General features: G+C 32.0%; 8 protein-coding genes, 1 long non-coding RNA gene, 1 other non-coding gene and 1 pseudogene across 12 annotated transcripts; 4 read left to right on the top strand and 7 right to left on the bottom strand.

The window, feature by feature from the left end:
• Positions 1-23,105: 23,105 nt before the first annotated feature.
• On the top strand, positions 23,106-23,663 carry LOC140178917 (uncharacterized). The gene has a single exon (XM_072216159.1). It carries the CDS (start codon positions 23,106-23,108, stop codon positions 23,661-23,663), a length of 558 nt encoding a protein of 185 aa, XP_072072260.1.
• A 28,588-nt stretch (positions 23,664-52,251) lies between these two features.
• On the top strand, positions 52,252-53,850 carry LOC112798041 (isoleucine N-monooxygenase 2-like; annotated as a pseudogene).
• Positions 53,851-54,575: 725 nt separating this feature from the next.
• On the bottom strand, positions 54,576-57,398 carry LOC112798127 (isoleucine N-monooxygenase 2-like). Its single transcript, XM_025841348.1, has 2 exons — positions 56,493-57,398; positions 54,576-55,226 (listed from the first exon to the last, which is right to left on the bottom strand). Exons 1-2 carry the CDS (start codon positions 57,396-57,398, stop codon positions 54,576-54,578), a joined length of 1,557 nt encoding a protein of 518 aa, XP_025697133.1.
• Positions 57,399-71,248: 13,850 nt separating this feature from the next.
• On the bottom strand, positions 71,249-78,410 carry LOC112794166 (B3 domain-containing transcription repressor VAL1). Of its 3 annotated transcripts, none has more exons than XM_025836287.3 (14): positions 78,238-78,410; positions 77,732-77,852; positions 77,152-77,190; positions 76,139-76,220; positions 75,901-76,002; positions 74,632-75,272; positions 74,318-74,414; positions 74,000-74,174; positions 73,684-73,760; positions 73,149-73,571; positions 72,954-73,003; positions 72,696-72,809; positions 72,505-72,572; positions 71,249-72,277 (listed from the first exon to the last, which is right to left on the bottom strand). In XM_025836287.3, the coding sequence occupies exons 2-14, from the start codon at positions 77,833-77,835 to the stop codon at positions 71,520-71,522; spliced, it is 2,730 nt and encodes a 909-aa protein (XP_025692072.1). In that variant the 5' UTR covers positions 77,836-77,852; positions 78,238-78,410; the 3' UTR covers positions 71,249-71,519. The 3 variants fall into 3 exon arrangements, with proteins under 3 accessions (XP_025692072.1, XP_025692076.1, XP_025692081.1); XM_025836291.3 differs by having other exon boundaries at positions 78,119-78,403; XM_025836296.3 differs by having other exon boundaries at positions 78,098-78,385.
• Positions 78,411-87,331: 8,921 nt separating this feature from the next.
• LOC140178919 (uncharacterized) lies at positions 87,332-89,295 on the bottom strand. Its single transcript, XM_072216166.1, has 6 exons — positions 89,279-89,295; positions 89,119-89,196; positions 89,000-89,025; positions 88,012-88,882; positions 87,836-87,885; positions 87,332-87,693 (listed from the first exon to the last, which is right to left on the bottom strand). Exons 1-6 carry the CDS (start codon positions 89,293-89,295, stop codon positions 87,473-87,475), a joined length of 1,263 nt encoding a protein of 420 aa, XP_072072267.1. The 3' UTR covers positions 87,332-87,472.
• LOC112794199 (uncharacterized) lies at positions 89,119-92,680 on the bottom strand. Its single transcript, XM_029297274.2, has 7 exons — positions 92,551-92,680; positions 92,074-92,125; positions 91,195-91,288; positions 90,396-90,588; positions 89,949-90,111; positions 89,279-89,866; positions 89,119-89,196 (listed from the first exon to the last, which is right to left on the bottom strand). Exons 3-6 carry the CDS (start codon positions 91,237-91,239, stop codon positions 89,818-89,820), a joined length of 450 nt encoding a protein of 149 aa, XP_029153107.1. The 5' UTR covers positions 91,240-91,288; positions 92,074-92,125; positions 92,551-92,680; the 3' UTR covers positions 89,119-89,196; positions 89,279-89,817.
• Positions 92,681-92,837: 157 nt separating this feature from the next.
• Positions 92,838-93,445, bottom strand: LOC140183893 (uncharacterized). Its single transcript, XR_011880401.1, has 3 exons — positions 93,333-93,445; positions 93,150-93,195; positions 92,838-92,906 (listed from the first exon to the last, which is right to left on the bottom strand). It is a non-coding gene; the product is annotated as an uncharacterized lncRNA (long non-coding RNA).
• A 3,984-nt stretch (positions 93,446-97,429) lies between these two features.
• Positions 97,430-98,750, top strand: LOC112794222 (probable glutathione S-transferase parA). Its single transcript, XM_025836328.2, has 2 exons — positions 97,430-97,807; positions 98,206-98,750. The coding sequence occupies exons 1-2, from the start codon at positions 97,484-97,486 to the stop codon at positions 98,548-98,550; spliced, it is 669 nt and encodes a 222-aa protein (XP_025692113.1). The 5' UTR covers positions 97,430-97,483; the 3' UTR covers positions 98,551-98,750.
• A 1,733-nt stretch (positions 98,751-100,483) lies between these two features.
• On the top strand, positions 100,484-100,593 carry LOC112714741 (small nucleolar RNA snoR100). The gene has a single exon (XR_003159343.1). It is a non-coding gene; the product is annotated as a small nucleolar RNA snoR100 (small nucleolar RNA).
• Positions 100,594-112,989: 12,396 nt separating this feature from the next.
• On the bottom strand, positions 112,990-118,661 carry LOC112794230 (trans-cinnamate 4-monooxygenase). The gene is made up of 5 exons (XM_025836337.3): positions 118,155-118,661; positions 116,754-117,115; positions 115,840-115,973; positions 114,132-114,519; positions 112,990-113,367 (listed from the first exon to the last, which is right to left on the bottom strand). Exons 1-5 carry the CDS (start codon positions 118,575-118,577, stop codon positions 113,157-113,159), a joined length of 1,518 nt encoding a protein of 505 aa, XP_025692122.1. The 5' UTR covers positions 118,578-118,661; the 3' UTR covers positions 112,990-113,156.
• A 7,444-nt stretch (positions 118,662-126,105) lies between these two features.
• On the bottom strand, positions 126,106-126,891 carry LOC140178921 (uncharacterized). The gene has a single exon (XM_072216230.1). It carries the CDS (start codon positions 126,889-126,891, stop codon positions 126,106-126,108), a length of 786 nt encoding a protein of 261 aa, XP_072072331.1.
• Between the last annotated feature and the right edge of the window lie 12,623 nt (positions 126,892-139,514).

Below are 139,514 nucleotides of genomic sequence, written 5' to 3' on the forward strand. Positions count from 1 at the left end.
CAATAATATATTATAAAATTATAAAATATCAATAAGTTATAAAGTGTTTAGTTAAAAATTTTCATATATTTTATTAATTAAAATTAATTTTTTAAAAATTTTAAAAAATTTGAAAATAAATTATAAATTATTAATTATTTGAAAGACATAGTACTCTTATAAAATATAAGATATAAGATATTTTTATAAAAATTTTTCTTTTAACAACGTAAATTTAAAAGAAAAATGAATATTTTTTACAAAAAAATATCTAAAGTACATAATTTGATTACTAAAATATAACTACGCAAGTAATTATTAATATAATAATATAAATGTTACGTAATTATTGATATAATAATATAAATATCAAATATGTTAATATAAAAAAATAATTTTTTTAAATAAATATAAAAATTATTATATAAAAACTAATTTAAAAAGTACAAAAATTTGAGGGTATGATATTAAATTGGTTAAGTAAAAAGTATTAGTGAATTAAACAATTAAGATATAAATTTATTATATAATAAAAAATAATACATATAAAATTATTAAATTACATAATTTTTTATTTTTTAAACACATATCTCATATATAAGTATAATTTTTTAAAATTTTGGGAGATCGAAACCACTACTCACTCCCCGCTGAGTCCATCCCTGTATATATGTCTACTTTTAATTATTTATAAAAGTATTTTGTCGTATATATTGACATAATATATTTTGAAACAAATAATTTTTGCTAAGAAATAAATAAATAAAAAAAACAAAACCAAGACTACGACTTATAAGTTGTTTATTTTTTTTTTCAAAGATAGTAGATTATATTTCATTAATTATTGAAAAATGAAATACAAAGATGTCCAAAAGTAGGACAGCATAATGAAAGGTGAGGATTTCCCAAAAATACTACACTGAAGGTATTCATCCAATGGTGCAAGGTCAAAAAACGAAAAAAATCTTAAAGAGAAAAGAATGATAAATCAAATTGAATGCAACTAAGAGCTTGCCTCATGGAGATGACGACCTAAACTGGGAGTTCTTTGGATTTCACGGAGCAACTTGACAGAGCTTGCTAGAATGGCAGACAGCATTGAAGTAGAACCTTCAAAAATCAACTGGTTGCGAGCTTTCCAGCAGTTCCAGCAAATGATGGCAAGTAATTGAGGATTACGGTCATCGTTCTTCAACAGGTTAAGCATCTCTGTTGATGCAATCCACCATGTCCAAAAGTCGTTAGGACTCTGAAGGGGAAGACAGTCACGAAGATAACTCTGAGGCCATACATCTTTAATTCTAGAGCAATCGATCAAACAATGAGTGACTGTTTCGGTGGCTTCATGACAGAAGGGGCATATTGGTGATATAGATGGGATGCGGTGATGAATCTGAGCAAGCACCGGGAGCTGGCCATAGAGAGCTTTCCAGATAAATAGCTTAATTTTGCGAGGCAAGTTCAATTTCCATAGATCAATCCACGGCTTTTTCTGTTGCATATAATTAGGGCAAAGCTCCAGAGACGGATGGTAAAATAAATAGCCAATTTTGTAACCTGAAGCTGTATCATATTGTTTGGATTTGTTCAAATCCCATTGCAATTTGTCCCTACTCTGCTGAATTTTAACTGACAAAATTCTGTTTGCAACGTCTTGGGAAAATAATTCTTGAATAAGATTCTGATTCCAATTCCTATCTTCAGTAATTAGATCTTTAACTCTTGGAACCAACTCAGCAATAGCTTGTCTATTTGGCATGTCATAAATCATTAAAGGATACAGAGAAGGCAGTAAAGGATCCTCAAAGGTTCGGATATTCTCTCCAGTACCCACAACCCAATTAAGACCTTTTTCAACAATCTTTCGGCCTTCTAGTATACTCCTTCATCCCCAAGAAGGTAAGACTCCAATTTCTGCCGTTATAGCATTACCATTGCTAAAGTATTTACCTCTTAGGATTTTGGATAATAAGGAAGTAGGCTGTGTCACAAGTCGCCAAAACTGTTTGCCTAAAAGCGCCAGATTTTGGATTCTGAGATCTTTAAATCCAAGGCCTCCTTCTTTTCGTGGGCGAGTCATAGTGTCCCAGCTAATCCAAGCCATCCGCCTTTCAAAACCTTTTTGTCCCCACCAGAACTGAGAAAGTAGAGAGTGAATTTCTGAGATTAAACCATCAGGCAACTTGAAGCAAGACAATGTATAAATAGGAATAGCTTCTCCCACTGCCTTAAGCAATACGTGTCTACCACCTGACGATAGAAGATTGCGCTTCCACCCTTGGATTCTTTTCCGAACCTTTTCTTTGATCATACTAAAAGAAGCCTTTTTCGATTTAGAGACTGTAGAAGGCAAACCAAGGTATTTATCCTAAGCCCCAATATGATTAATATTCATAGAGTTAGCCAGTAGTGTACGAGTAGTGGATGGAGTGTTGTGGCTAAAGAATACAGCAGATTTATTAAGATTTACCCTCTGGCCACTGATGCTTTCATAAGAATTCAATAAATGCAGGATATTTGAACATGCTTTAGGATTAGCCTTACAGAATAAGATGGAATCATCAGCAAAGAGGAGGTGGTTGACCTTGGGACATCGTCTATGTATCTGAAGACCCTGAATTAGTCTGTTTTATTCTGCCTTGTGTAGCAAGAAGGAGAGACCTTCTGCACAGAAAAGAAAAAGATAGGGAGATAGAGGATCTCCTTGTCGAATACTTCTATTTGGTTTGAAGAAACCATAAGGTTGTCCTTCCACAATAACATAATAAGAAACAGTTGTTACTAATTCTCGAATCCACATGATCCACCGGGAGTCAAAACCAAACTTCTCCAATATAAACCAAAGAAAGTGTCATTCCACCCTATCATATGCCTTACTCATATCTAATTTTAGCGCCATTTCATTTTCGAGTCCCCTTTTTTTGTTCTTCAAGTAATGCATACACTCGTGAGCAATTAGGATATTATCAGAGATTAATCTGCCTTTAATAAAAGCACTCTGCGTAGGGCTAATTAGTCTATTCATCATACCCTGAAGTCTATGTACAAATACTTTGGAGATAATCTTGTAAAAGACTGAAGATAGGCTTATTGGTCTTACCTGAGTCATATCTTTAGCATCAGAAATCTTGGGAATAAGACAGATCTGAGTGTGATTAAAACCCTTCAAAATTCTGCCCCCTGAAAAGAAGCTCTTAACTGCTCGAAACACATCACCACTAAGTATGTTCCAGAAGCTTTGAAAAAAATTTGCTGTCATACCATCATCTCCTGAGCACTTTGAGGATGAATGCTAAATGTCACACGTTTCACTTCCTCCATAGTCACTGGTCTTTGAAGCCTACGGTTCATGTGAGCTGTAACCTTAGGTTCAAAATCAGTAAACAGAGGTTCAGGGTTCTCATGACAACGGGAGGAAAAGACGTCCTTGAAATAAGATTCAGCCACAGAAGCAATACCAGCATTTGAAGTAGCCACTTCACCGTCACTGCCAGTTAGTTGCCAAATTCTATTCCTTCGGGTTCGATTTCTAAATTTCTGATGGAAGAAAGTTGTATTCTGATCGCCAGATTTGAGCCATTTTACTCTAGACTTATCTTTCCAATAAGATTTCTCATTTTGCAATGCTTTTTCAAGTTTGTCCTCTATTTCTGAAATGATGTCGCCTCCATGAATTCCTGCTAAACGAAGTTCCTCTAATTCAGACTGTAGTAAATCAATCTCCACCTTCGAATTAAATCTGTATTCTTGCTGCCATCTGACAATCTTATGTCGACAACGCTTTAGTTTTTGAGCTAGGATATACATGGCTGAACCATCAATCTGTTCGTGCCAAACCTCTCTAACAATCTGCCTTATTTCATCATTGGAACACCATCTTTCTTGGAATTTGAATCGGCGTTTAGATCTCTCAGTTCTCGGGTTAGAGTCTAAGAGAAGAGGGGAGTGATCCAAAAGTTGTTTATTTGGCCACAAATAAAATAATGTCTTAACAAAAGTTGATTAATAATGAAAACGTAAATTATGAATAAAATTGATTCAACAAATAAATTAAAAAATTTAAAATTATAAATAATTAAATTATCCAAACTAATAGATTATAAATTAATGTTTTTAACTAATATTAATTTAAATAACATTAAATTTCTTAAATCAATGCAAAATAATTTTTTTTTGAAAATCTTCATTTTACAATAGATTTTATTCAAGAAAATCATAAATATATAAGATTTTTTGGACTAAAGATAAAATAATTAACCATAAAAATTGATAAATCAAAATATAAATCTTAAAAAAAAACATTATTAAAAATGTGTGGTTTCTTAGCTTTTTTCAAGTCTTATATATCATGTATATTTGTAATGTAATATTCTTCATTTTTCCACAAAAAATCTCCAAGCGGTCAAGTTTCTTCAATTCATCTTATATCTCCGACCAATTTGTCTCATTCTCCGACTGCATGTAAATTTTAATTCGTTCTTATCTCCGACCATTTTAAATTTACTTTGGTTTATGTCTATGTTTAGTAAATTTAAAATGGTCGGAGATAAGAACGAACTAAAATTCACATGCAGTCGGAGAATGAGACAAATTGGTCAGAGAGATAAGATGAATTGAAGAAGCTTGACCGCTTAGAGATTTTTGGTGGAAAAATGAAGAATATTACATTACAAATACACATGATATATAAGACTTGAAAAAAACTAAGAAACCACACATTATGAATTCCTTATATTATGCCCTGCATTTAGATAGAGATGGTGTTTGAAACTCCTCTAAAAGTCAACCCTCCATTGCTAGTAGGATGAAGTAGAGTGTATGGAAATTCAACTGGCCCAAAATCTGAATGATAAATTCACTAGAACTATTGACACGTTATTAGAATAAGACACCTTTTTCGGTCTTTGTTACTACTGAATTACTTACAGTATCATATAGAGCAACATCAACATCATATAGGTCAATAGGTCATACAGTAGTTGAGCATATAAATTTATAGCTCGCACCTTTTGAATGCTTTGAAAATCCTAAGGTTTGTTTGAAGTAATGTTAACTGTCAAATAATGTTCTATCCTGTAGGTAGAAATATATCTTTTAATGGCTAATTATGTTCTATTTCGAATTACAAGTTTTAGTCTGGCCATGGTGTTTTGCAACTTGTCTACCTCATGAAAAATGTATACTTAGCTATGTAAATTCTCAAGTTTCTTTGTCACTTGTTGCCCACATGAAATTCGCTTTAATGAGTTGTTAGTAATCGATCAATTCCCACGAAAGTTTCTAGTTATCAAAGGATTGAACAAATATCTGAAAACTATGATGCTTGCTGGTGCAAAGGTTTTGTATAGTTTAGTTGGTGTTTGGAGAAATCGCACATTGGTGGTAACAATGAACAATCAAAGAAAACTGTAGTATAAAGGAATGAATTTAAGAGATAAGAAAACATAAGACCAAGTGTGGTATATGTTCTTCTCAGCTTAATATCTGATATGTAGGTTCAATGGTCTATAACAATATTATATATGGCAGGCGGTGGCATGGAAATAGATGGCTAAAAATGGTTTATATTTGTCTAACAGCCATATGATATTTGTAGAGTGGTTAGTGTATCTAATGAGTGCATGAAAGTTAAGTCAAACCTAAAAGTTATTGTAAGTGGAGTAACAATGTGTAATTTACCGCAGGGACATTTGAGAGATTTTGACATAAAAAAAATATGAAAATAGCAAAATAAATTTTGTTGGTTTTTTCAATTTTCAATTTGTTCGGTTTTTAATTTTTTCGGTTCGGTTAGTCGGTTTAATTCAGTTTGAATCGATTTTAAACATTCTTATGGACCAAGGTATTGGTAGTCCAAAAATAATTGGGTATCCAAAAATGTGATGGGCAAAAGATGAAATTTTTTTGGATTGAAAAATAAAATTACTGTACAACATAATGATATTTGATTTTAAATTTTGAATTTAATTTTGATTCACTATCAATTATAAAGCGTTTTACACAGTCGTACAATTATATCATTTTTTAATAACTATTCACGTTATCAATATAAAAAATAATTATTTTTTTTAATGTAACATTATATAATTGAATGTACGTATAAACAGCTTTATATTAACAGTATAATTTATATTTTCGTGCAATTACATCGATACTTTGAATGACCATTCACACAGCGTCACAATCAATAAAAACAATAATTACTTTTAATAATATAGCGTTACTTAATTAGATATGCATATAAAATTATTTTACCTAAATTCTTTTTTAGACCATTGATGTTTTTATCAAATCACGTGAAAACAAATTTCTTTGTGTTGTTAGTACCACTTGTATGGAATAATTCAAATTTTATGAGATAGAACTTTTTTTTATAATTTATATAATTGTTTTAATAATATTTTTTTTAAGATTTATATTTTGATTTATCCATTTTTATTGCTAATTATTTTATCTTTAGTCCAAAAAATTTTATACATTTATAATTTTCTTGAATAAAATCTACTGTAAAATGAAGATTTTGAAAAAAAAATCATTTTGCATTAATTTAAGAAATTTAATGTTATTTAAATTAATATTAATTAAAAACATTAATTTATAATCTATTAATTTGAATAATTTAATTATTTATAATTTTAAATTTTTTAATTTATTTGTTGAATCAATTTTATTCATAATTTACGTTTTCATTATTAATCAACTTTTGTTAAGACACTATTTTTATTTGTGGCCAAATAAACAATTTATAAGTCTTAGTCTTGGTTTTGTTTTTTTTTTAATTTATTTCTTAGCTAAAATTTATTGTTTCAAAATATATTATGTCAATATATACGGCAAAATATTTTTATAAATAATTAAAAGTAGACATATATACAGGGATGGACTTAGAGGGAGAGCCAGTAGTGGCTTTGACCTCTCAAAATTTTAAAAAAATTATATTTATATATGAGATATGTGTTTAAAAAATAAAAAAATTATGTAATTTAGTAATTTTATATGTATTATTTTTTATTATATAATAAATTTATGTCTTAATTGTTTAATTCATTAATATTTTTTACTTAACTAATTTAATATCATACTCTCAAATCTTTGTAATTTTTAAATTAGTTTTTATATAATAATTTTTATATTTATTTAAAAAAATATTTTTTTTATATTAACATATTTGATATTTATATTATTATATTAATAATTACGTAACCTTTATATTATTATATTAATAATTACTTGCGTAGTTATATTTTAGTAATCAAATTATATACTCTAGATATTCTTTTTTTGTAAAAGATATTTATTTTTCTTTTAAATTTACGTTGTTAAAAGAAAAAATTTTATAAAAATATCTTATATCTTATATTTTATAAGAGTATTATGTCTTTCAAACAATTAATAATTTATAATTTATTTTCAAATTTTTTAAAATTAAAAAAAAATTAATTTTAATTAATAAAATATGTGATAATTTTTAACTAAACACTCTATAACTTATTGGTATTTTATAATTTTATAATGTATTATTGATATTGTTATATTTTCTTATGTAATATTAAAAATAAATTTATGCAAAAAATATATAATTATATATATATATATTTTTATAAATTTTTTAAAAAATTAACTTATTAAACTATATATTAATTATTTTTATAAAATAAAAAAATTATCTCGAATTCGGCCCTGCATATTAAAATTTCTAATTTCTGGATCCATCCTGCATATATGTCATTACGATTTCAATTGATATCAGACTGGATTATCTTTTTCTATATTTGTGACTAAAATATCTTTTTAAAATAACAAAAAAATTAAATTCAACCTTAATCTGAAAATTCAAAAAAGAAAAAAAATCAAAACCAAATATCCAGAAAACAAGTAATAGATTATGATTCTAGTACACACACAACTGAGAAGATTATGATTTTTTGGAAATTTCTCATCTCTTGGCACAACCAAAATACTTCCATTGAAAAAATGGAGTAAAAGAATGTCTCATTTCCCCTGAAACTCCCACTTTTCGCCTACAATGCTTCCCAGTAATGAATGTCTTGTATCCACAGTATTCCTTGTTCCATTACATTTATATTGAACCCCATTAACATAGTATGTTCAAAAGGAAATTTCAAATGTGTTTACCAAGGCTCTTACTTTATTTGTGAAGCCTCCAAACCACCCACGACGGATTTGATACCGATTTTACTATGCCACTCCATCATCGATGCAAATCCCTTCCTCACTTACTATGCCGGCGCGTCTTTCTTTACGCTTTGCTCGATTTGTGGTTCACAATCGCTATTATCAATTCTCTGCCGTCGCTAGGAGAAGGAACCCTCCTTTAAGAACAATAAACCCCAAAACAACTTTTAACTACATGTTATTACCTATTCCTCTGATTAACTTCGTAATTAACATTTATCACAGAGCTAAAATAATTACCCTACATTCATTAGCATTTTGACCGTGGTTCACAAAGTCAACTTCTATGATCAGCATACTCCAAAGATGGCATGCGTCACATTTTTACCGAATATTCTTCCTTTAGTCATCTTAGCCACCGTTTAGTTTGGGCACCACAGACGTCACCTACATATAGATATTAAAATAAGTAGTTATATATTAATAAATGTTTGGGAGTTAAGTTTAATGGTGTACGTAGTGGGAAGCCGATGGAGGTAGCTTCATGATCATAATTATATGGATGGACCCACGCGGAAATTCACTGCACATGCATTTGCTCTCTAAGCCACTCACATGGTAATTTCTTCTTCTTCTTATTCTCAAACATCTGTCACTCATCAATACGATATCTTTATCAGCCATCTTCATTCGGCTCTCTGCAGAAACCGGATTGAGACGTTCATAGATTACAGAATCAAGAAAGGAGGAGCCATCTGGAACGAACTTGTTGAGGCCATCAGAGACTCAAAGTTGTTTCTTGTTATCTTCTCTGAGAACTATGCTTCCTCAAAGTGGTGCTTGAGAGAGCTGGTGCAGATCATGGAATGCAAAAAGAAGAATGAAAATGTAATTATTTATTGCTGAATACATATGGTTCGCTTTTTCATACATCTTACTTTCATATTTTAATTTATTGTTTGAAACAGGGGACTCTGTTTTTTCCTCTTGAAAACTCTGGTTTTATGAAATCTTTGACCAAAAGTTTCTACCCAAAAAAAAAAAAATCAGAACCTCCTTTTTGGGATGAATTCATATCTTATTCTTTTGAAACGTCTTCTTACTTTTGGTACTATGATTTTATGGGATCAAAGATCATTCATCATACACATAAAAAGCAGAGATATTTTTGTAAACTTACCCTTTTGGTTCTTTTTGCTCTGTTCTTGGTATAAATATTAAATGCTTTTGATGTGGTGAAAAACAGGATTGGTGGATCTGGTTTGGACATCAGAAGCAAAGCAAGGGTAATCTTTTTAGTTTTAATTTTATATTGCTTAATCACACATGTGGATATGTGTGAAAAGCTATCAATTTTCATGGTGATCTTTTGATTTTTTCTTTTGTGAAAATTGACCTTAATTTCTTTAACTGTTTCAATAAAAACACAGACACTCTCTAGTCCAGTGAGTGATCCTTCAAAACTTCCAAAATGGAACTATGGTGGTTCGAGCACAGGATAGTGAAGTCATCCTATAGTATGATTCATTACCCTTCTTTTTTTTTTAATTTAAATTTATTTAATTTTAAATTTTAGATTTTCTTTGTTTATTAGCTTGTGATGTGTTTGCAAATCAGAATTTTGGAGGACTAAAAACTCAAAAAATATATATACTTTAAAGAATTCAACATAAAATTGTACTTGTCAACAAGCTACAGAAAAGACATGTGATAATACGACAATCATATTTGTCCTGTGTGGACATGTGTCAATCAATACTTGTAGCTTATAGGAAAATTATCACGTGTCACTTGAAAAAGTGGAATATGATATTCATACGAAAAGTTAGTCAAATTATTAGTCACTATAGTTATTTATATTTTAATAAATAAAAATTTAAAAGTGGATTGGCTGGACTTAAAACATATTTAATAATTAAAAATATTTGGGGGTAATAATTTGAAAAGAAAGAGTCATATTTTTTTAAATTTTAGTTTATATTTTTAATTATTACTAAAATAAATGAATAATTTTAGATATAATAAAAATATAATTATAGATATTATATATATAAATTATAAATATTAAGAAAATGATATAACTTTACGTATTGTCTTCATAGTATTACTCTTAATAATCAGTAGAATTCATCCTAACAAATATTCATCGAGACCCATTCAATTTGAGGATGGGTTCACTCAATTTTTCCATTCCTAAAAAAAACAATAATTTAACTGAATTTTATATAATTCAATTCTTATATTTTGTTTTTTAAAATATAGTATATTTTTTATATGTTTATAAAAAATTATCCTATTGCAAGTTCATTTGACAGTGGTCTTTCTCTTCAATTAGCATGATTTTTTATTTAGAAATATTAAAAAATTATCAAAATTTATTATTTGTAGCTATTAGATAGCCATTAGTATTTAAAAGTATAGAATAAATATATTATTAAATTACTATACTAAAAAAATTAAATTAATAATTAAATAATAACAAAAAATAATAAATTCGGATGATTTTCTACCGTTTCTTTTTTTTATTTATTGATTGCTAAAATTATTTTCTTCAATTATTTGAAAAAAAAATATGGCGCTAAAAGCTAAAAAATATACCTTCACTCACAGACCAAGCTTTCATTGCATATAGACAGAGGAGACAATGTATGAATTTAAATACTTGCCAAAAACTTACTGTGTTGAGTGGGGTTTGCTTTTTGTGTTGAACAAGCCCACAAGCCATCTTCAAGGACCCATTCAGGAGGGGAGAGAATATTCTTGTAAGTCTCTTTCTTTTTCGTTTCTAAATAATGCTGCTTTCAATTTAATTTACGAGTAAGTTTTTTTTTTTTTCAATTATTGGGTGAACTATTCATTAACCTTGTGCTTGAAAATGGTTTAACCGCAGATATCGTTGAGGAGAGCAGATGCTTCAATGTGGTTGATGCTGATCAACAAACTCTCCAAAAAGTCATTGTTGCCTGTATGTTGACTATGTTATTTTTAATTATTTCAAGTAAAATTACTGAATAAATCTTTTGTAAACTATTTTCAGTATAGGAACAGTTAGTTAATTGGTTAAAAATGTTATGAACAACCACTTAGTAGTGGACCATTTTAAATATAAATATTTTTACTGAGTGTTAGACCATACTTTAATGTTAAAGTGGTTCTAGTGTTTCTGAATTTCCTTTTCGTAAGAAATTTTAATAGGATTTTGGAGCTCCTGATTCTATTATTATGATTATTATTAGCTCAAAATTACAGCTCGCTATTAATGTCTGTTTGTATTTAACTTGAAAGTATTTTTAATTGTCATCTAACATCTGGCTTTTGTTCTTTTAGGTCTTGTTTTCAACGGAGACATTTGCAATGGGAGTCAATGCACCTGCTAGAACTAGTTGGAAGGAAGATGTGTAGGGCTTTCTTAAACTTCAAGAGATAAACAGTTTTTTTTTTTTTTTTATTACTAATCCTATCATCATTATTAGTGGATAAGATATACACATATAATGAAAAAGAAGAATGTTGCAATATTGAGTAAAATTTTAGGATGAGTCATTATAATTTGTGCTTGTTGTTGCAATATCGAGTAGAATTTTAGAATGAGTCCGTGTATATTTGTATAATTTTTTAAGTTTAACATAGTTTTAATTTTGTTTTGTCTTTGTTTTCTTTAAATTTAACATTGCTCGGTGTAAAGATAACAATGAGCGTACCTAGAATGAAAGTAGAAGAGAGCAAGGGTTTAAGGTAAGTGAGACTGCTAGAGAAAAGCATTGGCTATGGTAATGATAATGATTTTAGTTGAGAATGGTGGAAGGTTTTTCGATAAGTTGTTACTGGACACATCCAGAATCTTGAGTTGTGGTAGACTTATCAAGCTTTTTGGTATGGAACCGTTCAATCTATTCCCACCAAGATACAATTGAATAGATCCGTTAAATTCTTGAATGAAGGAGATATTGTTTCCGTCAAATTCATGTTGGTCAAATTTACGGTTCTGATGTTTGCCCTTGTCATCACAAGTTATCAAGCTTGGAATTTCATCACTTGTGATGACAAGGGCAACATCAGAACCGTAAATTTGACCAACATGAATTTGATGGAAACAATATCTCCTTCATTCAAGAATTTAACGGATCTATTCAATTATATTTTGGTGGGAATAGATTGAACGGTTCCATACCAGAAAGCTTGACAAGTCTACCACAACTCAAGATTTTGGGTGTGTCCAGTAACAACTTATCGGAAAATCTTCCACCATTCTCAACTAAAATCATTGTCATTACCACAGCCAATATTTTTCTGTAGTAGTCTCTCTCACCCAAAACCTTACTCTCTTCTGCTTTCGTTTTAGGTACGCTCGTTATTGTCTCTATATTGAGTAATGTTAAACTTACGGAAAACAAAACAAAATTAAGACTATATTAAACTTCAAAATTTATACAAATATACATCGGCTAATTTTTGGTTTGCAACAAGAAGCACAGATCACAATGACTCGTCTCAAAATCCTACTCAATATGGCAATATTCTTCTTCTTCATAATCATGTGTGCGTGTGTCTTGTCCAATAACAAGGAAGTCAAAGAAGGAAAACGCTATGACAAATAGTGAAGGGAAAAGCCTTTTCCTCAGTCACAGCAACCTGAAGTTCCACCAGCTAAAGATGGCAATCCGTTAAATATCTGCGACCCCCTTGTCGTAGTAAGCGCATGGAGGACTGTGCAAGTTTTTAAATGTGGGAAAATCGTCCGGCAGTATTTTTTGGGTGAAAAATTTTAATTCCAAAAACTTTCACATTTCATTTTTTCTATTATTACTATATCTTTTAAAATTCTTAGTTGCATTTTTTTCCTTGTTTGTATATATTTAGAATTTTAATTGTATTTTTCTTAATTTATTGTATTTTTTTCGTGTATATATATAATAAACTTAGTCAAAATAATGAAATTTTTCAAAGAATTTATTTATAGGGAATCCCAATTGTTTTGAGTTGAAAAATTCTCATTAAACTTGCTTGAACAATAATTATGAAACATAGTTTAGAGCTAGAACACACAACCTTGTGAGTTTTTGAGATTTAATGAGTGGTTACATCATATTAACCACTATTTTCTTTCTTATGTCTTATTCTCTTTCTATGATTGTGATCTTTGCTTTGTTTGATTCTTTATATCCATTATTCTGTGTATGAATACATTTATATGATTGAGGCCTTTGTTCAAGTTAACTCACTTATGCAAATAGCCTTACCTTTTCATCTACCTTTGTTAACCAATTTTAGGCCTGTTTAATCCCTATTGTTCTTGATCTTAGCACATTATTAACCCTATGTGAAAAATAATAAATGTCCTTAATTTGGATCTTTGATTAGTTTAGGCTAGTGAGAGTGTGTATCATCTAAATGTGAGAAAATAGAAAATTAAGAACATTGGTTGATAGAAGTGGGTTTTGAAATTTTAGAAATTAGTACATATTTATGAATTAAATGTTTAAATCATATGCATTGATATTTTTATATGTATATGTAAATAAAAAAAAAGAAAAAAAAAGAAAAAAAGAATAAAAAGGGGACAAAGGCTCCAAAAAAAAAGCAATAATAACAATGCATATGTGAATTGAAAAGAATGGATGAGTGTGTGAAAAGTGAAATAATGGGTAGTTAGGTTGTATTGGAATTGTATAGGCTGTTATATGTTAGGTGAGAACTTAAGTTAATCAAAGATTCAAATTCTAGCTCACTTAGCCATATGCATCCTTACCTTTATCCTAACCCCATTACAACCTTTGGAAAAGTCATCAAGATACTTGTATGCATAAACTGAATATTTGTTAATTATTAGATGAAAAATAAGTCTTTGAAAGCATGATTAGAAGAGTATTGAGTGAATCAACCCTATACACTTGAGTGAGTAGAGCGTATACACATCCGGTGAGGGATTCGATTGCTCAACTCTATGTTTCGAGCTGTGATTATCTCTTATCTTGCAAGTTTATAAATTCTTTTCTTAAACTCAATTTAATTGTGGATTTGACTTGGTTATTAATTCTTTTGGCCCTCCTTGTTATATGTTCTCTTGGAAATTGATTTATTTTGACCGAGTAGATATATATAGATTTGGTAGATAGATATAAATAGATAGAATACGTATAGGTTGTTTCTTTTTAATAAATGTTAATACCCTTTGATCTTGTCAATCTTGATGTTTAGCATGAGAACATGCTATTATTTAAGTGTAGGGAGGTCGATAAACCACTATTTTATAGTAAATTTTCGATTGAAATTAGTGAATTTGCATTTATTCATTAAAATAACATAATTTTGTGAATTTTTTCTAATTGTGCTTAATGGTTAAAAACATGCTTTTTAGACTCTTAAATTGCTAAATTTAATTCATTTCTATTCCATTCGATGCCTTGATGTATTTGTTGAGTGGTTTCAGGCTTAGAAGGCAAGAATGACTTGAAGAAGTAAAGAAGAAAGCATGCAAAAGCGAGGAATCATGAACAATTTGAGTTTGGATGTCTTGACAATCTCGCGTACGCGGCATCCCCTGAATTTTGACAATGTCACGTACACATGCACTTGTCGCGTACGCGAGATACCAAGATTGCGCCTCATTAAAGAAACACGTGAAGGGCGATTTCTGGAGCATTTGGAACTCAATCCAATTCATTTCTAATACTATTGAAGTGGAGGATGGAGGGGGATCAACATACACTACCATATTCACATTTTTATACTTTCTTTTTAGGTTTAGTGGGATTCAAGAGAGAAGAACTCCAACTTCTCTCTAGAATCTCTTAAATTTTTCTTAATATTTTTGTTGCTTCTAGGTTTTAGTCTTATTTAATTGTAGTTTTTATCTTGTTTTTCTGTTCTTGTATTATAATTTCCTTAGAATTTAGTGGTATTTACTTTTAATTTCTTTTGTTAGTTTACGAGGCTTGTGAACTTTTCATTTCTTTTAATGAATTTGATGTTTTATATTTCATTTATGATTTTTTGAGTTATTACTATTGATATTTTGTCTTGGTTAGTTATAGTTTTTATTAATTCTTATATTTTATGATGTTTGCTTTTATTGCACTCTAGGTGTTTAAAGAAATGTTTCTTTTTAGCTATGGAGTAGAATTTTGTATTTTTGTCTTGGGTTGATAACTTGGATAGTCTTGAGTTACTAATATCCAAGTTGATTAATAATTTGAAGATTTGAATTAATCTTATTTCTATTGACGCTAATCTTTTACTAATTCAGTGAATAAGTTGATTAGGACTTATGGATTAGGAGTAATTAAGTATGTTTGACTTTCCTCCGATGTTGGAGATGACGAAGTGGAATTGCTCTTTTTAATTATCATATTGTGGTTATTAACAAGGATAGTGATTCTTAACTATCAATCCTTGTCAATATTTTTTTTAGTTAATTTCCTTAATTGTCTTAGTTCAATTTCTTTTGATATTTAGTTATTATTTGTTTTTTTTTATTTCTTGCTATTTACATTTTTTGTTTATTGTGATCAAAACTCCCGATCTCTCATAGCCAATAATCAAGTACTCGATTGTAATTTCTAGAGAGAATGATTGGGATTCTACTTCCGATTATTGATTTAACTTTTGTGACATTTTCTAAACTTTGATTTATAGTTGGTTGCCGATTTAGACTATACTTATGACACAATTCTTTTATGAAAATTCGAAACTGACATTTAGCTCCCATCAGCCAACATCAGAATCGTGAATTTGACAAATATAAATTTGACGGGGACAATATCTCTTTCATTCGAGAGTTTAACGGATTTGTCTAGATTGTATTTTGGTGGAAATAGATTGAATGATTCCATACCCGAGATTGTGACAAGTCTACGATTCTCAACTAAAACTATTGCCATTACCACAGGCAATACTTTTCTCAACAGTCTCACTCATCCAAAATCTCGTTTTTTTTTTCTACTTCTATTCTAGGTACATTCATTACTATCTTTACATTGAGCAATGTTAAACTTACGGAAAACAAAAAACAAAACAAAATTAAATCTATATTTGACTTAAAAATTTATAGAAATATACACGACTAATTTTTGGTATGCAACAAGAAGCACAGATCGCAATGGCTCATCTCAAAAACTTACTCGATATTGCAACATTTTTCTTCTTCATCATCATGTGTGCATGTGTCTTGTCCAATAATAATGATAATGGGATTAGTGATGAAGAAGCTGCTTACCTCTTGAAGTTTAGGGAAGTCTTGCACAATCTTTCCTCCAAATGGTTCAACAACAAGTCTACTATGTGCCAATGGACTCTAGTAGGGGTGTCAAAAATCCTCAAGAGGTGGAAATCTCCATGGGGACTACTCCGAATGGGGCCCTGATGGTGAGAAATTTTTCTTGTGGGGATGGGAATGGGGAGAAAAATTCCCCCGAAACAAGCGCGGGACCCGAGCGGGGATCCCCGCCCCATCCCCAATAATTTTCCGAATTGTTAAACTTACTTAAATACCTTTACTTTATTTCTAACATAGGGGGTATTTTAGTAATTTCACCCATTAAAAAACCCTAACCCTATCTTCCCTTCTCACTTTTGTTGCTGCGCCGTCTCTAACTCTCTATTTCCACCCAAGCCCCAACTCTCTAGACTCCAATCACTCACTCACTCTCCACTTTGTTGAAACTTCAAAATCCTCACAGCACCATATGCTGTTGTTGGTCTCCACTCGCCATTGGCCACTCTTGCACCGTCACCCTGGCAGCTTCACCGCGTCGTTCTCTCTCTTTAGGTGCGGCGTCCTTCCCCTCTCCACTTCTGCGTCTACGTGTTTGCTTCCATTCTCGTCACTGTATGTTAACAATTTATGTCTCTGTTGTTTTAACAGAGAACATGGAGATATTTGTTGGAAGTTGTATGCTGACAATGAAAGAATATTTGATGTTAAAGACTTTATTTTATTGCTTTCTTTAGAATGGAAGTTGTATTTTAAGATTTTATTTTACAGACTATGATTTGCTATGTTGTATTTCTAGACTTATAATCATAGATAAGATATGTTTGTAATAATATTTTGTAGTTTGTTTTTTGATTTTTTTGATATTTTTACTATAATTTCCATATGAATGTTAAACATAGGGAGATGGGGAATGGGGACCGCGGGGAATGCGGAAAACGGAGATGGGCACAATTATCCCCCCATGATGGAGAACGGGGCGGGGACGGAAATTAATTCTGGGGGTGGGGACGGGGAGCAGGGAGGCATCCCCCGCCCCCATTGACATCCCTAGACTCTAGCAACTAATTTCCATTACGTAGAAAAGATCGACCTCGGATCAAGGGGGCTCAATGAAAAATTTTCTTTAGGTCTTAAACAAATCCCTCATCACACTCGTCTACCTCAATCCCTTTCGGGTTTCTGCCTCCTCCTAAGTCTATACTTATATCCCTCACGGTTGCTTCTAGGGTTTAGAAAGTTTGAGGCTCCTTGACTTATGCTACAACACCAACTTCCCAACCTGGACATTTTCCACAGACTTGAATAGTTACTCACGCCTTGCAATCCTCGGATTCTCGGCTACAAACTTCATGGTCTCCTTGCTGGACACATTTGATTCCTTTCCCGTGTTGATGCTTGTTTATCTCTTTGAAAACATCCTCACTAAGGTGTTGCTTGAGTCTTTTTCAAAACTACCCAGGCTAAGTAGATTGAATCTCAGCGACGTGAAGGATAATAATAAGTTGTCGAGTATGATTCAAGTTCTTTCATCCATGCTACTATTGTATAAAGTGAATCTTGAGGGGAACTCCTTTGAAGGTTCTATCCCAGACTTATCCAATTGTACATGCTTGCAATATCTATTGCCTGTAAACAATGAATTAATAGGTGTAGCTCCATCTTATTGGTTGCAGGGTCCTCTTTCTTCGTTTAATAAGACTCAAACTCCAAAGGTAACTCTCAATGCCAATGCATTCTGTTTAGACCATCTTGAACTTTGTGATCATAGAGTCACCACTTTGCTTCAAGTTACTCAAGCATTTCATTATCCATTTCTGTTGGCGGCGATCATGGCGAGAAAACAATCCCTATCAAGCTTGGAATTTCATCACCTGTGATGATAAAGACAACATCAGAACTGTGAATTTGACAAACATGAATTTGATTGAGACAATATCTCCTTTGTAACGGCCTAGCCCCGAAGAAACGACGCTTTTTCGGGATCAAACGGAATTTTTACAGAATTTTTAGGAATTTCTATGCATATAAGCACCTCCATTGCACAGGTGCTGCGTCATCAAGCTGCTGAGTCAGCAGCTTGATTGCACAGGACACCTCTCCTAATCTAAGTAGGCACGTCGCGAAGAGTTGCGTTTTTGAGCCACTTCGGGCCCGAATTTCAAAATTCTGATTTCCGTGGTTAGTTTCTATGTGACGAGCCGGTCACGAATTTCGAGAGAAAAATTATATTAATATAATATTCATATATTATTATTTTATTCAAAATATTATATTATTATCTTCTCTACTGTGATTAATATTGATCTATTAATATAATAACTGAGCTAGAAATCTACCGGTAACGGATAATACCGGCATTCTTAGATGAACTTAGCACTGCTAATGCTTCATCATATATCTTTTATTCTTATGATTATCCAATTACTAGTGTCATTTACACTAAGTAACTTAATGTTCATCCATTAGCAGTGTAAATACTTAAGTTCTAATACATCTAGCTTTAGTAATTATCCTTTTCTGAGATATTTTGACAAGTAACTTTTGGATAATCATCATCCAAAAGCCACGGCCTCCCTTGGACAGCTTGGCTATCATTTTTTGTTCTTGGAAAATCTTAGAACACCATGAAAGAAAACCATGAAGCTTCCATGAACACCTGAGCTTCTTTCTCCGCTCTTTCTCAAACCGAAACGCCTATCAAAAATCTAATCTTACCAAAGTGTTCACCTCTTCCTCCTCTTCATTTCTATGTCACTTTTCATGGAGTAAATCAAGGTATGAAGGCTGCTCCTCCTCCTTGAAGATTCGGCCATGGTGGTTCCTTAAGCTAATGATGTTTTCTTCATGTTTTCTCTTAGGATCTCTTATTCAATCACCAAAAGCTCCAAGAAAACGTGATTTCTAGTTACCTTAAGGTGAGTAAAACTTTCTTTTCATCATCATGAAGCTTCAGCCTTCATGGTTCATAAGATTATAAAGTTATTTTTTATGTTAAAATAGGCGTAAAAGTGCTTCTGGAAGCTTGTTTTTGGTGCAATCTCGGACAGCAGCAAAGGAGGTAAGGTTTGGTAAATTAATCAATGATTGGCTGTGTTCTTGAAGTGTTAAATCAGATCTTGTTGCTTGAGGTTTGATTTTGGGTGTTTGTGTGATGGTTTGATCATGAAATCTTGTTGTTTAATGCTTGAAAATCATGTTTATGATGGTTTTGAAGTGGCTGTTGGTGCTGCTGGAAAACGTGACATTCCAGCCATGAAAATCATGATTTTTGATGCTTATATGATGTGTATTTGATGGCTGAAAATTAAGCAGAAATCTGATGAACTTTTTGAAAAATGTTTTTGGTTTTTGGAAGAACATGAAAATGTGTATTCATGGAGTTTTGGGGTCAAAATGCAATTATTAAAAAGTTTGGGATTGAAAATTAATTAATCAAAAGTTGATGGGCTAAAGTGCAATTATTAAAAGTTATAGGGGTCAAAGTGCAATTTCCAAGAAGTCTGGGGTCAAAATGCAATTTTTGAAAGTTAAATAAAATATTATTATTTTAGTAATAAAATATTAATATATTATTAATAATATTATTTTAATAATAATATTATTTTATTAATAATAATAAAATATTGATAAAAAGACAGTTTTTCCTAAAAGCCTCAGGAAGGCAGTTTTGAGTCCAGAATTCTCTAATTTCCTTTACTAAACACCTAAGAAGAGGTATAAGAGAAGATATAGAGGTATAGAAAGTAAAGAAACAAGATTTTGAAACCTGTGTTTATGTTAAAAAGAAAAGGAGTTAAAAGTGATATAGTTGTGATGTTGTAAAATGAGCTTTCTCTGATGTTGTAATGCTTGATTTATGATGATTGCTAAGTGATGGAAAGTATGGTTATATGTGAATTATGAGCCTTCAGACAATGCTTGTGAATGTTATGCGGGGACGCCCGTATTGTGATGTTGCTTCCCAGACAGGCTGCGGTAGAGTAGTACCAGCCTTGCAAGCTGAATGCTTGGTAGAGGCCTGACTCGCATACCTGCGGTATATTGAGACCTGAGCAAATACCAGCCCTGCAAGTCGAGAGCACTTGGTAGAGGGTATGCGGTACTTAATATGGGATTAAGTTCTGGGAAGGCCTTATCTGACTTGGAGGGTCGGATTGCGTCGGGTGCGGGTCGAAACTGACAAATGAGCTCATTACCTGCAGTAGGGACAGACATGCATCATACTTGTTTGTGTATTATTTATTGCTTATCTTCTTGTGTTCTTGTTCTATTCCTTGTTTGTTTGAGCATAACTGTGTGATTGCATATTAATGTGTGAATGTGCATTTACTTCCTATTTTCTCTCTTGTTCATGTGTTAGTTTATGTTGCTGTTATGTACATATTACTCTACATTTATTTATACTTCTATGACCACGGACATTATAAATGAACTTAACTGTAAACCCCGACCTTACTAAGAACTCACCAGTTCTTACCCCTTACACCTCTACAGATGGACACGGGAGTCCTATTCTACGAGATTGATCCACCGTACATCCACGAGGACCCGGTGCGCGGCGAGTATTACATCTACTATGCAGTACCTCGTATCCATAATTATGTAGTTCGTGGTAGACCTTTCCAGTACCCTATTAGGACAGCATACTTTAATCCTGATGCACCCTATGACTTTCCTTTATCTTGGATACACCCCGGCGGACCTGGGATACCTCATCCTGAGGAGCAGATGCCACCTCCACCTGACTATCCTCCTCCACCTGAACCTCCTCTACCTGATGAGCCTATACCTGCCCAGCCTATCCATGAGGCACCTCCTGCACCTTTTGTCCTTGATGAGTGGGGTGTTCCTGTGTTGCCACCCGAGCTTGATCCTTTACCTGAGCCGATCGAGCCTCCTGTCTTTGATGAGCAGCAGGGACATGAGTATGATCAGATCATGGAGGCGCCACCTCCTTCTCCCGACTGTATTTTGTTTGGTAGCTATCCTTTTATGGTTCCTGTGGCCAGCAGTGATTCCTCTGCTATCACTCCGGCAGAAGAAGAGGACGAGGAAGAAGAAGATCCAGAGGAAGATCTTAACTTCATAGTTATCTCCTCTGACAGCGATGACGATGAGCCAGGCGAGGCGCCAGCAGGCGAGCATCACCATTCGCCCGGTGGTTTTCCGTGAGGTACTCTGGACCAGGATTGAGGAGACTTTTTGAGATGCCTAGTCTAACTTCAGTACATTAGAGTGTCTCCCTCACTTTTGTTAGCACGATTAGAGGGAATAGGCATATCATAGAGTTAGGCTAGCCTGGGTGCCAGCTTAGGGGCTTTTGGTCAGGCCAGGCCCTGGGGCGTCTTATGTACATATATGTATATACTATATGAGTCACTGACTTAGGGGTGCTGTACTATAGCTCTATGCTTATATAACTGAGCCACTTCTGTAACATGATGTATATTATAATGTGTTGTTCCATATTCTGTTATCTTTTGTTTTATGTATGTGAATGTTTAACCATCCCTTGATATATGGAAGGTATGCGACTTTAAATTATTCTTGTTTTAAAAAAAATTTACTTGTAAAATTCGCGGGGTTTTAACAACGTACAGGCTTATATTTATTAATTAATAATACAAAAAGAAAAAACAAGTTGGTAGCATTCAATTTCTAGTATGATCTAGACATGCTAGAAGTTGGGTCGTTACAATTTGGTATCAGAACGGTTCTTCCTGTTAGAGCCTGGGGAATGGACTGAATCATGCTTTATTGCATGCTCTCTGGTGTGTCTCATGCTTATAGGGTATCTATGTGATATGTGTTGCATGAATGTCTTTGTGCTTTCATTCTGATAATGTTCACGCCCAACTTGAGGTATTAAAACTGATCACCTTGGTATTGATTGTTTGGTGTGAACAGAATCAGGATGCCTCCACGGAGATGTAGCGATCGGGAAGGGTCTACTGTTAACAATCCGCTGCGAAACGATGATAATCTGTTTGCTGCGATTCACGCTATGGCTGAGGCTGTGCGTGAAACGGCGACTGCTACTACCCGAGCAGTTAACCGTCTGGGGGAACGTAATGGAGAGCGTAACAATGACCATAACGGTGAGAATGGTGGGAACGGTGATGGAGATAACATGAATTATGATAGGCCTATGACATTAGCTGCTTTCTTGAAAGTTAATCCACTGATGTTCAAGGGTACGACCGTAGCAACTAAAGCTGATAATTGGTTCCGAGGCATAGAAAGGTCCTTGAGGGTACAGCATGTCCCGGAAGAACAGTATGTAGAATTTGCTACTTATATGTTGGAAGGGGATGCTCAGCACTGGTGGCAGGGCATTCAACGTTTACTGTAGTAAGATGAGGGTAATATTTTGTGGAATGTTTTCAAAGAAGAGTTCTATAAGAAGTACTTTCCTAGAGCTACTCGTGAGGCAAAGGAGATGGAGTTGATGCAGTTAAAACAGGGAAGTATGTCTGTTGCTGAGTATACAAGGAAGTTTGAAGATTTATGTCGTTTTTCCAAGGTTTGTCAAGGGAATCCAGCAGATTTCGAAGAGTGGAAATGTTTGAAATTTGAAGGAGGACTCCGTGAAGATTTGTTGAACTCAGTGGTTCCATTGGAAATACGAAATTTTGCGGAGTTGGTTAATAAGAGTCAGCTAGTAGAGGACTGTGCTAAGAAGATAGCTGCAGCTCGGATGAATCGCCCAGGATCTTCTTTTTAGAATTATAATCGGTATACAGCTCTTCAGGGAAGGAATTTAAAGCAGGGAGCAATGCCTTCACGAAGATACAATCATAATAGAAATGTTCATGCACGTCCTACAGGAGGGAATGGAGGAAGAATGAGACAGGATATGGGTAAGCGACCTCAGCAGGCGCAGATGCGACCAGTATGTAGGCAGTGTGGAAAGGAGCATGGAGGTAGACCTTGTCAGCTTACAGGCATTATTTGTTTTTCTTGTGGTCAGCCTGGACATATGGCTAAGGACTGTCCGAAGAAGCCAGTACAAGAAATAGATAGGCCGCGACAGCAAGGACGTGTGTTTGCTATGACTGCTGATGACGCAATGAAATCAGACTCCCTAATCCAAGGTCAGTGTTATGTCAAATCTCGACTCTTAACTGTACTGTATGACTCTGGTGCATCACATTCATTTATTTCTGAGACTGTTGCGCATGAGTTGGGATTAGATTTCACCATGTTAGATTATAATCTAATTGTTCGTACACCCACATCTCAAAATGCCTTGACTAGTCAAGTATGTCAACAGGTGCCTTTTGTTATTGAGGCTAGGACTTTTATACATGACCTGGTTTGTTTGCCTTTGTGAGGTTTAGATATTATCTTAGGTCTAGATTGGTTGTCTAAGCATCATGTTTTCCTTGATTGTTTTAAACGAATTGCTATATTTCCATCATCTGAAATGCACACTGAACCAGTTGAGTCTTGTACTTTCTATTTGAATTCCCTAAGAGTTATTTCTAGTAATAGTGGGTTAGAGGGTTACGTTCTACTATCGGCTAGCTCAGAAACTAATGAACAAGACTTGGAGCAAATTCGAGTGGTGAAGGAGTTTCCTGATGTTTTTCCGGATGATATACCCGAGTTTCCATCTCAGAGAGAGATAGAGTTTAGTATTGATCTGGTTCCTGGAGCCCGACCAATTTCTATAGCACCGTATCGGATGTCACCATTGGAACTAGCAGAGTTAAAGAAGCAGTTGGATGAATTGCTGGGGAAGAAGTTTATTCGTCCGAGTGTATCACCATGGGGAGCTCCAGTGTTACTAGTAAAGAAGAAGGATGGTGGAATGAGGTTATGTGTGGATTATCGGCAATTGAACAAGATCACAATCAAGAACAAGTATCCACTCCCAAGGATAGATGATCTGATGGACCAGCTGAGAGGTGCGACAGTATTCTCGAAGATTGATTTGCGGTCAGGTTACCATCAAATTCGGGTGAAGGAATTAGATATACCTAAGACTGCCTTTCGAACTAGGTACGGTCACTATGAGTATACAGTTATGTCCTTTGGACTGACTAATGCTCCTGCTGTATTCATGGATTATATGAATCACATTTTTCGTCCATATCTAGATCGGTTTGTGGTAGTCTTTATAGATGATATCCTCATCTATTCCAAGACAGAAGAAGAACATGGAGAGCATTTGAGGATTGTGTTGCAAATATTAAGAGCACAGAAGCTATATGCGAAATTGTCGAAATGTGAGTTTTGGGCGACAGAAGTGGCATTCTTGGGACATGTGATCACACGAGATGGTATAACTGTAGATCCTTTAAAGATCGAGGCCGTAGTACAATGGAAGCAACCCAAGACAGTTACAGAAGTTCGTAGTTTCTTAGGGTTAGCAGGATACTATTGGCAATTTATCAAGGATTTTTCACAGATAGCTTTACCTTTGACTTGCCTTACTAGGAAGGAAGTTCCGTTTGAGTGGACAGAGAAGTATGAAGAAAGCTTTGAAACTTTAAAGGAAAAGTTGACGACGGCGCCAGTTTTGGTGTTACCAGACCCACAGGAACCTTTTGAGGTGTATTGTGATGCTTCTTTTAAGGGACTTGGATGTGTATTGATGCAGCATAGGAATGTGGTAGCTTATGCTTCGAGACAACTAAGACCTCACGAAAGGAACTATCCGACACATGATTTGGAATTAGCAGCAGTGGTCTTTGCACTTAAGATTTGGAGGCACTATTTGTACGGAGCCCAATTTGAAGTTTTCTCTGATCATAAGAGTTTGAAGTATATCTTTGATCAGAAAGACCTTAATATGAGGCAGAGGCGATGGATGGAATTCTTAAAAGATTATGATTTTAAGTTGAGCTATTGATGAGCGGATAATTTATACGCTTTTTGGCATTGTTTTTAGTATGTTTTTAGTATGATCTAGTTAGTTTTTAGTATATTTTTATTAGTTTTTAGTTAAAATTCACTTTTCTGGACTTTACTATGAGTTTTTGTGTTTTTCTGTGATTTCAGGTGTTTTCTGGCTGAAATTGAGGGTTCTGAGCAAAAATCTGATTCAGAGACTGAAAAGGACTGCAGATGCTGTTGGATTCTGACCTCCCTGCACTCGAAGTGGATTTTCTGGAGCTATAGAAGCCCAATTGGCGCGCTCTCAATGGCGTTGGAAAGTAGACATCCTGGGATTTCCAGCAATATATGATAGTCCATACTTTGCCCGAGATTTGATGGCCCAAACCGGCGTGGCAAATCAGCCTCAGAATTTCCAGCGTTTAACGCTGGAACTGGCATAAAACTTGGAGTTAAACGCCCAAACTGGCATAAAAGCTGGCGTTTAACTCCAGAAAAGGTCTCTACACGAAAATGCTTCATTGCCCAGCCCAAGCACACACTAAGTGGACCCAGAAGTGGATTTTTACGTCATTTACTCATTTCTGTATACCTTAGGTTACTAGTTTACTATTAATAGGATCTTTTGACATTGTATCTGTACCTCATGACACTTTATACGTTTCTTTGTGTACATTCCACAGCATGAGTCTCTAAACCCCATGGTTGGGGGTGAGGAGCTCTGCTGTGTCTTGATGGATTAATGCAATTACTACTGTTTTTCATTCAATCATGCTTGCTTCCATTCCAAGATATTACTTGTTCTTAAACCGGATGAATGTGATGATCCGTGACAATCATCATCATTCTCAACTATGAACGTGTGCCTGACAACCACCTCCGTTCTACCTTAGATTGAGTAGATATCTCTTGGATTCTTTAATCAGAATCTTCGTGGTATAAGCTAGAACTGATGGCGGCATTCAAGAGAATCCGGAAGGTCTAAACCTTGTCTGTGGTATTCTGAGTAGGATTCAATGATTGAATGACTGTGACGAGCTTCAAACTCCTGAAGGCGGGGCGTTAGTGACAGACGCAAAAGAATCACTGGATTCTATTTCGGCCTGATTGAGAACCGACAGATGGATAGCCGTGCCGTGACAGGGTGCGTTGAACATTTCCACTGAGAGGATGGGAGGTAGCCACTGACAACGGTGAAACCCTTGCATACAGCTTGCCATGGAAGGAGCCTTGCGTGTTTGAAGAAGAAGACAGTAGGAAAGCAGAGATTCAGAAGACAGAGCATCTCCAAAACCTCAACCTATTCCCCATCACTGCAATTCAAGTACCTGTTTTATGTTCTTTTGCTTTTTACAATCAATCCTGATAATCTTTGATATCCTGACTAAGATTTACAAGATAACCATAGCTTGCTTCAAGCTGACAATCTCCGTGGGATCGACCCTTACTCACGTAAGGTATTACTTGGACGACCCAGTGCACTTGCTGGTTAGTTGTGCGGGATTGCAAAAGTGTGATTGCAGTTTCGTGCACCAGCTATCATCCTGGGAAGGCAAATGTAGTCGCAGATGCTTTGAGTCGGAAGAGTTTGGGCATATCCTGGATGATGATCAAGGAAGAAGAAATGATCTCAGCCTTTGAAAACTTAAAATTAGGAATGAGAGAGACATCAAGAGGAATTGTTATGGCACAACTACAATTAACATCTGACTTTAAGATAGCTATTCAGCAAGCTCAAGCCCAGAATTCAGGAATGCTGGCATTGTTGACACGGATGAAGGCAGATCAGCCGGAAGAGGTACGCCAAGATAAAGAGGGAATATGGAGATATAGGAACAGAATTTGTGTACCTGCTTAGGAGGACTTAAGAAAGAACATTCTGACCGAAGCTCATGAAAGCAGATTTTCTATCCATCCCGGAACCACTAAAATGTACCAAGATCTGAAGAAGATGTTCTGGTGGCCGGGAATGAAGAAAGATGTAGCAACGTATGTTTCAAAGTGTCTCACTTGCCAAAAGATTAAGGTGGAACATCAAAAACCACCTGGAACCCTGCAACCATTGGAGATACCGAAATGGAAATGGGAAGAGATTACGATGGATTTTGTTACTGGGTTACCAAGAACCTCTGCCGGGCATGATGCAATTTGGGTAATTGTAGATCGATTGACAAAATCAGCGCATTTTCTATCAATTCAAATTGGTCACAGCTTGGAGAAACTCGCCCGGTTATACATTCAGGAGATAATACGATTGCATGGAATACCTTCATCAATTGTGTCAGACAGAGATCCAAGGTTTACTTCTAGATTTTGGGGAGCTCTACAGAAAGCTTTTGGGACGAAGTTGCACTTAAGTACAGCATATCACTCACAGACTGATGGACAGACAGAACGAACAATTCGTACCTTGGAAGATATATTGAGATCTTGCGTGATGGACCAATAGGGTAACTGGGACAAATACTTGCCATTGATTGAGTTTGCTTACAACAACAGTTATCAACAGAGTATCGGAATGGCACCATATGAGGCCCTCTACGGAAGAAAGTGTCAATCACCATTATGCTGGTATGACAAGGAGGAAGGCAGGATTTTGGGGCCAGACTTGGTACAAGAAACTACCAAACGGATTAAGCACATTCGAGAGAAGATTCAAACTGCCCAAAGTCGACAAAAGAGCTATGCAGATATTAGGCGTAGGCCCTTAGAATTTAACGAAGGTGACCATATTTTCTTAAGGGTGACACCTACGAATGGAATAGGTAGAGCTCTTAGGACTAAGAAATTGAATCCACGATACTTAGGTCCTTTTCAAATTCTTAAAAGAGTCGGTCCAATAGCATACCAAGTAGCTCTCCCTCCTTATTTGTCAAACCTTCATGATGTTTTTCATGTTTCACAACTCAAAAAGTATAATCCCGACGAAAGCCACGTTTTACAACCAGAGATAGTACAGCTGCGAGCCCCTTGACATATCAAACCCTATCAGTCAGGATTGTGGAACGAAGTGACAAACAGCTTAGAGGCAAGAAAGTATCATTGGTAAAGGTAGCATGGGGACAAACTGGGACTAAAGAGTACACATGGGAGCTGGAAGACAAGATGAGAACAGACTACCCGTTTCTCTTTTCAGGTAATTGAAATTTTGAGGACAAAATTTTCTTTTAGGAGGGTAGAATGTAACGGCCTAGCCCCGAAGAAACGGCGCTTTTTCGGGATCAAACGGAATTTTTACAGAATTTTTAGGAATTTCTATGCATATAAGCACCTCCACTGCACAGGTGCTGCATCATCAAGCTACTGAGTTAGCAGCTTGATTGCACATGACACCTCTCCTAATCTAAGTAGGCACGTCGCGAAGAGTTGCGTTTTTAAGCCACTTCGGGCCCGAATTTCAAAATTCTGATTTCCGTGGTTAGTCTCTATGTGACGAGCCGGTCACGAATTTCGAGAGAAAAATTACATTAATATAATATTCATATATTATTATTTTATTCAGAATATTATATTATTATCTTCTCTACTATGATTAATGTTGATCTATGTTTAGTAATATAATAACTGAGCTAGAAATCTATCGGTAACGGATAATACCGGCATTCTTAGATGAACTTAGCACTGCTAATGCTTCATCATATATCTTTTATTCTTAGGATTATCCAGTTACTAGTGTCATTTACACTAAGTAACTTAATGTTCATCCATTAGCAGTGTAATTACTTAAGTTCTAATACATCTAGCTTTAGTAATTATCCTTTTCTGAGATATTTTGACAAGTAACTTTTGGATAATCATCATCCAAAGGCCACGGCCTCCCTTGGACAGCTTGGCTATCATTTTTTGTTCTTGGAAAATCTTAGAACACCATGAAAGAAAACCATGAAGCTTCCATGAACACCTGAGCTTCTTTCTCCGCTCTTTCTCAAACCGAAACCCCTATAAAAAATCTAATCTTACCAAAGTGTTCACCTCTTCCTCCTCTTCATTTCTATGTCACTTTTCATGGAGTAAATCAAGGTATGAAGGCTGATCCTCCTCCTTGAAGATTCGGCCATGGTGGTTCCTTAAGCTAATGATGTTTTCTTCATGTTTTCTCTTAGGATCTCTTATTCAATCACCAAAAGCTCCAAGAAAACGTGATTTCTAGTTACCTTAAGGTGAGGAAAACCTTCTTTTCATCATCATGAAGCTTCAGTCTTCATGGTTCATAAGATTCTAAAGTTATTTTTTATGTTAAAATAGGCGTAAAAGTGCTTCTGGAAGCTTGTTTTTGGTGCAATCTTGGACAGCAGCAAAGGAGGTAAAGTTTGGTAAATTAATCAATGATTGGCTGTGTTCTTGAAGTGTTAAATCAGATCTTGTTGCTTGAGGTTTGATTTTGGGTGTTTGTGTGATGGTTTGATCATGAAATCTTGTTGTTTAATGCTTGAAAATCATGTTTATGATGGTTTTGAAGTGGCTGTTGGTACTGCTGGAAAACGTGACATTCCAGCCATGAAAATCATGATTTTTGATGCTTATTTGATGTGTATTTGATGGCTGAAAGGTTTCTCTTTGGTTTGATAAAAATCGGGTTCAAATCGGTTTCCGAAAAGATTGAAAAACTAGTTGAAAATCAAGCAGAAATATGATGAACTTTTGGAAAAATGTTTTTGGTTTTTGGAAGAACATGAAAACGTGTATTCATGGAGTTTTGGGGTCAAAATGCAATTATTAAAAAGTTTGGGGTTGAAAATTAATTAATCAAAAGTTGAGGGGCTAAAGTGCAATTATTAAAAGTTATAGGGGTCAAAGTGCAATTTCCAAGAAGTCTGGGGTCAAAATGCAATTTTTGAAAGTTAAATAAAATATTATTATTTTAGTAATAAAATATTAATATATTATTAATAATATTATTTTAATAATAATATTATTTTATTAATAATATTAAAATATTGATAAAAAGACAGTTTTTCCTAAAAGCCTCAGGAAGGCAGTTTTGAGTCCAGAATTCTTTAATTTCCTTTACTAAACACCTAAGAAGAGGTATAAGAGAAGATATAGAGGTATAGGAAGTAAAGAAACAAGATTTTGAAACCTGTGTTTATGTTAAAAAGAAAAGGAGTTAAAAGTGATATAGTTGTGTACCTGACCTTACAGAGTAAACAGAGAATTGTAAAATGAGCTTTCTGTGATGTTGTAATGCTTGATTTATGATGATTGCTAAGTGATGGAAAGTATGGTTATATGTGAATTATGAGCCTTCGGGCAATGCTTGTGAATGTTGTGCGGGGACGCCCGTATTGTGATGTTGCTTCCCAGACAGGCTGCGATAGAGTAGTACCAGCCCTGCAAGCTGAATGCTTGGTAGAGGCCTGACTCGCATACCTGCCGTATATTGAGACCTGAGCAAATACCAGCCCTGCAAGTCGAGAGCACTTGGTAGAGGGTATGCGGTACTTAATATGGGATTAAGTTCTGGGAAGGCCTTATCTGACTTGGAGGGTCGGATTGCGTCGGGTGCGGGTCGAAACCGACAAATGAGCTCATTACCTGCAGTAGGGACAGACATGCATCATACTTGTTTGTGCATTATTTATTGCTTATCTTCTTGTGTTCTTGTTCTATTCCTTGTTTGTTTGAGCATAACTGTGTGATTGCATATTAATGTGTGAATGTGCATTTACTTCCTATTTTCTCTCTTGTTCATGTGTTAGTTTATGTTGCTGTTATGTACATATTACTCTACATTTATTTATATTTCTATGACCACGGACATTATAAATGAACTTAACTGTAAACCCCGACCTTACTAAGAACTCTCCAGTTCTTACCCCTTACACCTCTACAGATGGACATGGGAGTCCTATTCTACGAGATTGATCCACCGTACATCCACGAGGACCCGGTGCGCGGCGAGTATTACATCTACTATGCAGTACCTCGTATCCGTAATTATGTAGTTCGTGGTAGACCTTTCCAGTACCCTATTAGGACAGCATACTTTAATCCTGATGCACCCTATGACTTTCCTTTATCTTGGATACACCCCGGCGGACCTGGGATACCTCATCCTGAGGAGCAGATGCCACCTCCACCTGACTATCCTCCTCCACCTGAACCTCCTCTACCTGATGAGCCTATACCTGCCCAGCCTATCCATGAGGCACCTCCTGCACCTTTTGTCCTTGATGAGTGGGGTGTTCCTGTGTTGCCACCCGAGCTTGATCCTTTACCTGAGCCGATCGAGCCTCCTGTCTTTGATGAGCAGCAGGGACATGAGTATGATCAGATCATGGAGGCGCCACCTCCTTCTCCCAACTGTATTTTGTTTGGTAGCTATCCTTTTATGGTTCCTGTGGCCAGCAGTGATTCCTCTGCTATCACTCCGGCAGAAGAAGAGGACGAGGAAGAAGAAGATCCAGAGGAAGATCTTAACTTCATAGTTATCTCCTCTGACAGCGATGACGATGAGCCAGGCGAGGCGCCAGCAGGCGAGCATCACCATTCGCCCGGTGGTTTTCCGTGAGGTACTCTGGACCAGGATTGAGGAGACTTTTTGAGACGCCTAGTCTAACTTCAGTACATTAGAGTGTCTCCCTCACTTTTGTTAGCACGATTAGAGGGAATAGGCATATCATAGAGTTAGGCTAGCCTGGGTGCCAGCTTAGGGGCTTTTGGTCAGGCCAGGCCCTGGGGCGTCTTATGTACATATATGTATATACTATATGAGTCACTGACTTAGGGGTGCTGTACTATAGCTCTATGCTTATATAACTGAGCCACTTCTGTAACATGATGTATATTATAATGTGTTGTTCCATATTCTGTTATCTTTTGTTTTATGTATGTGAATGTTTAACTATCCCTTGATATATGGAAGGTATGCGACTTTAAATTATTCTTGTTTTAAAAAAAATTTACTTGTAAAATTCGCGGGGTTTTAACAACGTACAGGCTTATATTTATTAATTAATAATACAAAAAGAAAAAACAAGTTGGTAGCATTCAATTTCTAGTATGATCTAGACATGCTAGAAGTTGGGTCGTTACATCCTTCATTCGAGAATTTAACGGATCTGTATGGATTGTATCTTAGTGGAAATAAATTAAATTGTTCCATGCCAGATAACTTGACAAGTATACGAGAACGTAAGATTCTGGATGTGTCCAATAACAACCTATCAAAAAACCTCCCACCATTCTCGACTAAAAGTCTAAAACCATTTTCATTACCACAGGTATTGCTTTTATTCGATAGTCTCACTGACCAAAATCTCGTTCTCTTCTACTTCTATTCTAGGTACACTTATTATTATCTCTACATTATATAATGTTAAACTTATGAGAAACAAAAAATAGAACAAAATTAAAACTATGTTAAACTTAAAAATTTATACAAATATATACCAACTAATTTTTATGTATACATTTAATAATTTAGAATATATATATATATATATATATATATATTAATTGTATTATATAGTAGTATAAATTTAAAATGCTATATATATTGTTTCAATATATATTAGATAATATTAAATTAATATTAAACCTAGAAGTTATGTAAAAAATATTGTACAATACATTTATTTAATTTGATAATTTATATATAATTTAATAATATTATTATTCAACAAAAAAATATAAAAAATATATTATTTTAATATAGATAATAATTAACCGTGATTTTATAATTCTATTGAATAATAATATAAATTAAATTTAATTGATTAAGAAGTTTAAAATTTTGTTTAGTAGCATATTAAAATTAATTTAAATTTTATAACAGTTGATGATAAATGATAATTAAAAAAAATGATTCCAAAATTTAATAATTATAAAAAATAAAATTATACATAAATTAGACTATAAATAATAAAAATGTTCAATTGAAATTTATTCACCTGATTTTATATAATTATTTTTTTATTTTTAGATAGTTATTTTTGTTTTTTATATCTTTTTTTGGGTTATATTTAAATACTATGGTACAATGATGAAACTATTAGATAAAATACGAGCATAAATATTATTAATGTTTTTATAATTAAAAACGACATTTAATTTTCTAATTTTATGAAACATGACAACATGTATTTTCAACAATATTATTACAATTAAATGACATTAAAAAATTTAATTATTAAAAAAAAAGTGATATATAGGTGACAAAGACACTATATAACTTATGAATATAACTACACGAAAAAAACAGAAAAATTAATGAATACAATCACACAATCACCTAATACATATGTTTAGCAAGTTAAAAAAAATTATGGTCATCAACCAAATTTTAGTTGTGTAAAAATTAACAAGAATGGAGAGGAAGAAAGAGAAAGAGGTATGAAATTATGTTAGAGGAGATAAAGAAAATGTATGAAGTGAATGTTGATTTATATAATAAATATTATTAATGTTTTGATAATTGTAAAATCCAGTTATTTAATAAATAATTAACTCATAAATTAAGATTTATTCTAGAAAATTAGAAATGTGATTTTTTATGGTTTAATATGATAGAGAAAATTAAAACGAGATTTTCGACACTAATTTTAAAGAATTTGTCCCAAAATTAGGTCAAACGGACTAAACCGATTGAACCGAATCCAAACCAGACCCGTGGGCCCCACACACTCACTTAATTAAATGAACTCAGCTCATTTCTCTCTTCCATTTCATGCCATTCAAAGGGCAGCCATGAAGGAAGAACACCTTCCGAAATTCCAAACCCTCATTCAATCTTCAATCCTTGATAACTTTTGATCCAGAGCTCCGATTGCCGCACCGTTTGCGGCCACGCGATCATGTTGCTGAGCTCTACAAAGGCCATAACTTTATTTCTGAGTTAAACCACGTTCTCATCTCAGTTCTTCCAGCCCTAATTTTTGAAATTTATGGGTAAAAATATTGAGATTTGTGAGTTTTTGATGTTATAGGATCTAACTATCTTGAAGAAGAGGTGTAATCTTGTCTCTTTGATCCTTGGGTATGGTAAGGGATCTCAAACCCTAGTAGAATCTTTGAATTAAGACATTTGGATATTGAGTTGTTGTGTTTGGATGTGATAATTATGGTTTAGGTAGTATGTATGAGAATATTGAAACTTGATTGAAGTCTTGAAGAGCTTGGAATAAACTTTGTGTGCTGAAAAATCTGATCTTCGAGGTGTTGGAGCCTTGAAAGTTGAGGAAAAAGTGATTTGGAGGTGTTCCGAATTGAGCGGGGAATCGGCCAAGGTATGGTTTCAGTTTCCTGTATCTAAATATAATGTGGTGTGAAAACTTAGGCTAGAGACCCTAAGATAGAATTTGAACTATTGATGTTGTTGATTGGTTGAGATGAATTGTATGGTTATGTATGTGATTAGTGGATTTTGATGTTTTGATGGTATGATGCATGAGAGATATACACGTTTTGATATATGCTTAATGATTAGTTGAGATTGAATTGTGGGTGGAACCATATTGATGGTGAGGATGACATTGATTGTATGTATTGATGGTTGATGGGAGTGGTATTGTTGGAAATTGGGATGAGGAAAGATATATAACATGCTATTGTGTTTGAAATTGAGTTATTTGATTGAGATTGATTAAAATGGTGGATTGGTGGATTGTGAATTTGATAAAAATGTTAACATATGAGTTGAGGAGGCTTCAGGTTGATTTTTGGTAAGTTTTGGTTGGTTTTGAAAGGGATTGAAATTGGTTTGTTTTGAAAATGAAATTTCGTGGGTTTGTATGAAAATGTAGTTTTTGGGGTCTACTTTGAAGGAGCATAACTTGGTCTCCAGATTCCCGATTTGTGTCAAACTTTTTTAAAAATAAAATTGAATCCGAGGTGCTGTTCGAAGAACGGATAGAAAATGATTTGAAACGAAGAAGTTATGTCCGTCGAAAGTTTGGGGTTTGAAAATATAATTCTGCAGCGTTTTAAACTTAGTAAAATTTTTGCCAAATCGTACTCCCACGCGCACGCGTCACTCTCAATTTTTACTCAGGTGCACGCGTCACTTTATTGATGCAAGTATCCAGTAGAAAATCCAGAGAGTTGTGATGGTACTGTGCTGGTTTTGTGTGAGTAGCACAAAACGCACCCACGCGTCACTCCACCTCTCTGCTTCCCATGCGTGTGCATAGGTGATGCGCACACGTCACTCTACCTTTCCGCTTTCCACGCATGCGCATGGGCGACGCGCACCTATGATCCCGTTTTCACTAAAAAACTGATTTTTGAGTTTTCAAAGCCGATTTTCAGACTTCTAAGCCTCCATTCTCACCCTTAAGTCCTAAATCCTTATAGTATGTCTAGAAATGAGAAGGGGCTAGGAAGAATGGTAGCTTGAGAGTGAAGTAAGGGGAGAGTTAATGATGAATTATGATTAAGGATGATTATATGAATTGCTGAGGGTGATGATGGAAGTGCAGTGTATGCCGTGAGCCGAAGGGCTGTATTCGTAATGATTATTGGCTGGTTATGGATTATGTTATGAGCTGGATGGCTATGATAAATATTGATTTATGGCTGGAAATAAAAATATGAATTTGAATGATTGTTTTATGTGGAGCTATCTTTCTCGAAAGTGCGACCCCAGAGAGATGGCGAAAGGTGAGGATCCCCTTCTTTGTTCCTCCTGGTATTGTAAAATCGCCGCCAGCGAGAAGGTGGGAGGTTAGGATCCCCTCCTTGGTTCCTCCTGAACATATGAGAACGTACCTCCTGGGTAGATGCAAGGGTTGTGGTTTCGCCCCACTTACTCTAGGTTGGTTAGTATAGATGCTCTCCAGGTGGACGCAAGGGTTGTAGTTTCGCCCCACTTGCCTCGGGTTATGATGAGTGATGATATGGTCATAATAAATGATTATGGAATGTTATGAATGGATGTGAAATGATCATCTGAGATACGAGTTTTCCTGGATGGAAGCAGTGACTAGCCACCACGTGCTCCAGGTTTAGACTCGATACTTTGCTGACCCTATGTCGCAAGGGTGGCCGAATACTGTGAAAGTTCTGGATGAGCTCATCCCCATGGATAAACACCAGTGTGGGTGTTGTATAATTATGATTATGATTATGTTTATGATTGAGAATTACTTGAGTTGGGGATGTGCGACAGAGGGACAGTCCAATGGTTAGCTACCAGGACTTGTCGGGTTGGCTTTATAACCGACATATGAGACTCATCAGCCACTAGGACAGGCATACATCATATGTATTATATGTGAATTGTTTGGAATGCCTAATTGACCGCATATTACTTGCTAAATGTCTAAATGCCATATCTGCTTCCTATTTATGCATTTCCTTGTTGATATAATTGTGTTTGCGATATCAAAGTATTGATGGCGGTTGGGAGGTCCGAAAGATTTGGAAAGTGGAGTGTTAGTTAGACTGAAGATCTTTAGCTAGTTGCCTATTTCATTTATGGTTTAGTCTATTTATAAGCTTTGATTATCTGTTGGAAGTTCTAGGATTGCCTTTGTCTTTTCCAGGACATTACATGTTAGATATGTGGGCACTATTACCATACTGAGAACATTCGGTTCTCACCCATGCAGATTTTGTGGTTTTCAGATGCAAGACGTGAGACTCCTCGTTGAGGCATGCTGGAGACTTCTGGATTTACGAAGATCCTTAGCTCTCGGGACTTTATTTTGGTTTTATGTACTTGTTTAGATACTTATTATCTCTACTATATACATATATACTATTTTGACTCCTCTTAGAGGTTATTTTGGAGAACAGGTTGTGTAACTTGTCTTTTGGGTTTCTTTTGGGTTCCTTAATTTATATATATGTATGTATACTTCTATGCTCGGACCGGTTATCTTTGCAAATCGGGTCTTGACTTTTGATATCTGTATTTTTGGCACTCTCTTGTTTATATACTCGCATTAGCTTATCCTTTATCTATTTCGTTACGTTATCGATCGGAGTGTCGCGCTATTCAATTTAACGATTTTGTTTTACCCCTTTTTCTTCAAAGGCTCCTAGTTATAAACATTTTTCACACTACTATGTGTACTAAATTTTATTTTAGAGGTCGTAATACCTCGCCACTTCCGTTTTATGACTTAAACATAAGGCTCTGTGTGATAGGGTGTTACAATAATTAATAACGATATTCAATTTTCTAATTTTATTTTTTATGAATCATGACAACATGTATTTTTAACAATATTATTACAACTAAATGATATTAAAAAATATAAATTATTGAAAGAAAAAAGAAGTGATATATAGGCAATAAATACACTGTATAACTCATGAATCTAACTACACAAAGAAATAGAAAAATTAATGAATACAATCACACAATCACCTAATACATACGTTTAGCAAATTAAAAACAAAAATAAAAATTATAGTCGTCAACCAAATTCTAGTTGTACAAAAAATTAGCAAGAATGGAGAGTGAGAAGGAGAAAGAGAAAGAGGTATGAGGTTATGTGAGAGAAGATAAAGAAAATGTGTGAAGTGAATATTAATTTATATAATAAATTTAAGAATGAATGATGAGTACAAAGAAAAAGAGAAGGAATTAGATTTTAATTAAATTTATACCTATTAAAAAGAATTAACATTAATATTGAAAGCAACAGTATAACCTACATAACAATAAAGGGTAAAGGAATATAAAAAAAAGTTTAATTACTCTGTCGGTCCCTATAGTTTCATCGAATTTTTAACTAGTTCTTTATACTTTTTTTTTCTTTTCAATTAGGTTCTTATACCTTATCAGATTTTGTAACTAAGTCCTTGCCGTGACAAAAATGTTGAAATTAACGAAATATTCTGTTAAATTATATAAAATATTCTATTGATTCCAGTGTTTTTATCACGGTAGGGACTTAATTATAAAATCTGGTATGGTATAGGGACTCAATCAAAAAGAAAAAAAATATAGGGACCTAATTGAAAATTTAGTGAAACTATAGAGACTGACAGAATAATTAAACTTATAAAAAATTAAAGTTAAAAAAAATCATATAACATTATTAAAGATAGATTATTATGAGAAAATAAAAATGTAGTGGGAATCTTATTACATAATACAAAGACAGAAGATTGTGCTCAAGTTATATAAATTAGTCATTTAAGCTGACGTGACATTATAGTAGAAAACTAAAAAACTAATAATAATGCATCTATAGATTACATTTTAGTTCTATTTTAATATATTACTAATATATGAGAAAGAGAGAGAGAGAGTTAGTTTTGAGTTAGTTTTTTTTTTTCAATTTAAGTTTTTATTTTATAATTATTCCTCACTTCAATGTATACATGCAGGTACTTTGTTGCGATTGTTTATTATCACAAGAGGCATTTTAGTTTAGTACAACGAATAATGTTGAATAAAGAAATATTTTTTGATTGGCAAGTTGAGGAGCTAATAAAAATTATGGTACCAATGAAATATACTTATGTAGAAGTAAGAAAATGACAAATTTATGAAAAATTAAGATAAAGAGAATATGATATTATATACAAAATTATTTAAGGAATAAAAAAAATATGAAAAAATTTGTAAACGAGATTGTTATTATGAGTAGAACATCTCATGTGAATATTGTTTTATTTTTGAGATTTTGCTATGAAATAAAGAAATAGATTTTTATTTATGAATTCATATCTAATGACTCTTTGGATAAATATAAATATAAAGAGGAATTTTCCTATCTAATATCTAATTTAGATTGGAATATACTATATAAGATTGTAATTAGCGTTGCTTAAGGATTAGACCACTTACATCGGGATGCAATACAAGAATTTTGCATCTTGATATCAAACTCCCAAAATATACTTTTTGATGAAAATTTTTGTTAAAAAATTATAGATTTTGGACTAACTAAAATATGCAAAAAATATGAAAATATTGTGTTTATATTTGGCACAAGAGAGACTCCAGATTATATTGCACCAAAAATATTTAATCGAATGTATGGTGGAGTTTTTCACAGGTCAGATATATATAGTTATGGAATGTTAATTCTTAAAATGACAGAAAGAAAAATAATTATGATTTTGGAGAATCTCATAGTAGTAAATTATACTTTTTTTATTGGATTTATAGGAATCTCGAGGAGGATAATATTCATTATTCATTTAAGGAGTTTGATTTCTGGAAAAGAAGAAAAAGATATAATAATAAAGATTTTATTGGTGGCTTATAGTGTATTTAAATAAATCCATCAATGTATAAAGTGGTGAAAATGTTAGAAGGACAACTTCAATTAATATCATCCTTTTAAATATGTCATGTTTTCTCCTATAATACCTTACTAGGATTCGGTGGTCCAGGAATCTTTGGACCACTAAGTGATCCAGGTAGAAAACATATTTTTAGGGTTTTTTATCAATTGCTACGTAGTCCTTAAACTAATTTTAATTACAAATCAACCCCATATATTTTATTTAATTATAAAAATAGTTTTTTATTTTATAAATTATTATTTTATCAATTATCTATTATATTTATTAACAATCAAATACAAAAATAACAACCAATTATATCCTCCATTCATCCTAATAATTCCAATTGATTAAAAAATTAACTTTGATCTCGTTACGTTCGTCCATGGCTTCCAAATCGTGTTTCCTTGAAATTCAATCGATTGAATGATAACTCAATCGATTGGTTTACACTATATCACAAAACAATCGATTGAAAGTTGTAAAGTAGAATGGTAAAAAAGCTTATACCAATTGATTGTTTATACTTTCCAATCGAATGAATGCCTCAAAACAATCGATTGTTGTTGTTACTCAATCGATTGAATTCATGAAAACAACATGGATTTGCCAAATACAATCGATTGGAAAGTGATGACATTGAAGTTTTAGCCAAATTCAATCGATTGGTAATGTAATCCAATCGATTGGAAGGTGATAAAGTTGAATGTTTTGCCAATTTCAATCGATTGGTAATGGTACATAAAATTTATAAAACGTCAATGATATTTTCTTTTAAATTAATTTATAAAATTTTTTAGATTTGTATCTTCTGAAAAGTAAAAAAAATTATAGTAGAGTAAAACTTACCTGAAACCAAATAACATAGTGTAACACACATCTTTGATCAATATTAAAAAAAATTAGCCTAATTATGTACATAAAATCCTAAAGAATACAGTTCTATCTTATTTAATTAAGTTAGCTTTAAAATACCAATAATGCTTTTTCATGTGCTGCTTTTAATCTAAAATCCTAGAAAAAAATTGATTTAAAATATTATAATGTTATTATATTGGCACAACACTTTATTTTTGTATGATAAATACAAGTACATTTTTATATAAAGTATTTAAAGTATATAAAAATGTACTCCTATTATAAAAAAAATATTTAAAAAATTATTAAATTTTTATATGTTATTAAAATTTAATAAATACAAGTACATTTTTATATGTTATTTTTAATTCAATGTATTAATAGGAGTTAAAATTAATTTATATTTAATAATTTTATACTAAAATTAATTTACTATAATCTTGTTTTATACTTCTTTTAGTATATTTTTTTATATTATATAGTATTTTTTCTAGTATCTTATTGTACAATGTGTAATTCGAATTACCATTTGATTCGAAATGTGAGTAATTCGAATCAATTTGATTCGAACTTCCTCCTACTCACGTGTTCCTATTAATTCGAATTGATACAATTCGAATTATGCTTTTATAATTCATTCTAAGTTGATTCGAATTACTTGTATGCAATGGTTGGGAATAATTAGAGCTGTATTGATTCGAATTATTAAAGAATGTAATTCGAATAAAGTTGTTTCGAATTACATTAAAGTGTGCTTTGGTGAATTCTTGTATCAGATTCTTGTTTGGTTTATATGCGTAATAAACTTCTCTCCTTGGCTTAAATGTGTTTTTTACCCTCAATTTTATATTAACTCTAAATATATTAAAAGAATTTACTCAATATATTCTAACATTTAACTAATTGCAAACACTTATCCCAAAACATATTTACAAAAATTAGAGCACTGGTTACTAATATTTTAACGAAACTAAATTTGTGCATAACACAAATAAATAAATTAAGCATACTTACTACTTGATACGCTGCTACCTTATCAATATCATATATTTTTTGTATTTTTTACTCTGCCTTACTTGAATAAAAGCAAAAGGTACTATTGATCGGCAAAATTAATTTTATAAATTATCAATCTATAAATTAATTTTATGTACCATTACCAATCGATTGAAATTGGCAAAACATTCAACTTCATCACCTTCCAATCGAGGATTACATTACCAATCGATTGAATTTGGCTAAAACTTCAATGTCATCACTTTCCAATCGATTGTATTTGGCAAATCCATGTTGTTTTCGTGAATTCAATCGATTGAGTAACAACAACAATCGATTGTTTTGAGGCATTCATTCGATTGGAAAGTATAAACAATCGATTGGTATAAGCTTTTTACCATTCTATCTTACAACTTTCAATCGATTGTTTTGTGATATAGTGTAAACCAATCGATTGAGTTATCATTCAATCGATTGTTTTGAAAAACCAATCGATTGAATTTCAAGAAAACACGATTTGGAAGCCATGGACGAACGTAACGAGATCAAAGTTAATTTTTTAATCAATTGGAATTATTAGGATGAATGGAGGATATAATTGGTTGTTATTTTTGTATTTGATTGTTAATAAATATAATAAATAATTGATAAAATAATAATTTATAAAATAAAAAACTATTTTTATAATTAAATAAAATATATAGGATTGATTTGTAATTAAAATTAGTTCAAAGACTACGTAGCAATTGATAAAAAAGCTCTAAAAACATGTTTTCTACTTGGACCACTAAGTGGTCCAAAGGTTCCTGAACCACCAAATCATGTGCCACCTTACTTACAGTATCCAAATGTATTTCATAGCTGTTTATATGAGATAAATTCAATAGCTGAAAAACTAAATGGTTAGGTTCATCTAAAAAAAGGTATGTGTTTACAATTTAATACTAAAATTTTTTTTCTTATTTTTAATTTTATTGTTCAAATTTAGTTTGAATTTAATTGGATCTGAATTTTTAGGTTTAACTTAGTTTGAAATTAGAATTTTTAAATTAGAATTAGTTTTAGTTAGTGAACTTTGAAGATATTATTCTAATTTTTAAGATTAGTGTTGTTGATGGTTTGAATAATAATTGTTGATAGATTTTGGTCTGTTATGTTTAAAATTAAAGAAATACGTACATTTAATTTGATTGGACTATTCTAATTATTCTTGTTTAAATTTATGTACGTCAAGTATTAAGTGATATGTCTCTCTAACACTTTAAATTTTAATTTGCATGTTTGTTTGTGTATCATATTTGCATAACTCTAAAGTAACAATTCAGCTAAAAGATTATTGATTTTTTCAAAGATAATCATAAATCTTAAAGTAAATAAATAAATAAGTAATTTTTAATCGAAATTGGGGGAAGAATGAACTTTAATAGTACTCTGCACACATATACCTACTTCGCTAATCGCTAATCGCTTATCACTAATCACTGTATAATTTTTGTTTAATTATCATTAGATGAAATGTATTGATTTATCATGATTAATATTAATTTTTAATTTAATTTAAATTCTGATAACCTAACTAATTAATCAAAGTATAACTTTTTTTAATTTATAAGAATCATTAAAAAATTCTATTTTATAATAATGATGAAGAGTAAGTACATAAGACTAAAATTTGCTATTCCTTGTGATTATGATCCGAAGATATTAATATAATACAATACTCAGTCAAAAGTTGAGTTTGGTTATTTTGCAACCAACACAAAATATGTTAATAATATTTATATTTTTGGGTTTTTTATTTCCTAATTTCCTGAACTTAGTAAATGTATTTACCCAGTATTTTCAAGTGTAAAACAGCTTGAAGCTTCAACAATAATATAACCCTCTATTTTGTGCTTGTTTGCGTATGCATCTGTTTGGGGATTGAATTTATTAAGTTGGTATCTCCATGCACCTTATAAACTTTGTCAATGAGGAGAAAAATATGACAGGGTTGTCTAATATCATTTTTTGCACATCAAATTAGAGTAAATGGTCAAATTAATCCCTAAAATATCATTCATTCTCTAAATTGGTTCCCAAAATTTTTTGTTAATCAAATTCGTCCTTCAAAGATTTTAAATTAGTCATATTAGTCATTCCGTCACTTTGTTTGTTGATGGTATCAAAATTTACTAATGTGACACATTAAGTGACACTCCAACACATATCTAGGAGTCTTAATTGATTATTAATATAATAAGTTTATGAAATTAGATCAAATCAAAACTTAATTGTGGAGAGAACTTGAAGCATTGGAATCTCTCATTTTGGAGTTGATTTTATCTAATTTCATAAATTAATCATGTTAATAGTCAATTAAGATTTTTAGGTGTGTGTTGAGGTGTTACTTAACGTGTCATATTAGCAAATTTTGACACAATCAACAAACAAAGTGACAGAAGGACTAACATAACTAATTAAAAATTTTTAAAAGACAAATTTGATAAAAAAAAATCTTTCAAGAACCAATTTAAAGAATGAGTAATTTTTCAGAGACTAATTTAACCATTTACTCCATCAAATTATTATAAGTTTTCAATGCCTTTGTGTATCACAAAGTATTTTGCAATCATTGAAACATTTAATTAGTTCTAATTGTGTCTTGATTTCTGCCACTCTCCCTCATGAAATACTAGAGATGACAAGTAAATTTATTAGAAGATCTATGATTTATGAGATGCTTTTTTCATCATATTTTAGTCTGTGTTTCTGTTTCCTGGTTGAAAATTTTGCAAACAATTGCTCAATTGGATTTTGTAATATATGCAAGTTTTACACAAATTTATTTTGTTACATGTTCTTCTCTGTATTTTCTTTTGTGCAGAGAATCATGGCACTTGCAGATGAAGCTATACATAGAGCTGCTAAAAATATGGCACTGGATATTGGTGCATTTTGTGTGGTGAGAAGCTTTTCCATAGTTATTATGCATACATTTTATAGGTTGGTGATATCGTTCAACTTTTAGCAATTATTGTTTCAGACATTACTAAAAATATTGGATATGTATTTTTGTATTTTTTAACTACTTTAAAAATTATTATTTTTAAATATAATTTGGAACAGTTTTTTTTTTCTTAAATTAAGAGATAATACAGTCTTATTTAAATAATATTGCAGGTACTCCAATGAGAATATCTAAGATTAATAATATCATTAACATATATACTATGTATTATTATTTGTTAATATTTGTTTTACATATGTATTATTATTTCATATTTTTATCACTATGGATACTACTTATAAGAGCAGGACTATTATTTAAAATCTTGTATGATGTAATTTTGTGTCAAGAAGAAGTATCTTTATTATGACATTTTATTTTATTTTTTAATTTATTATTTATAATTAGCCACTTTTTTACTGTAGTCATTTTAAATTAGACACACAAAAAATGTGATAAAATAATCTGAATTAGTTATGGAAATAGTATGGTTAAAAAATCCACTAATATTAATCACAGAAAAAAAAAATGATTGAAAAATTCGACTTACCCAAATTAGCCATAGATAAATTGTAATAAAATAACTCTTTTTGGTTTGCTTAATATCATTTAGCCATAGTCACTAACATGAACAATAATGTATAAACCGTAGTTATTTAAAGATTTTACGGTTTACAAATCTGTAACTAATAGCTCCAAAACCATACCAAGATAAAAATGTGACACCTTTAATGTCCACCATTCTTCTTTCGTGACTAATATATGTTATTCATGATTTTAATAAAATTTTAGCCACGGTTTTAACCGTGACAAATCACCTTATATAATATACTGCTATAACAATGTTTCCCCTCAAATTTAGATGTAAATTAAGACACACTTTAAGTTTGTTTCAAAATTTATGGAATAAATGTAGTGATGAGAGTTTTATAATCAGCAATTTGATCTATGGTTGAAATATTAACAAAGAGCTCCTTCTGATGATTTACTTTGTTCCTAAAAAATGAATATAAAATTCCAATTCCTTGCATCTATTATATAAGATTGAATTTGCTATCAACACAAGTGGTGAGTTTGGAAAACTCTAAATTAATATTTGTGATGACTAAACATTATTAAAACTAATTAATTACAAAATTATTAATCTGATTTTCATTTAACATATATTGATTAAATAATTTTGTTGCAAGATTTAATATTGGGCCGAAAAAAATAAAAGAAATGTTGCAAAGCCCAAGTGTGAATTTTGCTCAGCTTAGATTCAAAGTTTATAATCAACAAAGTGAAGCTGAATTATTATTGAGCCATAATTGATGTTAATTAGCCCAAACTAAGTTTGATGGAAAGATCCATTAACTTGGCCCAAATTGAGAAATAGAGAGAAAGAACTCCATGCATGTTTCCACGGAAATCAAATTCACTTTTGAATGGATTTCAAATTTTGTTTTATTGTACTTAATGCAGACCTTGGAAAATGGAAAGAGAAAGTGGAGAAATGATGTGATAGCCTTAAGTGCACTACACGCTTCTAGGCTTGGGTTTCGAATCTAATTAATTTATCTTACTCTCTTTCCTATCTTCACTAAAGTGCAATCTTCTCTCTCATCTCATTCCTTCTTCTCTCTCGGTTATTGACCAGGAAGCCATGGAAGCTACAATCACCGAAAAGAAGAAGCTGCATGCATCAAGACCATCAAGCTAATGATGGCAAGAAAAAGAAAACCAAAAGTATGTTGTGGCTGAGATAATCACCAAATGTAGTAAGATTTGGTGAGGTAATCTCGGATCCTTCTTACTCAAAAAGAAAGAAGAAGATTCGGCCAGCAAAGAAGAGATTTTTGGAGGCATGGCTTGTCTCCGACTCTGCTCAACCACCACAGGAAGTAGCTAGAGTGGCGAAGTGATGGAAGAGGCAAAGATTAGAGCAGATGAAGCCATCATCATCATGAAGCATCAAGGGCCAGAAATCCATCTTGGAGAAGAAGCCAAGGATAGAGCGCTCAGATTGATGAAGAGTGATGACCAAAGAAGAACTAGAGGTATTTGCATGTTGGGTTTTGCATGTGTTTCCTCTTCTCTCTCTCTGTGGCCGAACCGGTTTGTTTTGAAGGAAAAGAAGCTAAGCTCGGTTTTGTGTTTCAACTGTGAAGGCTTCACTTCTCTATAAAAGGGATGAACAGTCATGGTTTGATTAAAAAAAAAAGAAAGTGAGAGTGCAAGGCACAGAAGTCTCATAGCTACCTAAGCTTACAGATTTTCTTCTCCTTCAATATTTTCTGTTTTGTAATTTTTCTGTTTAATTTTTTCATGTCTTGAGTCTCATGGAAAAAGACAAACAGTGAGGTTTGTATGAAAAAGGCATAGAGCGGAAAAAGGCAAAGAGTGCAAAATTAAAAGAAAAAGCCATAGATGTCTTAGAGTTCCTTTGTTCATCTATGTTGTGTTTCATGATTATGTGGGAATCCCCTTGTAAGTTGGGTTAGCACTTTACAATTTGTAATCTGGAAGATTATAGTGAAATTCCATCATGTTTGTGATGGAGACTGGATGTAGGCTGGGTGTAATATTTTCTCTCTCCTACTCCATTTCTGTTTCTACTGTACAGGAGCTAAAATAAAAAATGTCTCGTGCCAAATGACGAGACAAAATGAAAAAGTCTCGTGGCTAGGGACGAGATAAAAACAGAAAAGTCTCCTCTAAGTTCAGCAAGTGTCAGCAAGCAAAAAGGGGGCTAAGATTCAACCCCCTTCTCTTAGCCACTGAAACCATCAACAAGTACTTTGGTTGTTCGAATATATTGTTGGAGAGAGTGTTTATGGTTTTTTAACTCAAAGAGAAACTGTGAATCGATATCAGATCAGTTTGAGTTTCTACTAGAGCCCAGTACTTAGTCTTTATATTCGGGGGGAGAGAGAGAGTACCAACTAATTTTATAAATATTCATCTACTAACTACTAACGCTAAACTACTTATCATTACTTTAATATGCCCCTCAAATTTAAATGTTAATTTGAGTTTGAAACTTATTAAAAAATAACATAATAAGAGAACAGAAACTGAAAGAAATTGATGGAAATAAGAAAGACGAAACTATTGAGGCGCAGATAGAATTGCTGGAAGAAAAATGCATATAGAACTGCTAGAAGAGTGACAAACTAAAAAGGAGATGGCATTTCAAAATGCAAAGAAGGACGCGTGTGGTGCGGTGACTCAAAACGCAGAGGAAGAATGAAGGTTGTAGTAGGCTTAGAGAAGGGGGTTGAATCTATGCCTTTTTTTTTTAAGTTACTGAAATGACCCTTAAAGTAAACTTTCAATTCTAATTCTGTTTGAATTCAGCAGCAAGAAATTTATGAGACAATTTATTTTTGTCTCATGAATATCAGAAAATAGAACATAGCAAAGAAGAAAGAAGCTAACACCAGCATGTATCTTGGTTTGGCTGCCATGTGCTATGCAACCTACGTCTAGTCTCCTCCACAACAATGGAGGAATTTCCACTATAGTTATAAGTATTAGATACACCAATTCCACAGGATTGACACAATCCTTTCACACTCAAGTTCTAACCTAACTTGACATTGGCTATGCTAATACCTATCTCTTCACTTTTAGTGCTAATCCAACTAAGAAAGAGGTACTTCACATGTACAAGATACAAGACACAGACATACCTAAAGAAATCTGAAAATAACTCTAGGCTTTTCTCTCAAGTGTTTCACTCAGCCTCTTTCCACTCATAGCTTTTACTTGAGCTCTCTATCTCAATATGCCTTTTCACACAAGAAATTACAGAAAGATAAATATTGAAAAGTAAATTATAATCTGTAAAACATGAAGGAGATTGACTCATCAACAGCCTCTTTACTATGTGATAAACCAGATTTGTATATCTCTGATTCAGTTCTTCATTTTGGCAGAATGCTTCTTTGAAAGAAAGCACTGTCCAAGTAGAGGAACTTTTTCAGGGAACTCTTCTCAGAACACAACTCACAAAACTCTTGTTATCTCTCCTTAGCTTCTGAATGAACAACAAATCTTCTTTTATCTCCTTGCATGTTGCTGGGTTCTTCTTCAGGTCAACTTCTTGAGCTCTGTGCTTCACCAACTCCACATTTCACTTTCTTCCATTATTCTTCAAATTAGGAACTTTGGTTCTGACCATCCTTTTCACCGAAAGCCTCAATACAGCAACCACAATAAGTTTTTCAATGGTAAACCAGATCTGAGCCATTGAAAAATAACTTGGTCTCCAAGACTCATTTTCAACTGTAGATACACAACAGAGTTGAACAGAAATCAACTTTTTCATGAATTCTATTTTCGGACTAGCAGAGAGTTGGGAAGAGGAGAAGAAAATGAGATGCATGTAGATGAAAATAAAATCATCTTTAACTTCTGACCTCTTCTTGATACAGATTGATGTTGGTGATTTGACTTCTACCATTTGATTAACCTTCTCTTTCTTGCTTCTTTGGTGAATAGTTTAGAGAAGAAGCTCTCTCTCTCTCTCTCTCTCTCTCTCTCTCTCTCTCTCTCTCTCTCTCTCTCTCTCTCTCTCTCTCTCTCTCTCTCTCTCTCTCTCTCTCTCCTGATTTTCTAACCAACATACAAAAGTGAACGTTGCTTGTGATGTGAAAGCAAATTGGAGGGATTGCCTTGCTGAAGTCAAGTCGGGCTTGGGTTGGTTCATTTCATTCATGCAACCCGTTTGATTTCTATTCATCACCTTTGGGCTTCTAATATTTTTGTGACCCATTAGAATAGATTCAGCTTACTTTGAGTTGGGCTGTTGTTGATTAGTACTCTTTCAGCCTTGTTTTTTTTCATCCAATTGGGCTGCTCCTTTATTTTGTTTTTGGCTTGCAACAGTTTATAAATAATTAGCAACATATAATTATTAATAATCAACACTAATTATTTACTTTTTCCAATAAAATAATGTTTGTCATAATCAATTAATTTAGTTAATTTCTTAACTCAACAAAGAAGAAGACGCATGTGGCACAGTAACACAGAAAAAGACGCATACAAGAAACGTGATGACGCAGAGAAAGAGGCGTGTGGCGCGATGACGTAGAGAAGGACGCGTATGGCGCGGTGACGACACGGGGAACTCAAGGAGGCTAAACAAACTATTGAAGATTGAATCTGGAAAGGTGATAGAGATGATGGATGTAGCTGAACTTTGACCGGCGCGTGGAGGAACGTCTGGTGGCAGATGGAGACGAGTTAGAGAGAGATTACGAGGAGAAGAAAAAAGGGAGAGAAGGTAGCCACAACGGCAATGAAATTACTGGTGGTGAACAGAGAAGTAGGAGAGAGATATGACTTCGTGGTTTTTGTTCGGTCAGATGAAGAAGGAAAAAAGAAAGGAGGGGTCATCCTACGACGGAGGTTGCTTGGTGAAGCTCGATGATGAAGGTGATTTTTGTGAGAGGGGAGCAACTACTGCTTTGATGGAATAAATATGGGTTTAATGAAAAAAACATTCACAAGGTGGTTTTTCACAGAAAAAATAATATCCTATCATCTTCAAAAAATATACTATGACTCTGATATTATGTTAAATCTAAGAAAAGAAAATAGATAGAGAAATTGATATTATATACTTTATCATTGTTTGATACAAAAGCTAAATTATATACATAGAGATATTACCAACTAATTTCATAAATATTCATCTACTAACTATTAACTCTCAGTTATTTATCCTTAGTTTAATAGCTTGCTCATTTTATTTTGTTTCCCACACTTCCAAAAAACTATGTTGTTGCTTCCCAAATAAATACAATATTCCTATAAATCGAATTTTATTTCGATATTATTTTGTATGTACTTTTTAAATTATTATTTAAATATTATAAAATATATATCAACTACAGAATTTATTTGCTAGATACGAAAATTGTTTAGCACATAAAAAAAAATATTTTTGTTTAATTTTATCAAATTTTTGAATCTTTTAAAAATTTATTTATTATTTTTATTTTTTAAAATTATTTTTGTCTATGTTATAAAATTTTGAATATTATTTTAGTAGTTCATAAAAAGATTATTCTTCTACTATTATAAAATAAGAAAATATTAATTAATATATACTACTCTAATTGATTACTCAATTTGTTTAGGTACTATTAAATTTATCTGATTTTTTAAATTTTTTGGTAAAAAATAAAATTGAATAAAAATAAAAATTGTAATTAAATTTTTGAAAGAAGTATATATTACACATAATGTCCTTATCTTTTTAATTTTTTCTCCATTATGAAAAAGAAATTCACTTTTCATACCATCTTCGTTATGATGAGATGATCCCTACTTTTTATACTGTGTTTCCAATAAAGGAACATTTTTCCAATAGCATTCCTGTTTCTAGAAATTTTTCTGGTTTCATAGAATAATGTCCAAATATATTTACAATTTTCAAAGGCACTTTTTCTTGCTTAACAGGTTATGATAAATTAAAATGAATTGCATTTGAGTATACATTTTAATATTAATTAGAAGTTCAATTGATATCTGTCATTTTGACGTAGGGAGTGCCTACCTACTGCTATTTGCCACACACTAATAACTAGCGCCACACCATACTAATGGCTTTTAGCTTTAGGGGACACATGTTTTTCACATTAAAAAGTTCTTGTATAGATAGAAATTAGATTTTTCAAAGAGAGATGTCAGAAGATAATTAGAATTTATTAGTTTTAGTTATTAATTTAATAATATTTTTTAATTTATATTTTTAAATATTAATAATTAATTATAATAATAAATAATAAATTTTGATAATTTTATAATATTTTTACTTTCTTTTTCAAATATTCTTATATAATATTGACTTGAAGTTTTATTTATTTCCATTTTGTATACTGAATTTTACCAAATCACTATACTAATTAATGTTGAATAACATAAATACATCCATATATTTGGTAACAAAGAAATTTTATAAGCCAATGCCAAATGCAACAATATAACGAATTCGAACATCATCTATATCGAATTTTATCAAATCAAATATCAATATAACCATATAATTGATAAAAAGAAACCCTTGTTTTTATTGATTTCTAAGAATATAATAATTAATAAGATATAACAAATGATTTTGAACTAATAAAAAAATTTCTATAAATTTAATAGTTGATTTTTTTAAAATTACACAAATATAAAGTAATTCAATAGTAACACGCTAACTCTTTTAATTTAATTAGGTTAGATATATAATTATTTATTTGTATCTTCTTATCCATTTAAGTTTCGAAAAAAATTATTTCATAATAGGTATCAAAACTTGTATATAAAATCGATTCGGTCGATGTTATCCTTTAAAAAAATAATAACATAAATAAAATTAAGCCTATGCAAAATATTTACATGGATCTAAAGTAGACTCTTGCATGAAGAAATGTATTATAAAGATATTATTCATATAATTTTTTTATTAATTTAAACTAAAAAAAAAAGGTAACTTCACGACAAATTAATACGTCTTATTTAACTTATTCTATGATGTAGGGATAATGACATAAATACGAGATACAACACGATATGAGATATATTAATACACGAATTTTAAAATTTTATAAGACACATATATATATATATATAAAATATAAAATATTTTTTAAATAAATCGTAATGATATTTTGATATTTTATTGATATTAAAACATAAACTAAAGTTTTTTAATTATTTTAAATATTTTATTTTAATTATATAAAATATTTAAAATATTTTTTATTTTAATAAATAATAATATATATTATTTTTAAATTTATTTTAAAAATACATATTAAAAATAATGTTGGATACACTGATACATGATGGTATTTAAATGTAACTAAACGTGTGTAAAAAAAATTATTTTTTATTAAGACACAATTAAACACAATAAATATACGTGTAAAATAAATGTCGTATTTAAAATATATCTAACACGCCAACACTACAACTTAACAAAATGTTCGTACTTCATACCGACCTAAATGTGTAGTGTATATAAGCACCCAATTCAACCCAGCCAAATTATACTTCAAATGCACCCATGGAATTTGGTCCTACCTTCTTGCTCATGCTATTTTGCATTATTATACTTCTCTTCATCAAACTCCTTAAACTCAATGACTCAAGAAAGAAATCAAAGAAGCCTAGGCTCCCACCAGGTCCCAAACCATGGCCTATAGTTGGTAACCTCCCTCAAATGCTTGCAAACAAACCCACTCTTAGATGGATACAAAACATCATGAATGATCTCAACACCGAAATCGCATGCATCCGTCTAGGCAATGTCCATGTTATCCCAGTGACAAGTCCTTCCATTGCACGCGAAATTTTAATGAAACAAGATGCAATCTTCGCATCAAGACCATTGAGTTGGTCAAGTAACTTTGTCTCATCAGGATACCTGGCCACAACTCTAACACCCTTTGGAGAACAATGGAAGAAAACGAAGAGAGTCATAGTTGAGGAATTGATTTCGCCTCAAAGGCATCAATGGCTGCATGAAAAAAGGGTGCAAGAAGCCGATAACCTTGTTCGCTAGTGGATTTGAGGCATGTAGGGCAACACTATGGTGGAAACTTGATTAGGAGGTTGCTCTTCAATAAGAGGTACTTTGGTAATGGTAGAGAAGATGGGGGTCCTGGTGCTGAGGAATTGGAGTATGTTGAAGCACAGTTCATGGTGGTAAGGCATATTTATGCATCTTTGATTTTGAAGGTCATAAGAAAATATTGAAGAAAGCTATTAATACCCTAAGGAAGTACCATGATCCCATCATTGAAGAAAGGATTTGTCAATGGAGGAATGGGACAAGGACACATCAAGAGGATTGGCTTGATGTTCTTATCTCTTTGAAAGATGCTAACAACAATCCATTTTTGACTCTCCACGAAATCAAAAGTCAAATCATGGTAACATTTTTACTCATTCACTTTTTCATATTATTATTATTATTATTATTATTTGCTTGATAAGATGAATATGAATATGTGTCTTTATTTTGCAGGAAATTGCAGTTGGAACAATGGACAATCTATATAATAATGTTGAATGGGTACTTTCTGAAATAATTAATCAACCAGAGATACTTCAAAAGGCTATTGAAGAATTAGATAAAGTGGTAGGAAAGAAGAGGTTAGTACAAGAATCAGATATTCCAAAGCTCAACTATGTGAAGGCATGTTTGAGAGAAGGTTTTCGTCTTCACCCAATTAATGACTTTAATATTCTTCATGTTTCAATGAAAGACACAACTGTTGCCAATTACTTCATCCCAAAGGGTAGCCATATTCTTATTAGGAAGCTAGGTATTGGCCAAAACCCAAGAGTTTGGAATGAACCATTGAAGTTCAAACCCGAAAGACATTTGAAGAAAGATGGATATGATTTGACTTTGACTGAGTCAAATCTAGAGTTGTTCACATTCGGCACTGGAAGACGAAGTTGTCCTGCAATCACACTTGGAACTACAGTAACTGTTATGCTCTTTGCAAGGTTGGTTCATGGATTCACTTGGATTGCACCTCCCAATGAACTAAGCATTAATCTCTCTGAACTTGAAAATGATACCACAAAAGTTAAGCCACTAGTTGCACTGGGAAAGCCAAGACTACCACCGGAAGTTTATCATCAAATCAATTAAAAGAAATATCTTTGAATGATTTTAGCACTTTGCATCATTAAATTATTTGTGTGTCATCTTTAATTTAGGTAGAGCAATACAAACTAATTATGATGAAGTGTGAGTCACTCAATAACATATCTGTCAGGGATAAATAGTATTAATCTCAGGTCTATTAAAAGTTACTGTAAGAGCTGTTATATAAGATTAAGAGTGAATGTAATAATAAGTTAACAAAATCATTCTTCTCATTTACATTCTATAAAAGAAGTCTTTTAAATCTCTCTCTTTCTCTTGCTGAGTTTTGATACCATCACAATATGATAAAAGCAAAAAACTTATTATTCGTCAAATTAATTTACAAATATATAATAAGAGATCGAGTAAAATGATATCATATTTTTATATCGTTCTAATAATATGTTTAATCGAGTCGCATGCATTATTATGTATATGAATAATAATGAATGAGTAGAGAGATATCTCGATTAAATTTATGTACTTGTTTCATGACTTTTATTATTTAATAATGTATTGTGTTGTTCATATCAATTGAGCTTATTGTATTTTCCTAAAGAGCTTTAGCAAACAGAGAGAACAAAGAAATGAAAACTGAACACTGGAATTGATTATTCATAGCAGTTATGAATTAGAGACAACATAAGTACTCTTACTAGTTTTATTAATTGACTTCTTTTTTTCTAGATTAACATCACTTTAAGTAGCTAGTAGAGATGACATCCTAATCAGATATTTTTCTTTTGATCTAATTTGTGATAAACCTCTGCCGCTAACCTTGGTTTTCCCAATGCTACAAGTGGCTTAGCTTTTGAAGTATCACCTACACATTCACAAAGATCAATGATATGTTCATTGGGTGGTGTAGTCCAAGTAAATCCATGCACCAACCTTGCAAATAACATAATAGTCATCGTAGAACCAATTGTAATCCCAGGACAACTACGTTTTCCGGTGCCAAATGTGAAAGTCTCTAAATTAGGGTCAATTAAAGTTAAGTTAGACCCATCATTCTTCAAATGTCTTTCAGGTTTGAATTTTAATGGGTCTTTCCAAACTTTTGGGTTTTGGCCAATACCCTGTCTCCTAATGAGAATATGACTACCCTTTGGAATGAAGTAATTAGAAAGTATAGTGTCTTCCATGGAGACATGAGGAATGTTGAAGTCAACGATTGGATGAAGTCGAAAACCTTCTCTTATACATGCCTTTATATAATTGAGTTTTGGAATATTTGATTCTTGCACTAGTCTTTCTTTTCCTACAACATCGTCTAATTCCTCGGTAGCCTTCTGAAGTAGCTTTGGTTGATTTAACATTTCAGCCAGCACCCATTCAATGTTGTTGTATGGATTATCTATTGTTGCCATCATAATCTCCTACAAATATAATATTCATATTCATAATTATTATTATTATTACTAATGAAAATAAAATAGGTTATGCTATTGCTAAGTAATGAATGACTTTTTTGAACAACATGAATAACGTGTCCTAAAATTGGTCCAATAAAGTAAAAAAGCACTCCACCCCCAAATTACCTCATAAATATTAACATTAGAATAACCATCCATACACCTAGTAAATTGATCATCCGACATATCCATTGCTTATATTGTTTAGTATTTTCATTGTCTACTTATACATTTCCAAATAAAATAATTAGTCACTTTATAAATATTTTTTTATATTAATGTTCACAAGAATTTATGAAATAAATTAATTAATATAAATTTTTTCTTGTTTATTATATATAGACTATATAACTGAAGTTTGAACTTAGTATTTCTTATATATTAACCAAACTTTTTATCACTAGATAGCTCATCCTTAAATATTCCTTATTAAGTTAAGAGTGATGTTATATTCTTTATCAATTAAATAAATCTTATTTTTTATTGTATTTTATATCAATTATTCAAATTTAAGGTTTAAAATTTAAAAGTTTAAGATGTTTTACTTAAGGAGTATATTAAAGATCAAAAATGCTATTCGTACACTAAAATTAACCACTAAAATTAGCTACTAATATATTTATATATAAATACATATATATTTATATTCCAACCTGTATTTTATACTAAAAACTAATTTTAATAGCTAATTTTAATGTACATATAAGATATAACATAATCAATTAAAAATATAATTATTTGTATTATCTCTTTCTATCCGTTTAAGTTTTGGAAAAATGATATCACAAGAAATTCGTATCTATTAACCAAATTGGATTTAGGATATTTTTTTTTGGAATTGTTTTCATTTAATATTTTTTAACCTGTAGTTGTGCACATATTCTATTTACCACGAATAAATTAGATTTAGAGTCACGGGTACGATTAGAACTCGTTAAGAATAAATTCGTCTAAAAATCAATATATTGTAAGAAAAAAATTTTAAAAGTATTATTGTAATGTTTGAAAAGTATTTTACCCTTTATTTTTAAAATTCGTGGAGCATGTGTAATAAATATTGGTCGAAACATAAGCTCATTCCTCTACTTAAATAATTAATAGTAGAAGTTCAAATCTTGCCTACTCTATTAGATTTAGAGTTATTGTAAGGGGAAAAAAATGATAGTTGAAAGTTGAAACTTGAAAGCTTTGAGGTATGATAGAGAACCAATGAGAGAAAAATAACGTTACCATAATTTGAGCTTTGATTTCGTCCAGAGTCAAGAATGGATTGTTGTTAGCATCTTTGAGAGAGATAAGAACATCAAGCCAATCCTCTTGATGTGTTCTTATCCCATTCTTCCATTGACGAATCCTTTCTTCAATGATGGGATCATGGTACTTCCTTAGGGTATTAATAGCCTTCTTCATTGCTTCTTTTTGACCATCCAAATCAAACTCCCTCATTAATGGAACATAATCAGAAATAGAAAATGCAAAAAGGTAATTTAACACATTCAACAATGCTTCAACATGTTCCACTTCCTCAGCACCTGGTCCTCCATCTTCTCTACCATTACCAAAGTACCTCTTATTGAAGAGCAACCTTCTAATCAAGTTTCCCCCATAGTGTTTTCCTGCAAGCCTTATATCAACTAGGGCACCGCCATTATTGCACTGATTGTACATGTACTGAACAAGGTTGTCGGCTTCTTCCGCCCTTTTGTCATGTAGCCATTGAAGTCGAAGCGGAGACGCCAATTCATTGGTGATTACTCTTTTCATTTTCTTCCATTGTTGTCCAAAAGGTGATGGACCTATGGTTAAGTACCCTAATGAGACATGCTCACTTGACCAATTCAATGGCCGTGATGCGAAGATCGCATCCTGCTTCATTAAAATCTCGCGTGCAATGGAAGGACTTGTCACTGGGATGACATGGATGTTGCCTAGACGAATGCATGCGATTTCAGTGTTGAGATCATTCATGATGTTCTGTATCCATCTGAATGTGGGTTTGTTTGCGAGCATTTCAGGGATGTTACCAACTATAGGCCATGGTTTGGGACCTGGTGGAAACCTATGCTTCTCTTGTTTCTTGGTTGAATCGTTGGGTTTGAGGATTTTGATGTAGAGGAGTATGATGCCAAACAGCATGAAAAAGAAGTAAAAAATTGGGTGAGAGAGCATCATGGAGGTAAAAGAAGATTTCATGTCTTGGGAAGTTAGAACTATTTGGATTAAGACACTCTTCTAAAGGTGAGGTATGTTATGATATTGGTTGGGTGCATATTTGCTATTATATATATAGAAAGGAAAATGCTAGGAGAATGATAAGTTTAGTGAAAATTGGAAAAATAAGTAATGCTGTCTTGAATGTAAGATAAATGCTGAAAAAAATATTGATTATGTAACAATTTGTATGTTATAAAAATTCACATGCAGTTATTTTTACGAAAAGTTAAAAGCTAAAAATTATTAGATAATAACTTAGTCAAATTTATTAAATTATTTAATAGTTTTTAAATACTAATTTTATATAAAAATAACTAAAGGTAAATTTCCACTTTTTCATATAAGAATTTGATTTGGATTCTCGACTTTAATTTAGAATAAAATTAATGGTGATGACTTGTCATATTATTCTTGTCACATGTTTTGTTGGATTATTCATAATTTCTATTATTTTAGGATAATGTCGTTTTTCTTCCCCAAACATTTAACGAAAAACTTGAAAAACAATCTTTTCATCAAATAATTAATAAAGAATGTTAACCCCAAATATTATTATGCCAAATTATTTCTCATCACCACTCTCATTTTTCATTTTTCCAATAATAACAAAACATAATTTTCTGTAAAAGCTTCTATCATTAGGGGTGATATCGGGACGAGTAATGATGGATTTTTACTCTATCCGACCCCGTCCACTCTACCCTACAATAATTTGCATAAAATTCGTTCTAATTCCTACTCGCAAATAATAATAAAAAGTTGAATCATAATCCGTCTCACAAGTATTTGTTCCACTCTTATCCACCCACACCCGTCTCTATAATTATTAAAATTCAATAAATAAAATTAAATTTTAAAATTTATATAACCATCATCACGTACATAACATAAGTTAAAGAAAAATTTTAAATATAATACAATATTAGTAATTATTTTACTAATTATTTTACATATATTACACATATTATATATTAAAATTATATATATTATATATATATACCGAAACGGGTAAGGCGAGTATTACCTAAACTCGGTCCCACCCCACCCCATCCAAAAATCTATCCCGTTAAAAATCTACCACGGTGCGGAGCAAGTAATTATCCGCCCTGGACGGCTAGGAATCGGGTGAGTACCTGCGAGTTCGAACGGTGTTACTATCTTTATCTATCACTATCATATACAGGTGTTTAATTTCAATACAAATCAATCTTTAAAAAAAAAACTATTCATTCAATAAATTCAAATTAAAAATCGATTAAAATGGTAAAAATTTATATTAGATTAGATTCTATTTTTGACAAAATGCATGAATTTGATCGATTTTCTACATGCTTCTCAAAACTGAAAATTAATTTGATACAATTTAATTCAAACTACAAAATGTGATATAACATTATTGTTTTATTATTAAATTTAAATTTTGTATATAACTAGTATCTTTACCGTGATAACATTATACGAGAATATAAAATTTTTAAAACTACATCGGCTGTGTCCTGACATTATAGATTATAGAATAAAATTCATAGAATTAAACTACTCTTATAAAAAGGTCATAAGGGATAAAAGTCTTCGTCAGCTAAAAAGATCAGGTCTCCATAAATTAAAAAAATCAAATAACAAGCTTTTTAGTTATTATTTTCATATAAAAGAGTTTAGTTTTTCATAATAATTAATTTTAGTATTTATTATCTAAAATTTGAAAAAATTTAATATGTATATTTTTATATTTGATTAGGTGTTAAGTCTGTTACACAAATAAAAATAATTAATTATCATGCTTGTTATTTAAAAATAATAATCTCTCTCTCTATATATATATAAAATAATTTATATTGATAGTTATAAAATTAACTTAATATCAATTATTTTTTGAAACAATTGAATCTTGGTTCTAGTTATTAATCACAATATTAATATTCTCTTCAAATTATATGTAATAAATATTTGAAGGAAGACAAGTAAAAATATAAATTAAAAAATAAACGATAAAAATTTAAAACTAAATGAAAAACTAAAAAAGTATGCATAATATAATAATAATAATAATAATAATATATTTTTTATGTGAATAATATTACAAAATCATTTTTAATTATATTTAGCTATAAATTTAATGTATTTTTTATAATTTTATGAATTTATTTGAATTATATTATTTTATTAATTTTATTTTTTGTAGAACAAAAGATATAGGGAAATAAAGAATAAGAGAAAAGTGAGAGATAAATATAAGAAAAAATGAGAGAGAGATAGAGAAATTGTTAATTTTGGAGAAAAAATAATATTTTAATTATGATGAAAGAATATTTCGTGACATATTTTTATTTGTCAAATTAGTAATATAAAATATAAATTATAAGTTATAGATAGAGTGTGAATGATAAAGAGAAATAGAGAAAGGGAAAGAGGTAGATAGGAAGATGGAAGAAGAAAGTTTATTAATTTTGAATAAAATTTTATTCTCAATTTTAACGAGAAAGTGTCATATATTATACATTTTGATTATTAAATAATTAGTGATATAATATAGTTATATTTCAATTTTAATTTTAGTATTTTAATTTTAATTTTAATTTAATTTTAATTATAATTAAAATTAAAAATATTATGTTGTATATTTTGATTGTTAAATTTATAATTAATTATTGATAAACGATATATAAAAGAGATAGAATGAGTGAAAGAATAAGAAAAATAAAAAATAAAAAATAAAAAAAAATGAGAAAACTCTTTAAATTAAAAAAAGATTTAATTTTTATTATAACTAATTATTAATTTTTATTTATATTAGAAATTATTAGTAGTCACCGGAAAAGAAAAGTATTCAATTATCGCCAAATATAAATGAATTGTAGGTTTAGCTGCAGGGTCGATTTTAAGTATAGTATTGTTAGAACAAGTGTTTTTATTACAATTTAAATTTTTTTAAATAGTACATAAAAATAATATTGTCTTTATTAAATTATTAAATTTTAGTTAATATAAAAATTTTATATTAGATATTCGTGAGAATGATCAATTCTTAAATTTAAATGAAATTAATTTTTTTTTAAATTGACTCAAAAAATATTATTTATTTTATTTGAAAATTAATTTTAGTTTTTCCATAACAATTACTATATTAATTGAAAAAACTTTTTTAACTATGAATATTAATAAAATTCAATTTTTAATTATATTAGAAAAAAATTTTAAATAATTGTTATATATATATATATATATATATATATATATATATATATATATTATAGAAAAAGAGAAATTTCAATTGTACCGTCAAAGAAAAAATTATTTAATTTTTTTAAAATATAAAATCTAAAAAAATTAAATTTTAAATTATATATTATTATTTTATTATTTTAATGTATAAATTAGATATTTTAAAAATTAATTATATTTTACAATAGCAAAATATATAATCATAACAACAATCATGCTACATGTACATAAAAAATAATTATCTATATAAAATATATATTAAAAATAAATTAAATAATATATATTTATACATAAATATATAATAATTAATAAATAATTTAATAACTAATTTTATATAAATACATAATATTTTTATTATAAAAATTGTTGTTATATTATATAAATTTAGTATGTCTCTATTATCAAAATTTTTTACATCCGTTACTAAATTTAGTAGATTTATCAACACTCATATATTATATTACAATTATTAAGTTGATCTATTATTATGGAGAGGTTGAAGATATTTGTCTAATTTTCTCTAGAATATTATTTGAGCTTATATCAAAAAGTTTGTTAAAGAAAAAAAATATGTACTTTTGATTTAATACGTTTTAATTATTTATATAATTTTGATTTATAATGATACTACACATTTAAGGTTTTTTGTTAAGTAAGTTTAATTAAGTTAGTTTAATATAATAAAAATTAATTTTAGTTAGTATTCAAGTGTTATTGTTTAATTTAGTTAAATTTTGGTTTATAAAAAAATTTGGAAATATAGTATTATTCTACGATTTATATTTTATAGGTAGTGTAGATTGAGGTATTAATAACGGATGAAGTATGAAGTAAGATGTAAGAATATTATTAAATCGTTTTTTAAACGTGTTGGTCTATAGCTGGAATGTCCAAATATCTTCTTATAATTTTCAAAAGCAGTTTTTCTTGTGACACCGCATCAAACATGTTATATTTAAATATTAGCTAGATTTAACTAATATGTATTCTAAAAATATAGATTAAATTTATAAATTAAAATTTTTTTATTAAAAATATAAAAAAATAAATTTTTAATATAATTTTATATTTATTAAATAAAAATATTTAAATTTTTTTATTAATAATAAATTTATTATGTATCCTAGTACACATATTAATTAAACCCTTAAATATTTAATACAGCTCAGCACGTATTATTGGTAGTACTTCATCCTTCGGATGGATCCAGTCTTACAAAAAAAAAAGGGTGCATTTGTCTCACTCTTTTAAAAAGTTGTTATTAATTATATATAAACGAATATATTTGTCTCTATTGGTATATTGTTTTTGTCCCAATAATAAATTATAAATGATGTTTTTGATAATTATGTTAAAAAAATTATTAAGTTTAATATGCAAAAATATATATCTTGTTAAATATGATTTAGTATCAAAATAAAAAATAAAAAATAATAAGTAGTAATAATATTATTTCTAAAACTAAACAATTAGCTAATTATCAAACTAAAGTTTAATTTTTTAAATATAAGTAAAATTATTAATATTTTTTTAAAAATTGGCTAAAATAAAAAATATTATTTATCTATTAAATAGTAAAAAATATAAAAACCTAACTTTTAGTTATTTAACATTAACTAACTTTTTATTGTAAAAAGATCATTAATTTTTAGAGAATTTAAGATTTGATATTTATAATTTAAAATTTATGATTGACAGTTTATGATTTGGAGGTTGGCTCTCTAATTGAATTTTAATTAATATTCTTTGTTTTAATTCTTATACATAATTATTGTAAATATAAGTAAAATTATTTTTTTTATACTTATACATAATCCTAGTTTTAAATTATGAGTTTAATTGTGATAGATTGACAATGTAAAGTATTTTACATAATCGTATAATTACATCTATTTTTTTAGATAATTATTCATATAATCAATATAAAAAATAATTACTTTTATTGATATAACATTACGTAATTGAATGCACTGTAAAATTATTTTATACTAACAGTATATTAAAATTAAATTCTTCAATTATATTCAAATTATAAATATATGAATATCTAAAATAATTTATTTTAATATATATTTTATTTTTACTATTAAAATTTTTTGAATGCATCATTGATATCCGGATAATATATAGTGGGTGGCTACTACAGTACTACCCTTGCCACGCACTAATAATTAAATGTATTAATAACCAGCGCCACATCACCATGTTAATTTAGTGGACATATACTTGTGTTTTATGATCAGAAATGTGTGTTATAAACCAGATTTTCCAAATGTCCTTTAATATTGAAGGTTTTAGTTGGCTTTGAAAGGGGTTGAATCAAAGACTTTTTTATTTCACAACTTTAAGAGTTGTTGTTAATTCTGCAGAATCTAAAATTAAAAAAAAAATATATCTCATAACAATAATATACAAAATAAAAAAAAAGAAATAATATTACTGTATATCTTAATTCAATTTCTTATGTAATAAGATTTATATTTAATCTCTATTATAATAAAAATAAAATTTTTATTTAAATATTAGAGAAATTACAAACATACTTATAAATTATAACTTAAATATTTAAAACATATTAATCCTAAACTTTTTTTGGTGACTATATTAATCCTAAACTAAGAAGTTTAAATTTAAATTTCGATACTAATATAAATATTCATAACAATGACACTTAAAATAAAATTTAACAAGTGAATTTTATCCAATCTTTTCTAAAATAACATGTAACTTATTTCTTAAAACATCTCAATTTTTTATTAATTGATATTTTAAAATTTGATTATTAATTATATTAGTAACTTGAGTTACATAAATTTAATTAGAGTTAATATTTTAACTATAATAAAATTAGTTTGTAATTAATTTATTATAATAGTTTATCGTTTATTGTATAATTGTTGAGAATAATACACCATTCTCCCTTGAGAAAATACCTTTCACAGAAAAATAAAATAGACACAATCACAATACAAGAATTTAACGTGGAAACTCCAATTACTAGAGAAAAAAAACCACGGTCGTTGTCAAATGACAACCAGAGAATATCACTATGTGAAAATTATTGCAACAGATAGACTTCTTTCTCTCTAACACCGGTACCCCAATACACCCACACTCTCAAAGCAAATATTTAACTACACCTCACAACACTCTCTAATCAAAAGGTATAGAGGAAAAGAAAAGTCAGATACAAGCTTTAAGTGTTTCTGATTGGTGCAAAAAATATGGAGAACTTAGCCTCATATTTATAGCCTAGGCCACCCACTCCATTTGCTATCCTAAGAAATGTGAGACTAATTCAACCAAATTCTAACAATCTCCACCTTGATTGAAATAGTCACACATCTTCAGCTTCCATAGTCAACACCGACAATTCTTTGCTGCCATTGTCTATACCAACAATCATAGTTCAGAACTATCATACTCCACCATGAAAGTATACTCACTTGGAATTAGATCACTCCAAGCATTTCGCCTTGGTACAGATCGAAACCTTGCTGAAAATTCATGGTGCAACTTCCAAATTGGCTTTTCCTGAAAGTTCTTCAGCCATCGACATAACTCCGTCACACACCTTGCATCTCAACGTCAACCAATGCCCGTGTGCAATTTGATGATTTGGATTTTTGATGGTATAGAATTTCACAAATGAATTCTCGTTGCAAGTATAGTTTCTAAACCAATCAATAATCCTTTCATACAAAAAGTTGTTTGTCACTAATACAAACCCCTAAAATTTATAAACCGAAGTATTCAAACCTCGGGTCGTTCTCCTTAGGAATTACAATAAAGTGTCTTGTTATTGGTTTGAGTTGTTTTGAGGTTTTGATAAGAGGCATGAAAGTAAATGGCAATGAAAATAAACTAACAACTATAAAAGGCTCTTGGCAAGGTATGAAAATTAGAAGTCCTATCCTAGTTATCCTTCTCAATTGTGATGAGAATTGTTCATTGCTACCACTTAGTTAACCCTTACTAAATAAAGGAAAGTCAAGTGGATGAATTGACTTGAGCCACAAGTCCTAGCCAACTCCCAAGGAAAGACTAGCTTTAGTGAACTCCAAACCAATTAGCAATCTCTCCAATTATCAATCAACAAAGGAATTAGATAACTCAAGTGTCACTAATTACTCTACCTAGGCCAAGAGGAACAAAATCTACATTATATCTAGAAGAGGCATTTCAACAAACACATAAAAGGCAATAAAAGTAAACAATATAAATTGCAAGAATAAAAGAGAGATCTAACTACAAAGGTAAGAGATCAACAATAGAAAAGCAAAGAAGAACAATTATTATGAATTATCTCTTATTGAATTGAAAGAAAATGGAAGGAACAATAGTAGATCTACAACAAAATGTAAGAACAACATAAAGGAAATTACAATAAAAGAATGGAAGAAGAATGAATGTAACAACAAGGAATTGAGATGATAGAAGTAGAAGAAGATGAATTAAAATCTAGATCTAAGAACTAAACCTAATCCTAATCCTAATCCTAGAGAGAAGTGAGAGCTTCTCTCTCTAGAAACTACTTCTAAACTAAACTATCACTAATGGTCAAAAGTATGTAAAGTATGTTGAATCCCCCTTCAATCCTTGGCTTAAATAGCATCAGAAATGAGTTGGATTGGGCCCACAAGGCTTCTAAAATCGCTGGCCACGTTTTGCTTTAAGTGAACCAGGTGGCAGCAACGGCGCATGCGCGTACTATGTGCGTGTGCGCCACCATACGTGTAGAAATTATGGCAAATCTTATATCGTTTCGAAGCCCCAGATGTTAGCTTTCCAACCCAACTGGAACCGCATCATTTGAACCTCTGTAGCTCAAGTTATGGCCGTTTAAGTGCGAAGAGGTCGGCTTGACAGCTTTCCGGTTCTTTCATTTCTTCATAGGTTCTCCAACTTTACATGCTTTTTCTTCGTTCCCTTGATCTAATCATTGCCTCCTAAATCTGAAATTACTTAACAAACATATCAAGGCATCTAATGGAATCAAGGAGAATTAGATTTAGCTATTTTAGGTCCTAAAAAGCATGTTTTCACTCTTAAGCACAATTAAAGGAGAATATACAAAACCATGCTATTTCATTGAATAAATATGGGTAAAAGGTCTACAAAATACTCTAAATTCAATACAAGATAAACCGTCAAATTGGGGTTTATCACAATTGTGGATCCGATTGCCACAACTTATCCTTATCAATGGCAGTGCGATAATACCATGAGAATACTTCTTGTATTCTAGAGAACATCATCTTCTCTCATAGAGAGAGCAATATTGCAAGTATCAGATTGAGAGCCTTTTTCTGAAACTGCATTACCTGGACAATTTCTCTTTACATGCCCAGACTTTCCACATTTCCAGCATGTTACACTCCTTCCACGATTTCATTTTCCATAATTGTCACCTCTAGCTACAAGCGCCAAATCTGATGAAGTGCTACCCTCATTTTTCATTCTTCTTTCTTCAGCAATGAGCTTACTAGCAACTTCTTCAAAATTCAGAGTTTCCTTCTCATACATTAAAATAGGTTTGATATACTAATAGGAAGAAGGAAAATATAATATGAACTTCAGTGCCTTATCTTCATCATCAATTTTCACTCCAATTGCCTCTAATTCAGAGACAATACCATTGATAGCACTAAGATGGTCGGAGATTTTCACATTGTGATCCATGCATAGATTATGGAACTGCTCCTTCAATAACAACCGATTTGAGATGCCCTTTGCTTGATACAACCCTTCGAGTTTATCCCAAAGTTCCTTGGCTGTTTTCATTCCTTACACATTTGCAAGAACATTCTTAGCCAAACACAGGCGAATAGCACTTGCAGCTCTCAAATCTAGTTCCTCCCATTCTTCATCCTTCATACTAGAGATCTTCTCCTTCAACGCCTTGTGCAAATCTAATTGTATCAACACATCCTTAACTTGTATTTGCCACAAAGGCAAAATTGATTCTTCCATCAAATTTCTCTATTTCAAGCTTCACAGCACTTGAATATCCTGACATTGTTGCAACCATATACTGGAATAGTATAACTCAACTGTAGATCGTGCACTGGGAAGGGTCCCTAGGAAAGAGAGGTGGGTCACAATAGACACACTTAAATACCAGGTCTTTCCTTAGCCAGAACCTTTCCAAACTGCACTCTCACGGTGTCACACTGTCTTCCAGCAACAACAACAGCAACCAAATATCAACCTCAAGCTACAGGACAAAATTCTTTTCTGATGTGGAAGGTCAGACTAGGCTGCAACCACAGAGCATACTAAGAATAAATCCCACCAAACCGAAGCTCTGATACCACTTGTTGGGAATAATACACCATTCCCCTTTGAGAAAATACATTTCACAGAGAAATAAAATAGATACAATCACAACACAAGAATTTAATGTGGAAACTCCAATTACTGGAGAAAAAAACTACGGCCGTTGTCAAATGACAACCAGAGAATATCACTATGTGAAAATTGTTACAACACATAGACTTCTTTCTCTCTAACACCGGCACCCCAATACACCCACACTCTCAAAGCAAATATTTAACTACACCTTACAATACTCTCTAATCAAAAGGTATAGAAGAAAAGAAAAGTCAAATACAAGCTTTAAGTGTTTCCGACTGATGCAAAAAATATGGAGAACTTAGCCTCATATTTATAGCATAGACCATCCACTCCATTTGCTATCCTAAGCAATCTGGGACTAATTCAACCAAATTCTAACAATAATTTCAAAAAAAATTAATAAACAGACTCCTTTCTCTCAAATTTTCTTTCCATTGAATAAAATAAAAAAGAAGTCATGATAGATATCCAACTAATTACAACGGCAGAAGAGATTGAATTCAAAATCAAATTCAAACATAAATCCTAACAATAAGAAAGAGATGAAAGAAAGTAATTGATTCTTCCATAGCTTATTATATTATAATATTTTTTGTGTACACTTCGTTCTTTTAAAAATGAAATAGATTGCAGGTGAATATATAAATAAACAAAAAACAATGACAAATTGATGGAAGGCCTTTTGATTTTGAGATTAAAATAATGAACATGCATGGAAGGTTTAGTGCTAGCATAACTCAATGAAGATAAATTTTTAGTGTTTTTTTATGGATCATGATCCTTCACCTTTATCGTCTTTTCACGATCATTGTAATAGCTCGTACGATGTATGTATTGGATTAATTAAAATATAATATTATGTATATCATAAGAAATATGATATAAGAAAAACATTAATGTATTTAGTTAGTATTTAATGGATTAGTGTAAACATAATGTTGTGGGTAATCCATGAATAATAATTATTTTTAATAAAATCACCAACTCTAAACTTGTTTATTCAAACTAATAAAACCTAATTTTAGTAAAACAATTATGTCTTTTTTTATTAATACCTTGTCATTGAAGTTCTCAAGTTAATAAGTTTGTTTCATTATGCATAATAAGAGCTTAACTACATATATCTATACTCCCTTTATAACATGGATAAACTTGGTAAGAATGATAGAAATAACAAATTCATTGATACAGCTTTCAAAGTTCAGCACCAATCTTCAAAACTACATCAACAACACAATATCTATTAAAGTAGAAAAAGAATAATTTAACTATGAATAAACTACCATTTTTATCTACGAAAATTTTTAACATTGACAAATTTACTCATAAAAGATGGTTTTGTACTATTCAAACACTGAAAAATCACAAAAACACTCCAAATTATTATTTTCCTAACCCTAATCTCAATATCCCGCTCCCAAATTTCAACCCTTCTTTTTATTCTTTTCATAGATTTTACCATCTCCTTTACCAACACCACCACTGCCACCAACTGTAAATCCCTACCTTCCGAGACAAAGGGGACTTCAGCGACACACTGCCTATAGCCAGGCACGCCTTCTTGCGCCACCTCCTGGTAGAAAGCGTCTCACGCGCATCACCCGAAGAAATCCACGATTCTTCACAACCTTAAATGCGTCGTGGAGGATGGCGAAGGGGTCAGTGCCAGCGTTGATGAAGAGCGCATGGCTAAAGGACGACACCTTTGTGTCTGAGTTGCTACTCTCGATTCAAAGCTCGAGCTTGTCGCGGTCGTTGCCTTGAAGGCATGGTCTAAAGCGTCCTTCAATGAGAGGGAGGAAGACGGTGTAGACGATCTGGTTACTCTCATTGTCATAGTTGGATTCGAGATGGGAGTCGTCCTTGGTTTCAATGAAAAGAAATTGAGTTTCTAATGGAACGTCTCTTCTTTTGTTTTCCATCTTCTGAACCATTCACCATAGCTTGAAGCGGAAGGAGGAAGGTGGGGCTTACAGTTGGTGGCGGTGGTGAAAGAGATGGTAAAATTCATGAAAAGAATAAAGGGAGGATTGAGATTTGAGGGAGGAGTGTTGAGATTAGAATTAAGAAAAAGGTAATTTGAGGTTTTAGGTGATTTTTCAGTATTTAGATAATTTTATCGTACAAACTATTTTTTATAGGTAAAAATAGTTTTTTTTTTTTGTTATTGGTAAATTTGTCAGCATTTAATATTTTCGTGAGTAAAAGTGATAGTTTACTCTTTAACTATAGAATAAGAACCTTATAAATAAAGAATTAAAATAACATCATCAACTAATCCAAATATCATATGAATTGATATTTCTTTTCTAAAAGAATCTTTATAAAAATAAATCAAGAGTATACCTGATCAGTAATTCCTTAGTAATAAATAACGAAATGAAAGAAAAATAAATGAGACAAAAGAATTTGTATATTAGGTGGGATGAAATTATGAACTTTTAGGTTTACATAGTCAAATGAAAACAGAGAATATATTAACTATATTTCAAAAGAACATTATTTTATTAATTCTAATATCTACAAAATATAAATTAAATGAAAGTCTAAGGAAAAATTTAAGATAAATAAATTAAGTATGAACATAAAAAAGATAGAATTTGAAAAATTTGAAAAGTATTGACAAAATAATTCAAATAAATTGTATTTGCTTCATGCATTACGTGATCGGCAACAATACACTTGGAAATTGAACATGCTATTATTAACATGTCTATTATATTGGATTAATGTCATGCCAACATGATTTTTCCATATAAAACGAATTCAAATGCATTAAACACCATAGAAAAATACAAATTAATGAAATTATATTTAAGAAAAAATAACTCTCTTTTTTTTTTTGTAAAATGTCTAAATAATACTTTCGTAGGGTTAGCAATACTAATTTTATTTCCGGTATCCAATCCGATACAATTCATTCTGATAAGGTTGGCAACCCAACCCGCAGCGAATCTGGTTAAGAGTATAACAAGTTGAGCTACAGGTATAGTCGAGTATAGATTTAGGCTTAACCCTACCCAACCTACTCATACTCTTGATATATTATAATATGTAATTAAAAATCATTATACATGTATAATAAAATTGATAGATATCGAACCCACATGTTCTCTTTTTTTTAATTTTAACATGAATTTCATTACGATTTTAATGTTTTTTTAATATGGATTTAATTTTATATTTTTTTGTTCTATTAGCATGTTTATAAAATAGAAATGATTAAATATTGCATTTGATTGAAAAAAAAAATTATTTGCCGCGGGTAATGTCAAGTAGAATCGGGTGTGGGTCGAGTTATGGGTAAGATTCTCAATCTGCGAATAGAATCTAAACCCTATCCTACTTTATTCATTGTCACCCTGTTAACTTACACCCTTCTATTATAAAATATACACTCTCATTTCCTACAAGAATCAAGATTAAAATAACATACATTTTAATCTATTTTACCAAAGTATCCATCAATAATCATTATAATTATATATAAATATACACTCTCATTTCCCACAAGAATCAAGATTAAAATAACATACATTTTAATCTATTTTACCAAAGTATCCATCAATAATCATTATAATTATATATAAATTAGTAATAATTATTTGATGATGATAATCATAATAATAATTTATTATTGTAATAAATTTTATTTATTTTGAATATTTTTTCACATAATACAAAATCTTTTAATTTATTACAAAAAATTTGATTTAATTTTTTATATGTTTAGCATTATTATTAAATAATAAATATTAGAATAATCATTATATTCACGTTTATATATGAAGATAGAAAATGTACACAAAAGTATATTTAATTATACAAACTTTCAAGTTTGCAAACCCACCAAAGATTCTACACATTCATTCCCCACTAATGTACACAAGAAAGGTGTCCCTTAATTTCAGTTCAAAAATTTGAGTTGAAATTGTGAAGTGCCAACTCATGAACTTTCAATGTTTGAACTTTGATTGTAAACTACTTGTATGTTAATTAACTAGATGAAATGAGTCAATGGAATTGGACTACGTTGAAACTTTTATCTTACTAAAACTCTAGTAGTAACAATTCTTTTTTGGCCAAGTGAAATGCTGAGATAACAAAAGGAATTATTTGGATGGGCTTAAATAAAAAGAAGTAACAGAATTAACCGTCACTAATATCACCAAAAAAAGGGGATGGACCAAGACTGAGGACTAAGGTATACCATTTTTTCTTTCATTCTCATAAACGACCCAAAAAATACATCGTCAAAATAGAGAAAAGTGCAGAACCCACTTCCATGAAGGAAAATATTTCAAAATATTGATAATAGTAATACATCCTTTTGACTATAAGAAAACTATCTTTGACCACTTTGAGCACCCTTTTTGCAAAAGAGAGAGCAAATTATGTTATATACTGTGAGTGCAAGAAAATATAAATATAGAAGTATAAATAATAAATAAATAAATAAATTTATCAAGAAAGATTGTTGTTTTGACTATGGCTTTGACTTTGATTGGCATGATTGTAAACCTCATCTTTTCTTTCCATTTTCCACACAATGGATGATCCAAAGCACCCTCCATTAGATTGATTGAGTAAAGAAGGATGCTGATTATCCTGCATTTCACCATTATTGTAGCTTCTAACACCATTTTGATTCATATAGTTCCTTACCTCTCGGTTTGTTGTTTCAAGATGATTCGAGGTGCAAGGCGCCGATGTATCGGCTGCCATGTCGTCGCGATTCGGATGCGAGTTCAGGTCTATTTGTCCGGCATTCGACTCTCCCACATGGGCTGGTTGTTGATCTTTGTTTAGTCCTCCCTCTTTGTCCAAGTGACTCGGTTTAGGATAATCTCTTGAAGCTCTTCCATTGGTATCTGACTCATCTTTTCGGGGAATATGACCTTTTTGAGCAGCATCTGCTTCGCGCTCCGATTGGCGCTTCTTCTTTCTAAGCATCAGGGTTTTGAACCGGCGCTTCACAGTCATGCACACGTTGCAAGTACATGTTGGCTTGTGTCTCCCCTTTCCACTTGGTGGTTGAATGCACACAATACAGGAGCAGCCGGGACGGTGTCTAGGGTGTCTGGTGGTGGCTCCAGCTGATGACTCCACAGGATCAACAAGATTGTCTCCTAAAACCGCGGCACTGGCAAGAGCATCCAACCCAGAAGGCTCATGCTCTTGGATTGGTTTATTATTCTCAGCAATTCTCCTCTTCTTAAGATCTGGGAAACATCGATTGTGACCAATTAGATTCAAGAACAATTATATTAACTATCAAGAGCCCAATCATATTGTTGAACCTCGTGAGGAATAAGATTTTGGAAATTGATGCATAGATAAGTAGGCATAGAATGATACTTGAAAAGCATAATATTAGATGATACATGAATGTCAAACTCAAACACAATCCATGCAGAAATGATCTTAAACACAGAAAGTAGTATCATACCTTTGTTGGTTCTCAGAAGATTTTCTAATTCCCTTGAACTCATCTCCTCTGGAGCAGAACATGAAGCCCTGAAAATAAGAAATGTGAATCATATAAAGAGGTGATCCCGACAAATTTTGAACAAAATGACTAATCTATCACCCTTCTCATCGAGACCTAATTCAGGATCACTAGATAAAAAAATGGCACACCTGCTTGCATCCCAAACATTCTCAGAGCAATTCCACTTGGGAGGAAGAAGAGCATCGACGGGAAGCTTTCGCCATTTAGAGCAATCATCACATTGAGCCCACTGCTCCTTCCCCCTGGATAAAACAGTTAACATATTCAATATGATAACGTCAAAAAGCTTTCATGGAGCATAATACAAAAAACAAGTATTACTCACAGAAGGATTTCGCCGTACAAATGCATCACAAAACAGGGGGAAAAGAGTGGTATATGCTTACCCAGATGAACAGGCACTGAAAATAGTCCTCTTTCCGAAAACCGGGGGCTCCTAAATGAAATCAAACATGGACATAGATAAGCCCGGTGACACAAAATTCAAAAGTAAATATACCAATCAATATTAATCCATGATCACCTTGTAACAGCTAAGTTACAAAGTATATAATTGTTGAGTGAAAACACACCGCACTTACATCATATTCTTCAAATATTTGGTCCTCAATGGTGACAATACTTGGCTTAACACTAGGTGGCGGACGAAGCAAGTCCTGTGCTTCTTCCCAGGTAAGTCTCAACTCCATAGAATCTTCATTATCAATGAGCAACCTCTTACTTTTAGGCCCAATATTGCGAGTCCTCTTCTTCTCTGAAACTGGAATTGGTTGCTTAACGGAATGATTGTTTATCATCTCCTCACAATTTTCGGTTTTAAGCACAGCGGCAGCTCCAGTACCTGAACGTGGATGTTCTGGATGTCCACTAGAATTAGGTTCCCCATTCCCTTTCGCCGACTGGAGAAGATCAGCATAATTACTTCCTGATAGCAGATTCTCAGTTCCACCAGAGATGGTTCCTGTAGTTGAAATGCCATTCGATTGTGCAGATGTAGAGGCATCCTGTTTAAGCAAAATGCCCATTAATGATATTTACCAATTTAAGGGAAAATAATTAAACAAGTATCATTCAAAATAGAGGCTAGTGATGGTAAAGCATATATTTTCTTACAACCTGGGTGTCTGAAGAATTTGTCGCCCTCCTGAAACCCATAACAAGTTTACCCCCAGGGTCTATCCGACTAAATGTAACTGCAGCAAGAGAATCATATAAAACAACTGTAATGTCAGATTTGCACGACAGATCTCAAAATATCCACAGCTCAACTCTACAGTTGATCCAGTAATAAAATATGAAACAGATCAACCAAAACATATATCAGGATACTAGTTTGAATAAAAATCGTGAAGCCTAAGATATTTTGGAAAGAAAGTGCAAACTGTAATTTAATAGTTCTGTGCAAGAGTTTGTTCACTGGATTGATTTATACCCGTATCACCAGCACGTAATTGCATGGACTGTATGCAAGGTGTCACACCCTCCAATACATACATCCGACTATTGTTATTAGGCCAAAATCTGAACTGAAATGTCCATTCATTCCCCTTCACGTCTTGGACCCGTAAAGGAAGACCTTCTGATTGTGAAATATGAGGAAAATAAGCCTGCAATTCAGATGCTACCTTGTAAGATGTCTCGCTGTTACGGGGTGAAGAGATATGTCTATAAAAGAACAATAAAGCAATAAATATCTGCAATCAAGCAAGCCCAGATAACAAGTAATAATATATAATAATGCTCAACATACCTCGGCACATGCTTTTGGGAGAACAAGTCGACCAATTCGGCCAGCATCACTAGCACTCAACACCTTCTCAAACAACGGCACTACAGTGGACTTCAAACTGTTATCATAACATTAAGGAAAACTACTGATAAATCAACTTTATATTACTGTTTGCCATTGATATGCAAGAAGAGAAAAATTTATAAAATCAAATAACAAGTAAAATGTAAAACTATGTCGCAGCACCGAATTGGATGTTAGTGTAGTCACAATGAAACTAGTGTAAAAGTATCGACGGCACATGCTACCAAATTCCAAAAACATATATAGGATACTCTCCAGACAACCGCTCCAGTTCTTGATCAGTAATCCTGGGCCAGTATCGAGGAAGCAACTGGTTTTTGCCCCTCCCCTCGGCAGGTGGTCGAGCAATGCGTGCCTGAGAAGTTGAGCCTTTGTCTGTTTCCACATTCATTGTAAGTCCAGTCTTTGATGGTTTGGGCAATATGGGCCGAGATCTTTGTTGAAAGTTGGAGGCTTTGCTCTCAAGTCTTCCTTCTGCAATCTCAGTTGCTGAAGGCAGTACCAAGTTGCTCCCAGACGGATTTCCCAGACACATGTTTAAAGATGGTTGAGTCATTGGTTCATGTCTACTTTTAATTTCCCATGTCGGTCTACTATTTTCTAAAGCAGAAAACGTTAATGACTGAACCGATGGCTTTATCACATTTGAAAATCCACTTTCCACTTCCCTGAATGTCACTTCTTTGCCATTTTGCCCATTACATGAGATTATGTTGTCTCTCTGAGCATGATTCCAACGGCTTGATTCGCTAGCTTCAACAATTCTGCAGAACTCCATAAGTTTTCCTTCATCCACGCTACTGACAAACTGTCTGTTGTCAATATGCGCAGAATGCCGATCACTTGCATTATTTTTGGTAGTCGAAACAGACCCATTTTCAGTATTCCTCGTCTGCAGGAAAATATCCAATAAGCAGATAACATAATATATCAACACATTCGACAACAAATGTCAAATAACTGCACTAACAGAATACCAGGCATAGAATCTCTAATAAGAACCAAAACACAAGCAACAATTTCCTGAGTATAATCACTGAAAGAAAACTCTAGTTAGAAGCCAGAGGTTCTTCAAATGATCTTGGTACTTAAATATCCCAAATGATCTTATACATATGCATGCCTTCTTTCCAGATTCTCAAGCAATAACTATTGAATTACACCACTTATGCTGTTAGGCGAAGACCCCTAGATGACTTCTATTTTTAACACATGATGGCAAATATTTGGTACACACACATGGGCCTCCAACAACAGCGATTACACTTTTTAAACATTGTTGAAGTAATGCCACTGCTTAAGCCTTTAAATAAATTCTTTGGAGATAGTAATTTACAGTTAAAATATCAAGGAAAAACTTCATTGCATTAAACAATTATGACTAGAATTCAGATATCCATGACTAAAGTGAGATTCTAGACGCAAGACTAAGCAACTAACATATGACAAAATCAAACCTGTTGCAATGTACTAATAATAATATGATGGCAAAATTACAAACATATCCAGATTAAACTTACCAAACGTAGTTGGGAAGCATTTACACAGCTAACACATCCTACACCGCCAAAGTCAAGGTACTCGAACAAAGATTTAGATGCTATGCATCCACAATGGATAGGCTGCAAAATCAAGTCAAATATACTTAATCGCTAAACACAGAAAGGTCTCAATGGGGTTCAGACTTCTTAATAATAATAACAATAATAATGACGATGATAACAATAATAATAGTTGAGACAAAAATCATCATTGTACCTTGTTGCAAAAGTTACACTCCTTCCATCCAGTTTCGCGACGGTGGAAGTTATTACAGAATAGTGAATACTCATTTGCAGATCTAAAGCACATAAGGACACAAAGAATGTCTAAGTGAGAAATATGAAGATTTAATAAATGAATTATTAATAACCAAAATATAAAGCAAGATCACCGAAATTACTATGTTCTACAATATCTGTAATTTCTGCACATTTGGTGCATTCATAACTAAAATTTGGATATAGTTAACTTATGAATTTACCAAATTTTCAAATTGACAGATATTATGTAACTGATAGAGTATAACCATGACAATATTACATGACCATTTGACCAGAAGGAAATATCACAACAAAAACTAACCAAGCTCCATATTTGTAAGTCAGGAAATTTCTAAGAAAAATATCCTTGATAGTGCAAGATGCTTCCACCTTCGATGACACTGTGTGGACTTTCTCTTAGAATGAAAATGTATGGAGTTTCTCAATGTGGGAATTGTTTTTTAGATAAAATACAAACATTTATTTATTTATTTATTTTTGGAATAATGTGACTCACTCCCATGATTTTCTCATTATCAATTAACAATTTTACTTTACTACTCTAATGCATCATAGAGTTTAGGAGCTGGATTCATCATTTCGGAAGGACAAGACACTTCACAAGAGAAGCCAGAAAAGCAGTATATCGATTATATCAGATTGATCAATTAATAAAACCATCTACCAGCAAATATCAACATGTAAATAACATTTATACAGAGTCAACAGGATGAAGAAAACCAGTGTTAATACATCACAATAACGCAAAGATTCTTTATCAAAACGAAGGATCTAATGTTTCTAACATTAAACACACATACATTAATAATCACTTACATATAGAATTATACTAGAATGATAAGTTGAAAATGAATCAACCAAGCATTTATTACAATTGACATGAGGGTGAAAAGAGAGCAGTAACATTTGCAATATTGGCATCTAAAATTAAGATATTGTCACACTTACAATGTATCAATTATCTCACGCTTCCATTCCTCCATAAATCTAGCATCACATGAAGAAGTCAAAAATTAGTCAATGAAATACATGATATGAAATATCAATTCAACCTTACATATTATTTTCACTCCCAAATCCTTACAATTCAGAAACATTTCTCAAAACAGCTTACATTGATCCTTATCCTTAAATAACCTCAATTTCACAGTTTCTCATTCATAACCTTGCTTCCACAATTCATGATCAAGCACAATTAGTACTTATCATAAACATTGACCACAATGTGACCAAATTCATAAATTACACACAAAAAACACAAACCAGAGAATCACGGAAACGGGGTAAAAATATTTTTTTTTAAAAAAAAAAAAGAGAAATATTGAACCATAACTAATCCAATTGGGACCTCAATGAGATTCCATCAAAGTCAAAACCCAAAAATATCTGTAAGATTCACAACAAAATTAGTGTACACGTAGGTGACCAATATATCCATAATCCCCAAAATATCCATTAAATCAAAACCCAAAAATAGCGAAAAAGAAATCTATATCAATAATCAAAAGCAAAAAGGAATCAAATTTACCCGCACTTGATGCATAGTTGGGCGAATCCACCAGATCGTAGAGGCCATCCCTTCTTCCATTCGTGCACGCAGCAAGAACCATTGACGCAAATGTCGGAACCCATTCAATCCCAAAATTCAACTACCAAAACACACAGAAGATCAAAATCAAAATCAGCTCAATAATCAAAATCCCCGAAAACCCTAAAAGATTCCCCCTTTTGACCCCATTAGCTCAGAAAACCCCGATAAGCTTCCATGCAAAAAGTTTCGAGATTTACAGATAAAACCCAAAAAGGGATAAAAAAAATTATAAAAAACCCCCCCAAAAAATGAAACTTTCTTACACCCCAAAACAAAACCCAGTAACGGGTCATTCACATGAACCTTAAAAATAAAAAACCCAACTTGATATCTATCTGTTCAAATCTCTGAAAAGCAAACACATCGAAGTACACGAAGAGCGAGCTGAAGAAGAAGAAGAAGATTAGAGAGAGTGATTCAGAAAAGGACTAATCGCAATTAACCTTGGGTGATTTTGTAGAGAGAGAAGGCAAGGAAGGGATTGAAGAAGAAGGGATAGTCTGTGTGTAGAGAGAGAAAGGGAAGAGAGAGAAAGAGAAGAGAGAGAGTGCATGCAAAGCAAGAGATGCATAAAATGCATGCACGACACTTGAAGACACACACACACCACCGCTATAATAATAAAAACCATAACATAACTCGTTTTTTAATTTTAATTTTTTTATTTTTATTTTTATTATTTTGAGGGATTTGATGTGATGATATAATCACCCGCGGGTGATTCTGAGGGTTGTCTGTGTGTGACTGTGATTTTGGACTCTCTTTGTCTCATCATCACCCTCTGTTTGTTGGGTTGCATTGGGATTAGGTGTGTGAAAACATGTCTCCATGCTTGCACACGTGGCTGAGGTGGCATCTTAAATATTAAAATAATTAAATAAAATAATTTTTGGTTTTTTTGGAAATTGTTGATTTCCATTATTATTATTATTATTATTATTATTATTATTATTATTATTATTATTATTATTATTATTGATATGGTTTTGTTATCTTGTATCCTAATGATATTGATTATCATAAAATGAAATATTTTAATATTTTTTATATATTCAATATATTAAAAATATAAAAAAAATATTTTTTATAATAAATAATATTAAAATATTTTTTATGATATACTTAACTAATATTTTTAGGAGATAGCAAAATTCTTGTTATTATTATTATTGAATTAAATTATGGTAGGCGGAAAATACTAATAGAGTTTTGTTAGGATATTTGTCAAGATGCTTAAGTAAAAAAAGTTTTATTAAAATGCCAAAAAAATGAATTTTCTTTCTAATGTTTTTATAATATATTTATTAAAAAAAACTATTACAGATAATCTTAAGCAGTATTTTGTCATAATAATAAATGTTCTTAACAACAACAACAATAATAATAAAGATTTAGTTAATATATGTTTTAAGAATACATAATAATACTAGTAAAAAATTTTAAATATTTTTATTTGATAAATATAAAATAAAAATATTAAAAATTTAAATTTTTATATTTTTAATAAAAAAATTATAATTTTAACATGTGTTTTTAAAATATATAATAGATAAATCTTAATAATAATATAATAAAAAAAGGGTTTTATTAATGATGGGATATGAAGGAGGTTGGTTGTGAAATCCACATGAAAGTTATGGTAATGCTGAAATCCTCAGTCTGTCTCATCTGTTTATTGGTTTATGGGAAGTTTAATTTTGTTGTTGTTATACCTAATCCAATTAGTCTTTGTAATGTGTGAGAACATTTTTGGTTCCTGATTTTTACTTACAATAAGTATAAAAAATTAATTTTATTTAGTTAATATTAATCAATTTTGTATTATAAAAATATATTTTAAATTCTTATTTTTTGGATAATTTAAAATTTTGGACTATAATTTAGAATTTAAAACTTAATATTAAAAAATTAACTGATATTAATAAAAAAAGAAAAACTCCTTAGTTAAGTTGAAAGAAAAGGAACATATAAATTATTAATTAAATTCTACAAATACTATATATATGAACAACTAATTGATGTACACTTAAAGGTCCCATTTGGATAATTTCTATCTCAAGACACAAAAATTAAAGCTTATCTCTATATCTATCTGGAAAACTCATTTTAAATAATGGTTTAGATAGATTAAAAATTAAAGTCGCCAATGGTTGATAGTGGTCATCACATAGGGCGGCGAAGTGGTTAAATATTTTTGTTTTCCCGAGTCTATGTTATTTCTATATTCTTAGCTAATATGAAACAATTTTACTACACGTACAATTTTTTATGATAGACATTATTTTAATATTAGTATTTTTTAACAATTACGCAGTTTTTTTATTTGTTAATTAAAAATAATGTAAATAATATTTAATTAATTAATTAATTAATTATATTTTTATCAGTATTAAGGGTGTTTAGTATATATATAAAAAGTGTTATTGGACTTTGAATTAGTTAATGCATGGTACGTAATTACGTATAAATATTTTGATATCAAAATCAAAGCTCTAAATTATATATTTTCATATCTAGGATAGGGCAAAGAGGTTAAATATTTTTGTTCTCATCAAAATATGTCTTTAAACTATTTTTATTACAAATTATTATATTTTTTGTTAATTAAATAAATTTTAACTATGTATTTATTATATTTTATATCAATAGTTTAGATTTATAATTTAAATTTTAAATTTTAAATTTTAAATTATTTTATTTTTATTTCTTTTTTATCTTTAATAACAAATTAATATAAAACAGTCTTGATATTTATATGTTTTTTATATTAGTATTTTTTTTAACAATCAACAAGCGTTTTCTTTATTCTATTCATTAAAAAAAATAATTTATATATAATTAATTAATAACAACTGTATTTTAATATAAGTGTCAAGAACGTTTGTTATATGAATAGTATTATTGGAGATGGAATTAGTTAAAAATAAACGCGGTATGTAATATGTATATATGAATATTATCTCAAAATCAAAGTTTTAAATCCTCAGTTTTCATTTCTAGATTCTAGAATGGCTTACAAATTGAAAAGTTCACTACAACACTAAAAAAATCCATGCGGTTCTCATTATTTCCGTTGACTAACCTAAACCCAATTGATTAAATGTCAACAATAGTGATAATAATAATCATGTATTAAAGAAGAAAAGTTAATTAGCAATCATAATCATATTCCTTAATTCATTTCCCCTGATCATCCTTTGCTTGTAACCACACTCTTCTTTGCATAATAGAACACGAGGGAGAATTTAAGAGTAGCAATTTTTTTTTACTGTATTTTTTAATTTGATAGATTAAAAACTTAATCCGTCACGAATCTAAGTTCTATTTAAAAGTCTGTCATGCTGGCTAATAAATTGCTAAATATATAAGACAAATTTTAAAATCCCAACATTTATTTAAGCAGATAAGTAAAGTGGCTATTCGACTGAGTCAAGCTGGTTAGTAACAAAATAAATTGATAATAGATTAGTAGAAATTTAACGTTGACTTTTGCTTATGATATAGTTAAATTAATTCATATCATTCGCACGTATGAAATTATGCATTCTCATGGCTGCATGAAAATGAGGTGATTTTGAATTTCAACTATGCTTTCGTGAGGTAGGGTTCTGTTTATCTAAGCATATATAATTATATATATAGTTACGTATATTTAATTAGCACTTATTAGATGACATATATGTATCCATACAGATAAGTTTACATAAGCAAAGATTTATTACAAAAATGTTTGACTATTGCATGAAACATGCAATAATAGTTAACGAAAGAAAATGCATTAAGAAATCTAGAATCTAATTAAGGCGTTGTAATTCATGGCTATTTTTCTATCAACAAATTAAATAGCTAAAATAAATAAAAATGGAAGAAAAAAGGTAGTTCACATGCAATTTTTTAAGACAACCATAATTAATTAGTTTGTTTTCTTTTTTTTTTCTTATGCTGGCTATGTAGTATATAATTGAAAAAAAAAAAGAATATTCATTTGACAAAAATCATTATCAAGGTTAATTAAATGATAATGGTAAGACTAATTTTTATATTCTAAAGTTAGAAACAACATGATCAATAAGTTTAGGCGACCAGAGAAAGATTCGTTTCTACTTAAATCACCGTTAATCTATTTGGGTCGTTTTTTTTATGAATAATTTATTAAGACGATTTAGATGACACAAAATTATTTTCTAGTTTTTTTTTTTCGAATTTGTCACAGCTTTCATCACCCGCATGCATACAAGAGTGCCCATTTTTCTTGTAATAAATTTCCTTTTATTCTGATGACAATAAAACTCTTAGGAAAAAATATGTATTATTTTTTCATTCTTTTATATAGATCTCAAACTCATCAAATGCATTATTTCTTTTTGGCGTGAACTTGTGAATAACAAGAATATATTTTACTATTTTAGTAGTTGAGATTATACTTTTCAAGCATGCGCTGGGTGCTCAAGTAATAACAACCACCATTGTTAGCCCCCCAATTAATCTAATTATTAATTAAAGATCATAATCTGTCAAGTAGATTTTTTTTTTTGGTTAAATCCTCTTAAATATGGGACATAAAATAATTAAATAAATTCCTTAATGGAGAAAATAATGTGTTATTCCTATGAAAATCAGATCGAAAATTATTTTTAATGTTAGCGCTAGTTATAATATAATCTATTAATAAAATTAAACACTGTTTTTACTTTCTTATTTATTTCGAAGAAGGCTTAACTATTTATTTACGCTTGTATATTATGAAAATTGGTCATCAGAAAATTAAATGATTACAGGTTATTATCAATAAGACATATAAATCTTTATCAAAATGTCAGGATTTAGTTTGTGTTTTTATTTTATCTTTATATTTTAAATAATTTTATTTTTATAATTTAATTTGAGAGAATCTAGTAATTAAGTAGATATGTTTTTAATTTATCCAAAAATCATTAATTTTTTGTTCTAAGTTCTAACTAGTAATGGTAATGGTCTATGAAACACGGATACTTTGCTCAGTTATCGTGTCTGTGTGTCAGATACATTTCAGACACGATACTCACGGACATTCGTCCGACACGCGTGTCTGCTGTGTCCAACTATATCTTAATAAAAAATAAAAAATTCTTCTTCAGACACGCTTGAACACACTTAAATACCATTACATGTCAGCGTGTCCAGTCTTATTTTTAACATATATTTTTTAAAATAAATTTTGATATAGTATATATTATTATTTATTAAAATAAAAAATATTTTAAATACTTGATATAATTAAAATAAGACATTAAAATTTTAATTTATATTTTAATATCAATAAAATATTAAAATATTATTATGATTTATCTAAAAAATACTTTATATTTTATATATATGCGTGTTCCTATGTCATGTAAAATTTTAAATTTCGCGTGTCGATATATTCCGTATCGTATTATATCCCATATCCGTATCAGTACCCATACATCATAGATAATAGTAATTGTTATGCCTACGCCAGTAGTTCATGCCTTTTTAACTGGTCCAATCATATTTCCGAGTTACATCTGAATAAAAATACAAATTAAAATAACTATTGTGGACCACCTAATGCCAAATTATTTTTCTGATAGGATATGGCATATATCTGCGTATTAAATTAGGTGTGACTTATAAAAGATACCATACTAAAGACTTGTTTGGTTAAATAATTTAATTAAGTTTTTTTAAAAAAATAATTTAAAACATAAAGGTTTATATTAAAATAAAAAAATTTTATATTTATGTAAAAATATACATAGATGTTATTTAAATAACTTTTTTTATATACGTTGTTCTTCACCCTATAATTATTTGTTATACACGTGCCTTATATAACATATATAACGTAATTATTTTTTTGTGATAAACTTTTTTGAACATAAACTTTTCTGAACGTAAACTTTGTTCTTTTGTCGCGTTTTTGTTCCTCTTTTTTTTTTTGTTCGCATTCTTCTTCTTCTTCTTCTTCTTCTTCTTCGTCTTCTTCTTCTTTTTCAACCTAAAAAAATTTCTTATTCTCTACATTATGAATCTGGATTGATTTTGACGTAATTAATTTTGTCGTTCTTTTTCTTCTTCTTTGTTTTTTCTTCGATCTAGAGTTTTGAATTGAAAAATGAATGAATCAACTTCAAATCAGTTGAATGAGTGCGATTATTCTTCGAAAACGCATCAATTTGACGAAGTTTTGATTATTGAATTTTGAATCGAATTCAATGGAATGCAATTGCTAATTTTATTTGAATTGAATTGAATGAACGGAGGTGATTTAAATCTGAATTGAATTGAATTGATACTATCTAAATTGTAGAGAGAGTTGTTTTCAATTTAGTTTTGTATAATGGATTATCTTTCGTTTACTATTAGAAATTTTTCCGTTCGATAAATATTATAGAATTGTTTCACCGTTAATGACATTTTCGGTTCACCGTGCAAACCAGCTGTGTTGTGGATGAAAGATTTGTTCCAAAGGTGGGGATGATTTTTGAGACACTAGAAGAAGCTGTAAAGTTCTACAAACATTATTCCAAACTTGCTGGTTTTTCTACGAAAATAAAGAACACGACTCGGGATGGAGACAAGATTAAGAATAAACTAATTGTATGCACCAGAGAGGGGAGGTGGAAATCCAAGATATCTCCAACTCTGAAGACAAACCCCTCAGCTGGGTTAAACTGTCTAGCCAGGATTTATGTACACATAATGAAGGATGTCAGTGTTTGGACAATTTCTAAAGTTATTCTGAATCACTAATTCACATCCTTGCTGTTCAGACCAAGCTGAGATGCTCAAACAATATAGGGAGTTTAGCATGTTTGTGCGTTGCACCATCGAAACCCACGAGAAAGCTGGAATCAGACCGAGTAAAATTTACCAATCATTTGTGGCAGCAGCTGGTAACCACCTAAACTAGATTTTATTGAAAACGATGTGAGAAATTACATCACAAGGGAAGTACGGAATATTTTCGAAGAAGACGATGTCAAATAATTTGGGAAGTACAAAAATGAAAGAGAAGAACCAAAATTTCTTCTTTGAGCTCAACGCCTTGAAGGCGATCACTGCATTAAACATGCATTTTGGCCGATGCAAGAAGCAGGGCTACACTTGAGTATTTCAGAAACGTGGTTTCATTTGACACCACCTATAACACAAATAGGTATTCGGTTCATTCAAATATATTTTGATGTTCATTGCATGTATATATTTCGGTTCACCACGGTCTGCTTGTTATTTATGCAGGTACAATTTGATTTTAGGTTCTCTTGTGAATGTGAATCACCACCGCCAGTCAACACTTTTCGGATGCGTGCTGATGAAAAATGAAGACATCCAATCATTCAAATGGCTATTTGAGTGTTAGCTATGCTGCATGGGAGGAAAAGCACCAAAAGGTATTATTCCCGATCAATGCGCATCGATTCAAAAGGCAATTAAGTTGTGTATGCCAACAACAATTCATTGCTGGTGTATTTGGTACATTATGAAGAAGATCCCAAACAAATTAAATGGCTACAAAGGACATATTGATATTGAACAAAAGATGAGGCATATTGTTTAGAACTCGTACACAAAAGACGTATTTGACAGAAATTGAAACAATTTTCTTATAAACTTGTATGCAGGAGATGAGCCATATTTTATATTTTAATATGTATTTTATATTAATAACTAATTTTGATGTATATATATATAATATGGTTGATTTATATATGTAATAAAAAATTTAAAAACAATTATGTATTAAACATTTAAATAATTAAATCTGTCGCAACCCTCGAAGCATGCGTAGATGTGAGTAAATATAAGATTTCATGTCTATATCTACGCATATCACGGCATGATAAAAATGAAAGAGATAACTACGACTGAAAAGTTGTAGTACAATATTCATTTTTATCTTCAAAATTATCGTTTATCGTTTTCCCTTTTCTTTTCTTTTTAAAGTCTAGTGTCAGATGGGGGCAATAATGAAGCATTACCTGAAATAATAATTGGAGTTCCACTTTCTGAATTCTCGAAGAAATTAAATGTTTGGGAAGAGGATAAATAAAGTGACACTAACCCTTAATATTAACTAATTTACTACTTTATTTGGTCTGTTTGAACTAAAAAAGAATAAGGAAAAAGTGAAAATTTCATGTTAAGGGATTTTACTACAAAATGACAACATTTTTTTTTCCATGTACATGACAACACATGAACAAAATTGCATAACTATTCAAGATGTGCTCAAAGCCTCAAACTTCTCATTTTTGTTTTTTGTTTTGATAGTTAGTATTTTCTTTAAATTTTGTTCACAATTAATATAAAATCATTTTATACGTTTTTTTGTTTTTAAATTATAGTGTTAATATCTTAAAAAAATTATCCAACCATACATTGTCTTATTTCCTATTTACGAACGTTTAGGGAGAGCTATGTTGTAGGTTTAAGAGAGCGTAATAGAGTTTAAAGAAGTAGAGGATTTTTCTTTCACTATATTATTTAGATAAAATTGTTTCTAACCATTTTTATCGCAAACCTCTCAAATTGGAAGATAAAAAAAAGTTTTGATAAAACTAGATAGAATTTATTCTATAATAAACTATTCTATCCTATCATAATTTTATCGGTCTTAGTAATGAAAGTTCTTTAAAACGCTTTTGATTCCATTTTACTCTACCGTATACCACTCATTAGAGGCAAGGGAGCGTATGAGCATTTAGGGTATGTATTAAGGATAATTTTATAATGTCTATTATTTAATATCTATTTTTGCCTAATTTATTTTTATAATAAATTTTAAATATTCAAAAAAAATTATATTTTTAAATTAAATATTATTTTTTAATATTTTTTACTAAATTAAACACTATCTTTTAAACACCTTTCGTATTAAATATTACGGAAATGTTAGAGGCGTAGAATTTTGTACATATAACATTATTAACATAAACGGCCTAGCCTTCAAACCTAAACAGTTGCCGCAAGCCCGCAACTATCATGTTGACATTGGGAACGAAAGATTTATTGTCAAGTGTCGACAAATAATATGAACGTGACATTCTCTTACTTTCTGACAATATTCTCCTTAGAGCACTCTTTGTAAAAGTCCAATCATGCATCTACATAAGTAATTTGGTCTTCGGATTCCATCTCAATGTACATGCTGGATCATATTCTTATCTATCTAGTCTCCGAAATCCTGATAATTGCCATATTATGCCTAAATTTATGAGTATCAGAAAGGACAAGAGAGTGAGTAAAATTTAGATCACATTTCCTTGGATATTACAGTTATAAAAAGAAAATTTTCAGTTACATTTCTAAGTTAATAGATAGACATAGTAAGATAACTGATAATTGCTGTCAAATACTTTCATTGCATTCACGTTAAGATACTAAGAAATCCCTAACATACATGTAAATGTCATAAGTCTTCCATATACTCTTTCTATAAATAGTTTTAACTTTTTTAACCAATTATATGGGTGAAATTCCATTTATTTACTCGTAATGCCTCGTGCCCAAATAGCACCTGGAGAAATGCTGTACCGAAATTGTACTATTTCAAATTGAGACGTGAACGAGTAAAATTTCAAGACTTAACCAAGCAAAGTCTCTGTTTAAAGTTTAAACAACCACTTGTTTAAAAACAAAACAAATGTTTACTGTTATTTTTTTTTATTTATTCTAAATCCGATGAAAAATTGCATCACTGCCAGGTCCAAGGAAGGGATTATTCCTTCTTGGTGTTGTACTTGTGCATGCCTCCTTCCATACCTTCTGAACACAAAGAAGCTGAAAGACGTAGGTTTCAATCATTACCTGACCTGACAAGCTAGTGTGTTCATTACTATGTTTTCCACTCACCGTCGTGTTTCTTCCTCCTTCGCGCCCCCAGTTTTTAATTTCTGCATAAGCAAGCGGAGCAAAGTATATTGTTTATGTCCAATCCGCAGCACAAGGAAGAATGAATTAACTTGCATTTCCAACACAAATAAGGAGAAATATGTGAAAGAAAATGTGGATGGATAAATCCCCAGAACTGCATACCTTCCTCTGTAGTTTCATATTTCAGAGGATTTTCAGCATCACAATTGCTCCTGGTGAAAATTCAGTTTTCTTAGTAAATATCTCATGTAATAACATAAGTATAAGCCAGAGTATTGGCCTAAGTCATAGCCATTGTGTCAAGAGAAATGGAATATTGGAATTAAGAATAGACCTACTCTCTCTTTTCTACTTTGCTTTCATGTTTGTTAGCTTTCTTCATTGATGATGATATCTCTTCCACATGGTTAGGAGAGTCGTCTGTCTTTTCAAGAGACTCTATTGTCTTTGGATTTGTGTCCTCTGTGCCTTGACCCTCTTGCTTATGATTATTGGAATTTGAAGCATCTCTTTCCATTTTCTTGTCCGAGGACAATTCATTATCTCCCATGAAAATATCTTCTCCTTGCTCAAATGTTTTGCATCTGTGCTTTTGCAGTCTCACTTTTCTCTCACCTTTGCTAGCACTTCCCTGTGCTGATGTATCACTTGATGAAGTCTCCCGGTGAAAACCAGCAGCATCTTGAGGCTTTTCTTTGAACTGAAAATCTGGAGATAAACCTGAGCTCATTGGCCATGACTCGGCATCTGGGAATGCCTTTGAACAAGGAAATGCAAACTTGTGGGAGGTAAAACTGCGCGGAGGTGAATCTGCCAGTGCAGCCCTCTTAAATCCCCCAGAGGAAGCACTTACCTTGTTCTGTAATTCTGGGTTTGTAAAGATGTTGAAAGGGTCTTCGGTTTTATTCTTGGCGCCAAAGACGGGAAAATTTTCCTCTAGATCTTGACAGAATGAAGTGGCACCAGAACTTCTATCAACTGATACACATCTTTCCTCAAATTGCCAGATGTTATGTGCACTCAACTCTTCCTGGAGAATAGAGGTTGAGTAATGAGATGATTTTCGCTTTGATGGATTTGACATGCTGCTACGTTTTTCTTCCTTAGTGCTGCACTTATTTCTAGTGCTTGCAAAAGCATCTATATGGTTTCTTCTGTTGTCTTCTGTCCGTAACCTTGATGATGAATGCTTGATGGCCTCACCCATCACTGACATAAAATGCATACATTCCAATTAAGATTGCTATGAATACTATTAATCATGTACAAATCTGATAAGTGTCACACTCATTGTGTGAGAGAAGAGAAAGATATAAGATATATTACCAGCAGTGGATGAGCTTGACTCATCGCTGAAGGAAAGTACAAAAGAAATAGTAAAAAAACCGTAAGTTACTATAAAGAAACAGATAAAGTCCTTAAATCCTGGATAATTCTGAATTTACCTCTGCAAGCTGGAATTATCCCTTATGTCTTCTGGAACTAAATTTTCAGCATTGAAGCCCACATCTAATCTAGGACATCTTCAACCACACAACAAGCACATCAGAATACCACAGCAAAGCATCAGAGAGTACTACTGTACTAGTGCTAATCAGCTCATACCTTGCCCCACGAGGCATGTAGAAGTCAAAATCATTCTCTAATTGGCCGTTGAAAAGCGAAGTCGGTCGCTCTGACAAAAAAGAAGAGCACAAGGTACACAATAGCATGGAATGATGGATAGAACATCACTTATGTCAAAGCAATTAGGACTCAGAAATCAATGATGGCATACATGTTACATGTTCATTATGTTAGATCTATGATGAGTGAAGCACATTGAGTATCAATCTAGTAGATAAAATTATAACTTCCTATGAGAAGATAAATTACTAACGTTCATTCAGTAGAACCACTGATAAGATAATCTAGCAATTGTTTAATCTGGATATTGTACTTCTTAGCATTCATTAAAGCAATGCTCAACCCATACTCACATTCATATACTATGTTTACTCATGGATTTTCAAATAATGCTTCTCGGAACTAACTAAAGCAGGTGGAGGTTAAATAAAGTTATTAAATCTTAAGTCTCATGGTGCTTTAAGGATACTATCTGAATTGAGAAAAAGAAATAAGTTCTTCACGGCTGGTCTAAGGAATCAAGCATTACCGCTTGTGTTGATTTCTTTCATTGCTGTTGCTGAGGACCTACATAGCAAGAAATAACAATCATCTAAGTCCAAACTATCAATAGAGGACGTGGGAAGGTATGCTCAAACACAAGAAATACCATGGCTTTGGTGGTAGGTCCTCATCAAAAGCATAACTTCCCACTTTGCAGGACCTTCCATGCACTAATTCAGGGGACCTAGAACCTCTTTCAAAAGTCCGATTCCATAAGGTATCAAAGCCTTCTTTGTTGTCAAATTGCTTTTCAAGGAAGCCAGAACCAACTACATTACACAAAAGGCAGAGGCCAGAGGGTAAAACAATGATCTCACATGTTATTTATAGCACTAAATTATGTGACCATGAGCCAAGGTCAGTTCTTATCTCTGATCAGATCAATTAGAGTATATATACAGACATATTTAGATGACCAAGAAATAGTTACCGAACATACATTGAAAATAAACATGTAAACAGCCGATGCTTTTTTTTTTGGGATTTCGTGTTAAACATAGGTGGTAAGCGGCTAAGCGCTGTACAATGTGTATATGAAATATGGAGAAATTACCATTCCATAGGCTTTCTTTACTATTTTCAGTCGTGTAGAAGAATTCTTCACTGACAGTAGAGCCCTTTTTGTTAGCATAATCATAATAATGCTTGCGGTCTCCAGCAACAGCCGAATCTAGCTTTACTTTGTTAAATGGGAAGTTCTGAGAATTGCTTATAGGGGAAACCTTGATATCTTCCATCATTGTATCCTACAGGTAAGGCATCACATTGCATAATCCCAACAGAGGCTAAAATATGACGTACATAATCAAAATCAATCACACACTACATATGGATATCCAACAAAATCAACCATCTCTGTTTAAAATTGAAAGATCCTTTGCTTCAAGAATCATGATTATTCTGCGATCAATGCACCATATATAGCCAGGTAACTAATCACTCTCACTCAACTTCCATTTATAGGCACAAATCTGACTTTTCTGATGCAAATTCATGCATGCTTCACAAATATTCATGAATTTCTACCAAAGAATATGAACTACTTTGACTCATCGTGTTTCATTAAATTGATCAAACAGCTTTTCAAAACAATCAGATAAATTATTTTACAGTATCCTTCCTGCCAAGAGTCATCGATTGTACTGTTAAATTTTTACCAAACAGAAGACAGAATAAATTATTTCAGATATAACAAACTCAATGATGAAGACATATCCATTAAAGAAAAGTTGCAAGTTTTCAGTTGTCAGTATTAATGACTGACATATACTCTATAGCTTCAGAAGATTCAGACAGGATTAGTCCAAAAAAAAGAAAAAGTGCAAAAAAGGATGATTAGACATTTTCCTTACCACTTCAAGCTCAATGTCATCCAGCACATAATCGAGGTTTTTCATTTTTGATTTCCTTCCATTCTTCAGCAATGGAGAGTGGTGGCGCGGAATTCTAAATCACACAACCGGAAAAAATATTTGAAACACATAGATAGTGTTTTGTATATATAATTTTTAGCTCCATGAAACTAAATGAAAGTTCCAAGCATCAAGAGTAGTGTAACCTATCATGTAAAAGACACTAGCTAAAGGTAGGTTGCAAAGAGATATAACATCATTCTAGCATTTAAGAATGTAAAAGAAGGCTACTACTAAAAATATATAGCAATAATGCAATACTTAAATGCAGCAAATTGCAACTGGTATCATAACAAGTTTGAAAAAAGCACCGAGGAAACTATCCCTTTTCTCAAAAAGCACTATAACCAGATATAAGAAGTTTTATTATACATGCAAATAAAAGTATAGAAATAACTATATTTTTGTAAAATTTTAAGAAAAAAACTTCCTAAACAATTTAAATGAGCATCATCATGCATAATAAACATGCCTAGTCGGAGGCAATAGGAATATATTTTTGTAAAATTTGTTCAAGAAAAGACTTCCCAAATAATCAAAATCTGCATTTTAATTAGCTACAGATTACGTATACTATGACAAATGCTACTGGCATGCTTGTTATGAGCTGTATGTGAGTGAAAAGTCCAGTCGATACAGTGAAAGTGTGAATCCAAGCAAATTTCTACTTTGTAACAAAATCAGCTACTATCCAACCTAAAAATCAAATCACTGACAATTGTTGCACTTATCACAAACTAGGAAGACCTAAATATAACAGGACAATTCAAGGAAGGAATGAACAACTGATCTATTATAAAAAATTATCAATTAAGTTACCTAGCTTGTTCTGGGGAATGAACTGGCGTCTCTGTCCCCACTTTACCCAAACCTAGAAGCATTCAATTTATTTTACACGAACAAAGTGTTGGATTAACAACTAAATAAACAATGGTATTGATGGAATCATCAAAGAAACAACACCTTTAAGAAAATAGATAATGAGATATATGGAAAGATACATATATGACTGGTTCATGCAACAGATGAATTCGAGCAACATAAGACATAGCATACTAAGATATCTAGGACCTAAGAGGTAAACTATAAATTTAACCATGACAACCAATCCTTTAATTTCATTGTTATAAATTATCTTTGCAATCAAAGAGGCAAATTCAGCCTGTGCATCTGCTTTCCACCAACTTTAAAAAGGGACATATCCATACAAGTTCTCAGTGAGCATGAAACAATAATCACATGTATCCTAGGAATTACATCAATTTGTAAAGGGAAGGAGATAAAAGTAATATATACCTTCAAGTGAAAAAGAAACATGATCTTCACAGGTTGGACACTTCTCCACAATGGCAGTGGGCTCATCGCAACAAAGTAAATCGATAACAGATAATTCCGAGTCTTGGAACAAAGAGAAATCAATAGTTGAGAGGAGTAAAGTTTAGAAAATTGCTGGCTAACCAGATAACAATAAAAACTTAGTACCAGCGTTATGGCCTCAAATGTAAATTAATAGCATGGCAATAACCATTGTCCTGACGTGCATGGGTTGTATATATGTCTCAGGCTACTTACATTGATCAGTTACTGTCTTTGATTGGCTGGCCTGTTGATTGACAGTAGGATTCTTTTGAGTGGGAAAACTTGTTAAAATCCTGTCAAGCGACAACAATATCATTAAGTTCGAGACTGTAGGCCTTCTGTGATAATTAGAAATAACACCACACTAAGTGAAAGAAATTAGGTATTGAAGCTTAACCTAATAATAACCAAGCCTTCCGGCTTGATCAAATGCCCATTCTATCTATTCAATAGCTTTAAAAAATATGACTTAATTAGTAAACTAATAAAGAAAAAGGCTCAGTTACAATATTATGTAAAATTAAATATTCACTCACTTCTTTGGAGATGTTTCTATCTGGCCACACAAATACGATCCTGCTTCTATAAAATTCATTATACATTACACATCTCAGTTTCACATTGCACGTTAAAAATAAAAAAAAAATGAAAAATACAAACAAACACACCTAAAACTTGACCGTTTATATACAGTGAGGTAAATGTATTAAACCACATACTTGCTTCTTCAAATCTGTAGGTATCTACATTAGTATCCATGTTTGCAAAAATAGTTGGTTGATTTGCTGAGATACTGTTGGGCAAGATAGAAATATTGCTTTCTCCATCATCCCTCCCTTTTATTATTGTGCACAAAATGTGGGGAGAATCATCAATTTTAGTAAATCAGACATGAGCAAGAAAAATGAAAAGAGAAGAAGCCTAAGCATTAGGTGAATAATTTTTTAAGGAAGACACTAGTAAATATTTTCCCCATTCATGTCCATGTTCACCAGGAAGTATATCATAATGAGTTTGAGCCTAATGTGAAATGATTTACTCACCAAAAGTATCATACAAGCTTAATGTAGTAGAATTATTTCCATAAGTAAAAAACAATAAATGGGAAGGAAAGAAAGAGAATTCAACTATGAAATACTGGATCGTCAGTTATATGCTAGAAAATCTCACAACGAAGCTTTCTTCTCTTTCCCTAACAAATTAACAAATGACAGGTTCTATTAATACTTCAATACAAAGGGAGTCAACTAAAGTCTATACCTGCATTAGTTTCTAATGGTCCGGGCCTCACGAATAATTCAAACACAAGAAGATTATCAACTATTTAACCAAAATATATGCTACCAGAAGTAGAGGTTTTAAAGGTCACAAAAATCACTTTCAATATTGTACAGAAAAAGATGCAATAAAATTGCAATTCCAAGAACAAAATATAAAATGCTTACCCTTAAGATGGGAAGAGTCGCATTTTTGTGTATTTGTTGACAAGTTAAGCAAATTAAGAATGTCTAGCGAACGATGTTGTTTGCGGTTATGTGCAGTTATGCCTGTGCTGTTAGTACAGTTATCTAACCCAAGCATCTGCAGATTTTGTTGCTGACGCTTCTTTTGTTCAAAATATTGTTTTTGTCTGTAAAAGATATAGAGTCAACAGCTATTCAAGTAAATAACCACCAAATTTTAGCAGAACCACATTCTCTCAAGACTCAACCAACCAAACTCCATCAGGATAGCTAACATCTATTTTTTACCTCTTCTGCGTTGACATTCTTGACTGAAAATTCCCATCTCAGCATAAGTGATCACATGCACCATATAGAACATTTAAATATCAGGGGTCAAAAGAAACAAAAAAGTCAGTTTCTATATTGAAATATCAGGCTCAGTGGAGTTATTTAGCAATTCATGAAAAATCATATTTATGCATTGCTGCTGAAGGCAACTCTAGCTTTTTTGTTTTTCTCCTCCACTTCTTTTTCAAGAGAAAAACTTACTACTATATAACAGACTGCGTGACAGTTAAATTGATTAATCAGGTTTAGCTGCTCCCCTACAAAATTAATTATTCAATTGTGCAATTCAAAAATAGAATTAATGTATGATGTATATGAACTTAAGAAACACAATTAGCTATGGTTTGGTATCAGAAGGAATTCCTAGTTATCTTCATTACTACGAAAAGTTAAATAAATTTCCAGAGCGTTATCTTCTGAATCAGAATCAAGCATGCAAAAGAGATGCTTTTAGAGACTCAAAAGTCCATTAAATTTAGAATTCGAAGGTTTTAACCCTATCTTATGCGGATTGGAAGTTGAAACTATAAAGCAGTAAGCACCTAATAAGATCCTTCGTTTTTTTTTCTTTACGCGAAAACTGAAAACTGAATCCAAAATGGAACGACTCACAGTATTAACGTTCTTCCTCGATCCTCCCATCCATTGCAACATCGCGAAGGACGAGATCAGAAAAAACCTAAAACCTGACACGAAACAATTGAAATAGTTGAGTTTTCAAAATCAGATTGGAAAATAAAGAATCGATAGGGAAAACGGAAGCCGGAATAGTCAGCAAGAGAAATTCAGAGAAGAAGCGGAATGCCACAGATAGATTTTGCGGTTACAGAAAAGAATGAAGAGGAGGAGGAAGAAGAAGAAGAACCTAAAATGGTGAATGGAAACGAAGTGAAGTGAAGTGAAGAGAAGACTGAAGTGTGGAGCTCAACTGCTCAAGTATGAAATAGAAACGCGGGAGCGGCAAGACTGAAGAGAAATTCGTATACGTGAAAATCATTAATTTTGCTTTGTTCCAATTATTTTCTGCCACGTGGAATTAACTATTTATTTTCATTAAATATTTCAAAGAATAAATAATGCTACATGATCAAGCATCTTAATAACCCCAAATTTAACCAACTTAATCTAATAACTTAAAAATTAATAACCATAAATTTTAGTTGGAAAAAAAAATCCATAGAAAAACTTAATTAAATTAAGTTACAAAAATTTCTTATTTTTCTAATATTTTTTTTATTTTCAAAACTAAATTAACTTGGTTAATTCTAAACAGAGTCAACTTCTAAACTTTTATAATCAGTGAATCCTCCACTTCTCCTTCCTTGTCAGGATATTTTTTTTGAGTTGATTACTATTTTATTTTAGTTATGAAGATATAAGTCGAATTTTTTTTTAATTTTTTTATATACAAAATTATTCTTAAAATTTAAAACCAAAATTTAAAGTTGTCCTTTTTACTTCAATTTTATAATTTTAGACTAAATTATTCATAACATAAAAAATTAAAAAATTAAAAAATTAAAAAAAAGATAAAAAAATATTTTTGCTCCTACAAAAAAAAGAAAGGAAGAAGAAGAAAAAGTTGTTTATGATTCACTTCTGTCTCCGCTTTTGTTACCAAAAATTTAAAATCAAGTTAAATTTTAGGGACGATTTTAAAACTAAGTTAAACCTTAGAGACCATTTTGTATAAAAAAAAATATTGAGAACGAAAAAAATTTTCAGCGTATATCTTAGAGACTAAAATCGTATTTAACCCTTTCTTTTTCTACATATTTCTCATTGTTTTTAAAATTTATTACTAAAATATTAATTTTTATTAAAAAATATTTATTAATTTGTCATTGTTTTGTTTTAATATTTTGTTTTTTGCTAACTCAAAAGTGTCAAAATAATGAGAGAATTCCATTCACAATTATTTTGTCTGAATTATAATATAAAAATCATAGTTTTAAGACCACAAGTCATATTAACATGTAACTTACTAACACTTTTGTTAGACATACTGAAATTAATTAAGATTAAATTTGATGTGCTATTCACAAAAGTGCTTTTTATTTAAGAAGTGCTGAATAATTGTACGTGAGATAAAAATATTTTATCTCTATATAATAAAAATTTTGAGAGTATTTATTAAATATATATTACATGGTAGTTAGAATCAATTTTTTCACTAATAAAGTGATTGTAGTTAAAAAATCAATTATTTGTAAGATAATATTTTATCATTTTTTTCATAATTTAATTTTTAAAATTATATTAAAAAGTACATCATTGCAATTATATGAAAGCATTTGAAAAAAAAGGTAAAAATTTACATTGCTTATCAATTTCCAGTAAGTAACTGGTAATATGACTGCTAACCTGTAATCCAGTAAGAATTTAATTTGTATAATGGAGTATAATTTGTTTATAAGGGTAGAGTTTATTTAGCAATAAAGAGCTAGCAGAAAAAAACTATTAACATCTATTATTATTAACTATTTCAGTTTATTAAGAATTTTAGATCATCTAAATACACTTCAGCATGAACTCTGAATATAAAGTGTCTAATTCTATATATTTATGTTATTATATATTTGTTATGGGAATTTAGTCTCATGGTCAATCTCTTCAGTATCATTCTAGTAGATAAGATTAGATAATACAAAAAAAAAAGGGACAATTAGCTTAGAGCACCGTAGCCGGGTCAAAATTGATATCCATTAAAAATATACCAAAATTATGTGAGTTTATTCCTTTCACATTTTGATGGTTCTAATGAGGCACCATATATACACTGTGGGATATGATTCAACCAAAGAAATATTAAATATTGCAAAAGCATGAGATAATTATCACTAAGCATATCAAAATCAAAAGGAAAAGTTGTACTTGGAGAACAAGGAGGATCACAACAAAGATAGATATCAAAATCCAACATGAGAAATGACATCAGCATTGGTCAACCCTTTTTGATGTGTCACATTTTTTGTGCAAACAAGTAAAAATGCACAAGTATAAATACCCCAATTGCAAATCCATAAGAACAATATAACTTAATATTAGCAATTTGGATATAAATTAAATATAAGCAAATGGGTGAAGACAACAACAATGTGGTATTGTTGGATTTCTGGCCAAGCTCTTATGGGATGAGGGTGAAAATTGCTTTGCAAGAAAAGGGTGTCTCGTATGAGTGTAGGCAAGAAGATTTTGAAGCTAAAAGTTCTCTGCTTTTGGAGATGAACCCAATTCACAAGATGATCCCAGTTTTGATTCATAATGGTAAACCCATTTGTGAATCTCTCAACATAGTTGAGTACATCGATGAGGTTTGGAACCATAAACCTTCTCTACTTCCCTCTGACCCTTACAAGAGATCCCAAGCAAGGTTTTGGGGTAATTACATTGATAAAAATGTAAGTCATATAACTATTTACTTTATCTTATATATGTTTCTTCATCATACATATACCAATATAAGATTAAATATTTGTATCGATATTTTTTTACACCAGCAATGATACTAATTTTATATATTCAACTAAAATTACACTAATGTTGTATATGTAGATTTTTTTTTTATTTGGGGTATAAGCTTTAAGAAGGTCTAATTCATTGCATGGCTATAAGTCTATGATCAAATAAATGGGTTCCATTCTCTCTACCTATGTTTGTTAAATCTCAAACCCTAAATACTAAATTTTAATAATATAAAAATAAAATATTAATCTAAAATGTTAATTAATATTAATAAAAAATATTAATAGTTCATAACATTTCTCTTAGTTAATTTATTGAGGTGGCCTTGATTTAGGTATACAGCAGAGGAAAGAAGGTATGGAATGGAAAAGTGGAAGAGAAAGAAGAGAGGAAGAAGCAATTCATAGAATGCTTGAAGATGTTGGAGGAAGAGCTTGGTGAGAAGCCATATTTTGGAGGTGATGAATTTGGTTATGTTGATGTGGCTCTTGTTCCCTTCACAAGCTGGTTTTATACATACGAAACACTAGGGAACCTAAGCATAGAGGCATTTGTTCCAAAGCTTGTGGGTTGGACCAAAAGGTGCATGGAAAAACAGAGTGTGGCCAAGTCACTCCCTCACCCTCATAAGATATATGACTTTGCTTTGAAATATAGAGAGGCACATGGATATGAGTAAAATTTTGCTGCTAAATGCATGGGAAAAAATAATAATGAATAGATATGATTGAAGTGCTTGAGTTTGTTTTTGTTTGTTTGTTTTTATATGTGCTATAAGCATCTACGGTGTTGTAATGTAACATTAATGTTCTCTATGGATTCATGTTTTGTATCGTAAATAAATTTGATTATTATTAAGAAATTAATGTTTTTGAGCAATCTTAACGAAAAATTAACGCTCAAAATATCCCATAATACTAATGGTTGTTGTTTCTCTCTTAAAAAAAAAATAAACATTATAAGGATAAACAAAATATTAATATAAAATATTTTATGATCAATAAAATATTAATATATTTATATGTGCTGTATACGGATTTTTCAAATAGCATAATTAACTATTAAAATAATCAAATATTTTATAAATTCAAAAAATCAGTCACATCATATTTTAATATTTTTAGGGTTAACATTCAATTTGGTAAATGTAGCCATTGACAAAAAGACAATCTCTAAATAATTTAAAAATAGTAAAAAATAAACAATAAATATTATATTTTTTGTAAGTAATAAAAAAATTTTATATTTAGTAAATGGCTTATCCATTTGATCTGAATTTTTATGACAATATTTAAATACATATTTAGAAGGTGCACGATAAAAATCGGAACAAAATTTGATCTCTAGAATTTTTTTATTTTAAAAAATAATATGGTCATCACAATATTCTTTTAAATATTTCATTTTACATAAAATTATCAAATTTTAAAAATAAAAAATTTTTATTTTTCTAATAATTATTGCAAAAATTTGTATTAAAATTTGATTTCTAAAACTATTTTTTAGAATATATTTTAATATATAATTCTTTTTATCGCTTTTTAACATTTTTAGAAACTTAATTATTGTTAAATATTTTTTAAAATCCTTGTTGTTAGGATGTAAGCATTCCGATATCATTTTAGTAGTTTACTCGTACTTTTATTCATATTTTGAGTGTTAATCAATCAAATTTACTTATAAATATAACCTGACTTTAACATTTATTTTCTAATAAGAGTGTCATTTAAGAATTTACTATTGATTAATAGATTTTTATATCAATTTCGTTAGGTAGTCAACGAAGATTTAGCCAATAACAAGCAACAAACATTTTTAAATTATACTTTATATTAATTAATTGTGATTAATTAGTAATTATTTAAATTTAATTTTTTTAAAAATATAAAATTATTAATTATTAATTAAAATTATTTAAAATTAACTAATTAAAAATTATTTATCTATATTTTTTTTTTACATTGTTATAAAAATATAAAATAAAATTCAAATTTCTACCTATGTTTTTTTTTTTTTTTGATATTTTCTTACCTACACCTTATACAGAAAAGTAGCTACAAAGTTCTAAATTTTAAATTTTTACTTTAAAGAATAAAATATAATATCTTAAAAAAAATTTTCAGTGTTTATTTTTTATATACAAAGGAGTCAAAGGCCCAAGTTATTGGTGTTTATGATAATGAAAGAGAAAGACTTTCAAGCTTCACCCAACGTTTACATTTATTCATACAGTCTGGGCCCAACAACTTTTCAGTCCCTAACATCACAAAATCTCCAGCCCAAAAAGGATTCTAAAAACAACGGGCCTGAATTTACCATTATATCCCCTGAAGAATAGGGCAAAAGTAAAACCCTAACTGTCCCCTCCTATAAATAGTGCTTCCATCCCAAACCTGATATGCATCTGTCTCCATTCTCTACAGCTTACTTCTCCCACTAATTTTTCATTGTTTATGTGCTTTTTTAGATCTTTCTATGCTCTTTTCTCCCTTAGGGTTTATAATTAGCTTATATTTATTCTGTTTTCTTTTGTTTTAATTTAATAGCTTGTTCCATTTTTTTGATTTGATATCCGAAACCGTGCACAATAAGCCGATGCTCTGGATTTTCAGAAAGGAAGGCAGCATGGTTGTGTGTACGGAAATTGATTTCTTTAGGGTCAACATGTCTGCTCTCAATGATAACTACTCCTGATTTGAGGGCCTGGTTCATACCTACATTTTTTTTATTGTTTTCAAATCCGTGAATTGAGTTTAATATTTTCTCTTTTTTTACTAAGAGATCTGCTTTTTATTAAAGCATGATTATAAAATGTGTGTACGGTATTTTTGATAGATCTTATTTGTAGATGTCTTGATCTGTTCAGAGTCTTTGGACGATATGATGGTGTTGAGCGTAGAGACCGAGACTCATACGTTTCATATGTCATTTGCTGAGTGCACGATCAGCATTATGGCATGTGACATATGAAAGGTGTGGGTCTCTGGTCTCTACTCTCTACAGAAGTATGGACTATGCAATTTTTTTGGCCCGCTGATTAGAAATTATTGATAAGTTTTATGCTCTACTTGTATTTTATAAGTATTTAAATTCTGAATTATAACTAAGGATATGTTTGGATGATAGGATGGTGTGTCTTATTGAGAAAGCTAGATTATAGTCTGCAATTTCTGTTAAGTTGGGCGTAGAGATCAGAGATGCACACATTTTACATGGCATTTGTTGAGGGTAGCAATATTGCATGTGGTATGTGTAATGTGTGGGTTTCTGGTCTCCACACTCCATAGAAGTATGGACTATAGGTGTTGCTTAGCTTCCTCAATATGTGACATTATCTTATTATCTTGATCTTATACTGGTGATTATTTTCAGGGCATGTAACATATTGAAATTAAGGGGAATGTATCATTGTTTACTCTAAAGTTTGGTTTCCGCAGACAAATCTGATATGGAGAAAGATGGAGCTTCATGTGAATGTTTTAAGGAGATCAAGAAACAACTGAAGTAGTAGCTGCTGCTGCAAGGAATCTGTTTGAAGAGTATAAACTGACAAACCTACCCTCTCACTTATGAAGTCTTATTTTTCTTCTGAGATTTTTTATGTTAAAGTTTTTGTTCTATCATAAACCCCGTGTATTGTTGCTGGGGATTTGCTCTGTTTTTCGTCAATTCCAGAGTATTAGAGAAAACTATTGTATTTTTTGCTTCTTTGATTTAAAGCTAAATTATTGTTATATTATTATCAGTTCAATAAAAAATTATTAATGGACGTGTGGAACATGTGCTCAGAGTTAAAAGATAATAAAATTAAAAATATAAACATAAAGAAAAATTAATTTAGAAAATATCTATGGTGACAGGGTCTCTTTTTTCACTCTACATCCTTATATCCAGAAACTAATTCAAGAATAGAGGGGAAAATGGTGTTATTCACACATTGTATTATCACTTTTTAATATAAATATGGGAAATATGGGTGCTTGACTGCGTGTGGTGTCAGGGATGGAATAATTGGACGGTATGAGATGAAGAGGACTTGTATCGGACAGTCCGATTTTATGGTGACAACAATTGAAGAGGACTTATATCGGACGGTCCGATTTTATGTTCCGCATGCGTCGCTCCCACAACGGTCTTCTTTGTTGAAGAAGTTCTTCCTCTACATCCTTAAAAAAAATAAAATAAAATGCTAAAGAAGCAAAAATTTAAAGATGTTGATTATCTTAAATTTTGTAAAATATCTCAATCATTAAGTTTATTTATTAATTTTTTTTATGTTTCATAGTTATAATTATTATTGTTGTTATTAGAAGTTAAACTTAGGAGTGACAGAATTATTATTATTAGTGATAGAAATTTAGGAATATATGTTTAAATAATAATTAGAAATATATATTTAAATGTAATTAGAAAATATTTTAATTAATAATAATATTTGAGTTTGACTAATATGATAGATTAATAAAAAATACATATTTAGAATTTTTTGTAATAATTTTTAAAATTATAACTAATTAATTAATTTTTATAATTAATTTTAGAAATTATAATTTTAGAAATTATATTAATTTTTCATAACAATAATTAAACTAAATCGGTGTATACTGTTTTTGAGTAATGTTGATAATTTTGATTAATAATTAGATTTCGTAAAATATAATTTATTTGTTTTTCGGTAATGTTGATAATTTTGATTAATAATTAGATTTCGTAAAATATAATATATTTGTTTTTCGGTAATTGTTATTTGTTTATTGTTAGTTTTTTAATTGACATAAATATGTTATTGTAGTTGAGATTTTAATATTAAAGTAGAACATTATTACTTAAATAAGAATTGGAAGTATCTATTAGCTATTATTATTAATAGTGAGTTAAAAATAATTTTTAGGATTATTAATTAAACTTAGAAGGTAAAATATTATTACTCGGGAGTTTAGTAAATTGGATTTAGTAAAATTATCTATGATAGTTGTGTGATTTTAATTAATATTTCTTGTTTAGTTAATTGTGAACATTTTTTAATAATGATAGTTAGTTAATTGATAGGTTAGTTAGTCATACATGGTAATTACTTAATTTGGTAATTAACAAAAAGTTTAGCATGAGTTTAATAAATTAGTTGCTCTAATTAGAAAATTATTATATTTTAATAAATTAGTAATTGTTAATGATTTGACTAATAATTTGATATGTTTTTGTAGAGTTTACGGATGTTGACATGCTCTGAATCGATACAATAATAGGATGGAGGAGCATTTATGATTTACTGGTTTTTATCTTGCAAAAATATTTTCATCATTTAACTGCATTTATTATTTTAACAATAAACAACTATATGATTTATTTTTCAAAACTTTCTCTTTAACATCACCTTCTTCTTAAGGCGACCCTAGTCAATTTGGGTGACTGGTAAAATCATTTTAAACTCCAAACATATTTTTAAAATGTCACAGAATATTTTTTTGATTTTATTATTTTATCCTTTACGATAGATTTACTAATTTGAAAATAGACTATTTGTATTACATATTATCTCTTCATCCTAAACACAAACAATACTACCAACATTTGAGTAATTACAATCGTATTTTGTCATTCTTATCATATAATTTTATATTCTTACCATACCACAAGCATTTCAATGTTCACAACCCTAAACAAAATATAATCTGTCATTCATCATAAATAAAAAAACTCATTAATTACTACTTTAGTCATTATTAGCCATGACACAGGTAGACTGCCCTACTACGTCAGAAGCCAAGCAAAGTCAATTCCAAATGTTAGTCCGTTCAGTTTTATGGTGGTTTGACAGACTAGTCCACTTAATGCTTTTAAAAAAAATAATTAAAATTAATGAAAATAGATAATTAAAAATCAAATAAAAATAAAAAATAGCCAAACTACAATATAATTATTTTACTTTTTCTTTTTAAAATTTTTCACTATGATAGAATTGTTTGCAATAATATCTGCCAACAAAATCTTTATTTTAAAAAAATAAGTCACACAATTTAAGTATATATATATAAAAGTCTAAAATAAAATAACAAAAGTTAATTAATAACACAATTTGGTATGGAGTTGTTTGATTTGAACAAATATCCGGAGGAGGAAGAGGGGTTTGGTTGTTTAGAGAGGATGATATGCAGCACGAGTATTATTGTGGTGAAGTGAATGCCCCGGACATGAGTGCTTTTGGTATTTATGACACCGGCAGAGCCAGCAGGTTGGATGTTAGTGCTTTTGAGGCTTGTGGTGGCGATAGACCTAATGGTCAGGATGCGGGTGCTTCTGAGGGTCATCTATATAATCTACGGACAGAGATTACTCCCTTGAAGAAATATAATAAGCTATTTCTTCATGAGTAACTTCGCCACTTTCTTCAAATAATACGATGGGAGTGTATTTCTTCGAGGGAGGAATCTCTGTCCATAGATTATATGGACGACCTTCAGAAGCACATGCATCATGACCACTAGGTCCACCACCCCCACAAGCCTGGAAAGCACCAACATCTGGCTTGCTGGCTCTGCCAGTGTCATAAATACTAGAAACACTCGTGTCTAAAGCACTCGCTCCACCACAATAATACTCGTGATGCATATCATCCTCTCCGAATCCCTTTTTCTCCTGTGGATATTTGTTCAAATCAAACAACTCTGTATGCAGAGGTTCAGAAACACGTAGAGGTTCTAGAGTACGCGGTGGTTTGGAAGCACGCGGAGGTTCAACAGTACGCGATGGTTGATCCATCAAAAAGTCATTAGCATGAGCTGAGACGGAACGACGACCAACAGACGGCTCAGAAGTAGCATGCCTTTGTTTGAGATGGCTAAAATAAATCACCAGTGTCTCTCAGTACCTGAGACAAACTAATATCATCAAATCCAACCAACGGATTGAAGTAGCCTTTTGATGGAATTACCATTTGTGGTATGTACAGCTCTACTGGCGGTTGTGGTTTTGATTTTGGTTCTGGTATGTAATGTTGCTCATAAGCTAGAAAGTGATGTTGTTGCTCATAAGGTGGAAACTGATGCTGTTGGTCATAAGTCAGTACTTGATATTGTTGCTCATATGCCACCAGTATCGGAAAATGTTGCTCATAACCCGAAACTTGATACTATTTCTCATAAACTGGTACTTGATAGTGATATTGTTACTCATAAGCCGGTACTTGATACTATTGCTCATAAGGGAGAAATGGTTGTTGTTGCTCATAAGGGGGATATGGATGCTGAGGTCCAGGTAGTGGCGGGGGTTACGCTTGTGGTTGATTCACCTCGGGGGCTACATGTGGAACTCTATCTGACAACCTTATGTGATTGTTGTACCGGTGTGTGTACCAATCATATATAGTACAGCGGGAGAGGATGCAAGTCGGCAATTGTGTCTCCTGTTTGCTGTGTATTATAGTGTTTAGAAATCCACATATCGACCCAAATTCTGTTCCTTTCCCTCCAATCATGGTCTTGTGTTCCGGTCAATCGCCTACAATGATCATCTCCAATCCCAAATGTTTTTTTCTGGACATACCGCTCGATCGACTTCTGTGTGTCTAATAGTTCGGTATTTCTATATCGCCGAACCCATGCCAGGTTTACCTTTCCCAACGTGTGATCGTCCAAACCGGGCTGCCTACCAAAAACTCCTACGTAGTTCTCCACCAAGAACTCATGACAGCTGTCCATTCTGCCCGTCACGGGATCCCCATCAACCAGCAGGCCAAGAATATGTGTGACGTCTTCTAGGGTGACAGTCATTTTGCCGACTGAAAAATAAAAGGTGTGGGTTTTAAGCTTCCATTGCTCCACCAAACCACTGAACGATGCATAATATCCCCTCAATTTGCTTATTCGTGAAACATGATAGAACACAATTGATGATGATAATAATAATAATAATAATAATAATAATAATAATAATAATAATAATAATAATAAAATGAACAATAACAATAATATAATGAGATAATAATATCAATTTAATTTGTAAAATAGTTTTACACATGCATCCAATTGCGTATCGCCCTATCAGTAAAACTAACTACCTTTTACATTGACTGCGTGAATGGTCGTCCAAAAGAATAAATTTAATTACATGACTATGTAAAACATTTTACATTCCCAGTACATCAAAATTAAATTATAATATTATAACCAAAACAGTGAATATACGGTCATAATAATAATAATAATAATAATAATAATAATAATAATAATAATAATAATAATAATAATAATAATATAAGAACAGTATTAATAATAATATTAACAATAATATTATAATATACTAAAAAAAACTTATATATTGAAGATTATCCAGATGTTCAATAACATATTCCACAACTAATACAAAATCGCAAACTATTTTGATTAATTTAAAATTTAAAAAAATAAAAAATTTGTGCTGATGAAAAATAAGAACTAGTTCAAGTTCTTCACTCTCTCACACACACGAAGAAGAATGCAAAACGCAAATGATGGAGCAACGGGTATATAAAGGAGAAAAAGGAGAAAAGCATTCAAAAGAGAGACATGTGTCATACATGCATCGGCTTGAAGAGTGGTGCACCTACAAAACACAGATTGCGCTTTAGTCTGGTCACCTGCAAAGCACAGGTTCTGTTTTGTGTGGTCCTGGTCAAACAAGGGGCATGTTTTGCCTATGCAACCGCTCTCAAGCAAAACGCAGGTTGCGTTTTGCAGAGGATGTTTTCTTTTTTTTTTTCGTTACTAACAAAATGCAGGTTGCGTTTTTCAGGCCTGTAATGTGCAGGTCCACATTTCTGCGTAACACACCATGATACAATATGTGTAAATAACACCATTTTTTTTACATTCTTAAATTATTTTCTGTCATTTGTATTTGGCATGATCTCACCATTATAATACACTCGTAAATTTGCAATACCTTTCATAGACTCAACCTCACCTCACCAAAAATTTTGTCACTACTAATTGTCACAAAAAAAAAACACAAATACAAAAGAGAGATGAATGACAATGGTATTTATAAGCAACCGCTCTCGTATTAAAATATTTTATTTAAACAAAACGCAGCCTATGCTTTAAGAAAACGCAGCTTGCGTTTGCAGGTTTTACAGGAAAAATTTCAAAAACAAAAGACAACCTACGTTTTGTGTTTTTCAAAACAAAAAAAATGTGAAATGCAACCTGCGTTTTGCAGGTTTGAAAAAAAAAAAGAAAATGCAACATGCGTTTTATGTTCATAACGAAAAAAAGGGTAAAAAAACTAATCACAGGTTGCATTTTGCACTGACCTCATAGCAGTGTAAATACTTTATAAACATCTATTTTATTGTGTAACATCAATATTTTTTCAATATATAAAAAAAATAAGCCTATTATATCCTTATATTAGTGGTTTTTCATAGTATTTTTTAATGGGGTTAACTACCAATTTTGCTTTTGTCAATGACAAAAATAATTTTTATTTTTATTAATAATAAAAATACTCTTTGTATATTTAAAAGTAGGGTTAAGTATTGTTTTGATCCCTAAGATTTAGGGTCAAAATCAAAATCGTCCCTATTTTATTGTGTAACACCAATATTTTTTCATACGTAAAACAAAAAAAGTATTAAATTATTAATTAATGGTCTTCTTTTAGTGTCTAAAGATCTTTTGCATTTAGTAAAAGGTCTTTGATTCAACATCCACTTGAAATATATTTTGAAACATATTTTTATATAACTATATAACATATACATATATACGATGTGGGTTGGTCGGGTAGGGTTGAGGCTCAACCCGCACTCTACCCTACCCTACTCGCTACGGATCGGATTGGCAAATGACAACCCTATCAGATCGGGTGAGATTGGATTGAGTACCCACGGATAGGGTGCATGTTGCCACCCTTAACCAATGTTTTGATAATTTTATGGCAAAATTAGTAATTTATTCTTTTTCATGGGATTAAAGTGATATAAAATAATTAATTTAGGATGGTCGAGTGATTAGATCACTAGTCAACAACACTTGATCAGCGATTTTGTGGTAGATTAAATATTAGATGGCCGACAGATTAGTCATTAGCTTGTCAAATTGAAAGATATCGTGAACAACAAAAAAAATAAATACTCTCCTTGTATCAAAGAATGAAAATTATCTAGGTATTAGTTAAGAATTTAATTTTTATAAAATAAAAAAATACACAACCATCAAATATTTGATTGGATTATAAAATTTTTATTCAATAATTGGACACAATAAAAAATGATAGGAGTTATAACATTAGATCGTTTTTCTTTTAATTAAAATAAATAAAAAGTATATTTGTTCTTGACATATGCATGAGCTGAAAGGTGGGTCAAAATGGACATCACCCATTTCGCATGAGGGATTAGTCATCACACACAAAATGGGCCATTTCACACACTAGGTCCGTAAAATGGTTTCACACGACAATCACGAATTGGGCTGGTCTAACATATCTTTTGTGCTTGAAGCACGAATTGGACCATTTTGCAGGTACTATACACAAAATGTATTAGAAAAAATGCTTTCGCCATATTGGAAAGAAGAAGAGAATTCTGAAGAGAAGGATAGAAGGAATACAAAGAGCAGGTAATTATGGAAACAATCCTTTTCTAGAGAAGCTTGATATCAATTTGAGGAAGGAGCTGGAGGATATCCTTGATAAAGAAGAGACAATGTTGATGCAGAAAGTTAGGGACAGTGGGTGATTGAGGATGACCGAAATACTAAGTATTATCATGCTCGAACCATCATTCGTAGAAGGAGGAACAAAATCTTAAAATTGAAGAGCTTTGAAGGGAGGTGGATTGAAGACCATGAGGAGTTGGCAAGCCATGTTATATCCTTTTTCAAAACTTTGTATACAGATGATAACGAATGGCCACCCTTCTTACATGATGTGAGGTCTTATCCCTCTTTAGACGAGAACATCAAGAAGAATTTAAAAAGGATGCCTACAGAGAGAGAGAGAGATATCAAAGAAGCACTTTTGAAGATAGAATCTATGAAAGTTTCAGGCTCGGACGGTTTTCCTACTAGATTTTTCAAACAACATTGGGAGATGGTGGGAGAGAGTTTAATCAGTATGGCGAGACAAAAGTGGGCGGATCCAAACTTGATATCAATTCCACCCTTATCACGCTTATTCCCAAGGTGAAAATTCCAGATTCTATTACTTAGTTTAGACCTATCTCCTTATGCAATGTTAATTATAAGTGCATCGCAAAGATCATTATGGAAAGACGCTATGTTGAATAGAATTGCCGCTTTTCAATCTATTTTTGTTCCAGGCAGGAAAATACTCGATAACATTCTTATAGCTAAGGAGTTAGCTCATTCAATAAAGAAGATAAAAGGAAGAAAGGGAGTAATGGCAATAAAGTTTGATTTTGAAAATTCATACAATCGTTTCAGATGAGACTTTCTCAGAAATTGTCTTCTAGATTTCAAACTTTCAGCAATTTGTTCACCTTGTCATGGCCTGTGTCTCCTCTATACAATATAATGTTCTATGGAATGGGGGAAAAACTGAGGACTTCCATCCAACCCGCTAAGACAAAGAGATCTTTTCTCACCATACCTATTCGTCATAGCGATGGATAAATTGTCACATGTTATAGAGGATAGTGTGGAGGTAGGAAGATGGACCCTAATGAGAGTTGGGTGCACGAGACCATCAATCTCTCACCTTTTATTTGCCGACAACTTTCTTGTCTTTGGAGAAGCTTGTATAGGCCAAATGGAGGAAATAAAGAGATGTATGGATCGATTTTGTCCTATCTCTGGCTTGAAAATAAGTAGCATTAAAATCATTGTTACCTTCTCTAACAATACTAGAAAGGAAGACAGAGAAATCATCTTAAATGTTTGTCATTTTCAAGAGAAACCAGTCCTAGAAAGATACTTAGGAGCCCTCATTAGTAACCACAGAAGGGGAAAAGAAAAATTAAAAATGTTTTTGATAGAATGGAGAGCAAACTGAAGGGATGAAAGACCCAGTGCTTGTCTCTTGCAGGGAGAATCACTTTAGCCAAGACAGTTTTGAGTCTGCTTGTAAATTTTGATATGCAACACTCGAAACTACCAAAAAAGATATGCAACCAACTAGAAAAAGCCCAAAAAAAATTCATCTAGGGTAATTCTAAAGGACAGAAGAGAATCTATCACATTGGCTGGAGTACACTTTACAAGCCGAAGATTCAGGGCGGAATAGGAATGAGGAACCTTCAAGCTGTCAATGAATTGTTCCTTATGAAGATCATTTTCAGGCTTATCACATAATTAAACTCACTATGGACGAGAGTTTTCATTAGCAAGTATATAGAAGGAAGGGAAGGAGTAGAAGGGCTGAGTAGAAGGGCAAATGATTCCATCCTTTGAAAGAATTAGTGAGATTATGGCCATAGGTGAAAAAGTATTGTAGATATGTCATTGGAGACAGAAAAAATACTCTTTTTTGGAAGGATAAATGGGTGTCGAATTATGATAGACTTGATAGAGCTGCCATCAATCCAATTCCCAGTTCTAGAAAAGATGATCTGGTTGTGGACTTTGTGAATGACAAAGGTGAATGGATTATCGTGGATATTCAAAAGTTTCTGTCTGAGCATATCGTAAGCATCATTAAATCCATCCCTCCCCCAATGAAAGATTTGCAAGATTCGATTTGTTGGGGATTAACTATTGATGGATGTTATACTGTTGCATATGCTTATAAAGAACTTACCAAGACAACAAATATTGCGTGCATGTCCAAGTAGATGTCAATTTAGAAGTGGAAGGGGCCAAAAAGAATAAAAGTTTTCATATAGCAGGTCTCTCATGGAAGAATTCTGACAGCAAGTAGAAGAGCCAGAATGCTAAGGACAAATCTAAATTGCCATTGATGTATTGGACACCCAGAAACAACACTCCATGTTTTGAAGGGCTGTCTGAGAGCCTCGAGAATTTGGACTGAACTCTTAAACCTAGCTGCAGTTGTGGTCTTCTTTGGTTTGGACTTAGAAGGGTGGATCAATTTAAATCTTAAAAATGAACTTGAAAAGCACTCCTTGTTGGATTGGAAAGCACTCCCTGTTGGATTGGAAAGATGAGTTTTTTGTAGCTAAATAGTTGATTTGGAAGTGGAGAAATCAAGAGATTTTTTCACCACCGTTCATAAGACTTGGAAACACTATTGTAGTGATTAGGAACACAGCCCATAATTTCAAGGAAGCTTATCAAAGAAAACAACAAGGGATGAAAGAGAGAAAATTATAGTCTCAACAGAATATTCATTGGAGTATACCTCCCAGAGGATGGGTAAAGGTGAATACTGATGGAGCTATAGGAGACAATGAGACAAAAGCAAGTTGTGGAGGTTTTCTCATAATACATGAGGAAGAGTGGTTGGCGGGATTTCAAACTAACCTAGGAAGTTGTTCGGTCTTGAAAGCAGAACTGTGGGGAGCTTACCATGGATTAGAATAGCGTGGGACTTGGGCATGAGAAGGCTTATCGTAAAAGTGAATTCAACTGAGGCCTATGATATTTTGAATTGGAAGTTTTAATCGCAGAAGATCAGTGCCCAATTAAGAGATATATAGGACATGATAAATAAACCGTGGGAGCTTGATTTCAATCACACCCTCCGTGAAGACAATGAATGTGCTGATTGGCTTGCAAAAGGGAGCCTAGGGAAGCAATCTGATTTTATTTTTTTAGATTTACCACCAAGTGAACTCGTCAGGTTAATAGATTGTGAGAAAAAGAGAGAGTTAGTTTCCTATCTTCTAAAGAGTAGTTAGTTGTGGCTCTCTTTGGGTCTTGGCCCTTTAATTTCACCGAAAAAAATGCTAGAGAGCCATCAAAATTTAATATTTTTAGCTATTAATGTCCTCTAACATTCCTTTTTAATAAAATGAGTAAATGGTCAAATTATCGCTCATCCTCTAAATTGGTACTCGAAAGATTTTTTAATCAAATTCGTTTTTTAAAGATTTTAAATTAGTCATGTTAGTCATTCCATTACTTCCATTATTAACGGCGTTAGAGTTTGTTGATGCGGTACGTTAAGTAACATTACAAGACATACCTAATAGTTCTAATTAACTATTAACATGATTTGTTTATGAAATTAGATCAAATCAACCCCGAATTGAGGAATTCCAATGCCTCAAGTTCTCACCTCATTTAAATTTTAATTTGATATAATTTCATAAACTTATTATATTAATAGTCAATTAAAATTTCTAAGTGTGTGTTATGGTCATTTAATGTATCACATTAACAAATTTTAACACTATCAACAAAGAAAATTATGAAAAAACTAACGTGACTAATTAAAAATTTTTAAAGGATAAATTTAATTAAAAAATTTTAAAGAAACTAATTTGAAGAACAAATAATTTTTAGGACTAATTTGACTCTTAAAAAAATCGCACACAAAATGTGACCAAATCCCTATTTTAGTCCTTGAGATTCACGCAATTACTCATTTTGGTCCTCGAAATTCAAAATTACCTATACTAGTTCTCCAGATTTAAGTTTGGGCACCAATATGGTCCCTCGACTTTTTTTGGTGATGATTAGACAAATGGAGTGCTGAGATGACACCCTTCTTGTCACGTTGGACACTGTAACGGGTAGTTGATGTAGCGAGAGTTGTATTTGATCCAATTTAGTCTCCCATTGTTAAAACTTTCTCATTATAACTTAGATAAATAATAAGATAATTAGAATTTTAGGGACTAAATTGGATACAAATACAACTCTCCCTATGTTAGCTAGCTGTTGCAGCGTCCAATGTGGTAGGGAGGGTGTCATCTTAGCACTTCGTTTGTCTTATCATCACTGAAAAGAGTCGAGGGACTAAATTGGTGTCTAAACTTAAATCTGGAGGATCAATATAGGTAATTTTAAATTTTGAAGACCAAAATGAATAATCGCGTGAATCTCAGGATCAAAATAGGAATTTAGTCCACAAAATGTCAAAGATGTTTAGAATGGGTAGAAATTGTGTCTCAAACAGTGTATGAGTGCCAAACATGCTTTGTCTTGTAGTTGTAAGTAGCCACGTCAAGAACCAAGGTTCGATTCCCATTATAGCTAGGTTGTAGTAGAAAAGAACCTTCAGTGTAAAATCATCATTTGAAGCTCATGATTTACAATAAGAGGTGCAAAGAATAACAATACACCCTTATATATAGTAACATATCCCCATTTTTCAAACAAAATCGATCAGTGTAATACACCAATAAGTTGGATCATTAAAAGAATACAAAGAAACAAACAGGAATCAAAATGATCTGGGCTTGGCAACAATGGTGGAATGCTTGAGAATGTGAAGACTAAACTGCCCTCCTTTCTCAGTGGTGTCAAGCTTGGACTGTCCAGGGGGAGGTAAGAGCTCAAAGTTTTGCACCAAACGTCCCAATGTGATGCCAAGTATAGGCAATGCAAGAATGATCCCTGGGCAACTCCTCCTCCCCACACCAAACGGTAGGTACCTGTATTTTTGTATATATACAAATACCAGTATTAAATACAACACAATACATAATAAATATGATTATTTTATCCTAAACTAAAGTTTGAGCGGAAGATTAAAAAATTTTTAGTGGGACAGAAATTTAGTCAAATCATTATTGACTTATAAACTAATAAGTTGAGTTAAATCAGTCTCATTTTTTTTCTAAAAAGTTTTATGATTCTTGAACTAAATCTTATATGTGACGAAAAATTTGATGTAGAGATTAATTTGTTTAGATTAAATATCATTTTTTATCTCTAATTATTTTGTTTGTTGTAATTCAAAAATTCTTAAAATGTCTCTAACTATCAAAATAATTGATTTAAATAGTCTATGTAAATAATAATTTATTGATATAATAAAAATTGTTTAGACCCATGATAGAAACTACTTATACTAGTTTTTTTTTTATTATTGGAAAACATTTAAAAAATTTTAAATAATAAATGAGCGTTTGTTTTTCAGATAAATAGTCAGTAATCAAAAAAGATATTTACTCATTTGTTTAACTATTGGATTGGAAACTAAATCACTAATTTGAGTAAAAGTTTCTTAAAGAACTTATTTGAAATATTATTTTAAAAAAAAAACTTGTAGTGGTATAAAAAAATAGAGTATAAACAATTGAGTAAAACATTGAAACAAATTAAATCCTAACAAATATAAATGCAGCATTAAAATACTAGTATTGATATGAGATGGTAAGATGGTAATTTAGGGTTATGGGTAGTAGAAAATTACCTGAAATCATTTCCATTAGCTTCAACCTTGGACTCTTCTTCCAAGAACCTCTCAGGCCTAAACTCTTGAGGGTTGTTCCACTTAGCAGGGTTGTTAGCAAGCCACCATGCATTGACCAAGATCTTGCTCTCAGCAGGGATATCATAGCCACCAAGCTTTGCATGATGGAGGTTCATGTGTGGAACAAGGAGTGGAATTGCCATTCTTAGCCTTAGTGTTTCCTTGATGACTGCTTGAAGGTATGGGAGCTTGTGTGTGTCTGGCTCAGTTATTTGGTGTCCTGCTCCTAAAACTCTATCAATTTCATCTCTTACTTTCTTTTGGATTTCTGGGTGGTTCACTAACTCAGCTATTCCCCACTCAATTGACCATAGTGTTGTCTCTATTGCTGTTTCAAATCCAAAAAAAAAAAACAAAAAACAAATTTTAATTAGAAATATATAAGAATTGAATTTCATTAATAAAAATGGCATAAATACAAGTGATCACAATCAACATCACAACAATGCATTGCAAAATATGAACAATAATTGCACCAAATAACATACAAACAAATACTAAAATGCCCAATTTGTATCCGAAATTATATTATCTGTGGAAATTAAACTCATATATTGTTTTTATATGAAGTTGATAATTAAAAATTATTAAATAATTAGATATATTTAATTAAATTATTATTTAATAATTTTTAACTATTAATTTTATACAAAAACAAATATATTTGAATATCAACTCAACTTTCATTATTACTACTACTACTACATTTAAATTCTTAAATTTTAAAATTAGCCCCTAAATTCTTTAGTTTTATACGTTAGTCCCAAAACATCACGTGTATTCTAATCAAACCCTAAGATGAACTCTAATTAATAATTATAGATCAAAACCTAGCTACCACCCCACCCAAAAAAATGAAACATATATACCATAATTAATTGCTTTTAAAAAAATGTTGGACATTTATTTTAATGTGCACTAGGGGTTGGTACTTGGTAGTGGTGAGAATGCTAAATGAACAAAAAATAATAATAATAATAATCACAAACAAAAAATAGAAAATATTTTTGCCACTATGGTGGAGGTAGGTAGACCAACTAAATGATCACTTTCATAGTTTCATAGTATATATATGGTCACCAATATTTGAAGTCAGAGTTGCTTTTTCAAATAATTGTACAATTAAGAAAAAAATTTCAATGTATTGTAGGTTAACCTGAAAGATAAGTTTTTTAATCAATACATTCTCTAAAAAATACTATAATTAGATATTTGTAATAAATTTTGTTCTAAATTAAATATATTAAAAATTAAATTCAAAGCTTAATATTAAAATAAAATTATTCTCGAACGTGCTAATATGGTCAAGTGGGACCAAAAATAATTACCATGGTCACATGCCTGTGCATCCCAAAAACCTTGTTTATTACATGTTTAAATCTTAGATACAGAAAACAAAACACTTGTAATAATTATTGTTCTGATCATTTTACCTACCGTTCTGATTAACTTTATATAAACGTGATTAGGTAGGTCAGAAAAAGGCATTGGTATGAATTGAATCATTTCAATATAAATATATATAGTTAATTTATTTTTAATGTGTATTTATATTTTAATATATATTTTATTTTGATAATTAATTTTAGTGTATACGTAATAATTTGTAAGAATTAAAAAAAGAAAAAGGAAAGTTGATTATTATTACCAGCAACGTTAATATTCTCAACAATGTAAAGAACGTTGTCCTCATTGATTTCGCCTTTTTTCTGTGCATCCAAAATGTGATCCATTGCGCACTTTAGGCCTTCGTTGTGGGTTCTCTTTGTGCTCTCTAGTTTCCTGTTGTTAATTCCAAAATCATAATAAATAATAATCCACAGCACTTCTTGAATCCTAGTACTAAAAACATTATTACTCATCATTGACATGCACATGTAGTAACTTAAAAGGAAAAGAAAAGCATAATTAAAATTCCACAATAATTATTATAATCTAAATAGTAAAATTATACTTAAATAAAATAACAAAAATAATTATAATAATTTCATTACCTAAAATATGTAGAAAGAATACTATAGAATTAGCAATTTTAGTTGAAAAAGTAGAAAATTTTATTAATATTGACTCAAATATAAGTCAAATATAAAGAAGAAATATTGATCCATCTTCTAACATTCTTCTAAACAAAAAAAAAATGAAATAATAAGGACTAATTTACCTTTAATTTTATTTGAGAAATCACTATAATTAAGTTTCATTGATTAAAAAATTATGATGAATCAACCAAAATGATAACAAGAGTGTGAAAAAAATTATATAAATTTTTAACACTAATACATTTTACAGTGAACTAAAAAAATCCCCGAGTAATAATTTTAAGTAAGATCTTGAATTTTCTGGCAAAAAACACCTATTTATTGTTGATGTTTAATAATAAAAAAATAATAACTCAAAATTATCTTATTTAATTTAGATTTAGGTTTATATTTTATAATAAAAATTCAGGTAGAATTAACTTTACATCATTGATAATTAAAAATTATTAAATAAATTTCACCGTTAAACAAAGTGCATCGTGGATACGAAGGAGAAAGGGAAATTACGAAATAGGACACATACTTTCTCTCCTCAACGAAATGGTCCTTGAAGAGCTTCAACCTGGTGTCCTTAACCTCCTTGCATATTTTCAAGTACCCTCTCAACAATGGCCTCAAAATGGGAATGAAGTCACCGTAGTTATACTCAAAGCTCTGAGCCAACCTACTCCTTTCTCCGTTCAGCAGCCGAAGCTTCTGGAACATTGGATCCTTTTCGCTCTCGAACCTTCTGTCGAACATTATCCTGAACATGTTGTTGTACATCATCAGCTGCAGCCTCCGCCGCAGAACCGTCCCGCTCGTCGCCGCTTCCGGGTTGTTTTTAACATCCTCCACCACTTTCGCCGCCTCATCCTCCCACCCATAACGGTACTGCTGCACCACCTGCTCGTTATAAAAAAAAGTGTTGTCCAAATTATTAAAATATTAGTATTCTAAAAATATTTATATTAATATTTTTATTAAATTTAAAATTATTTATGGTCTTAGGATATTTTTGATGTGAAAAGATGATATAATTATTATTTGATAGAAGTTTTTAATTGAACATTTGTTAAGGTTAAATATTTATACCAAAACTTTAATTTTTTTATTATAAATTATTTAAATAGTTTTAAGAACAATTATTACCTTTTTAATAGTTATTATTAATATATTAACTATTAAATGCTCAAACTTTTAATGATAAAAACGAGTCAACTAGCCAAAAAGAAAATAGTATAAATAAAACGATTTCTGCAACAAGTTTGTGAAAAAGCACGTGAGATCTAAATTAATTGGTCCCACAGAGTAAAAGAAAAAAGAAACGTGAGAATTGAGGGAAAAACATTGAAAATATTGTTTTGGACTCCCTATATAACAATAGTATTTTTTAAAAATGAAAATTCATCAATTATTAGTTAAAAATAGTTAAATAATAATTTTATTAAATATATTAAATTATTTAATAATTTTTAATTAATAATTTTAAAATTATATTTATTTACAGATATAGAATAAAATTAAAAACACAAAAATATAAAATTATATTTAATTCAGATACACTAAATTAATGTATTTTATATTTATTTAAATAAAAAAATAAAAAATTAATAAAAAATATAAATTTTTATTATTTTTTATAATTATATTTTTTATTTTTTTAACGACAAAAATTAAATTTTTATAGTTTGTATTAATTTTTCACTTTTTTTAATATCTTATTTTATTCAGTTTTTCATAACCAAAACATCTCATATGTCGAAAGTGGCAGGTGAATCTCTACCTTTTTTAAGACAAAAATGTTCTTATATACATTTAATTTTAGTTATCTAATTAATGCGGATTAATTACTCTTGTTTAATAACAAAGAAGATTAACGTAAAAATGATATAACTCAAGTAATTTCAGTAACGTAAATCTGTTATAACTTATAACACCTAACCTTGTTGGTGAAGAATGGTACGGTCATGATTCGGCGCATCTTGCGCCAATGTTCACCGTAGACGGTGAAGACCATGTCTTGGCCTTTACCGGTGAAGATGTCGAACACAACGTTTCGGGTTCGTGACCCGAATTCAACGCCTTGTGTGTGTAGAACCTCTTTTGCCAGCTCCGGCGACGAAACCACCACCAGGTTTCGCTGCCCCATGCGGAGGAGGAAGATGTCGCCGAATTTCTTCGCCAGTTCCGTCAGGTTCCGGTGGTTCAGGTCGTCGCCGACTTGCAGCCAGTTGCCGAAGATCGGTACCGGGAGTGGTCCCGGCGGGAGCTTGAATTTTCTCCCTCGTAGTTTGGAGACGACGATGGAGACGACGGCGGCGAGGAAGAGTGCCAAGAGGACCTTCTCTAAGAAAAGGAGGTCCATGGTGATTGTGAATGTCAGTGGCAAAATGGTAATTTTATGGGAGTTTGATGTTTCGGTTTGGTGGAGTAGAATGCGGGTTGAGTCTTGAGTGGGATTTATAGGGGGTTAGCCAAACTTGGAGTAGTGATTTATTTTATTTATTGTTTCTCTTTATATTTTGCTACTGACATGTTTATTAACTTACTTTTTATTACTGTTTATGAAAAAACTGGTATTAGAATTCAGCTAAAGGAAAAATATTACGTTAAATATTAAATGTTAAAATAATAATAATGATAATATAATCTTTTAACTAAAAAAATTAAAATCTAAATGATAGAAATAATAAAATTTAATTTTTATAAATGTATATATAATGAAAGATATTTATACATTAATGTCTATTAATACACTATTAACTATAAATTTACGACTATGTTTTATGTATATCAAAATTAGCCATTAAAATTAGCCATTAATATAAAATATATGTTAAAATATAAATACATATTAAAAATAAATTAAACTATATATATATATTTATATACAAATATATTAATAATTAATTTTAATAATTAATTTTAGTTTACAAATAATATTTTTGATAAATTTATTAAGGAGAAAAATTACTGGTGATGTGAATTTTCGAAACTTCTTCGATTGGTGACGTGAATTTAAGAAATATTAATAAGTGACAACAATAACTTATAAGTTATAACAAGCATTAAGGCAATGGATAAATTTTTTAGTAAAACCCTTCTTCGCTCTTTGATTTTTTTTAATTTAGATAATTTATATTTTAATGCTTAAAAAATAATAATTTATTTTTTGTTTTTTTCGTTAGATGTATGAGTTTTTTTATGGAAATTTTTAGCAAAAATTTGATAGAATGTTTATATATAATATTAACTTGTATTATTTGATATTTACCTGTCTTGTATAGATAATAATTATTTGATTGAGATTGTGTATTGTTTATATAATTATTAAAATAATATTATAAAAAATGATAACTATTTAATTTGGATATAATTTTAATGATTATGTAAAAATTAAATAGTTACAAATAAATGATTATCATCTATATAAGACTAAAGAAAATAGGTTATACAAATTATATTACACGTAAGTATTTTTTGTTATGATCATTTTTTGTTAAAATTTCTCACACAATAACTTATGCGTCTAATAAAAAAAGTAAATTATCATTTTTCAATTATTAATATATGTATTGTTTAAACTATAAAAAAAAATAGAAGTGGAAAAAGATTTTTACTCAAAACTTTTTTATGATTGTGGTGTGTGAGTGTGAGGAAATATGGGGAAGTAGTTATTGAGAGAGAAGAATCAAGAATGGGGGGTGAGGGTGGCTAAGCGTGTGTATGTGTTTGGGGGTAGGTGAGGACTGAAGGGGGTTGGTGGCTAATAATTATTAAGTTGGAGAGTGTTAGGGGAACAATGATTATTTTGAATAACATGAACAACTACCAATTAAATATAATTTCATTATATCTTAATTTAATGCTACTTATTAAATTTATTTTTTTAACCCTATTAATTCACATTGTTCGTATATTATTCAAAAATATTATTAGTTATCTATATTTTTTCTATTAAATTTTATAAAATTAAAAAATGTAAACAAACATTCTTTCGAATAAGTTACCAAAAAAAATAAATCTTTTGAACAGAAATCCAACAAAACTTTTAAAAAATGTGAAAAATTCCCTCTCCCTTTCAACGTCACGTGACTAACATGGAGGCAACGAAATTTATTATTTAAAGAAACAGTAGTGTGATTTGGATTTTTAATATAGTAAAAAAATATTATTTGTATATTAAAATTAATTATTAAAATAAACATATGTATAATTTAATTTATTTTTAATGTGTATTTATATTTTAACATATATTTTATATTAGTAGAATTACTCATTACTCAATATAGTATAGAAAGTTTATCACCTGCTTTTTTTTAAATAAAAAATAAAGAAATTCGAACTCGCGACCTCTTAGATGAATAGATAAGTATAGAAAAATTATGTCATTTGAGGTATAATTCGTTGTCTTATCACATGTTCCGTTGTACTTAAGTGAAATATTTTATTCTATTTTTTCCAACTATCCATATTTAATTTAAAAAATGTAAACGGTAGAAATTCAATGTAATTTTTTTTGTATAGATCTAAACCAAAAATAAGATTCTTTAACATTTCTTATTAAGTATAGAGTATTGTACTCTTTATTAATTCATAAATCTCAATTTTTTTATTTATTATATTTTATATGAATGATCTAAATTTAAAGAGATAATCCATTACTTAGGAATTATTTTTTTTATTTTAATTTTGGACTAAAGTCCAAAACAAATATATATATATATATATATATATATATATATATATATATTAAAAGCAATGTGTCTATCCAAAAAAAGCATTTGGACTTTGAAATTGAAATATATAATGCATAAAATATAAATTAAAAATCTATGCACCAAACTCAAAAGAATCACATTCATACAATTGCTAGAATCTCATCACTTCGGACATCCACAATTAGCAACTCGATATGAAAATAAGTTTTATCAAACTTATTTGAAGATTGTTACCACCATAATCCTTTGATCTTAAAGATGAAATGCCATCTTTGACCAAAGAAACCTAGGTAGAGATGAATCAAAGGAGAAAATGAGCCGTATTGTTTTACACAATGAGAGAAGACATGACGGCAAGAGTTGATGAAGGAAGATATTAAAGACTTTGGGTTGGCATTGATATAATGGAGGAGCATCATCACGTTGAAAATGAGCTGCTAGTTAGGGAAGGGTGGAGATATTTAAAGGCATTAGATCCGCAACAATGGAGTAATGAAAGAGTTCCATCAAATTCTGGCTGAGTGCTTCGCTAGTGTAATAGCTGTTCTGTCTCGAGTCGCGATAAACTAGGAGTTTTTTTTTTTTTGTCGGTTTGTGTCAACTTGATCGTTTAAGTCATGACAAAATATAAAAGCCCAAAAGAGTAAAAAATATAAAAAAATACTTATAGAAAATAAGTTGATACAGATTTACAAATATTCTTTGTGGTTAAAAGCCTAAATAACACCTACTTCTTACAAGAAATAAATACTTAAAAATGGCAGGATGGCATGCTTTTCGAAAACCTGGATTAATTAACCTTAGCCAAATATTTATAATGTAACGAAATTCTGTCTTGTTAGGCTACTTACCAAAATTAGAGTGAATTAGACAGATCTCTCACTATTGTTTCATTTCAAAAGAAAGCATAATGTATAATTGATATCCGACATGAAACAAAAAAAATTAATAATATAATAAGATTTTTTATTTTTAAATGTAAATATTAAAAAAATTCTCAAACCCATCATATTATCAAAGAATTAATGATAAATATTTAGAGAATAATATTAAATATAGGGTAAAAAACTAAAATAAGCCATGGGGAGATATATATTACATGAATCAGCCAAAACAAAATCTGATTCACCAATCAACCAATGCATAAATTTATGTAGTTCGAATCACCTCGTTTCGAACTTACTTGAATGTAATTCAAATCATACAACTTTGAATTACATGCAAACGAGAAACATACATAATTTGAATTCCTTCCATTCGAATTACTATCAGACGTGAACTCAGCATAATTCGAATTGAACTGGTTCGAATTACTCCCAAGTGCCAAATCCTATTCGAATTACATATTGTACAATAAGATACCAGAAAAAATATTATATAATATAAAAAAATATACTAAAAAAAGTATAAAACAAGATTATAACAAATTAATTTTAGTATAAAATTATCAAATATAAATTAATTTTAACTTCTATTAGTACATTGAATTAAAAATAACATATAAAAATGTACTTGTATTTATTAAATTTTAATAACATATAAAAATTTAATGACTTTTTAAATATTCTTTTTATAATAAGAGTATATTTTTATAATACTTTAAATACTTTATAAATTAATTTAAAAGAAAATATCATTGAGATTTTATAAAATTTTTTAGATTTGTGTCTTCAAAAAAATTATAGTAGAATAAAATTTACCTAAAATCAAATAACATAGTGTAATACACATCTTTGATTAATATTAAAAAAAATTAGCCTAATTATGTACATAAAATCCTAAAAATACAGTTCTATCTTTTTTAATTAAGTTAGCTTTAAAATATCAATAATACTTTTTCATGTGCTACTTTTAATCTAAAATCCTAGAAAAAAATTTATTTAAAATGTTATAATATTATTATATTGACACAACACTTTATTTTTGTATGATAAACATACACCACACTTTATTAAATAATATTTTTATAAAGTATTTAAAACATATAAAAATGTACTCCTATTATAAAAAAAATATTTAAAAAGTGATTAAATTTTTATATGTTATTAAAATTTAATAAATACATGTACATTTTTATATGTTATTTTTTAATTCAATGTACTAATAGGAGTTAAAATTAATTTATATTTTATAATTTTATACTAAAATTAATTTGTTATAATCTTGTTTTATACTTCTTTTTAGTATATTTTTTTATATTATATAGTATTTTTTCTAGTGTCTTATTGTACAATTTGTAATTCGAATAGGACTTGGCACTTAGGAGTAATTCGAATCAGTTCAATTCGAATTATGTTTTTTTTTAACATAGAAAGCTCAACACTGTAAGGTGGAGCAAACAAGCCAAATAATAAGTACTAAATGGAAAAACATAACTTCCCTGCCGATGCCAACAGTGCCATCAACAACCAAAAGGATCACTATCGGTCCATTCATTGTAACTCAAAATTGTTCTCTTTATTACAAAGTCAACACCTGCTTCTTTGTTGTTGAAGATCCTAGCATTACGTTCCACCCAAATGTTCCAAATCACTGCAAAGAACCTAGCCAGCCACCTCTTCTGCTCTCTTTTTCGCATATGCCAGCCAGTCCAACTCTCAAACAATGTCCTTATTGTGCCAGGTATAGCCCAAACTTCACCAAATGACCACAACCAACTGCACCATACTTGCCTTGTTAGTTCACAGAGAAGAAATAGATGGTTGACCGATTCTACCTCCTTGTTGCAAAGTACACAGATGTTATCAGTTGGCATAATAACGCCTAGCCTACTCAATCTCTCCTTGGTATTAACTCTACCCACAAGCACAAACCATCCAAATAGCTCAATTTTTGGAGGTACCACTCCTCTCCAAACCGAACTTGTAAAACTATAGCTCGTGATCTCAGTTGACAGACTCTCCGATTGTAGGACTTGCACCACAGAGTTGGTAGAGAATACCCCTTTACAATCAAACTTCCACACTATCTGATCCTTTTGACCATCTGCCAACTTCACCGTCCTTAGCCTCTCATGGAGTTGGTTGACAAGCTCCAGCTCCCATTGGAATAACTTTCTTCTCCACTGAAAATTCCATATCTACTCAAGTCCATCCCAAAATTCACAATCCCTTATCATAGAACCTTGCTGATTTGAAATAGAAAAGAGTCTTGGAAAAGTCAGTTTTAGGGGCTCACCTGGCAGCCAGTTATCTTCCCAAAGCAGGGTGCTCCTTCCATTCCCTACCTCCCTTACCAGGCCAGTAAGTATTTTGTCCTTTATTCTCTGCTCTATAATATTCAAATGACAGATGTCTTTTCATGGCCCTCCTTTTTCCGGCAGCTGCTAATTAGCTAGCATTGCACCAACGTTCAGGTTGTTACACGAGCAAACAATCTTTTTCCATAAGGGACAATTCTCCTTTGAAAACTACCATCACCATTTAAACAAGAGCGCTGTGTTTCGAAGCATTGCATCTCCAATCCCCAAGCCTCCCGCATTTTTCGGTGCCTGGACCAACTCCCACTTAACTAGCGGGATAGCATCACTACCATCCCCTTTACACCACATAAATCTCCTTTGCAATGCAATCAGCTTATCCGCAACCGCCTTTGGCATCCTGTACAGGCTCAGGTAATATATCGGTAGGCTATTCAGCACTGATTTGATAAGCACCAGCTTGCCCGCCTTGTTAAGGACCTTTGCTTTCCACAGGCTGAGTTTCTCTTCCAACTTATCTATTATTGGTTTCCACGTCTTCACCAGACGCGGATTCACACCCAAGGGGATCCCGAGGTACCTTACTGGTAGATCTGCTTCATTACACCCCAACAAACCACACGCCTGATCTATCCATTCCTGCTCACAATTTACCGATATGAGGTTTGACTTATCAAAATTGATGCTCAGCCCCGACATCAACTCGAAGCACCGCTGCAGTCTCTTGTAATTCACGATTGTGTCTGTTTCTGGGGGACAAAACAATATCGTATCATCTGCAAATTGTAAGTGCGACAATTCGATATGCTCTCCTCCAACCAGTAGCAGAGCAATGCGTCCGTTCCTAATAGCTTCTCTCAACATCCGGTGCAACACATCAACTACTAGCACAAACAAAAATGGAGAAAGAGGATCCTCTTGTCTAAGGCCTCGCTCCATGTGAAACGGCTTGGATGGTGACCCATTTACCAGGACAGACATAGTGGCCATGCTAACACACTCCATCACCCAATTCCTCCACCGCTGTCCAAACCTCATTTTCTGTAGCACTATATCCACAAAACTCCATCGAACTCTATCATAAGCTTTATGAAAATCCAGCTTAATGATTGCCGCTTTCTTTCTCCGCGCCTTTAGCCAATGGACCGTCTCACAGGCGATGAGAGCACCGTCATGAATTTTCTACCTTTGACAAACGCAGTCTGAGTCTCTCCCACCAAACCCAGCATAACCGATCTCATTCTTCTAACCAGCACCTTCGAAATCACCTTATACACACATCCCACCAAACTAATCGGTCGAAGATCCTTGATCTCCTTAGCACCCACAAATTTTGGGGCCAGTGCCACCCATGTTAAATTCGCATCCGATGGTAATTTTGCACTTTGAAAGAACTCCATCACCGCCGCAGTGAACTCCTGACCAATCTCTTCCCAGCACTTCTTGATAAAATTCATATTGTACCCATCACTCCCTGGGGCCTTAGAAGACTCACAATCCCATACTGCCTCCCTGATTTCCTCCACCGTCGGTAGAACCTTCAATGCTTCCGACTCAGCGCTGCCAACTTGCTTCAACAACCCATCCCGAACACCGATCCTTGGAGCGTCCTCCTGACGATACAACTCCTTGTAGAATCCCCTGATTGCATGCTTTATTCTTACCTGATTCCTCACAAGTCGACCATGAATCATCAGAGCATCAATCCTATTATTCCGCCTTTTTGCTGAAGCAATATTATGAAAATACCGGGTATTCCTGTCCATGTCCCTAGCATGCTTGGACCGAGACATCTACTTCCAATGAATTTCCTTCCTTACGTACCACTTCTCACAAAACTTCACCAACGCCTTCCGTCTAGCCTCAGATGTACCATCATAAATCCCATCACTAACCTGGTCATCCAGCTTCCTGATCTCATCCTCGAATTTTATCAGTCTATTGTCCATATCACTAAAGTTTTCTTTGTGCCATTACCTCAAAGGTAACGTCAACGCCTTTAGCTTACCAAGAAATGGACCACCTCCCAAATTTTGCCATTCATTCTTTACTGTCCTTAGAAAACCCTCATGGGTAAACCAGGAATCTAGACTCCTAAAAGGTCTAGGGCCCCCTCTAATGCTTGTAACCTCCACAATTAACGGACAGTAATCTGACAATCCCCTCGGACCACCTTTCAACCGAATGTCAGGAAACTCCTCCACCCATTTAATATTAACCAGCACCCTATCTAATCTGCTACAAGATTGACCCCTGAACCATGTGAACTTCCTATCAGTAAGGGGTAAATCCAGTAGCTGCATGTCTTGAACCCAACTCTTAAACTCTTCAGCGGATACCGACAAGCTCATCACCCCTTTCCGATCCTCAACTTGCAAAATCTCATTGAAGTCCCCCAACAAACAGAATGGAACCTGGCACAAGCCTACAATATAACTCAACTCCTCCCATACCACCCGCTTTTCCTCCCTCTCATGTGCCCCATACACCAAACAAAAAGCACACTGGAAATTATTCTTTGTTAGCAATCCTTCAATACACAGCCACCTCTCTCCTTTATAACAATTACTTCTCTTAAACATCATGTCATCCCACATCAGTAAGAGCCCCCCAGCTGCCCTAGCAGATTCTACAAACTCCCAACCTACAGAACTGTTTCCCCAAATCCTAGCCACATCATACTTTGAAATAACCTCCCTTTTTGTTTCGAGCAAACCTAACATGTTCACATTATACTTTTTCTTCAATGTTTTTACCATACTTAGCTTTTCGTCTCCCCTCAACCCCCTAACATTCCAACAGCTCACAATCATTTAATCAAACTATTACTCACCTTACATTTGTTCTTAGGACGACTCCTTCTTGCCTTTTCTTTTTTGTTTTGCCAGCTTGCGCTTTCGCGCTATTTCTTCATTCTGAGCTTGCAAAATACTCATAATATCCACGTTTTCATCATACAACTCTGCACCAGATTCTACTGCCAGAGCCCATGTCACTTGATTTTCCTTGACCTGTGCTTCCTTGGATATCTTGTCTTCCTCTCCTTTGGTGGTCTTCCCTCTGCCTGTTTCAGAACCAGCCCCGTCCACTACTATTCCCTCAGCCGTAGCTAGTCCTTGCATGGCCTCCCCTTCTCCGTGATTTGCCCCCAATGGCATCGCAGTCCCGCGCAACCAGTCCAGGCACAGCGGTGCGCTCCCTTCAGCCCCTACCATCTCCGTTAGCCCCTGCATCCTGTCCGACGTGCCTTCTCGCATCCCGCCGTCATCATCGTCCCGCAACCACCGTCAGCACTCTCAACCATACCCTGTGCAGGAATCGAGGACGTATCTGCAGCACCCATAAAGCCAGCCAGCGTGATCGGCCTGGTCCCTTCGACCTCCACCCCCACCCCTACAAGATCGGTCACCATCGACGCAGTAGGAAGCACAAGGTCCGTCGCCGCCAACGCAGCACGGGGCACTAGCTCAACCCGCCTACATTCGTCCAAATCCATCTTCTTCTGGGTTAGGGTTGCTGCAACCCAGTTTGCCCCTTTCCAACCCAAATTAGGCCCACTTTCATACCCCCTCCCTTGCTTCAGACCCTCCCAACCCCGTAACCCAATTCCTTTGTGATTTGGTGTTGGACTTAATTGATCTAGGCCCAGCTCACTCCCCTCCAGGTACGGTCCTGTTTGGAAACTTATTTGCTGGCCTAAAATTAAAGGCCCAATTGATATATCATTATGGTCAAAATCCCTTTCTCCCCTAGCACAAAATTCCTCTGTAACCGTTCTGTCATAATCCTCCTCCTCACTACCATATTCCTTCGTAACCACCTTGCCAATATTCTGGGTACAACTCACCGAATCTGTTGCAGCATCATTATTTTTGAAATTCAAAAACTCAACGTTCACATCATTCAATAGCACCTCCGAAATTACTATTCTATCCTTCCCACTGTCACCTCCCTGTGCATTTTTTATTATCAAGTCTGCCGCCAGATCCCACTGCACACCTGCCGTCGTCGTACTGTGTACACAATAACCGGTCATGGCATTCCTTTCATGAGCCTTCTTTCCCTCCAACCGCATTTCCTCCACAAACACCCTAAACTCCTTACCCCCAACAGCAAGCTGTACACAGTCACTAATATTATCAAACTCGTCTGTTTCGACTTGAACCTTTCCCACTCGAAAGGACGCCCCTGCTCCTGTTGGACTAATACAGTGGAGAACATTGCCCCATAAACCTCCTATCGCTTTGAAGGTTTCTGGAGACCAGACATGCAGAGGCACACCATGACACTCCAACCACACCCTACGAGACACACAGCATTCTGCCTCTTCCCAACGCTGAACCCGATGAAAAACCTGCAGTAGGGTATCCATTTTAAAAGTATAAACCTCATCAGCATGATCCACTGTGTTAAAAGTTACTAAGACTTTAGCCTCTCCGATCTCCCTAACATCCTCCACATGATGCAAATTTGCATTGATAACTCTCCTCAAAGAAGGAAAGTCTATAGGTTGCAGTGTGCAACCTACTAAGCTCCTGGCCAACCAGTCCATATTCTCTGCTACAATAGGTACTTCCACCCTTTTCATGCACCCCTTGCCCTGCTTGAATGGCATTCGACCAGCTGCCACCGGATTAATAACCACCTTAGTATCAGTAAGAGTTTTCCTTGGCTCCTTTTCCAGCTCTCGTCTGCCCTCATTGTTAGTAAGAGTTTTCTTTGGCCCCCTTTCCAGCTCTCGCCGCGCATCCACGTTCACCCGTCAGTCCCCCGCCTTGAAGTTCCTTCGAAACTTGGCTTCCCCCACAGAAATATGTTTACCGCGTAACCTGAATTGGTTCATTTCTGCAATCGCCTTCAGAGCACCCCCTTTCGTCGTGTATCTAACAAATGCGAAAAGGTAGACTGTTGCATTTTTCTGCTTTCTGCTTAGATAGATATCATTGATCCTCTCCGTCCAACAGAATAATTGATATAATTCTCTCCGGGAGATATCCTCAGGCAGATTATCCACAAACACAGTGAAAGAATCATTTTCCAAGCGATGATATTCTTTTCTGTTCTAAATTCGGGGATCCTTCAAACGTGAATAGAAGCCCCTTATCCCAGCCCCCCTTGTGTTTTTCCCCCTCTCTGCCTCCCGGTCTCTCATCCTTCCATCGAATAATAACTCCTATACTAAATTATATTCGAAGTCAATTCGAATTATGTTGAATTCACATTTCATAGTAATTCGAATTGCATCAATTCGAATTATTCTGAGTTCACGTCTGATAGTAATTTAAATTGCAGTGAAGTTGCGTGATTCGAATTACATTCAAGTCAAAGTTCGAAACGAGGTGATTTGAACTACATAAATTTGTGCATTGGTTAATTGGTGAATCAGATTTCATTTTGGCTGATTCATGTAATATGTATCTCCTCATGGCTTATTTTAGTTTTTTACCCTTAAATATATATGTATATGGGACATTTGCCTTATTGAATCTTAAAATTTATATATATATAAGAATCTTAAAAAAAATAAGAGAAATTTTCACTTTTCTCTCCTTCGAGATGCTAAAATGTCACTATCCTCCCTTCTATTTTATAAATGTATATTCTTCTCCCTTCTAACTTTTAAAAAACCTCCGCTTTAATCCATTTTAAACTTTTTGTGTTAACTAATGTTAACTTTATCCATTTTTTAAGAAAAAATAAATTATTTTTTAAACAAATACTCATTAGAAAAAATTTTATTTTTTATCATTAAATTTTGCTTACCAAAATACTCTTTAATAAATTATATTTTTATTAATTAAATTGCATTTTTAAAAAAATTAATAATTATATTTTTTAAAATACTTTTCAATAATATTTTTATTATTAAATTATAATTTTACCAAAATTTTCATTAACAATTTTTTATATTTTACTTTTAATTTTTTGATATCTACATATATATTATTTTAATATTAAATAAAAAATGTTAGTAAGGTTATTTTTCAATATCAATATATATTAATTGTTATACATATTAACAGGGTAAGATTTTTTTATTTAATTTTAAAATAATATATATTGATATCGAAAAATTAATAATAAAATATAAAAATAATTGTTAAGAAAAATTTTGGTAAAAACATAATTTAATAATTAAAAAATTATTGAGGGTACGTATCTTAGAAAAAAATAATTTAATTATTAATTTTTTAAAAGTATTTTGGTAAAAATACAATTTAATCAATAAAAAAATTAATTTATTAAAGAGTATTTTGATAGGCAAAATTTAATAATAAAAAATAAAATTTTTGCTAATTAATGGATATTTTTTTAAAAATTAATTTATTTTTTCTTAAAAAATGGATAAAGTTAATATTAGTTAATACAAAAAAAATTAAAATTGATTAAAGAGTAGGTTTTTTAAAAGTTAGAAGGGAGGGGAATGTATATTTATAAAATAGAGGGGAGGTGAGTGTTATTTTAGTATTTCGTAAGGGAGGGGAGTGGAATTTTCTCAAAAAATAATAATAAATATATATTATGTATATAATATTAAAATTTGATTAAGTACTTTTTTCGTCCTTAAGGTCTGAGACCAAAATCAAAAGCGTTTCTGACCTTTTTCTGTTATTAAAATCATCCTTAACGTTACAAAATGTTATAAAATCGTCCTTTTGAATATAATAATTTTTGAAATGACACAAATACCCTTTTCCTTTTATTACTAATTACCGCAGTCCCACTCACTCATTACCCCCAACCCTTCCCACTGCACCTAAAATAGACAAACTGAAATGAAAAACAAGAACAAAAGAGGGAGAAAAAAGAAAAAGAAAGGAAGAAGAGAGAAGCGATGATGGAGAAGAGGGCGGCCTTCTACGGCGAGAAGACGTCAGCAGTTGCTTCGTCAGGGGGATGGCAACAGGTCGGAGTCGGGCGCTTAGGTTGCGCAGGGTAACGAGGTGTTCAAAATTCCGTTCGTTGGGGTCGTTGTCGTCGTCGCTGGTGAAGAGGCCTGGAGAACGTGCGACACTTAGTCGACGGAGCTCGGGGCTCCCTTCGCTGAAAGTGTTGCACGTTGGGAATAGGATTTTGTTTGGGTGCCATGAGTATATAGTGATGTTTTTCGCTGGGTGCCCTGTTCTTGAGAAATTGGTGTTGGAATCAACCTACAGCGACGCATGTGGAGGACCCGTTTGTGCCTAGGGAAAATTTGAATTTGAATCATTTGGTGAAGGCTAGGATTAGGTTCTCTTGGTACAAGACCTATACTAAGCCTATATTCTTGATAATAAATTTTCTCTCCAATGTGTGATGCCTTTCAATTTTGTCCTTCACGGTTGAGGTGTGGTATTTTTTGTTTCTGAACTTGGATTTCTTCAATTCACTCCATTGAAGTTTGATTATTTTAGAATGTTAAAGTGAAGTTTTATGCGATGTGTGGAATTTGGGGTTGACCGTTGAAAAATCACCTTAATTTAAAATTTCTATGTAATTATTTTGATTGTTGTTATTGTTGAATTGTTGCACAAAGAAAACTGTTCAGGTGAAAAAAAAAAGGTTTGAAATAGTGAGTGGGTGGTAGTGATTTAGAATGATGAATTGGAAATAGGGAGAAAGAAAATGTGGTGGTTATGGTGGAAGTGGTGATGGCAATAAAGAAAAGGGAGGAAAAGATGTGTAGCAATGGGTAGGGAGGACTTTTCCATTTTTGTTTAAGGGCAAAATTGTTCACAAAATATTGTTTATGGATAAAAGAACGATTTTATAACGTTTTGTAATGTTGAGGATGATTTTAATAATAAAAGAAGGTCGGGGACGATGTTGATTTTGGCCTCGCACCTTAGGAACGAAAAAAACACTTAACCCAAATAAATTTTATTATGTGTAAAACAAAATTATAATATTAAATAAAAGTATAATGATAAAAAACTTTGTATTATATAAATTTAATTAAAAAATATGTATACTCAAGTAAAATACAAATAAGCATATAATAATAATAATAATAATTGTTACGTGGGTAATCTGAGAATTATGGATTGGGCTGGAAGAATTAGCCCAAGCATTGCTGGAGGGTGGTCTCCGACTTGGTTTACGTCTAGGAGCCGCCGTCCGAGTTGTGTATGTGAAAGAATTGGGTTGGTACCTGCAAATACACTCCAATGCCTAAGTCAGCAAGGGGTTAAGCAGGTTTAGAATGTATTGGAACTTAGAGATACATGAGGAGTGTCAGTATATTTATAGTGGTGATCCAATAACCACCATTGGAGTAATTCCACTTCTGAAGGTGGATAACCGTCCCTTTATCTTAGGGTTGTTGAGATATGGCTACAAGAAGTGAGTTGAGAGATTTTAGGAACAGTTACTTATTTAAATAAGTGTATCTGCTAGCTATCCATTGAGCCCGACTTCTTATGGAAGGAGTTCGTGTCGGGTCCACTCTCTTCCGAGGAAGTCGGTAGGTAGCGAAGGCCAATCTTTAGATTGGACCTTTTAATTTGTTTAGATCTGGGTCATAGTATTAGGTTAGAGTATGAACAACAACAACAACAACAACAACAACAACAACAACAACAACAACAACAATAATAATAATAATAATAATAATAATAAATGAAGCTAGCTGGATAAATTAGTTTTCAAAGATCTAAAGAATAATTTTTGTTTTTACACCAGTTGATTATATTGAAGAATGATCACAATTCCTTTTGTACATTGTAAAAATCCCATTTCGTTTCAACAGAAATATTACGCACACTAAAAATTAGCCGAAAAAGTATGGAGAGCCAATTAAAGTATGGAGAGCCAATTATTGGTGTACAATGTATATAATAAAAATATTTTTATAATTAAAATTAAATAATAATTAAATTAATTAATTATTATTTATTTTTAATTTTAAATTCAACCCAAATAAGCAATTTATTATACAAATTATATATATATATATATATATATATATATATATATATATATATATATATATATATATATATATATTTTATTGATTCCTAGCGGTATTCAAATTAGCCATATTGTATTTTGCGTATTGAAGAAATCAACTACATTAGTCATATTGTATTATACATATTTTCAATATAAATAATTCATTAGTTTAAATGTTTTTAAAATGAACAACGTAAAAAATATCAATATCCGTACAATTGGAGGATACTAAACGGGGATGAAAAAGAAAAAAAAGAAGAGCCAAACAAAAAGATCACCCATCAAAAAAATAAAACGTATTTTTGTTAAATGAAACATTAACCCAAACGCACAAAATTTAAAAGCAATGATAGTTTCAGAACAAAAATATTACTTATCTTTTAAAATTTCAATCTTTGATCAATCTTTTTAAAAAATGTATTATTATTTAATTAATTTAAATATTTATTTTCATATATTAATTATTCATGTTCACAGACAATGCAAGAGGACAGCAATCGTAAACATTCCAAGAATGATTACCACTGATGAACTCTCCTCTATTATTCCATTGGAATGGATTACTGATTATGAGAAAGCCTTCTCGAAAGAACAGATTGATGTTCACACTACAACACCACCAACTATTACTCACAACAGTGATGGGACGGTAACCACTGTCTTTCAGAGACCCGGAATAACCAAGCAAACCTCTCTACGAGGATCATCTTTCAGAAGAATTAACATGATCTCTCCTGTTCAGGTGCAAACAACTCACAACCAACATGATCCACCAGTGCATTTTTATGAGAACGGAAAACCTGTTTATGTTTCTCATATAAATGGTCACTTTATATGGGATGTTGATCCCTCTATGTGCGATTCTGATTGTGATTGTGTTAACCAATGGAGTGACACTGATGAGGAAGAATATGAGAGAAGACGGAGGAACAAGAAAAAGAAGAAGAAGTCATTTCCATCACCCTGCTCCTTCAAAAGACCTGAGCCTCCTGACGACGCTGACACAGCCCCAATGACCAAAAGGAAACCAATGCTCAAAAAGACAAGATTGTCCAGAAAAGGCTCTATGGATCATCTCTATCAAGCAGTCAATAATGTCCCATGCATTGCCACTCTCAGACCCTATGAAGAGGAATTCCCACCTCTAGTGACCCAGACTGATGAAAAGAAAATCACCAGAAGACCTTATGTGATTCCTCAAGGAATTACTCCACATGGGCATCAGGCAACAACCCCTCAAGAGGAAGTACTTAACTGGCATACAGACAATGCAGTCAGCCAAAATAAGGTCTTACTCCGAATTGATCACACCCTCGGCACTCTTGTGGAAAAAACTGAAGATCTTTCAGCACAAATAAGCTCCATGGCAGAACAGGTTGCTGATCTCAAAGATCGGCTATCTAGGCAAGCTTTTCAACTTGACCAAGAACTCAAGACCTATATTGACAGTAGGTACTTGGGTCCAGAATTCCACAAGAAAAATAGAGAGCTAGAGCAAGTCAAAGCTCAACTTCGCCAAATTGAGATGGACAAAAGTAAAGCAATTGTACCTCAAGCACTGGCTATAGACCCTTTATCCATGTATCCTAAACCATATCCTTCATATTCACCTGTTTTGTTTCCCCCAACATATTCACCACCAGAAACTCCAGATTATGACTCCATTTTCAAATCCACTTATCATTTAGCCAGACAAGCAAACACTAAAAAATCCATCTCTCCCCAAGGACAAAGTTATTCATCACAGTCTCAATCCTCTCATCAACCCAAGCCCCATCCTCCTTGGAAACCAGGGAATTTTTTCAGAGAAGAAAATGTTCCTACAAAAGATAAGGGCATCAAAGAAGGATCGCCTGCTCCAGGACGATCAATTAATATGATCTCTTTGGACAATCAAGCACATAGCACAGAAATTAATGAAGAATCTGAAGAGGAGACTACTGAAACCAGTGAAGAGACAGATGATTGGTCTGAAGAAGACTACAAAGCAGATCTTTCAGCAATAGCCATGGTTAATCCTGTAGAAGAAGAAGAAGAGGAGGGAATAACTTCTGAAAGAGATGAACCAACAGCTTCATCTAGCCGTACACAGACAGGATCCTTTGAGGTTAAAACTTCTAACAAATGGTTCACCTTTGATGATATTCAACCAGCAAGGTACAGAGAAAGGTTAAATAAATTCAGTGCTTGGATTGAAACCACCATGGCCAATCCAAACCTTACAAGCAGCCAAGTCCTTGCAGACTTCATAAATCGGATGACTGGCAACCTCTGAGAATGGGTGAATAACCTGTCTGAGTATGAAAGACTCCAACTCATCAATGGTACCTCTTCACAGTTCCTAGGAATAATACACCAAGAATTCTTGGGAGACATCACAATCATTCAGAAGAGGAATTCTCAAGAATACTTTGAAATGAAATGTTGCTCACTTAACAGAAAGGACTTGGAGAAGCACTACAAGAAAATGGCTGCTAAATATTATCCTCTTGGAGGAAATAATAATCCGCCACTTAAACAAGTCTTTATCGCATCCTTGCCAGATGAACTCCAGCCAGAGCTACACCGAATGATGATGGCTCTTCGCAAAGAAGTGGCTACCACTACCATTGGAGAAATATACCAATTGGCTCTAGCCGCTCTTGACAAATTGTGCGAACAGCAGCAAATGTTCAAACAGCTCAGCAAGAATTCGAGCAAACTCAAAGGAGCATGCAGCAAATCCTATTTGAAGATCAAATGCAAAGAGCCAAGCACATGTGAATGTAAGACCAAGAAAAAGACCCATTGGCGATCGCCTACCAAGGCATTCCACCAAAGGACTTTTAGAAGGGGAAGGAGGAAGCAAAAGTACCGTTATTTCAAGAGAAGAAAACCTCAGACCAAATCAAACAGATGTTTCATCTGTGGAAAGCAAGGACATTTTGCTAAGTCATGTCCCCACAAGACAAAAAAAGGAGATAAAGATGCTTCAATCCTTAATGGATGCAGCTTCCATTGAAGATGGAGAAGACCTTGAATCAGTACTTGAAGAACAAGAAGTTAAAGACGGGAAAACTGAATATGTTTTCCAAGACTCTGATTCAGAAGAAGACTTTCCACCAAAAAGGTCAATCTTTTCTATATCCTCCTTAGCACCACCCATGGCCTCCATTACTACAAAGATTCCTAAAGGATCAAATTTCCCAGAAGAAGAACTTGGATATCTTGGATCCTTAGGAATGAAGCAGATTGATGGCACTCCTCGTCCCCATTTTGATCTAAAAGTCAAGACATCCATCTATGACAAACCCACAAAGGCTGTTGCATTGCTAGATACTGGATCTTGCGCCACTGTCTTAAGGCCACATGTTTTGCCAAAGGAAATGTGGGCACCTATTTCGAAGACATTCACAGCAGCCAACAGTGAAATCTTCACCATCAATCTTATCTCTAAACAGCCCATTGGATTGGAGATATTTGCAGGCCAGATCACTTGGCTCAGAGTATTGGGAAGCTACCTCCCAGACAAAGATGTTTTGTTTGGATTTGATGCATTCTTCAGAACCCATGGAATGCATATCAAACCCACCGGCTTAACTTATAAAGGGCAGTTTTTGCCTTTTTTAGGGATGCAAAGCATTCTTGAAATCCAAGAAGCTCCAGAGGAATACAGGGAGATCCAACAACTACTCATCAGTGCTTGTTGCGACAGTCATGACCAATTCAACCACCCTGCACCTTTGTGGAAAAATCCAGAATTCTATGTCCGTCTCCCTTTCAAGAAGAATGAAGACATCAATCCAACAAAAGCCACGCATTCAGGAATGAACCCTGAAGATCTAAAACTGGCAAGAGCTGAATGTGCAGCTCTCCTTGTCCAAGGACTCATTGAACCAACCAAATCCAATTGGGCATGTCAAGCATTCTATGTTGAAAAAAGGGCTGAGCAGAACAGGGGGAAGAAGAGGCTTGTTATTGATTATAAGCCACTTAATGTCTTCTTACAAGATGACAAGTTTCCCTTACCAAAGATCTCAGTTACTACACAAAGGTTAAGCGGAGCAAAAATATTCAGCAAGTTCGATCTAAAAGCGGGTTTTTGGCAAATTGGGCTCCACCCTGAAGATAGATACAAGACAGTATTCTGTATCCCTGAAGCCCAATATCAATGGACAGTAATGCCATTTGGACTCAAAGTAGCCCCATCTCTTTTCCAAAAAGCCATGACAAAAATCTTTGAGCCCATATTACACTCCACACTTATTTATATTGATGATATATTACTGTTCTCAAAAGACAATGAAGCCCACAAGGCACTTCTGGCCCAATTCACTCAAATCATCAAAGATCGGGGAATCATGCTATCAGCAAAAAAGAGCTCTATTGCCAAGAAAAGAATTGAATTTCTTGGAATGGTTTTTGAAGATGGGTTTTTTCAACCAGGGGAACACATTGCCAAAGGGCTAATCAACTTCCCTGATGAGAACATGACAGTCAAACAAGTCCAACAATTCTTGGGAATCGTCAACTACATCAGAGACTTTATCCCAGATGTGACTAAACATACCAGCCAGCTGTCAAAACTCTTGCAAAAGAAGCCCCCACCTTGGGGACCAGAACAAACCACAGCTGTCAAAACCCTGAAGAAGATAGCACAAGACCCCCCTCCTTTAAAGATTCCCAGCACAGGAAAAAGAATATTGCAGACAGATGCTAGTGATGAATTCTGGGGAGCTGTGCTGCTTGAAGAAATTGATGGGACTAGACACTATTGTGCACATGCTAGCGGGAAGTTCAAAGAATCCGAAAAACATTACCATGCCACTTACAAAGAGATTCTTGCTGTCAAAAGAGGGATAGAAAAATTCAATTTCCACCTCAGTTCTTATCATTTTACTGTGGAAATGGATAACACCTCTTTCCCATCAATGCTAGAGATCAAGAAAAAGATCTTGCCAGACTCTCAACTCTTGCGATGGAAAGATTGGTTCTCCCGCTATAAATTTGAGGTGAGACACATAAAAGGCCACCAAAACACACTTGCTGATTTCCTTTCCAGGCCAACCAAAGAACCACCTCCCAAGCCAATAGAACCACCTCCCAAGCCAATCCATTACATTTGCATCATGAGTACACACAATCCTTCATACACCATTCCATTCCCTGATTGTCCACTACACAATAACCCATACAGAAGAAAAATTGGTCCTTTTCCTTTCAAAGCAAAACCCCAGACAGGATTTCAGATAGCCTGTCTAGCCGGGCAAACTTTGTTTTACTGGCTACACCAGCTCCTTATTATAACCCAAATCTGTCCAAATCCAAAGTACTTCGACATGGATACCCCTTTTTGCACCATACCAATTATCCAAGGACCTATACCAGAAGAAATGATGTGGTATATCTGGGCTCTGTCTTCTCTCTATCCATGTGCTATCATAATACCACTCTTCCTTGTATATCACATCCTGTGTAACCGCACTGAAGCCCAGTCTCATCTAGTCCGGTTATTTGCTATGTATGCGCCACTTGGGGCATGGAGAGGAATGTTATATAACATGATTGAGCAACACCAATTATGGGATAAACCCTCCAGGACAAAGCGGAAATTCTGTTGCTTTGTCACCCTTCAGAGAGATTATTTCACAGAATGTAAAGCACATACTGTGAATGCACATACCATGAACAAAGTTGATATTGTTGGGTATTCCACCATATGGCCTACAGATGAAAAGACAGTCCTAAATGCCTTGGCTAAATACCTTTGCAAACTTTGGCAGCCTAGACTATTTGGAGAGAGAAATGTAATTGAGGGACTCCCGTTTCAATCAGAGGTCCCACCAATAACCCTCCAGGAGTTTCAGTCCAGATTCATAACTTCAGGAATAATCAATCAATTTGGACAGTACTCTTTTTATGCACCAAGAGACCAACCCAGCACGTCTACACATGTCCCAAACAGAAATTCTGAAGAAGATCTGAATTCTGAAGATCTAGGTGGAAGGGTGTATGCTTTACCACCAAGCCCAACCAGAGTTGATGCAGGAATAACGGATGATGTTGAAGGCAAAAAATCAGACCCATATGACCCATACCTGCAAGATGCCCAAGATCCAAATGAAGGAAATACTGAAGACCCATTTCTCTACCTAGGGACTACCAATCCAGCTTCTGATTCATCATTCTCAGATGGAGATGGGACCCTTCCAGAAGACTATTTCAAACCGTCCCTTTATTAAAGCAATGGCCCCACTATGTATAATTATTAAGTGTGCTAGAATAAAGTGACTTTCGTCACATGTCTCAGAAAAGTTAGAAGATAAGGCTTATCCTTATCCTCCAGTTGGCATTGTAAGATAGGTTTGTTTAGATTTTGTAAGATAAGGCTTATCCTTATCCTCCAGTTGGCATTGTAAGATAGGTTTGTTTAGATTTTGTAAGATATCAGTTCTATCTAGAGACCTCTATA

Source organism: Arachis hypogaea, chromosome 1 (assembly GCF_003086295.3).
Source record: "Arachis hypogaea cultivar Tifrunner chromosome 1, arahy.Tifrunner.gnm2.J5K5, whole genome shotgun sequence".
NCBI lineage: Eukaryota > Viridiplantae > Streptophyta > Magnoliopsida > Fabales > Fabaceae > Arachis > Arachis hypogaea.

What these genes read in the sequence shown, in the direction of transcription:
- LOC140178919 (XM_072216166.1), bottom strand. An exon ending in GTCAAGCTCATCCACTGCTG is followed by an intron (nt 88,883 to 88,999) that starts GTAATATATCTT and finishes ATTTTATGTCAG; the next exon opens with TGATGGGTGAGGCCATCAAG. An exon ending in AGCAAAGTAGAAAAGAGAGA is followed by an intron (nt 87,886 to 88,011) that starts GTAGGTCTATTC and finishes AATTTTCACCAG; the next exon opens with GAGCAATTGTGATGCTGAAA.
- LOC112794230 (XM_025836337.3), bottom strand. Translation starts at nt 118,577, where the DNA reads ATGGACCTCCTTTTCTTAGAGAAGGTCCTCTTGGCACTCTTCCTCGCC. An exon ending in CATTTCGTTGAGGAGAGAAA is followed by an intron (nt 115,974 to 116,753) that starts GTATGTGTCCTA and finishes AATTAACAACAG; the next exon opens with GAAACTAGAGAGCACAAAGA. An exon ending in TGAGAATATTAACGTTGCTG is followed by an intron (nt 114,520 to 115,839) that starts GTAATAATAATC and finishes GATTTGAAACAG; the next exon opens with CAATAGAGACAACACTATGG.
- LOC112794199 (XM_029297274.2), bottom strand. Translation starts at nt 91,239, where the DNA reads ATGAAAAACCTCGATTATGTGCTGGATGACATTGAGCTTGAAGTG. An exon ending in TAAAGAAAGCCTATGGAATG is followed by an intron (nt 90,112 to 90,395) that starts GTAATTTCTCCA and finishes TGTGTAATGTAG; the next exon opens with TTGGTTCTGGCTTCCTTGAA. An exon ending in GACCTACCACCAAAGCCATG is followed by an intron (nt 89,867 to 89,948) that starts GTATTTCTTGTG and finishes CTTGCTATGTAG; the next exon opens with GTCCTCAGCAACAGCAATGA.
- LOC112798127 (XM_025841348.1), bottom strand. Translation starts at nt 57,398, where the DNA reads ATGCTGTTTGGCATCATACTCCTCTACATCAAAATCCTCAAACCCAAC. An exon ending in AAATCAAAGCTCAAATTATG is followed by an intron (nt 55,227 to 56,492) that starts GTAACGTTATTT and finishes TTATATTTGTAG; the next exon opens with GAGATTATGATGGCAACAAT.
- LOC112794222 (XM_025836328.2), top strand. Translation starts at nt 97,484, where the DNA reads ATGGGTGAAGACAACAACAATGTGGTATTGTTGGATTTCTGGCCAAGC. An exon ending in GTAATTACATTGATAAAAAT is followed by an intron (nt 97,808 to 98,205) that starts GTAAGTCATATA and finishes GCCTTGATTTAG; the next exon opens with GTATACAGCAGAGGAAAGAA.
- LOC140178921 (XM_072216230.1), bottom strand. Translation starts at nt 126,891, where the DNA reads ATGGTAAAAACATTGAAGAAAAAGTATAATGTGAACATGTTAGGTTTG.
- LOC140178917 (XM_072216159.1), top strand. Translation starts at nt 23,106, where the DNA reads ATGCCTTCACGAAGATACAATCATAATAGAAATGTTCATGCACGTCCT.
- LOC112794166 (XM_025836287.3), bottom strand. Translation starts at nt 77,835, where the DNA reads ATGGGTTCCGACATTTGCGTCAATGGTTCTTGCTGCGTGCACGAATGG. An exon ending in AGTGTAACTTTTGCAACAAG is followed by an intron (nt 76,003 to 76,138) that starts GTACAATGATGA and finishes TTGATTTTGCAG; the next exon opens with CCTATCCATTGTGGATGCAT. An exon ending in AATGTTTGGGATGCAAGCAG is followed by an intron (nt 72,573 to 72,695) that starts GTGTGCCATTTT and finishes TCTTATTTTCAG; the next exon opens with GGCTTCATGTTCTGCTCCAG.